Source organism: Trachypithecus francoisi, unplaced genomic scaffold (assembly GCF_009764315.1).
Source record: "Trachypithecus francoisi isolate TF-2019V2 unplaced genomic scaffold, Tfra_2.0 Lachesis_group21, whole genome shotgun sequence".
Taxonomy (NCBI): domain Eukaryota; kingdom Metazoa; phylum Chordata; class Mammalia; order Primates; family Cercopithecidae; genus Trachypithecus; species Trachypithecus francoisi.
In genome coordinates, this window is record NW_022681467.1 from 21140266 (window position 1) to 21284444 (window position 144179).

Consider the following 144179-nt stretch of genomic DNA (forward strand, 5'->3'; position numbering starts at 1 on the left):
GGGTGACAGAGTGAGATCTCATCTCAAAAAAAAAAAACAAAAATCACTGGATCATCCTGAGCAACATAGTGAGACTGCATCTCTACACACATACACACACACACACCCCCCAAATTAGCCAGGCATGGTGATGTGCACCCATAGTCTCAGAACAGAACAAGATCCTGTCTTGGCCAGAACCAGTGGCTCACTCCTGTAATCCCAACACTTCGGGAGGCTGAAGCAGCAGATCACCTGAGGTCAGGAGCTTGAGACCAGCTGGGCCAACATGACAAAACCCGTTTCTACTGAAAATACAAAAATTAGCTGGGCGTACTAGTGCACACCTGTAATCCCAGCTACTTGGGATGTTGAGGAAGGAGAATCACTTGAACCCAGGAGATGAAGCCTGCAGTGACCCAAGATAGCACCATCACACTTCAGCCTGGGGCACAGAGCAAGACTCTGTGTCAAAACATACATCAACAAATAAACCAGTAGCAGGAAAACTTTTACGAAAGATTAATGTCTACAATGTCACAGGCTGGGTGCGGTGGCTTATGCCTGTGATCTCAATACTTTGGGAGGCCAAGGTTGGAGGATAATTTAAAGTCAGGAATTCAAGACCAGCCTGGCCAACATGGCGAAACTCTGCCTCTACTAAAAATACAAAAATTAGCTGGCCGTAGTAGCACACACCTGAAATCCCAGCTACTTGGGTGGCTGAGGCAGGAGAATCACTTGAACCTGGGAGGTGGAGGCTGCAGTGGGCCAAGATTATAAGACTGCACTCCAGACTGGGTCACAGAGTGAGTCTCTGTGTCCAAAAAAAAAACATCCACTTGTGAAGGGCAGGATTCAAGCCCATGTCTGGCATCTATGTCTAGAGTTTTTTGCATCGATACTGCTGATTTTTTTTTTTTTTTTTTAAAGAGACATAGCCTCCCTTTGTCACCCAGGCTGGAGTGCAGAGGTACAACCATGGTTCATTGCAGCCTGGACCTCCCAGACTCAAGAGATTCTCCCCTCTAAGCCTCTAGAGTAGCTAGTACTACTGCCTGGTGCCACCATATTTTGCCATATATCTGACATGGATATATATATATATATATATTTTTTTTTTTAGCTAGAATCACTTTTTTATTGCCCAGGCTGAAATGCTACTGTTTTCTTTCTTTTTTTAAAACAGGCAGCCTCCTGAGCCAGAGTAGGCTCACACTCCTTACTATAGTTTTTCAAAAAATTATGGCATAAGGTGAGATCCTGTGGTCCTGATTTCAGACAAATGAGGTAACGTATTTCATTATTTAATCAAGTACAATAATGAATGTTAAATATTTTATATAATTCAAAACATATGGAGCTCTTCTGGAAGTAATCAGGTAAGACCTAAATTGATCTCATTAACCATGTGCTTGAAAAGTTATGGCTGGGAGCCATGGCTCATGCCTGTAACTCCAACACTTTGGGAGGCTGAGGTGGGACAGTCTCTTCAGACTAAGAGTTCAAGTTCAGCCTGGGCAACATGACATGACCCCACCTATACAAAAAGTAAAAAACAATTAGCTAGGTGTAATGGCATGGTGGCACACACCTGTGATCCCAGCTACTAGGGAGGTGGAGATGGGAGGATCGTTTGAGCTCAGGAGGTCAGGGTTGCAGTGAGCTGTAATCATGCACTCCAGCCTTGGCAACAGAGCAAGACCCCGCCTCAAAAAAAAAAAAGAGAAGAAAGAAAAGTTAACATTTCACAGAGTGTTGGGAGAAAGGAATATGGGAATGCATTACCTATATTCTAATTATCTATATTCTACTTCAATATCCCAATCAGAGCAGCATGATTTTGGAGTAATCTAAAATACGTTGCATTATCAAAGAGTTTCTAAGCAAGGCTGTGTAAAATGGCATCTGCAGGAATTCCTTCTTCTCTTGGATGGTATATGCTTCTCTGCCAGTCTTTTTATTTATTTATTTATTTTGAGATGGAGGCTGGCTCTATCGCCCAGGCTGGAGTGCAGTGGCGCGATCTTGGCTCACTGCAACCTCTGTCTTCCAGGTTCAAGCAATTCTCTTGCTTCAGCCTCCGAAGTAGCTAGGACTACAGGTGTGTGCCACCACGCCCGGCTAATGTTTTGTATTTTTAGTAGAGATGGGGTTTCACTATGCTAGCCAGGATGGTCTCAATCTCCTGACCTTGTGATCCGCCCTCCTTGACCTCCCAAAGTGTTGGGATTACAGGTGTAAGGCACCACTCCCAGCCTCTCTGCCCGTCTTCTAATGCTACTGGTTTATTCCACATCTTTTAGAATGAGCTTGTCCAACCCATGGCCCAGGGGCTACATGTGGCCCAAGATGGCTTTGAATGCAGCCCAACACAAATTCGTAAACTTTCTTAAAACTTTATACATTTTTTTGCGATTTTTAAAAAGGTCATCAGCTATCCAAAGTGTTAGTGTATTTTATGTGTGGTACAAGACAATTTTTCTTCTTCCAATGTGACCCAGGGGAGCCAAAAGAACCCCTGTTCTAGACATTCCTCAGTTTCTGGCCGTTGACGGCATCTTTTGAACATGTATAATTCTTCTGTCGTTTGAAAAGGATTCAGGGAAGGAGCAGGTCGACTAAATGGAACTATAAACATTAGACCTTGGATTAGGTCTATTAACTGGAACTATAAACATTAGACAAATAGCTTGACTCAATGCTGGTTATAGAAAAAAATCAAGATCTGGCTGGGTGTGGTGGCTCACGCCTGTAATCCCAGCACTTTGGGAAGCTGAGGTGGGTGGATCACCTGAGGTCAGGAGTTTGAGACCAGTCTGGCCAACAGGCTGAAACCCCATCTCTACTAAAAATAAAAAAATTACCTGGGCATGGTGGCAGGCGCCTGTAATCCCAGCTACTCGGGAGACTGAGGCAGGAGAGTTGCTTGAACCTGGGAGGTGGAGGTTGCAGTGAGCCGAGATCATGCCACTGCACTCCACCCTGGGAACAAGAGCTAAACTCTGTCTCAAAAAAAAAAAACCATTTCAAAAAAAAAAAAAGAAAAATACAGATCTATAAACATTTTAAGGAAGCAAACTCTTATGAAAACATTCATCACTGAAGTATGACTAACAGAGGAAATTCACTCCAAACTACGTAGGAAATGTAGGACAGCAGAGTTTAATGGATAATGGCACATAACCAGAAGGAATTTTAATTCTTTAAGAAATCTGGGATTAAAATGAGTACTATCAAAAAACTATTGCATCCTGAGCCTAGCATAAAGCAGGCACTTAATTATTTAACTGAATGGATGACATTGTCAGAAATTTTCTGGGATTGAATCCAAGCTAAATATCAAATGTGGTAGAGAACATTCCGATTTATAAAACCAGAAATTCTACCTAAAGCTAGAGCTCATCCAATCCAAACACATTTTTAGTAGGCCCATTTTGAACCAGCGTGCAACTCGAGCTATTTCTCTATGTCTTGTTGTAAGAGAACTTCAACATCTCCCAAAAGGTGGTTCTTTTTAGTCAGTTTTCTGTTTTGTTTTGTTGTTTTTGCCAGAGTCTAGCTGTCACTCAAGTGGGAGAGCAGTGGTGCAATCTTAGCTCACAGCAACCTCCACCTCCCAGGCTTAAGTTATTCTAGTTTCTCCGCCTCCCGCCTCCCGAGTAGCTGGAATTACAGTCGTGCGACCACACCCACCTAATTTTTGTATTTTTAGTAGAAATGGGGTTTCGCCATGATGCCCAAGCTGGTCTCAAACTCCTGAGCTCAGGCGATTTGCCCGCCTTGGGCTCCCAAAGTGCTGGGATTACTGGCCGCACCAGGCCTCTTTTTTTCAATATCTCACTTTATTTAAGTAAAAGCTGCTAATATAATTTTATATTGGACACTAACCAGAGGGTAACTTTGATACTGGTAAGGTAACACTGTAAGTTAGGTAAGTTGCAAAGTTTTTTTTTTTTTTTTTTTTTTTTTAGACAGAGTCTCGCTCTGTTGCCAGGCTGGAATGCAGTGGCGCGATCTCGGCTCACTGCAACCTCCACCTCCCGGGTTCAAGCAATTCTCCTGCCTCAGCCTCCCAAGTAGCTGGGACTACAGGCGTGTGCCACCACAACCGGCTAATTTTTATATTTTTAGTAGAGACGGGGTTTACGCCGTGTTTGCCAGGATGGTCTCCATCTCTTGACCTCCTGATCCCCCCTCCTCAGCCTTTCAAAGTGCTGGGATTACAGGCGTGAGCTACCGCGCCCGGCAAGTTGTAAAGTTTCGTAAGAGAACTTCAAGTGGCAAATGCTGATTAACTTTCTGGAGACCACCAAAGGAGAGGGCAAAAAAAATTTTTTTTTTTTGTTAGGGCTCATTTTTTTAGAAAATAAACTACGACTCTGGCAGGGAGAGTCTGCTTTCAAAAAAGTTCCTTCAAACTTTAATTTGCATAATTGTTAACCTGGGGATGTTGCTAGAGGCAGATTTGATAGGGCAGGTCTGGGATGGTCCTGGGAGTCTGCAATTCTGAGTTCTGGCAGGTGCTACTGGCTTGTCGACCACACTTTGCATAGCAAGGGTATACACTCTCATCCAGCTTAGGTGACTTAATCGTTTTCAATTAATGATTTTTTTTTTTTTTTTTTTTTGAGACGGAGTCTTGCTCTGCCACCCAGGCTGGAGTGCAGTGGCCGGATCTCAGCTCACTGCAAGCTCCGTCTCCCGGGTTTACGCCATTCTCCTGCCTCAGCCTCCCGAGTAGCTGGGACTACAGGCGCCCGCCTCGTCGCCGGCTAGTTTTTTGTATTTTTAAGTAGAGACAGGTTTCACCGTATTAGCCAGGATGGTCTCGATCTCCTGACCTCGTGATCCGCCCGTCTCGGCCTCCCAAAGTGCTGGGATTACAGGCTTGAGCCACCGCGCCCGGCCTCAATTAATGATTTGATCTAAGTGTGGCTGTTGTTTTGCAACGAAAGACAGTTTCCAGAAAACATCAGTACTGGTAATCTCCCTCGTTTTCAAATAAGGGAAAAAATACAACTCAACTCTGAATTGTAGCTCCAGGCTCCACAGTCAGTTCTTTCCTTCCCTCCCTTCCTCCCTCCCTTCTTTCCTTTCTTTCTCTCTTTCTCTTTCTTTCTTTCTCTCTTTCTGATGGAGTTTTGCTCTTGTTGCCCAGGTTGGAGTGCAATCTCGGCTCACTGCAACCTCCGCCTCCCAGGTTCAAGCGATTCTCCTGCCTCAGCCTCCCGAATAGCTGGGATTACAGGCTCGCGCCACCACGCCCGGCTGATTTTTTTTTTTTTTTTTTTTGAGGCGGAGTCTCGCTCTGTCGCCGGGACTGGAGTGCAGTGGCGCAATCTCGGCTCACTGCAAGCTCCGCCTCCCGGGTTTACGCCATTCTCCTGCCTCAGCCTCCCAAGTAGCTGGGACTACAGGCGCCCGCCACCTCGCCCGGCTAGTTTTTTTTTTGTATTTTTAGTAGAGACGGGGTTTCACCATGTTAGCCAGGATGGTCTTGATCTCCTGACCTCGTGATCCGCCCGTCTCGGCCTCCCAAAGTGCTGGGATTACAGGCTTGAGCCACCGCGCCCGGCCTGATTTTGTATTTTTAGTAGAGACAGGGTTTCACCATGTTGGCCAGGCTGGTCTCGAACTCTGATCTTACGTCATCCGCACTCCTCGGCCTCCCAAAGTGCTGGGATTACAGGCGTGAGCCACCGTGCCCAGCCCACGTGGGTTATTTCTGAGGCGGCTTTGATGGACCACAGTACACGCCTATGACCCCAGGGCAGTTGTCAAGGCGCTGGTGCCGGGGCGGCTGAGAAGGGCTGCGGGGACACGGGGGATGCCCGGCCGCCCTCGGCCGCAGACGTCAGCCCTTTCCAGGAACGCGCGGGCCCGCACCCCCCGCGCGCGGCTGCCGATTGGCTGGGATGGCGCCGGGCGTGACGTCAGGGCCCGCCCCACCGCCCTCCGGCCCCGCCCCTTGGGGTGGCCTGGCAGTTTGGTCTGGAGCAGCTGAAACCGGTTTGAGCGTAGCCGCTTCCTGCCGCTTGGCCCCGCGGCAGGCCGCCTGGGGGAGCGCTGGCGAGGCGCGGAGGGCGGGCGCACGGTACCTCTGCCTGTGGTCCTCGCTCTCGGGCGGGGCGGCAGCGACGCGGACCTGCGGACTAGCGAACCCGGCAGGTGAGGCGGCGAGCCGGGTGCGGGGACCGGGCGGCCGCTCACGTGGCGGGCCGAGCTGTCAGGGCGGCCCGGGACGCGGCGGGGCTGGGGGCGTCGGGGCCAAGGCGCGGGCGGGGTCCTCGGGCCGGGCACTGCCAGCAGGGGAACGGCGGCCGGGCGTTCGCTGCGCTAAACCGGTGTCTGGGACGCACTCGACTTTTATTGTTCACAGCCGCGCTTCCGCTAGGCTGCCTGGGGCTTAGTTCCCTTCTAAAAAATACGTGGAGCATTTGAGGCGTAGCAGGGTAAGTGGAGCATAGGACCACCGCAGATATGCAGAGTACTGAGTCCGGGAACAAAGACACCAAAAATGCAGGTGAGGTCCTCTGGGGACATCCCCTGCCCCACAGCGGCCCCCTGGCTCACCGCCGCTCTCTGTCCCTAAGTTACTCATCGTGTTTTGACAACTGCTTATTTTCTGAAATTGCCTGGACACGTAGTCTAGAGCATGCTTGTATAATTCAGTTATTCCAAGAAACCAAAGTGCCTTTCCTAGGAAAAGGTTCCAGGAATAGTCATGAGTGCCCTCGATACAATTTTTTAGGTCGGCTGCCCCTTCTCTCCAAAGCTCTGCAGACTGCCTTGCTGAGGTAGGAGAGAGAGCCTCAATCACTTAGGTGTCTCATCAGCCCTCTACCCAGACTCCACTGGCCCGCTGGAAAAGAAATCGGGCATGAATTGTAGAGGATCTTCCACCTTAAGGCAGCTGTTAGTCTTAGTCTGATGTAGACCTGCATAGAGGAACTGATGGAACCGAGCAGGATGTTTGCACCCGATGTTTTTTCTTCATACTCCTCTGTGGCCTCCTGCCATTTCTGCACAGCTCGCACCCACTACTCTACCCCGTCATGCTTCCCCTTGCTACGTTTCTGACGAGTTGTGACTTAACTAAGAAATAAATACAAGGTATTAGTCTTTTTTTGTTTTCAAAATTCCTAATGTCATGGATACAAATAACACCAAGCAAACAAGAAAACTGCACATGTTGCAATCTATTCCTGATTTAAGAACTAGGAAGAACCAAGAGCTAGAGAAAACCAGTATTCTAGACAACATTTAAATCTGCATAATAACGACGTGGGAAAGCTGGACTCTGAGAAATAATGACCACAAAAGAAAAATCGTAGCAAAGTGAGTAAAATTTGGTTTTTTTTGTTTTTTTTTTTTTTTGAGACGGAGTCTCGCTCTGTCGCCCAGGCTGGAGTGCAGTGGCCGGATCTCAGCTCACTGCAAGCTCCACCTCCGGGGTTTACGCCATTCTCCTGCCTCAGCCTCCCGAGTAGCTGGGACTACAGGCGCCCGCCACCTCGCCTGGCTAGTTTTTTGTATTGTTTTTTAGTAGAGACGGGGTTTCACCGTGTTAGCCAGGATGGTCTCGACCTCCTGACCTCGTGATCCGCCCGTCTTGGCCTCCCAAAGCGCTGGGATTACAGGCTTGAGCCACCGCGCCCGGCCAGTGAGTAAAATTTGATACGTACGTAAAGTACGTCGATGAATCGAATTTTTATGAGTTAAAACAGGAAAAAAATGTATGAAACATACACATGAGAATAATATCACGATAAAATGAATGGAAAACATTTGGGAAAATGTTACTGCATTGTTTAGAAAGTTGATCAAGGAATTAACTTGGCTTAATTAAACCTAATCCAGAAACACTTTCTTAATAAAGACCCATTAATGTCTTAACATGTTTGATTAAGATATTGGCTTCAAGTATATGGGAATCAGAATGACAGTCACAACTTATCAGAAATGTAGCAAGGGTCGTAGTGATCCTTCACCAAGATGAGCAAAAATTAACTCAGGGAAAGGTAGGCATTTTATATATTACTTTATTTAGCTAGTTAGGAGGATCAAAGCTGCCAAGGCCTAGGGAAGGGCAAGGATAATTGGAAACAGTTTTTTTCCTTGAAAAAATTCAAAGGAAAACAGAGATGTTCCTTTTAGCCAGCAAAACACTTTAGCTAAAAATATCTAACTTCAATTGAGCTCTAAAGTAAATGTCCCGGTACCTTGGTTTACTTCATACCCCTTTTGTTTCCCAGGCTTGTAAATCAGTCGTGTCACGTGTGGGGAAAGTTTGAGGAAAAGAATAGGGTAAAATATATTTTGTCAGGTAGTGTGAACTCTGAAATTTTTAAAACTGTAGATTACCATGTCATATTTTGCTAATTGCTTGAGACTTTTAAAAAGGGTTATTTAAATACTACTCAGAATCTCAGATGAGAATGCTGTTTAGTCTTTCTCTTCAAAAATTACAATAGATGTTATGTTTTCAAAAACCAAAAAGCAGAGGCCTATCTCAGAAAGTGTAGTCTATATGTGAGGTAATAGGTGAGTTGGTTACATTATCTGGTCAGCTCATGTGCGTACAATGACTAACATTTTTCATCTTACTCTTGTTTTTATGTATATCCAGAACTGACCTTCCCTTTCCAAGTTGGGATTTTTTTTTTTTTCCTTGTTTAGAAGAAGATGTATGGGTGGGTGCATACATTTTTTCTTCCACAACACAGTCGTTTTTTTTTACTTGGTCACTGCTGTTTTGGTGGTAACTGGATGCCAAAATTGTATACTTCAACACAGCACCAGACTTTTGGCCTCCGTCCATAATCAAGTAAATTGCATTTGGAACAGCTCCCAAGGCTTTTATTTGGTATGGTATCAAATTTGGAGAGGGAGGGCGTTCAGGGTGGAAATCAAACCAGATTGCTTGACTTTGGTAAATCAAGTGGAAGATGATGCTTTGTTGACTTTTGGAGAGGTTTTCTGGGAGGTGTTTTTGTGCTGGTGTATATAGCTTTGTATAGTACATTTACTGCAGCTGTTTACTGCTAAGTTACTGTAGTCACTCTTCTAAACAACTCTGAGAATAAAAGACTCAGTTTTTACAATCAGTTCATTTCCCTTTTATTAAATTTACTTAAGTTTTCCATTTGCCTTAATGCAGTAGAAATCTAGAGATAATTTTGTACCAGCTGTTGATTTTAGTGCATAGGAATAATATCTGATTTCCATTAGGTTGATTAAAATAGTTAGTTAAAATTAGTCAACAACTATTTAATCACGTATATGAGGTTGTCCTTACTTAGTTGAGAACCGCAGCAGTAAACACCAAATGAAAGGGCACCTTATAGGTTAAGATTGAAGTTGGTTATTTAGCCCTTTTGATGGGTGATGGACTATTTGCTCTCTTAAATTTAATTCAGTAACTTAATGTCAGGCTTTTTTTTTTTTTTTTTTTTTTTAATTGAGACAGAGTCTCACTGCATCACTTAGGCAGGAGTACAGTGGCACAATCTCAGCTCACTGCAACCTCTGCCTTCTGGGTTCAAGTGATTCTCATGCCTCAGCCTCCCAAAGTGCTGGGATTATAGGCATGAGTCACCACGCCTGGCCACTATGTTTACTCTTAGATGCAGAAGGTAGTATAAGAAATTATTTTAGAAATTATTTTGATGAAGGGAAGGCCTTTTTTTTTTTTTTGAGATGGAGTCTCCCTCTGTTGCAGAGTGCAGTGGCGCAGTGGCGTTCACCGCAACCTCTGTCTCCTGGGTTCAAGTGATTCTCCTGCCTCAGCTTACCGAGTAGCTGGGACTGCAGGCACATGCTACCATGCCCAGCTAATTTTTGTATTTTTAGTAGAGATGGGGTTTCACTATGCTGGCCAGGCTAGTCTTGAATTCCTGACCTCATGATCCACCCGCGTGGGCCTCCCAAAGTGCTGAGATTATAAGGCATGAAGCCACCACGCCCGGCCTTTTTTCTTTCTTTCTTTTTTTGAGACAGAGTCTCGCTGTGTTGCCCAGGTTGGAGTGCAGTGGCACGATTTTTGCTCACCGCAACCTCTGCCTCCCAGGTTCAAGCGATTCTCCCGCCTCAACCTCCTGCGTAGCTGGGATTATGGGTGCCCATGACCATGCCCAGCTAATTTTTGTATTTTTAGTAGAGACAGGGTTTCACCATGTTGGCCAGGCTGGTCGACCTTAGGTGATCCACCCGCCTTGGCTTCCCAAAGTGCTGGGATTACAGGCATGAGCCACCGTGCCTGGCCAAAGGGAAGGTTTTCACTAATGTAGTGTTGGGTGTTCTAACCAAAATGGTAGAGTTGCCAAATAGGGAATTTCGTATCCAAATATGACATGACTCCACACTAGTGGTCTTGCACTCTGTGAGATGAATATTTGACAATGTACATTTATAAATATATATATATATATCAGTGTTACATTTTATAATTGATGTAAATGTGATGATACATAGTTTATAGCTAACATGCAGCGTGGCCTCTTGGCCCTCATCTCAACCTGAGCCCTATTGATGTTTGGAGCTGGACAATTAATTATTTGTGGAGGGCTGTTCTGTGTATTGTATCGTGTTCATACATATTGTATGGTTGTTTCATATTGTATGGTTGTTTCATATTGTATGGTTGTTTGGCCTTTACCCGCTAGATGCTAGGAGTGCCACTCCCAGTTGTGACAACCAAAAATGCCTCCTGACATTACCAGATAATCCCCTGGAGGGCAGAATTGCCTTTGGTGAGAACTGTTGGTATAAATCTATCTACCCTGACTGGGAAGTGTGGTTAATTTTGCTTAGCAGTGTTCATTAAATGACTCGGGGAGGGGAAGGAAGCAAAGCAGAACTGGAAAAGTGACTATGGAAGGTAGCTATGCAAGGTACTTCAGAATTGTTTCGTAAGGTAATATATAAATGCAAATGAAATTTCAGCTGGTAATGTACATGATGCAGAATAAAGATGTGATTGGAATTCTTGTAGGAACATTGGTGGGTTGGGGGCAAAGGGTTTTTTGGTGGGTGTTGGAGAAGTTATGTAGAATATGATGTGTCTTTGGATGGAGTATGTTCTCTGTCCATTTAAATTATGTAAGTATCTCAAAGTATATGTACATGTGTATTAATCTATTTTTTATATTCCTTTAGGTATTTAAGTTAGTGGATGGGAAACAGATTCCTTTGACAAGGAAGAAATGAAAAAATTAGCGATAGTTGTTTTTCTTCTCTACCACAGTATTACCCTGGTCAGGAAAGATAGGGTTGAATTAAGAACAGCTGCTTATCAGAAGAGAAAGTATGTAGCAAGAGAATCTTGACAACTTAAAATATAACAAGTTTGGATACTTTGTTTTACAATGTGTATTTCAGGCATGCATTATTCTGTCTTGTTTTCTTTTTGGGCATACATTCTTTTTTTTTTTTTTTTTTTTTTTTTTTTTTTGAGGCGGAGTCTCGCTCTGTCGCCCGGACTGGAGTGCAGTGGCCAGATCTCAGCTCACTGCAAGCTCCGCCTCCCGGGTTTCCGCCATTCTCCTGCCTCAGCCTCCCGAGTAGCTGGGACTACAGGCGCCCGCCACCTCGCCCGGCTAGTTTTTGTATTTTTTAGTAGAGACGGGGTTTCACCGTATTAGCCAGGATGGTCTCGATCTCCTGACCTCGTGATCCGCCCGTCTCGGCCTCCCAAAGTGCTGGGATTACAGGCTTGAGCCACCGCGCCCGGCCTGGGCATACATTCTTAAAGAATAGCTTTGTAGCACTAGGCTTCAAACTTGCTAGATACTTCCCAGGTAATTGAGTCACTGTATATATAAGGACTCTGAAATTAATTTTTTTTTTTTGCTCATAATTGAGATTCATTTTTTGCTTTTAAAAAAAAAGCTTTATTCAGACTGTGTTTTGATTTTTTGAGACAGGGTCTTGCTCTGTCACTCAGACTAGAGTACAGTGGCACAATCACAGCTCACTACAGCCTCAACTTCCTGTGCTAAAGTGATCCTGCCACCTCAGTGTCAATCTGTAGCTGGAAGTACAGGCATGCTCCCCGTGCCCGGCTAATGTGTGTGTGTGTGTGTATGTGTGTGTGTGTGTGTGTGTGTGTGTGTGTTTATATATATATATATTTTTTTTTTTTTTTGGTAGCTATGGGACCTCACTGTGTTTCCCAGATTGGTCTCAAACTCCTGAGCTCAAGTCATCCTCCTGCCTCAGCCTCCTTAAGTGTTTGTATTACAGGCATGAGGCACTGTGCCTGGTTTATTTTTTGCTTTTTCACTTGTTTCTTTCCCCCCCAACCCCGCACTAAAGTTACTTAAAAATAAACAAACAAAACCCCACCATAAAACTGCAAAGACATTAAATATTGCTTTTAAAAATATAAATGGTTGAAGTTGTTTCTTGATGGTGGCTATCTAATGTTAATATTTTTATACTGTAAGTTACTTTTTTTTTTTTTCTAGCACGACATCATAAAATAAATCCATCAGAATGACACCTTCTCAGGTTGCCTTTGAAATAAGAGGAACTCTTTTACCAGGTATTTTAAAAGTTTTACTTTAAAACAATTAAAATTAAATTAGCATGTTTCCTATCTGGATTACCTTAAATATGGAGTTGCTATTAGAGTGGACCTGATTTTTTAGATGAAAATATCTATAGGTCCTGCCTGATATCAGAAATGTGCTTGGGGCATAGTAAGCACACCAAAAACCTCCTTAAACACTGTCTTGTTGTCATGTTTTCCCAAAAAAGCTGTGAATTTATACTTAACTTTGCACAGGACAGAGATGGTTGGTCTGTGGTTTCTAGGCAGCATTAAAATGAAGGAAACTTTGCTAGTGCAAGAAGTTGGTAGGCCAGGCGCAATGGTTCATGCCTGTAATCCCAGCACTTTGGGAGGCCGTGGTGGGCAGATCACTTGAGGTCAGGAATTCAAGACCAGCCTGGCCAACATGGTGAAACTCCATCTCTACTAAAAATACAAAAATCATCTGGGCATGGTGGCACGTGCCTGTAATCCCAGCTACTTGGGAGGCTGAGGTGGGAGAATTGCTTGAACCCAGGAGGCAGAGGTTGCAGTGACCTGAGATCATGCCATTGCACTCCAGGCTGGGTGACAGAGCCAGACTCTGTCTCAAAAAAAAAAAAAAAAAGAATAAGTTGGTGAAACAATTAGCTGGGATAACCTTGTTCCTATGTGTGAATATATTTTTAGCTTCATTGTATTTTTTGCAGTCCCTTAAAGTGCTGTGAGATAATTTTAGTGTAAGATAGCATGTCAAAGCCGTATCACACCTGGGCTCTCATAAAACTGAGGTGTACCTCTCAGTTTTATGTACTCTGGCTATACAGGCCTTTCAGTTCCTTAAATGTGCTGCATTCCTTCCTCCTTTCTTCCTCTTTTAGGACTTTCTCAAATGCTGTGTCCTCTGCCTAGATCTTTGATCACTCTCATACTCCCCCTGTTCCTTCTCTCCCCTGTCCCCACTGCTAGCCTCCAGATTCCACTAGGTTAGGGCCAGCCTCCCGATTCCACTAGGTTCTGGCCCTATTTTATAGCACCTCTTGGATATTTTCTAGAATTATTTGAGTGACAGATTGTAAATTCTGTTGAAAACATGACTTTTTTTTTGAGACGGAGTCTTACTCTGTGCCCAGGCTAGAGTGCAGTGGCACGATCTCAGCTCACTGCAACCTCTGCCTCCTGTGTTGAAGCAATTCTCCTGCCTCAGCCTCCTGAGTAGCTGGGATTACAGGCGCCCATCATGGCGTCCGGCTAATTTTTGTATTTTTAGTAGAGACAGGGTTTCACTGTCTTGTCCAGGCTGGTCTTGAACTCCTGACCTCGCGATCCACCCACCTTGGCCTCCCAAAGTGCTGGATTACAGGTGGGAGCCACCATGCCGAGCCATTTTTTTTTTTTTTTTTTTTTTGAGATGGCGTCTCACTTTGTTGCCCAGGCTGGAGTGCAGTGAAGTGATCTCGGCTCACTGCAACCTCCGCCTGCCAGGTTCAAGCAATTCTCCTGCCTCAGCCTCCTGAGTAGCTGCGATTTCAGGCACCCACCACTACACCCAGCTAATTTTTTTTTTTTTAGTTGGAGTCTTGCTCTGTTGCCCAGGCTGGAGTGCAGTGGCACGATCTTAGTTCACTGCAGCCTCGGTCTCCTGGGTTCAAGCGATTCTTCTGACTCAGCCTCCCGAGTAGCTGGGATTACAGGCGCCTGCCACCACACCCAGCTAATTTTTGTATTTTTAGTAGAGATAGGGCTTCACCATGTTGGCCAGACTGGTCTTGAACTCCTGACCTAGTGATCCGCCAGCTTTGGCCTCCCGAAGTGCTGGGATTATAGGCATGAGTCACCGCACCCGGCCTGTACCTGCTAATTTTTTATTTTCAGTAGAGACAAGGTTTTACCATGTTGGCCAGGCTGGTCTTGAACTCCTGACCTAAAGTGATCCGCCCACCTCAGTCTCCCAAAGTGCTGGCATTATAGGCATCAGCAAATCACACCTGGCCTTTTTGTATTTTTAGTAGAGACAGGGTTTTGCTATGTTGGCCAGGCTGTTCTCGAACTTCTGGCTTTAAGTGATCTCCCTGCCTTGGCCTCCCAAAGTGCTGGGATTACAGGCATGGGCCACTGCGCCTGGCCCACATGTATTTAGAGCCCTGAAATCTGAATGACTGTCACACTTGGAATTTTAGTTAAGTTTTAGGCAATCCAAGCTAACAAAATGCTCATGTAGGTGGCTAAAGCTGAGCACAATTCTAGTCTTACTAGAGCGGTGCCTCAAGTTTGGAATCCCAGCTGTTCTCAGAATGTGGAGGAGTCTGTCTTGAGCCAAATTGGCAGTTGGAATCAGTTCATTATCTTTTTCTTTATGGATTTTAATTGTATTCAGAATGTGTTGATACTTAACTCAGAGACTTCTACGTACTTTTATCCAAGTGTGTTCTGCTAAATATATAAAATTTAGCAAGAAAACGTGGTAGCTATATGTTGGCTTTTAAAGTCTATTGATAAGTGTTCAAAATAAATGATAGTCATTATTTTAGTTAAGAAGTACTAGATTTTGGCCAGGTGGGGTGGCTCATGCCTGTAATCCCAGCACTTTGGAAGGCCAAGGCAGGCAGATCACCTGAGGTCAGGAGTTCAAGACCAACCTAGCCAACATGGTGATCCCATCTTTATTAAAAATACAAAAATTACACAGTCGTGATGGTGTGTACCTGTAATCCCAGCTACTAGGGAAGCTGAGGCAGGATAATTGCTTGGACCCGGGAAGTGGAGGTTGCAGTGAGCCCAGATAATGCCACTGCACTCCAGCCCGGGCAACAGAGCAAAACTCCATCTCCAAAAACCACAAAAGAAGTACTAGATTTTCCAACTATGTAAGTCTTTGTTTTGATGGGTTTTTAATTACATTTCTGCTCTCTCATTGATAGTTTTGTTTTTGTTGTTTTTGAGATGGAGTCTTGCTCTGTTGCCCAGGGTGGAGTGTAGTGGTGCGATCTCAGCTCACTGCAACCTCTCCTCCTGGGTTCAAGTGAATTCTCCTGCCTCAGCCTCCCGAGTAGCTGGGATTACAGGCACCTGCCCCCACACGCCCACCTCAGCCTCCCAGAGTGCTGGGATTACAGGCACCTGCCCCCACACGCCCACCTCAGCCTCTCGAGTAGCTGGGATTACAGGCACCTGCCCCCACACGCCCACCTCAGCCTCCCAGAGTGCTGGGATTACAGGCACCTGCCCCCACACGCCCACCTCAGCCTCCCAGAGTGCTGGGATTACAGGCACCTGCCCCCACATGCCCACCTCAGCCTCCCAGAGTGCTGGGATTACAGGCACCTGCCCCCACACGCCCACCTCAGCCTCCCGAGTAGCTGGGATTACAGGCACCTGCCCCCACACGCCCACCTCAGCCTCCCGAGTAGCTGGGATTTCAGGCACCTGCCCCCACACGCCACCTCAGCCTCCCGAGTAGCTGGGATTACAGGCACCTGCCCCCACACGCCCACCTCAGCCTCCCGAGTAGCTGGGATTTCAGGCACCTGCCCCCACACGCCCACCTCAGCCTCCCAGAGTGCTGGGATTACAGGTGTGAGCCACCACGCCTGGCCTTGATAATGTTCTTGATGTGAAACTTATTAATAGCTACTGTTTGACTTTCTAGAAAATATTAATGACCCTTTAGAGTACTGATAGACGTTTAGTGTTTGCCTGTTAAAATTGGAAGCTGTCTTGAAAGCAGATACTGTGGTTTTATCCCATGTGTATTCTTGAATGCTTGTTACTGGCTCAATGAGTAGTTGAACAGATGAAGAAAACATCCGTATGCCTTCCGCCTTTTCTCTGGCTTTGGTTCTAGAAAGGTGAGTCGAGTTAATAGGCAGGTGTTATTGAGTGGTAGGTACCTGGGCCCAAACCTATATCTAATGAGGCTCCTTAATCTCTGCTAAAGGAGGCAACACATCTGGTTGAACTAATGCAAACTTCCCTACTTATCCCACTATGACTGATTGTTCTGTTTCTTTAGGAGAAGTTTTTGCAATATGTGGAAGCTGTGATGCTTTGGGAAACTGGAATCCTCAAAATGCTGTGGCTCTTCTTCCAGAGAATGACACAGGTGAAAGGTGAGTATGGAAATGTGAGGTTACAGAATAACTGACATTAACCTTAGGATTTTAGGGGCTTTTAAGATATCTTGGTATTTTTTCTTTCAGTTTTAATTTTTATCAACATTATCACGTTGCATAGTTTTATGAGTGAAATAATTTTACAAAATGTGTGTGGTAAAAACAGGTTCCTCTCTTACCGGTAATCCCTGCCTCTCAACCACTTTCATTTCTTTTTTTTGTGATTTATTTTCTATTTTTGCAATTCAGGATAATTGAATACTTTTACTTCTTGACTGGTTCTTTAGGTACTTACCACCATAATTAGTTAGACAGGGTCTCACTCTCTCACCCAGGCTGGAGTAGGGTGGTATGATCCTAGCTCAGTGCAGCCTTGAACTCTTGGGCTGAAGCGATCCGTACGCCTCAGCCTCCTGAGTAGCTGTGACTATAGGCACCCATCACCATGCCTAGTTAATTGTGGGGTTTTTTTTGTGTTTTGTTTTTGGTGTGGAGATGGCATTTTTTGATTGATTGTTTTTTGGGGGGTTTTTTTTGGTGCAAAGGTGGTGTCTGGCTATGTTGCCCAGGCTGATCTGAAATTCCTGGACCTAAGATCCTCCCACCTTGCTTTCTTATTTAAAGAAATATTTTAAGGCATTATCATTTGTCTTGTCAGTGTATATTCTTTTCTTTTTTTTTTCATTTTTTCTGATTTATTTTTTTAATTGTCAGCACATATTCTTGATCAGAGCTCTAATTTTTGTATTTGCCTATAAAAGTATTTCCTTGAAGTATGTGGTGTTAAAAGGAGCTGAGAGTGGAACACATACTTAGATATCTTAGCTAAAAGAAAGGTATTCACTAGTGGCATTGAATCCATCAGTAAACTTAATATGGGCCCAGCGGATGGAGAAAGGTAAATCTGGGTGTCAGCCACTCTCCTGCAGTTAAGTGTGAGCTTGGGCAACTGATGTCTATAGGCCTCAGTTACCTCATCTACACAGTAAAGGGGTTAGCATAGATGAGTGGATGTCAGCAGAGGTGGCACTTACCCCACTGTGGATAGTTGGAAGTGTTATAGGTTTTCCTAAATAGCATACAAGTATATCCAGTGCCAGATTAGGTGATTGCTAAGGCTCTGTTTTCCTGTAGAGCAGCATGACTTAAAATGTGGCCTGTGCACCAGTACCAGTCCAAAAGACTTTTAAAAAAAGTCAATCCATGATGTGAGAAATACAAAAATTGAGAGCAAGCATTTAGAAATGTGTATAGCAGTTTGACTCCATGCATGTCACTGTGGGCACATCTCATTGAATTGGGTATGTAGATGAGAATATTGGTCACCAAACAGGTTGAGTAAAGGAAACAAAAACTGCTGGTCATTGACAGCAAACAGTTTGAGGAGCACCAGTGGTAAAGCAAGGGAAAATAACAAAGGAAGGTAAAACAATAACAGTAATGGAAGCTAAGGGAAAGAAAATAAAAAAACACAGACATCCCTTTTTTCTAGTTTGTCACTAGTATCACACATTTTCTCAGCCAATTCTCAGCCCTTCTTATAAGAGTTCTATTGGTAAATTGTATTATTTTAATAGTATATATTCTTTACTAGTCTTTCAAAGACTAGTATTTCCTTCAAGTGGCTGTTTTTTCTTTGATTTTCAGATCAGCCACTCTGGTCTGAAGTGAAACCTCTTATCTTTCTGAACTTGTCTCTAAAACATACCCTTGCCTGTCCTAAATCAGTTTCAGCCAACTTGGTCAAAAAGATATGAACAGGATAAGACACTTAACAACTTTAAGAGGACCAGTTGTTCATATGTTGCGCATGTACAATGAAATAAGAGCTGATTCACAGGTGGCAGATAAACTGTTTTACAGGGAGAAGGGAGTAGATGACACAGGAATCCATGTGCCTTTGGACAATATTCATGAGTTTTAGAATTGTGTTTCTTTGGAATTTTAATGTGCTCTACATCTAAGTCTGCTGTGCCCCTCTCTTTCAGGGAGCGTCTTAAGCTTTCTCTTACCAGCTCTCCCTACCCACAGGCTCATGGCAGCTAGAGCTTTCCTGGAATTTTTTTCTACTTAGAGATAACTTGAAGGTCATGGTATCGTTTCCTAGTACTGCTGAAGATGTGGGTCATTGTGGTTTCATTTGCCCTCCTTGTAGATTTTACGGTATTTTGGGAAAGGATATAAGAGCGATTCAGAATTAGGCAGTTGCACTAAACTACCACATGACTATCCGTCTTTCCTGGTTTTGATTTAATTTCATCGGATTATTTTGTCTTCACCAAATAGTGCTGATTCTTTCTTTGAATCTTTTTTTTTTTTTTTTTTGAGACGGAGTCTTGCTCTGTCGCCCAGGCTGAAGTGCCGTGGCGCGATCTTGGCTCACTGCAAGCTCCGCTCCCGGGTTCACGCCATTCTCCTGGCTCAGCCTCCCGAGTGGCCAGGACTACAGGCGCCCGCCACCATGCCCGGCTAATATTTTTTGTATTTTTTTAATAGAAACAGGGTTTCACCGTGTTAGCCAGGATGGTCTCGATCTCCTGATCTCGTTATCTACCCACCTCGGCCTCCTAAAGTGCTGGGATTACAGGCTTGAGCCACTGTGCCCGGCCTTTTAAAAATTTTTTTAGACAGGGTCTCACTCTGTCACACAGGCTGGAGTGCAGTGGCATGATTTCAGTTCACTCTAACCTCAAACTCCTGGGCTCCAGTGATCTTCCTGCCTCAGCCTTTCGAGTAGCTAGGTGCACACCATCATGCCCAGCTAATTAAAATTTTGTTATAGAGGTGAGGTTTCACTATGTTGAGACCCAGGCTGTTCCTGAACTCCTGGGCTCAAGCTTCCCTCCTGCCTCGGCCTCCCAACATGCTGGGTATAAGCCTGGGTTCTGGTTCATTCTTAAATTTGCCATGTTTGCTTAGACAAGTGGAGTAAAAAGGCTCGCTGCTTTGCCTTCTTTATCTCTTATTTTCATTTAGTGGTTCTTTACCAGGGATCACATTAGAATCACTTGGGAGGACTTGAAAAAAAATACACATACCTAGATCCTGGAGATGGAGAAATAATGGCTGAGAGAGTGGCTGCAGCACATTTTTCAAAGCTTGTTACTAATTCTACTCTGCACATCTGGGGCTAGTTTCACATGCTCCAACTGACTGTTTTGTAGATGAGGTAGTACTGGGAATTTGCCCCCCCTCCTTTTTATTTTCCTTTTGGGGTAGCAGAAATGGCAACTTTCTATTCTGAATTGGAAGAGTCTGCCTGGAGACCTCTGTTGAAAAGAATTCTGAAGCTTATTGGGGAAAATTAGGGAACATGTGCCAAGCATTTGCTATTCTTGTTTTTGTTTTGAGATGGAGTCTCACTCTGTCGCCCAGGCTGGAGTGCAGTGGCGTGATCTGGGCTCACTGCAACCTTGGCCTCACGGGTTCAAGCCATTCTCCTGCCTTAGCCTCCTGAGTAGCTGTGATTATAGGCGTGTGCCACCATGCCTGGCTAATTTTTGTATTTTTAGTAGAGATGTGGTTTCATCATGTTGGTCAGGCTGGTCTTGAACTCCTGACCTCGTGATCCGCCCACCTCAGCCTCCTAAAGTGCTGGGTTACAGTTGTGAGCCACCATGCCTGGCAGCATTTGCTATTCTTGCTTTAAAGCAGTGATTTGTATTTATTTTTTTAAAATTTATTTATTTATTTTTTATTATACTTTAAGTTCTAGGGTACATGTGCACAACGTGCAAGTTTGTTACATATGTATACATGTGCCATGTTGGTTTGTTTAAAGCAATGATTTTTTTAAATGTACATACCTTAATTAAAAAATACTTTATTGCTAAAAAATGATACAATCATTTGAGCCTTTAGTGAATTGCAATCTTTTTGCTGGTGAGGAGTTTTGTCTCGATGTTGATGGCTGCTAACTGATCAGAGTTGTGGTTGCTGAAGGTTGAAGGACAGTGTCAATTTCTTAAAATAAGACAATGGGCCGGGTGCGGTGGCTCACGCCCTTAATCTCAGCACTTTGGGAGGCCCAGGTGGGCGCATCATGAGGTCAGGAGATCGAGACCATCCTGGCCAACATGGTGAAATCCCGTCTCTACTAAAAATACAAAAAATTAGCCGGGCATAGTGGCGGGCGTCTGTAGTCCCAACTACTCGGGAGGCTGAGGCGGGAGAATGGCGTGAACCCGGGAGGCGGAGCTTGCAGTGAGCCGAGATTGTGGCACTGCACTCCAGCCTGGGCGACAGAACGAGACTCTGTCTCAAAAAAAAAAAAAGACAATGAGGTTTACCACATTGATGAACCATTCCTTTCATTGAAAGATTTTTCTGTAGCATGCAATCACTGCAACAGATATAATAATAACAAAAAAGTTTGAAACATTATGAGATTTGCCAAACTGTGACATAGACACGAAGTAAGCACATGTTGTTGGGAAAATGGCACTGATAGACTTGCTGGACTCAGGTTTGCCACAAACCTTCAATTTGTAAAAAACACGGTATCTGTGAAGTATAATAAAGTGCAATACAATGAGCTATATCTGTATTTAATTTAGGAGCTAAGATTGTATCAGAGTGAGGACAATGCCCTAAAACCTGTCTTAGCAGAGCCAGGTAGGGCTAAACTACTCATACTGAATTAACGTTTGGTTAATGGTCTATGACAGGGGTTCTCAAAGTGTTCATAAAAGTTACCTGGAGGTGGCCGGGCATGGTGGCTCATGCCTGTAATCCCGGCACTTTGGGAGGCTGAGGGGGATGGATCACGAGGTCAGGAGATCGAAACTATCCTGGCTAATGCAGTGAAACCCCATCTCTACTAAAAATACAAAAACAAAATTAGCCAGGCATAGTGGCGGGTGCCTGTAGTCACAGCTACTGGGAAGGCTGAGGCAGGAGAACGGCATGAACCCGGGAGGCGGAGCTTGCAGTGAACCGAGATCGCGCCACTGCACTCCAGTCTCGGCGACAGAGCGAGATTCCATCTCAAAAAAATTAAATAAAAATAAAGTCACCTGGAGGCTTGTTAAAATACAGATTACTGGGCCCCCACCCCCAGAGTTCCTAGTTTAGTAGGGCTGAGTGGGGCCTGAGAATCTGCATTTCTAAGAAGCTCCCAGCTGCTAATAATGATCTGGGACCATGCTTTGGATACCACTAGTTTATTATTTGAAGCTAAAAATCAGTTAACAGTAATGAATTGTAGTGAATTCTTGACCTTAAGGCAGCTGTTGAGTCAAATCTTTAGTTTCTGTTAGAATAACATAGTTCAGAGAAAGACATTGGCCTGAAACAAGGTATAGGTTCTGACTGCTTGTCTAAGGAATAGCCAGAGCCTGGGTAGAACAGTTTAGAATAAGGGATAGTCAACAGGAGTGTAATTCATGTTTATCTCTCATTTGTAACACAAAAGCTATGACCCAAAGTCTCTTATCAGCCATGTAACATCCCTCACTGAATGGGAAGTCAGAGAAGATTCTGACTGTGGCTTCCACTTTTGTATGACTTGAATTTTCTGTTTGGAAACTTATCCTGGCTCTTTATATGGCTGGTTCCTTCTCATCATGTAGATCTCAGCTCAGACAGCGCTTCCTCATTAAAACCTTCCTTCCTTTTAAAAGTCTCCTCCAAAACTTCCTTGTATCTATCTTTTTTGGTTATTTTTCTATCTACCCACACAGCAAAGGAACTCTTTGAAGATGAGGCTGTTTCTGCAATATATACTCCTGTGTTCCCATTGCCTGCTACAGAGTAGGCCTGTAACATTTTGTGTAGGAATAAATGAATGATACTGGTCACATGTTTTATTTGAGGGGTTTTGTGAATTAAGAAGTCTTTATGCACTGTAGTTTGATATTGATGCTGCTGCTTTTAATTTTCTTTCTTCACAGCATGTTATGGAAAGCAACCATTGTACTCAGTAGAGGAGTATCAGTTCAGTATCGCTACTTCAAAGGGTACTTTTTAGAACCAAAGGTATGTTTTCTTCATCTAGTTTCCAATTTCTTTAGCACTTCCTTCAAAAGCAACTCACTTAAGTTTGAAAACGTTCAAAGTAAAATGCATTTGCTTTGGTCAAATAAGGAATAGAACTCTTGATTAATAAAATTTACCAAAACCGAGGAAGTAGCCACTTCAGAGGCAGATGATGTCTGCCATGGAATTTTAAAAAGACGTAGTAAGTATGTTCTGCAATATTCTTATGAAATTGGTTTTAATGTGTTCTCTATAAGTGTGCATTTTCGGTAACTTTTGTAAACTAGTTAGGGACCACTTGCAGAGGTTTTACTTTTGGTTTTGTTTTTTAATCCTTGTGTGGTGTAAATACATTTAGAGAATTATATAGCCTGTTTTAAGTGAGTAATTAAACAAATTATTTCACAGCAGCCATCTCTTAATGGCTGTATTAACTCTGATCAAAATTTAATTGATTCTTTTTAGATTTTTTCAAAGATGTTATTGATTGACCCCTATCTTTTCTGGAGGCCTTTGGGATTATCTATTCTAAATCTGCCTGTTCACAATTCATTATTTTGGGATTGTTTTCATATTCAGAAAAGAAAAAAAGTTAATCCTTTTCCATTTATTCTAAAGATACTTATTTGCTGAAAGGATTCTTTTCCTTCAGATTTTTATCTTTGACACCCTTGGGCTGCATATGAACAAGGGTTTAGGCAGGGGTCTAGGAAACAAATCATGGATTAGATCTTGTTAAAAAATGTATTTCCTTTGGGAGTCATTAAGTGTTTTTGTTACATGTGAAAAATGCAAGCAGCCACTGTTACCTCGTTCTCTTAGCCACCATTATACAAAGAAAAGAGAAAAAAATGACAAACCCACTTTAGCTGTCTTTTGCACCTATTACGTTTCTTATTCCAAGAATATTTTGTGAATACCCAGTAATTGAACTTAAATTACATTGTGGTTGATCATTGTGTTGGCTTTTCTTGACAATGGTTTCACTTTAACTTAAGAAAAGGGCATCTCATTGATTTGGCATGGGGTTATGCATCATGGTAAAGTTCTTTAAAAACTTAAGCAATGGTGTGTAGATACGTAGGTCATAGACACAGCAGGCTTACCTGAGGATCCTGGTGTATGAAATTTAGCTTTGTTATATGTGAAACCAACTAAATTTTACTTAGAAAGGGGAGTATGTATGAGAAAGATGATAATGAGTTATTTGGGCATAGTTTTCTAAAGTAAGACTATTGTCAACACAGGTCAAATTAAGCCAACCTAAGTATTTGTCCTCTTCATTGAAAATGTAACCAAAAGCAGCAGATCAGTCCAAAATACCTTTTGGAAAAATTGGCAAGAAGTCTGCTTAACAGTGAAAACAAGCTTTTCCCCTTGTAATACTTGCAAAAGTTGACAGTATGTTGGTGAGTGTGTTTCTTTAAGTAGGTGCTCTGTATCGTGTACACATGTACCGTGTGATGCAGGGGCTGCCACGGTAAGTATGTTTTTCATGGAATCGAGTACATAGCTACATAAAATCCCATGCATATGGCTACAGTTTTTTTCTCCACATGCCAGCTTAATGTGACACTTTAAAAAAGTCGGTGGCGCTTTTTAAATAAAGCATTTTTAATAGAAGTATTATGAAACTTTGTCTAGTTGTACATTGTCAAATAATAGAAGTCATGTGCAAGGCATTTTCAATGGTGAAATGATGTAAATTATTGGAATACATAATGTTACGAACATAAAGAATGATAGAAAATAAACAATGAAAGCATTAAAAAGCTGAAATGGGAGAAAGGTTAATTTTACTGGGTTGAAAGTTTTAGGAGGTAATCTACCCAGGCAGTTTTGGAACTAAAGCTTAAAGTTTTGCAATTATGGACAAGCCAGTTGACCTTTAGGCTTTAGCCTCCTCATCTATAAAACAAAAGGTTTGAACTATAGATTTTTAGATCCTTTCATTGCAAAATTTTATTGAGTAAATGAAATTTTACCATTCATATTTTTCTCCCATGCATTGCTTTTTCTGGCATATTCCTTTTAGTTTAGAAGAGTCCTGAAATCCTTTTTCTCAGTTTTTCACAGCTACATGTTCTCTTTGTGAATTAGGATAAGGTGTTAATATGTTACTTTTTAAAGTAATTTCACAGATGACAGAACAAAATATTATCTGATTTGAGCATAGCACACGAAAGTAGTGAGTATTCCTGGAATGAAAACATTGGTGTGAATCTACAGATAGTCCTGATGTCACATCTTCACCAAAGACACTTTTTGAATTAACATGTAATTTCAACATTGTTTTTCCCCCGTGTCAGCCCCTCTTTGTTTGTGGGTAGAATTAGGGATGTTTCCTCATAGTGAAATGTTAGCCAGTTTTTCATGATATCCTTTGAAATTTTTCCTTCATTTTTGTAGAAATAATCTTTATTTTTCAGCACATATCTATGTTTCTCACTTGCATAGTTGCTAACATTCACTTAGATTCATTACAAACTGTCTTATTTTGACCTCTATCTCCCTTGAGTTTTAAGTCCTTTAACAAGGTAATCAGTCACCTGCGATAGATAATTGTTTATTTTCAGAATAGTCTAGTTTGTCATTTTGTACAATAGTTTATTAGTATCTAAAATTCTTCTGAATAGTAAATACTGTCAGCTGTTAACTTGAGATTTGAACATTCTCAGAGAGCCTGTTGGCCTAGCTTCCTTTGCTTTACTCATGCCTAGGTGACTATTTCTTTTACTGGTTGTCCTAAAAATAGAGATTTTTTTTTTTTTCTTTTTTTTTGAGATGGAGTCTTGCTCTGTCGCCCAGGCTGGAGTGCAGTGGCACGATCTCGGCTCCCTGCAACCTCCGCCTCCTGGGTTCAAGTGATTCTTCCGGCTCAGCCTCCAAGTAGCTGGGATTACAGGCATGCAACCACCATGCCTGGCTAATTTTTGTATTGTTTTAGTAGAGACAGGGTTTCGCCGTGTTAGCCAGGCTGGTCTCGAACTCCTGACCTCAGGTGATCCACCTGCTTCAGCCTCCCGGAGTGCTGGGATTACAGGCAGGAGCCACCACATGCAGCCTTGATTCCTCAGACCCCCTCTTTACGTTCAGTTTGTTTTCAAAATTGTGGAAGGATAACAATCAGTAAAAGTTTTAAAAATTTGTGATATATGCAAGCAGTGATATTACATGGCTAGCTAATAATTTTGCTTGGTGATTTGTTAAAAAACAAACTTCCACTCTACATATTGGATAGTCTTATTTATTTCTCTCAGTGCTTGGAATAACTGAGTGATGTCAGTAACTGTTTAAGAAAACAATCATTAAGACTTATTGTGGGAAGAAATTTTTAAAAATATTTTTGTTAATATGCATGTTTGGAAACATTTCTGCAGTCGTCTGACATTATGTATGCTAAATTGTGAAATAACTCTGCCAGTACTGTTAATGGAATATTGTCTTAGATTGACATCATTACGTTTTTCTCCAAAGATCTATCTCCCATGTTACTCCAAAAAGCTTAAAATTTTGGCAGACTTTGTCAGAATGTTTTCTTTCAGAACTGTTTTCTTTTCGTAGATCTTAAAGAATAAGTTATTACAGATAATATATTAGAAAGTATTGCATGTACAATGAGACCAGGATTAAAAAATAAATAAAAGGATTGCATGTTTTGGAGTCATCGCTGAGATTCTGAATTTCCCAATGCTCAGTTGTTAGTTTTTATTTATTTATATTTTTGAAGTGGAGTTTCACTCTTGTTGCCCAGGCTGAAGTGCAGTGGTGCGATCTCGGCTCATTGCCAACCGCGTCCCGGGTTCAAGGGAGTCTCCTGCCTCAGCCTTCCGAGTAGCTGGAATTACAGGCATCACTGTGCCCGGCTAACTTTTGTATTTTTAGTAGAGACAGTGTTTCTCCATGTTGGTCAGGCTGTTCTCTAACTCCAGACCTCAGGTGATCCACCCGCTTTGACCTCCCAAAGTGCTAGGATTAGAGGAATGAGCCACCACGCCCGGCCTGTTAATTTTTTTTAAGGAAGTAAAGCTGAAAATTTAAGATTGCCTTCTAAAGTTTAATAAAGTAGGTTTAACAGCTTTGGAAATTCAGTGTATTTTAAAACTAGGTTCTTTTTTTTCTATATTGTAACAGTTTACCAACCAATGTGTGTTTGTAGTCTGAATGATGATAGACATAATTCTGTCATCTGTTTACCTGGCCCTTTGGACTGTTCCTCAAATATGCTATTCTATTCAAGTCTAGGTAGTTTTATGCAGTTGGGTAGTGGGTAGATGAGAGTGGAGTTGTTAAAATTGCTACTAAAATATGTTCCCTATCAAATTTAATCCAAAGGACTATTTTTACCTGATTAAAGATACTGCTGTCAACACTCTATAAAGTTCCCCTGACATCTGAATTAAAACAAACTCTCTGCTATGCCATCTGTATCTCTTTTTGACATTTAATATTATATTCATAGCACCCTTTTCTTTTTCTTTCTCTTTTTCTTTTTTTTTCTTTTTTGAGACGTAGTCTCGCTCTATTGCGCAGGCTGGAGTGCAGTGGCATGATCTCAGCTAACTGCAGCCTCCGTCTCCCAGATTCATGGGATTCTCCTGCCTTGGCCACCCAAGTACCTAGGATTACAGGCGTGTGCCACCATGCCCGGCTAATTTTTGTATTTTTAGTAGAGATGGGGTTTCACCATGTTGGCCAGGCTGGTCTCGAACTCCTGACCTCAAGTGATCTGCCTGCCTCGGCCTCCCAAAATGCTGGGATTACAGGCATGAGCCACCATGCCTGGCCTATATTTGCAACTTTTGAGGTTTAGAAAGTTTGATGTTTAAAAAACACATTTAAAAAATGTTTCAGGAAAAATGTTACAGTAAACATCATCTAGAATTAAATTGATTTTAGTATAATGGATATGAAAGGCACCATATTTTTAAAAGAGCAATTTCACATTACATTTTTTAAAAATCTACGCGGTCTACCAATTAAGGTGAACTGTTACAGCAGAGAAGTATTTAGCTAGAGAAAAAGATAATTTTATTTAGCATCCCAGAATTAATGATTTGAAGAAATATATAGTGCTATTTTAGTTTTTAAACTTCAGAAGTTTGAGGATTTCAGAAAAGAATTTAGCCTGGTTATTTTAAGTGACAGGACTATTTCTTGCATTTAATACTTAATAATTTGCCTAATTTGTTACATATTTGTTATTGTTTGGCATATTATCAAATTTAATCAATATTAAAATCCTATGGAAAGTATAGGAGAATATTTTAGTCCATTATTAATGCCTTCTAAAGATAATAGAGAAGCTTTTATGTCTAGGCTTTTTAAGAGTATGTATAGGCTGGGCACAGTGGATCACAAGGTTAGGAGTTCCAGGCCAGCCTGGCCAACATGGTGAAGCCCTGTCTCTACTAAAAATACAAAAATTAGCTGGGTGTGGTGGCACGTGCCTTTAATCCCAGCTCCTCAGGAGGCTGAGGCAGGAGAATTGCTTGAACTCAGGAGGCAAGGTTGCAGTGAGCCAAGATCGTGCCATTGCATACCAGCCTGGGCGACAGAGCAAGACTCTGTCTCAAAAAAAAAAAAAAAAAGTATGTGTAATATAATGCCTAGAAAAAAGGGGCTCAAAGATTATTTGTGAAAATGTTGATGGTGATTATCCCTAAATGGTATGATATGGGTGAGTTTTGTATTTTCTTTTTGCTTCTCTGTATTTAATTAAATTTCTTCACAGAACATATAACGAATAAAATACCTTGTAAGATTATAGTTTGAAAATGTGCTTCCAAAATGTGTATTTAAGGGTTTTATTTCAGCGTGTAATTACAACTAGTGAGTTTCTTTTTAAAAATAAAAGGAAAATTAGAACACCTAAATTTTAGTCTTTTAGGTATACTCAGGGAATCTTGCATGGTTATTCACTACTGCATGTGTTATCAACACATAACTTCATGTTCTTTTTTAGTAGGGGAACTTGATAATGGAAAACAGTATGAGGAATTGTCACACTGTATGAGATTTTAGACTAAGGCATAAGAATGGAACTGGATGTTAGTTCCTCTTTTATCACACTTGCTCTTCAAGTTTACCTGGCCACGTGTCCCTTCTAGAATTTCCTGTGTTCTTTAGAAACACTGGTTCCTATGATATGAGAAATCTTCCTGTTTTTCACTTAGTATTCTTTTTTTTTTTTTTTTTTTTTTGAGACGGAGTCTCGCTCTGTCGCCCAGGCTGGAGTGCAGTGGCCGGATCTCAGCTCACTGCAAGCTCCGCCTCCCGGGTTTACGCCATTCTCTCGCCTCAGCCTCCCGAGTAGCTGGGACTACAGGCGCCCGCCATCTCGCCCGGCTAATTTTTTGTATTTTTTTAGTAGAGACGGGGTTTCACAGTGTTAGCCAGGATGGTCTCGACCTCCTGACCTCGTGATCCACCCGTCTCGGCCTCCCAAAGTGCTGGGATTACAGGCTTGAGCCACCGCGCCCGGCCTCACTTAGTATTCTTAAATAAATGTAATAAAGAACTTTATTATGCTTGTTAGTTCCTTGAGTAGCCTGTGATAGTTGCTCTTGCAGTACTTGTTCCTACTATTTTTACTATTGTAGGCTTTTTCTAAATGCGTAGAGCAGGAGGTACATACTTATTTAGCAATACCTCATTGATGTCTGACATACCAAAGAAAGTATATTTGATATTTATCTTAAGAATTAATATCAGTTAAAAATGAAAATGTCTTTGAAACAATTGAGTATTGTAGGCAGATTTAGAAATGGGTTTGAGACAGTTCTGTGTGCCAGTTCATCTCATTTTTCTTTGTTTACTGCCTCTAATTTTCTTCCAGCATTTCATCGTGTTTTGTGATCTGGTACATTCCTGACTTTTGGCATATAATATTGATAATAAGATGAATCTTTTGGTCTCATATTTAGTATAAGATTTAGGCCACAAACATCTAATGGAGTCATGGGTAGAAAATAAGATATAAGAAATTATTGCAGACGTTTAACTTTTAAATTGCAGACTATCGGTGGTCCATGTCAAGTGATAGTTCACAAGTGGGAGACTCATCTACAACCACGATCAATAACCCCTTTAGGTATGGGCATTAACTGCATCTGTTTGAGGCATATGCATAAAGTTACTAATATGCTGCACAATGGCTTAGTGGGATTTAATAAATTTTTATTCTAAAGTTTAAGGTCAATGCATCGTCAGTGCTACAAATTTCACTGAGCATTTCATGGATCTTTCAAAACTGAACAGTTTTTAATTGCCTTTTAAAATAAACTTTATTAGAAATGTTTACCTAGATATTTTTGTTTTCTTGGGTTAGATTAGTTTATGAAATATTTACTTTCATTTGGAATGGTTAGAAAGTTTATAAGATAGCATTCTTCTTGACTGAGCATCCATGCCTCTATTTGTTTACTTGCTCAGGCTTAGAGAACATTTGAATAAAAAATTAATCCAAAACAAAGATTCTTAAATTTTTAGCTTCGAATATTAATAGAGTAAGTTATTCTATTTTTTCTTTTCTTCTTACTTTTTTTTTTTTTTTTTAAGAAACTGGTAAATACTTGAATAAACTCGTATGAATGAATTCGAATTTCTTAAATTCCCTGCTGGCTATGCTAGAATTACTACTCAGAAAGTTGTTTTCTTTTTTTTGAAAGTTGTTTTCTTTTAAACACATTATCCACTTTTCTTATTCTTTAATATGGCATTTCTCTTCATACAAGTATTTTTGAATTTCCTTGTCCATATTGAAAATAGGATTTGAAGTTCATTTCACATACATTAAATTACCCACATGTATGCATCTATAAATTGACTTAGTGCTGAGAAACATACCTTTTAGTTTCTAGGTAAAGTTAAAATTGAAAGATAACTGGATGCTAGTTTTCTGGTTTAAATTAGAAAGCAGTGGGAGTGTCTGCTTTACCCCGGAGTAAGGACACATCTCGTTTAAACAGTATCTCATTCCATCCTCTTTACTGGATTTTCTTTTTGTATGTTTTAATATATTTTTGATAGTGTATTTAGGATTTTTATGACAGTATACTTAAAATTATAATATTCCCATACTGAGGTTGGAACTTACTAGGTATTGAATGTTTTAAAAAATTGTATTTTAAAGCATCTTGCAGTTAAATATATTTTATTATGAGAAGTGGGATGATTTTGTTTGTCTTTTAGAAAGGAATGTATACTTTGAGAAATATAACTTTTGAACTTAAAAGCTGTGTGAACATTACCAGAGAATCATTATTAGGAATTGTCGCATCCATTTTGCAAGTATTTCAGACTAATGTTTAAAGTAAACTGGGAAGGGAAGTAGACGAGGAAGATAAATTGTATTTTACTCAGAGGGGTGGGGCTATACAGCTTTTCTCATTGAGTTGAAATTTCTGTTAGGAGAAGGGGATGTGCTAGCATTTATTCTTTTGGTAGTTCCTCACAGCTCTGTACATACAGGTAAGTTCACGCTGTTTGTAAAGTAAAGCTTTTAACTGGCAGTAGCGAATAGTTGGGATATGAGGAGAATTACATTTGAGACAAGTTCAGAATATGCACTACATAAGAATAAGCATTTTAATTGTGCCAAGACCTTTGGTTTGAAAATCAAGAAGGAGTTATCATGGTCCAGCAACCTGTGAGTCTTGTACATTGGTTAGTGTAGAAGTTAATCCCAGTGCCTCTAGAGCACCTTTCTGAAGAGTTTTCTTTTTCTTCCTTTTAACATAATGGATAATCAACAAAGTGTATAAGAACTATTACCGTTTGCTAGCCTCCTTTAAAGGGAATTCTTTATTGAGGGCTACAATAAATATGCTTATTCACCTTGGGCTGCTTTTAAGCTGTAGATTTAATATTATAAATGATCTTTAAGGTGGGTAATTTCTCTTGTTCATTGAGTATGCATCAAGAGTTTTAACTAAATTTTCTATTTTCCTTAAATTCTAGAAAGCGAAATTATTATTGACGATGGACAATTTGGAATCCACAGTAAGTGAGACTGACTTATTTAAATGCTTACTGAAATGATTGAGATGTTACTTTACATTTCATTGGAAGTATATAGCACAGGAAAATAGAACATACAGTCATGTGCTGCATAATGATATTTTGGTCAAAGACAGACCACACATACAGCAGTGGTCTCATACGAGTATAATGTAGCTGAAAAATGCCTGTTGCCCAGTGACATGGCTGTTGTAACGTAGCGCACGTTATAGTACAGCGCATTATGTTTTCTATGTGTAGATGTGTTTAGATACACAAATGCTTACCATTGTGTTATGTAGTTGCCTATAGTATTCAGTGTGCCGTACGGTGTTGGAATCTAGGAGCAACAGGTCTCACCATCTAGGTTTGTGTAAGTACATTTCCTGATGTTCCCACAGCAATGAAATCGTCTAATGACGCATTTCTCAGAACTTACCTTCATTGTTAAGCAATGCATGACTGTGGTATGATTTTGAAAATAGAGACTAGATCCAAAAAACAAATCCCTTCTGTTAAATAGTAAGTAGTTTCTAATATAATTCTTGCGCTTTAAAATGTTATCCTTTTGGTTTTCATTTGACTAGCAATTTCAGGTATATAATGTTATATAATTTAAAGTGTGTAGTATACTGAACTGCTAATGTAGCCTTTTACCTCTTTTATATTTGAAATTACATTAATATTTCTAAATATCTAAAGTGTGAAATGGTACACTTAAGACTAAGTTTGTGAATTTTGTGTGTTTGTATATCTGCATATACTGTAAAATTCAGACTAACCAGAGTGTTCTAGTAATTCTGGCTGAATGTTTAAGTTAATTTGAGATAGAGTAGAAAATGCTTTAACTTCTCAATGTGTTAAAAGTGTTATTTGTGTATTTTCTGTTTTAGCAAATACCATATCCTAAGAATTCTAATTTTCTTAAGTGACTGGAATTCTTACCCCCGCCCACCCAGGCTGGGTGCAGTGGCGCAATCTTGGCTCACTGCAACCTCCGACCCTGAGGTTCAAGAGATTCTCTTGCCTCAGGCTCCTGAGTAGCTGGGATCATAGGCTCCTGCCACCATGCCCAGCTAATTTTTGTATTTTTTTTTTTTTTAGTAGAGACGAGGTTTTGCCATGTTGGCCAGACTGGTCTGAAACTCCTGAGCTCAAGTGAGCCACCTGCCTCAGCCTCCCAAAGTGCTAGGATTACAGGTGTGAGCCACCATGCCCAGCTGGGTGACTGGAATTCTTCTTCTTCTTCTTCTTTTTTTTTTTTTTTTGAGATGGAGTTTTCACCCTTGTTGCCCAGGCTAGAGTGCAATGGCACAATCTTGGCTCACCGCACTCTCTGCCTCCCAGATTCAAGCGATTCTCCTGCCTCAGCCTCCTGAGTAGTTGAGATTACAGGCATGCGCCACCATGCCCAGCTAATTTTTGTATTTTTTTTTTTTTTTAGTAGAGACGAGGTTTTGCCATGTTGGCCAGACTGGTCTGAAACTCCTGAGCTCAAGTGAGCCACCTGCCTCAGCCTCCCAAAGTGCTAGGATTACAGGTGTGAGCCACCATGCCCAGCTGGGTGACTGGAATTCTTCTTCTTCTTCTTCTTTTTTTTTTTTTTTGAGATGGAGTTTTCACCCTTGTTGCCCAGGCTAGAGTGCAATGGCACAATCTTGGCTCACCGCACTCTCTGCCTCCCAGATTCAAGCGATTCTCCTGCCTCAGCCTCCTGAGTAGTTGAGATTACAGGCATGCGCCACCATGCCCAGCTAATTTTGTATTTTTAGTAGAGACGGGGTTTCTCCATGTTGGTCAGGCTGGTCTTGAACTCCCAACCTGAGGTGATCCTCCTGCCTTAGCCTCCCAAAGTGCTGGGATTACAGGCATGAGCCACCGCACCCAGCTGGAATTCTTACAGTGTATCAGGGCTGTTATATTAAACTGCATTCTCTTTTTTTGTTGTTGTTTTTTGAGATGGAGTCTTGCTGTCCCCAGGCTGGAATGCAGTGGCGCAATCTCTGCTCACTGCAGCCTCCACCAGCTGGGTTCAAGCAATTCTCCTGCCTCAGCCTGCTGAGTAGCTGGGACTATAGGTGAGTGCCATCACACCTGGCTAATTTTTGTATTGTTAGTAGAGATGGGGCTTTGCTGTGTTGGTTAGGCTGGTCTCAAACTCCTGACCTCAAGTGATCTGCCTGCCGTGGCCTCCCAAAGTGTTGGGATTACAGGCGTTAAGCCACCATGCCCGGCCTGCATCCTCATTTTGGATGCTGTACTGTAGGAGTCAAAAGGTGGAAAGAGGGTGGGCGGAATTGTGTTTGTACTGACTCTGAATCAGAGATAAATTGCTGATAACCAGTTTGCTTTCCTGCTGAGCACAGGAAAGAACAGGCCTGAATGTTTTGGTTGTGGTTTTTATTAGGTATATGTGTTTATGTATGGTAGAAATGAACATGCTCTGGCAGTATTTAAATAGGAATTTGACATCTTTTCCTTGATTTTGTTTGAGATTGTTTATATTACATCAGAAAATAGTGTACAGTACTTGAATAGCTTTAGTGTTAAGTGTTTTAGAGTCTTTATTACTTTCATAAGTAATATTTACACTACATGTTTTGGAGTGCTTTATGGAGTAGTAGTTTTTGCTTGAGCTGTAATGCGTGGTCTCACTTTGTCTTTTCTAGAAAAGAAAAGGTTAAAATCCCACAGTTATTAAGCATTCTTAAGTTAGGAGATAATTTCTAAGGAGAAAGTTTCTTGGTATTTATTTATTTTAACCCCATTTATGAAAAAGCTTAGGTCCAAAACAGTTGACAGCTTCTCTGGTATTTATGAAAATTTTATTACCTATATTAAGTAGGTGAGTAGCTTCAAGTTAATGCTAACAGTGTTGTCACGATCATGCAGTTTATTTATGGCAGAATATATAAATTTGAGAATATGGAATTGACTCACAGTTCTGTTCTTACCTTCTGATATCTCAGACCCCCAGGACTAGTGGCATAACTAGTTGCAGCTGAATATCTAAAATGACACTTTGGAAGTAACAGTGATCCCTAGTAGAATAATTTCTAGGTTAGATGCTATCTTGGACCATGTGCTCTTTCTGAAATAGATTTGTATTTTTTCAGTCATGGATTCAATATGAATATTTTAATTTATTTGTGCTGTGACAGCACAGCTAATTATTAATATTCATTTAATTTCCCCCCTACTTCATATAAAAGTTATATTTTAATGAAGAATTTAAGACTACCTGTATATTTGCTTTGGGGAGAAGAGTACCAGTGTTATGTAACCTCAGTGTATTATTACAGTTTGAACGTGGGCAGGGTGAGGTGGCTCATGCCTGTAATACCAGCACTTTGGTAGGCCTGAGGAAGGCGGATCATTTGACGTCAGAAGTTCAGGAGTTTGAGACCAGCTTGGCCAGCATGGTGTCACCCTCTCTGTACTAAAAATACAAAAGTTAGCTGGGCATGGTGTATGCCTATAATCCCAGCTACTTTGGAGGCTGAGGTGTGAGAATCACTTGAACCTGGGAGATGGAGTCCTCAGTGAGTTGAGATCACGCCACTGTACTCTAGCCTGAGCAACAGAGCAAGACTCTGTCTCAAAAAAAAATGAATTGATTCCTTTTAGATTTTTTTCAAAGATGGTATCGATAGAACCAGGATCTTTTCTGAAGGCCTTTGGAATATGTATTCTAAATCTGTCTGTTCACAATGATACATTATTTTGGGATTCTTTTCTTTTTATTTGTTTTTTTATTGTGAGACGGAGTCTCGCTTTGTAGCCTAGGCTGGAGTGCAGTGGCGTGATCTTGGCTCACTGCAAGCTCCGCCTCCTGGGTTCATGCCATTCTCCTGCCTCAGCCTCCCGAGTGGCTGGTACTACAGGCGCCCGCCACCACACCCGGCTAATTTTTTTGTATTTTTAGTAGAGACAGGGTTTCACCATGTTAGCCGGGATGGTCTCGATCTCCTAACTTCGTAATCTGCCTGTCTTGACCTCCCTAAGTGCTGGGATTACAGGCATGAGCCACCACGCCTGGCCTATTTTCATATTTAGAAAGGAAAGAAGTTAATTCTTTTTCTATTGTTATTCTAAAAATACTTACTTGCTGAAAGGATTCTTTTTCGTCAGATTTTTACCTTTGGAACCTTTGGGTTGCATATGAACAACGGTTTAGGCAGGGGTCTAGGAAACAAATCATGGATTAGATCTCATTAAAAAATGTATTTCCTTTGGAGGTTAAAAAAAAAAAGTGAGTGTGAACTAGAATTATCAATGCATATAGGTACTTATTGTGTTGTTTAAAAAAACATGTATAATAATTACTGTTCTTCATATTTATTCTGTCAGATGGTGTTGAAACTCTGGATTCTGGATGGCTGACGTGTCAGACTGAAATAAGATTACGTTTGCATTATTCTGAAAAACCTCCTGTGTCAATAACCAAGAAAAAACTAAAAAAATCTAGATTTAGGTATGATCATGTATATGTTTATTAGGCCATTTTTTTTCACTAGTGCTGTAGATTTCAGACTCAATTGGTTTTAGTCTTTAAGTTTACACAGTTTGGGATAATGTTACATATTCTAGTAACTACAGGGCTTTGTAATAGTGAACTACTTATCCCGACTCAGGTTGCTACTGTTGCAGTTAGTCTTAGTCTCTACATTTAGAACCAGAAAAAATTTGTTTATATAGATAAGTGGTTTTCTAAGCTTATGTATTTTTATAGTTTCTATTTAAATTTCATAGTGTAGCAACAGTTTGTTTTAAAATTGATATAATGTGCCGGGCTTGGTGGCTCACGCCTGTAATCCCAGCACTTTGGGAGGCCAGTGGGCACGGTGGCTCATAACTGTAATCCCTGCACTTTGGGAGGCCGAGGTGGGCAGATCACCTGAGGTCCGGAGTTCGAGACCAGACTGGCCAACATGGTGAAACTGAGTCTCTACTAAAAATACAAAAATTAGCCGGGCATGGTGTTGGGCGCCTATAATCCCAGCTGCTTGGGAGGCTGAGGCAGGAGAATCATTTGAACCCGGGAGGCAGAAGTTGCAGTGAGCCGAGATCGCAGCCCTGTATTCCAGGCAGAGCGAGACTCTCAGAAAAAAAGAAAAAATTGATATAATGGAAATGATTGCTATGTAAGAATGCCATAAAGAGAAAATATTTTTTGGAAATATTCTTCAGTGTTCTAAATTTTACTGTGTGTTGAAAATGAAAAATTTTCCACACAACAGAAAATTTTTGAATATTATGTATGTGTAATTATATATATATATATTCTTTTGAGAGAAGATCTGGCTGTGTCACCCAGGTTGGAGTACAGTGGTGCAATCTCGGCTCACTGCAACCTCCACCTCCCAAGCTCAAGTGATCCTCCCACGTCAGCCTCCCGAGTAGCTGGGACTACAGGCATGTGACACGTGCCTGGATAATTTTTGTATCTTTTGCAGGTGGGGTTTCACCATGTTGCCTAGGCTGGTCTCAGACTTCTGAGTTCAAGCAGTCCTCCCGCCTCAGCCCCCTGAAGTTCTGGGATTACAGATGTGAGCCATTGGCCCAGCCCTGGATTTATGTATTTTTTAATGAAAGAATCAACAACCTTAGTAGGCATAATGGTCATTTATCCCATTTTAATACTTTGCAAAAATATACGTGGATAATAACATCAGTATTTTATAAAACACACCTAATTCCTTAACCTGTAGTATGTGTAGTCTCTGCATAATGCGTTATTTTTGTTATTCGAAGATTTAGCATATTTGGGGGCACTTTAAAATGTAGAATTTAGGCAACATTTGTATGAGTTTTTCGTTTCTGCAACTTCTTGCATCTCATTATTTTTTTTTTTTATTACATAGAGTGAAGCTGACACTAGAAGGCCTGGAGGAAGATGACGATGATAGGGTATCTCCCACTGTGCTTCACAAAATGTCCAATAGCTTGGAGATATCCTTAATAAGCGACAATGAATTCAAGTGCAGGCATTCACAGCCGGAGTGTGGTTATGGCTTACAGCCTGATCGATGGACAGAGTACAGCATACAGACAATGGAACCAGATAACCTGGAACTAATCTTTGATTTTTTTGAAGTGAGTAGTTACTGCAGTGAGGGGATTGAGAAAGAATGCAGGGACACTCTTATTTTCACATGTTTTGATTTTTATTTTAATCTAATTTGTGTAAAGCTAACTTTTTAGAAGTATGCTCCTTTGTACAGTTAAGCTTAAAAGACTTAGAGTTGTCATCTTCAAGTACTATTAAAAATATAATTAAGAGAACAGCAGTATTGCTGTTTCAAATCAAGACCAGATGTCTTTGATGCCTGTCTGCTAAATCTAAATGTGAATGAATTGTATCCAAAGGAACCATCAGTAGTAAATAGAGACCAGGGCAGAGTTTTTACCTCTTGGCGGGCATACCAGTGTAACAAGTGTGATCGAGTTCTCATTATGATGAAGCCTGTCATTTATTGAGGTACTTTATTAGGATTTGTTGATGGGACTGATTTGCAACTTGATATTGTAAATATGTAATGAAATTATAAAGTTTGTGCCAGGTTATTGACAGTCTGTGCTGCTAACTTTCTGGAGCTACATGTGATACTTACACTAGTGCTTACAGATCACTGGCTGTTCATATTTCCTCAACATATAATACTTGGTACATCCCCTAAGGTCCTAACTGCTGTGGGCCTGGCTTAGTAGTGATATGTAGTGGTTTCCTTAGCCTCTAGCTCCACCTCCACACCCATTTATACTAGATTAGAGTTTAAATCTTGGAGGGTGGGGAATATGTCTTGACCACCAGTAGCCCCCAGCCCATTTCTTAAGGACAGAATTCAGGATGGATTTTAAAAAATCTAATCTTAAGCAGTAAGATCTGTGGGACTCTATTATAAAAATATAAAGTTTTGATGACTTCTTTCTTTCTTTTTCTTTTTTCTCTCTTTTTTTTCCCCCTGGAGAGAGGGTCTTGCTGTGTTGCCCAGGCTGGAGTACAGTGACATGATCATGGCTCACTGGGCGCCAGTGATCCTCCTGCCTCAGCCTCCCAAGTAGTTGGGACTACAGGTGTGTACCACCACACCCAGCTAATTAAAAAAAAACTTTTTTGGCTGGGTGCGGTGGCTCACGCCTGTAATCCCAGCACTTTGGGAGGCCAAGGCAGGCGGATCATGAGGTCAAGAGTAAGAATACAAAAATTAGCCAGGGGTGGTGGCACTTGCCTGTAATCCCAGCTACTTGAGAGGCTAAGGCAGGAGAATTGCTTAAACCCAGAAGGTGGAGGTTGCAGTGAGCCAAGATCACGCCACTGCACTCCAACCTGAGCGACAGAGCAAGACTCCATCTCAGAAATTAAAAAAAAAAAAATTTTTTTTTCTGTTGAGACGGGGTCTTTGTTGCCCAGGCTGGTCTTGAACTCCTGGGCTCGAGCAATCCTCCTGCCTTGGCCCCTCGAAGTGCTGGGATTACGGGTGTGAGTCTCTGCTCCTGGCCTGAACATTTTCTTGTTGCTTCCTTTTAATAAACCTACCTTTTAATAAACTCTTGAATGTCCTACCTTCCCTTTAATTTGGTTAGCATTTTTTGTAATAGTGTTTTATTCATAGACTAGGCTGATAAAATACCCAGTGTAATCTCAAAGTGAGTATAGTATCTGGTTTCCTAGAGAGTTGCTATCCCTATATGACACTTGTGTAGACATTTTTTTTTTTTTTTTTGAGACGGAGTCTTGCTCTGTCGCCAAGGCTGGAGTGCAGTGGCGCGATCTCAGCTCACTGCAAGCTCCTCCTCCTGGGTTCACACCATTCTCCTGCCTCAACCTCCCGGGTAGCTGGGACTACAGGCGCCTGCCACCACGCCTGGCTAATTTTTTTGTATTTTTAGTAGAGACGGGGTTTCACCGTGTTAACCAGGATGGTCTCGATCTCCTGACCTTGTGATCCACCCACCTCAGCCTCCCAAAGTGCTGGGATTACAGGCATGAGCCACCATGCCCGGCAGTGTAGACACATTTTTAGAGAATATGTTAAAAATTCACTACAAATATATCTTGGTCTTAAAACAACATAAAAGTGATTAGAAATTTTCGAGCAGTGCTTTAAATTTCAACTGAATGAGACTCCGTTTCGAAAATACATACATATTTAAACTGTACAAGAAAATGTATTTAATTATAGAGAAGACATCAAGTCACTTGAATATAAATTTGATTGTGTCTCTTTCTTATCAGTTCTGCCCAGAGATTCTCAGTTGACTTTAAGTGAGGCTTTTGATCTTTAAATTGAAAATACTGAATTTTTTTTTTTTTTGAGATGGAGTCTTGCTCTGTTGTCCCAGCTGGAGTGCAGTGGCACGATCTCAGCTCACCGCAGCCTCCACCTCCTGGTTTCAAGCGTTTCTCCTGCATCAGCCTCCTGAGTAGCTGGTACTGCTGGCATGTGCCACCATGCCTGGCTATTTTTTTTTTTTTTTTTTTTTTTTTTGAGACGGAGTCTCGCTCTGCTGCCCAGGCTGGAGTGCAGTGGCCGGATCTCAGCTCACTGCAAGCTCCGCCTCCTGGGTTTACGCCATTCTCCTGCCTCAGCCTCCCAAGCAGCTGGGACTACAGGCGCCCGCCATGTCGCCCGGCTAGTTTTTTGTATTTTTTAGTAGAGACGGGGTTTCACCATGTTAGCCAGGATGGTCTCGATCTCCTGACCTCGTGATCCGCCCGTCTCGGCCTCCCAAAGTGCTGGGATTACAGGCTTGAGCCACCGCGCCCGGCCGGCTATTTTTTTTTGTGTTGTTAATAGAAATGGGGTTTCACTATGTTAGCCAGGCTAGTCTCGAACTCCTGACCTCGTGATCCGCCTGCATTGGCATCCCAAAGTGCTGGGATTACAGACGTGAGCCACTGCACCTGGCCGAAAATATTGAGGTTTTTATGAAAAAAATACATATACACATTTCATATATAGGTGATATATATGTGTGTGTGTAAATTATGTATGTATGTAATACAGAAGTTTAAAAAGATTATTTTAAATCTCATTTTTTCAGGAAGATCTCAGTGAGCACGTAGTTCAGGGTGATGCCCTTCCTGGACATGTGGGTACAGCTTGTCTCTTATCATCCACCATTGCTGAGAGTGGAAAGAGTGCTGGAATTCTTACTCTTCCCATCATGAGCAGAAATTCCAGGAAAACAATAGGCAAAGTGAGAGGTAAGTTTGAAGACACGGCCAAATAACCCAAGGGGTTAAGTTAGAATTTTAATTAGTTTCAAATTAAGTATTTGATAATGATGAAGAAATTAATAATTTCCTTCTTATCAATTTAAGGAGAATGTCTGTTATATTTTCTAAAAGTTTTGAATCTTGATTTTTTTTTGTTTGATAGAAACTGATAAAGCTGACTTGAGTGGTATTTAAATATAATTCAGCTCATAATGGCCCTTTTAATCATTTTTATTTTTGTTCCTCCCTCTTTTTTCCTATGAAAGTTGACTATATAATTATCAAGCCATTACCAGGATACACTTGTGACATGAAATCTTCATTTTCCAAGTATTGGAAGCCAAGAATACCATTGGATGTTGGCCATCGAGGTGCAGGAAACTCTACAACAACTGCCCAGTAAGTTGAATATTTGAGTAGGATTAGCATTTGGTGTAGCTCATGTTTGATAGAGTTATACTGCTTTTCTCAGCAAAGGTGAAATGATGTTTTTATTTTTTACCAAGGGAATTTAATGTAATTTGGTAATTGGAGTTAGAGACCAACCATAAGATTCTGGTCAGTTTTATAATATATCTACTGAATTGATAAGGAGGAAGACATTAAAAATTGAAAGACAGGAAAGAAAGCTTGATACAGAAAGCTTTGGTAGCATCTGTGTGTTTGTCTGTATTGTGGTCCTTACTTTTGACATGTTGCCCTCCCTGAGTCTGAGTTTCTGCATCTATAAAATGGAAGGGTTTGGACAACGTTATCCCAAGTCTAGAAAAGTGTGATTAAACTCAAGGAATATTAGTTAACTTGAACCTCAACCGAAAGATGCTCTCTCTTCTCAACAGACATTAGATTGTAGCCTAGAATAGTTGTCTTTCCCTTCTACTTTTGTAAGTTTGTTTAATTACCAGTGCTATAGCTCATGCCGCAGATTTTCTACTGTAAATTTTAATCCCTCTCCATTTTGTTTTAAAGTGATGCTGTGGAGACCATTAGGATTTTTTAATTTTAAGGTCTATAAAAAACCATTTAAGGAAGAAGCACCCTCACCCGCCCCCACTTTTTTTGTTTGTTTTTGAGACAGGGTCTCTTTTGTTCAGGCCGGAGTGCAGTGGCACATTCTTGTCTCACTGCAGCCTCAATTTCCGGAACTCAAGCCATTCTTCCACCTCAGTCTCCCCAGTGGCTGGAACCACAGGCACGTGGTACCATGGCCAGCTATTTTTTTGGTATTTTTCTATAGAGACCAGGTCTCACCTTGTTGCCCAGGCCAGTCTCAAACTCCCGAGCTCAAGTGATCTGCCTGCCTCAGCCTCCCAAAGTGCTGGGGTTACCGGCGTGAGCCACCGCACCTAACCTCTCCGGCCCCATCTTAAACAATACATTTTCCCCCTTTCTGTTCTTCTTATTAATAGATTTTCCATACTTCTATCCTGTGTGTGTCGGTTGTTTCTCATTCCCCCACAGTCTGCCAGTAGTGAGTCCTTTGGAGGCTGTATTGCAAGGAGCAGGTTTCTATGTCTTTATTTCTTCTGCCATTGAAAAGGATTGTTTTTACTGATCACTTTGCATGACTCCAAGAAAAAAGTCCATAGTACAGGGCAAGTGTATGTTGTGTTGGCTATGTTGGTATACAGCTTGTAAATATCTATCATTGTTAGAGCTTGCATTTAAGGAATAAATTCCTAGTGACAGCCATAGTCATATTTTGGGGATGTCAAAATTGGCCTCAAAATACAGAATAAGTACCATTTCCCATTGTTGAAAATACACTTTGCTTCTTTATTACATTTGTTTCTTTATCTTCCCTATAGTCTATGATAATGTATTTCTTCTTTTCAGGCTGGCTAAAGTTCAAGAAAATACTATTGCTTCTTTAAGAAATGCTGCTAGTCATGTAAGTAACCTTTAAATAACTTTAGACTGCTGAGGTAGAGAAATATCCATCAGGGAGTCTCCTCCAGTTTTTATTAATAGTTAGAAAGGGGAAATATCTCTCGGCATTTATATTCAGATCCATGGTGAAGATTGGGATAAAGACAATAGAACCATAAGCATCTTTTCTTTTTTTTTGAGACAAGGTCTCGTTCTGTCACCCAGGCATGGAATGCAGTGATGCGAACATGGCTCACTGCAGCCTCAACCTCCTGGGCTCAGGCAGTCCTCCCACCTCAGCCTCCTTAGTAGTGGGAATAGAGACATGTGCCGCCATGTCTGGCTAATTTTTGAATTTTTTTTTTCTTTTGTAGAGACAGGGTCTCACTATGTTGCCCAGGCTGGTTTCAAACTCCTGGGCTCAAGCGATCCTCCCGCCTCAGCCTTCCTAAGTACTGGGATTATGGGTATCAGCCACTGTGTCCAGCCAGCATCCTTTTTTGAGATAATAAATTTTGAGTAATTGAGACAAAAAAAAAGTTCCCACTAAGCATTGGTTTTCACTACCTGAATAATGTGCTTATTCAGATACTCACTTTGGAAAAAATGCCTTTAGAAAGATTTGATGGGACAGGCATGGTGGCTCACACCTGTAATCCCAGCACTTTGGGAGGCCGAGATGGGCAGATCACCTGAGGTTGGGAGTTCAAGACCAGCCTGGCCAACATGGTGAAACCCGGTCTGTACTAAAAATACAAAAAATTAACTGGGCATGGTAGCCTGCGCCTATAATCCCAGCTACTTGCGAGACTGAGGTGGGAGAATTGCTTGAATCTGGGAGGTGGAGGTTGCTGTGAGCTGAGATCACGCCACTGTTTTCCAGCCTGGATGACAGAGTGAGACTCAGTCTCAAAAAAGAAAAAAAAGAAGGAAAGATTTGATGGTGACTTTATGTAACACTTGCAAAAAGTGTATCAGCTGGGTGTGGTGTCTCATACCTATAGTCCCACCTACTTGGGAGTCTGAGGCAGGAGCTTTGCTGGAGCCCAGGAGTTTGAGGCTGCGGTGAGCTATGATCCGGCCAGTGTACTCCAGCCTAGATGACAGAATGAGACTCTATCTCTTTAAAAAAAAAACAAAACAAAAGTATTAGTTTCTACCCTTGCATAGCAACTTGATTGTCTTCCTTAACTCCTTTTTTTGTTTTTTTTTTTCAAATCCAGTTATAAAGGATTAGAGTCTGTTTTTTAGCTTTTAGTATTTTCAGCAGTTGCAACTTGGACGTTTTTAATCAATAACCTGAGATTTTTCTCACCTCTTCCTCTGTACTTGTCTGGACCGCCTCACATTCCAAAGTGAAAAACTAGGGGAAAAATGGAGGAACATCTCATTTTTTAATTTCCACTTTTTCCACAATGTACTCCATATGCCCTCAACTTTGCCTTGTAAAAAATAGTTCGGGAAGTAAACTTGGCTAGTCAGTGTTTAGCTTCATTACTTATATGAACTAACATCTATTCTGAGGTGTACTTTTAAAATATTTTAACCTCTCTGAAATTGGAATGGGTTTACAACTTAGCTTTGAGTCATAATTTAATTGGCAGCATATTTCCCCCTCTTAGTGGTATGTAAAATAAGGCATTTTAAAATTCATGACATCTTGAATTGATTGTAATTTTAATTTTTAAAATAGTAGTATATTGTTTTATCTTTGTCGAAAATATATTTATTAGTAGTATTGGACTATAGTTTATAATTAATCTGGAACCAGTTTTACTGTCATGGCTAATCTAAACATCATTTCATTAGCTATAAACGTGATGGCCTGGTCACCCAGGCTGGAGTGCAGTGGCAGGATCATAGCTCACTGCAGCCTCAACCTCCGGGGCTCAAGTGATCCTCCTGCTTTGGCTTCTCAAGTAGCTGGGACCATAGGCATGTGTCATCACACCTGGCTAATTGTTGTATTTTTTGTAGAGATAAGATCTCACTATGTTGCTCAGGCGGGTTTCGAACTTGTGGGCTCAAGCTATCCCCTCACTTGGCCTCCCTAAGTACTAGGATTACAGGCATGAGCCATCTTGCCCAGTGTGATGAGCCTTTTTTTTTTTTTTGAGATGGAGTTTTGTTCTGTCTCTCAGGCTGGAGTGCAGTGGCGTGATCTCGGCTCACTGCAACCTCTACCCTCTACCTCCTAGGTTCAAGTGATTCTCCTGTTTCAGCCTCCCGAGTAGCTGAGATTGTAGGCGTGTGCCACCATGCCCAGCTAATTTTTGTAATTTTGGTAGAGATGGGGTTTCCCCATGTTAGCCAGACTGGTCTTGAACTTCTGACCTCAGGTGATCTGACTGCCTCAGCCTCTCAAAGTGCTGGCATTATAGGCGTGAGCCACCGCACCCCGCTGAGAATTTTTAGATATGTGCTTTTTGAGAGAGGATTTTATTAAGCCTTTTTCTTCCATATTCTAATGAAATCCTTTGTAACTCACAGAGATCACATTTTCAGAGTGTTATTTTAATTGTTATTGACTTATTTTAATGTTAAATACATATCTGTGACGATGTTTTGGTCTGTTATTGGCTTATTACTTAAACCTTACAATGAATTTTGGGATTAAGTTTTGTCTCCTACTAAAATTATTTTCTATAAGGATTATGGTTGTCTCAAAACCAAACAAATTAGAAAGCTACAACTTAAAATGTTTTATAGAACTACTTGGGAATGGTAGGGTTTGTCCTCTTTGGTAGAACGGGTTTTTGGTATTATCTTGTTTCAAATAAGAGGTGCTAAGTTTCCCGCTTCAGAAGTCTGCAAGGAAGTAGGCTTCCTCGCCATACTCTTGAACTCCTTTGACTCTAGTGTGTGATCCATGTGTATTCACACATTGAGTTCTACCCCTTGACAACTTAGAGCCGGTGTAAGGGGTAGAAATGCACCCATCTTTTCTAGTACAGCACCTCTGTGGGTCACAGCAAAGTAGTGTTACAGAATTTTCAAACCTTCCTTCTGTCGCAGCTGGCCTTTCAGGAAAGGTACATATTTGTATGTCAGTTTATGACATATAGACTAACTGAATTAATTCTTGGGGGTGAGTGGATCTGCCTTTTTCTTTCTTTCTTTCTTTTTTTTTTTTTTCTTTAAATTAATTTCAGTCCTGCTCCTTCTGTATGGATCTGATTTTTAGAAATTTGGCTTTAACTATAATTCATGTCTCCCTCATTTGTTTGGCTCTCATTAGGAAACTGGACATGAGCATCATCTTTTTCCTGTTTCTGTTTTCTCTGTCTGTTCATCAGCAGTTATGGCTTCCTCTTTCATTCAGTCCTGACATTTTGCTGAGAAAGGCTGTACAGTGGACTGCTCAGGTGCACTAAGGAGCAGAGCTAAGGCGCTTTGCAGCTTATTCCTTCCCTCACCAAATCTTTCATGTTAGCTATGCAGCTAAGGTTTGCAGGGACAGCGGGCAGCAATGTGAGGGATCCCTGAGCTCGAGGCACTTGTTGGGTTCCTTTTCTGCCAATAGCAGCTGTAGAAGTGACAGCCCGAAGGCTGTCTCACTGCCACTGAGGTGCCTCTGGATGTTTTAAAGTGAATCTGTGTCCTTTTTTTTTTTTTTTGGCCAGGAAAAAGTAGCTGTGCTTTTGCAAAAGAGAAAAGCCATTGTTTTAAGAGAATACATTACTTTTTAGAAAAAGTTTGTACAGGTCCATAATTTTATAGTGAACAAAAATTTCTTATGTTCTTGCAGTTTGAGATGTACTGTGTACCAGGCAATGTTTTTCAAATACTTGCTTCCTTCTATCAGGGTGCAGCCTTTGTAGAATTTGATGTACACCTTTCAAAGGACTTTGTGCCCGTGGTATATCATGATCTTACCTGTTGTTTGACTATGAAAAAGGTACGTTGAAATTTCTTCTTTTCAAACTCTTAATGTTAGGTAAAATGTTTAAAAACTAGGAAGTTTTTTTTATATTTTTAATTATTAAATAGAATTGGTTAATTCATTTTCTTGGTGTATTCCTGCCAGTCCTTCCCTCTCATGCTCTTGCAACATTGAGACAGTGATGAGATTGGGATACTGCCTTCCTAGAGTAGGGTCTTTTGCTAAATACACTTTATTATGTTATAGAAAAGGGACATTCCAGGTGATTTCTGTGGTGGTGTGACTGTCTGTGCTACTATATTGAGGCAAGAGAGGAAGATATAGTGTTTGTTTTCTGGGATTCCAGCTGTTTCTGCTTCAAGCTTCTTCAATTAATAAAGCTAGTGAGCCACAGTGAAAAATTCAAAAAGTGGTTTGGAGTTAGATGGCGGAGGGCCTCAGTGAAGAGGTTTAGACTCAAGAGCTAGGGAGATAGGGAATACTTTTTAGCTGAAAAGGGAAATGTTCACGACTAATGTTTTGGTAGCTGATGAAATAGGAGTGTCAGAGGACAGAGATTGCAGGCAGGGCGAGCAGCAATGTGGACTACAGGAAAGGTAAGCCTGAAGTGAAGTAGGGGACCAGAAGAATGGAGAAGAGGGCATAATGGGGGCCGGGGGGGAATCCAGAATGAGATTTAAAAATGTATGTAGCTTTAAAAAAACTGTAATTGTTTTTGTACAATCATAATCGTGACAATGATATAGTCCCTAAACGTCAGTATACTATGTAACCAAGTGATTTATCAGGGACTTGGATGCTAAAACTGTGTTCGATATTAATTTCCAACTGAGTTGATTTCAAGTTAGTCTAGTTTGCTAACATCACTGTACCAGATACTGCCTGTTGTATTAAAGAGTGTGACAGGGAACCTGGCACCACCTGCTGGTGAATTTTAATCAGAGTTCCTAGGGGTTGGATTATTATGACGTATAGGAAAGGACCCTTTTGTTTCTGCGAAATGGTATTGGAAAGAAGGAAGGAAGGAAGGGAGGAGGGAGGGAGGGAGGGGAGGGAGAAAAGGAGGGAAGGAAGGAGATGCATCTGTTTAGATTACATGAGTAGAGTGACCAAACACATGGAACAGGTTGTTTTAGCCATGGAAGAACATTAATGAAAAGATAAATGAGAAAGAGTGAAGTGATAAATGATCTTATTAGCCAAGATTGAGATTAATTTATCTAGCTGCAATTTATTTATTTATTTATTTGAGACCGAGTCTTGCTCTGTCACCTAGGCTGGAGTGCAGTGGCGTGATCTTGGCTTAGCCTCCACCTCCTGGGTTCAAGCAATTCTCCTGCCTCAGCCTCCTAAGTGGCTAGGACTGCAGACTCCTAAGTAGCTGGACCACGCCCAGCTAATTTTTGTATTTTTTAGTAGAGACAGGGCTTCACCATGTTGGCCAGGCTGGTCTCAAATTCTTGACCTCAGGTGATCCGCCCACCTCAGCCTCCCAGAGTGCCGGGATTTACAGACGTGAGCCATTGCACCCAGCCGAGCTACAATTTACTTCTGAAAATCAATGAGAGTTCAAATATTACTAAAGCCCCATTTTCACCAGGCTATATCTTGATCTGAAGTTGAACCTGAATGAGTTGAGAAATGAAAGCAATGAACTTTTATATTGAAGTTTTATTTTTAAGCTAGTATTTTTCTTTTAAAAACATTTCATGTTCATTAGAAAAAATGTAAGTATTTCAGAAGATTATGAAATGAAAAATAAATCTTTCCTGTTTTTCCTCGTTCTCACTGCCTTACTCTTAATAGTTTCTTATGTGTTCCAGAAAAACCTTATGTATGTACAGGTTCATACCAATGTACATGAATGAATATATATGTGGTGGATTTTAGTATATTTGTTGGACAGATGATTTATTGGTGTTACCTTAATTCATTTCCTGTAGAAGTGCCTTCAACAGAGTGACATTGATCATTTGATAGACATTAAAACCTAATACAACAGATTTGCTTCTGGGGGAAACATGATAACTCAGAGTGCTTGTTAAGTATTACGGTTTATAGCTAATCAGACAATTTTTTCATGACATTTGGTGTGTCGCCTGTTTTTTTTTTTTCTTTTTGGAGACGGAGTCTCGCTCTGTGACCCACGCTGGAGTGCTGTGGCCGGATCTCAGCTCACTGTAAGCTCCGCCTCCCGGGTTCACGCCATTCTCCTGCCTCAGCCTCCCGGGTAGCTGGGACTACAGGCGCCGCCACGTCGTCCGGCTAGTTTTTTTTTTTTTTGTAGTTTTTAGTAGAGACGGGGTTTCACCGTGTTAGCCAGGATGGTCTCGATCTCCTGACCTCGTGATCCGCCCGTCTCGGCCTCCCAAAGTGCTGGGATTACAGGCTTGAGCCACCGCGCCCGGCCTCCTTCCAGGTATTCTACACTGCAATAAAAACGAAAGCCAGAATATAAGGACTGGGAGGTGATGTTAGATTAGAAGGGGTCCCCCGCATGGGCTCAGTATGGCTACTCACCGTTACTCTCATTGTTGAGTAAATAGAGTTGCTAGGCCTGTCTAGTGTGAGCATTCAGTGATAATTTAGGGCTCACTTTTCTCTTAATTTTCTTTCTTTTTTTTTTTTTTTAGAAATTTGATGCTGATCCAGTTGAATTATTTGAAATTCCAGTAAAAGAATTAACATTTGACCAACTCCAGTTGTTAAAGGTAGTAATAATAACATGAAATGTAAATTATCCCTTAGTTTAGGACTATTGTACTTGCTTATATATGGTTATGTTCTCTTTGCACATGGGGATGACTGTTATATTTAATGTGTAGAGTATGTGCTTTGGTATTCTGTTCTGTTTGGGAGAAGGGTTCTGTATTGATCCAGCTGTCTTCTCCAACCATTTCCATGGACCCCATTGGTTTTTGTATATGAAGGAACAAACTAGACGTAAGTTTTCGTAGGCCATAGTGGCTAGCCCATTCATAATCTTTAGGTTGCTTCTGTTCTGCAGTAGCCCTTCTTCATATAATGGTCATTATTTTACAGTAGGCCTTTTATGCAATAGTTGGTAAATAAATGTTAATTTCCAATACATTTGAATATTTTGTATCGTGTCATTTTACATGGTTCCTCTTCCTGTCCCTATTAGGAACCTAAATAAATGCATGATTCCCTATTAACAGTTATCTAGTGAAGAATTTTTATATTCTTCCTTAATTGAGTATTTGATCATTATCTTAAATATATGTATGCACATATAAAATGTATACAGTGGCTAGTGCTTATTCTTATTAAACTGATAGTTCTACATTTTATAGGCTTTTTTTATCTTGCTAGTTTTTCAAGTTATAGTTCTGTTAACTATCTCTTCATAAGCTAAGGCTTCCTTTCCAATTTCATTTTGTATGCTTTCTAGCTCACTCATGTGACTGCATTGAAATCTAAGGATCGGAAAGGTATGTACCAATATGGAAACACTGTTTTCCTTTTGTAGTTAGCATTAATAGGATTTTAAAAATCCATTTTAGCACATACTTGGTCATTTTTATGAATATAATACTGGGCCTTCTAAATGTAATTTTATAGTTCGGAAATTTGCATTTGTTTTCTACTAAATACGTATCATGTGTGTAGTAACCATTGCATTGCGTTTCTTAGCTTGATGATCAAAGTATTAATACCTATCAATCTTTCCAAACATTCTTAACCATTATGAAGTGGAAAGTAAATCAGCTATAGAATCCAGCTTCAGGGTCAGTTTGAACTAGCTCTGTCATTTACCTGTTATGACCATGGGTAAGCTTTGTCCTGCCTACCACATCCCTTTATAATTTCACTTTGCTTTTCTACTCCCATAGAAATTAATGTCTGTGCTATTCATATAAGGCTTATTGTATTCATTTAAAATCCTTTATTTTCATATATGTCCCATCTTTTCAACTAGAATGTTAGCTCCTCAGGGATAGGAAAATGTTTTTACATTCCGAGAGACTGATGGTGCTGTACATATAGTAGGTGTACTATAGATATAGGTGTTTATCTGTCATTGTGATAACCATACAGTTTTAATATCTTTATAAAGATTGTGAAGTGCTTAAGACTAAAGATTATCCCCACCCAGAGCATAAATGTAACTATATAGGCTTACAGATATTTTATGACTCTTAGTAATAAAATGAATTCTACCTTTATTCCACTGTAAAATTTTACATGATTTTATCTTTGAATTTGTAATACAGTTTTGTGTGTGTGTTTTTAAGAAAAACTTGATATTTTAATTTTTTCCACTTTTGGAAAATAATTTTTTTTTAGTCTGTATTAATTGATAATAACAAAAGCATAATAGTAGCTATATATTCTCTTAATTTGTAATTTCTGAGCTGATCTTAGTATTTCAAATTTAGTCTTAGCAGAATCACACAACTCTCAATTCTCTGGAAAAATAGCAAAATCACAGCTTGTGACTACTTTTTAAAGAGCAGTACTTTAGTACAAATTTTATAAGAAAGTAATCACTCTTGGGTCTACAGACTGGTGTCTATTAATCGTTGCAAACTGGTTTTCATAAAGGTTACTTATTTAGAAAATGGGTTTTTGATGGTTAATAAATACAAGAGCCTTTAAAAATACTGTATATAGGGGCCGGGCATGGTGGCTCACTCCTGTAATCCCAGCACTTTTGGAGGTCAAGTTGGGAGAATTGCTTGAGGCCAGTTCAAGATTAGCCTGAGCAACGTACACCTCATTTCTACAAAAAAATTTTTAAAATGAGCTGGATGTGGTAGTGCATATCTGTGGGCATAGCTACTCGGGAGTCTGAGGCTGGAGGATCAATACTTGAGCCTGCTTGAGTTTGAGGCTGCATTGAGCGATGATCATGCCACTGTGTTCCAGCCTAGATGACAGTATGAGACCCTATCTCTATTAAAAAAAGTGGGGATCTCAGAGTTACTTATGCTTTTGCGGTTCTCACACTCTTTCTTTCCCTCTTTTTTTGGCGCTAAGGATTTAAGAAAGCTCTTAGTGATATAGTGGTATTTTATTTACTGAGATTTTTTATTTTAAAATTTCAGAATCTGTGGTCCAGGAGGAAAATTCCTTTTCAGAAAATCAGCCATTTCCTTCTCTTAAGATGGTAAGTTATTGAGGAAAACCAAGGCAAGGCTATCATTAACTTTGTTATGTATGAATAATTTACTTTTGTTTCTTAAAAGGATCCTTAAAAGACTATGTTAAAAACAATGTTAATATGAACTTATCATCATTGGTGCCTTTTAGAGAAAATACTTGTGTGTGTGTGTGTGTGTGAGAGAGAGAGAGAGAGAGAGAAAGAGAGACAGAGAGAATCTCACTTTGTCATCCAGGCTGAGTGCAGTGGTGTGATCAGGACTCACTGCAGCCTCGACTTCCTTGGCTCAAGTGATCCTCCCACCTCACTCAGTCTCTCTCAGGTAGCTGGGATGGCAGGTGTGCACCACCATGCCTGGCTAATTTTTTTTTTTTTTTTGTAGAGACGGTCTCACCTTGTTGACCAGGCTGGTCTCAAGGGGATTCAAACCCCTGGACTTATGCTGTCCCCCAGCCTCAGCCTCCTAAAGGGTTGAGAATACAGGCATGAGCCAACACACCCAGCCAACAAGATACATTCTTGTGTGGTATACTTGTGCTACTTTTGCTTCTTTCCCCAAGAGTAACTTCTACTCAAATAAATAAAAATTCCCATCTCAGTATGTTAATTTGGTAAGAGTAGCAAATTCATTTATTTCTGTTTATAAATGGGAAGGAGAGGGCACAGGTATGGGGTGAGAGAAAGATGATGGTGGGAGAGGCAGGGGGTTTTTTTTGTTTTTTTGTTTGTTTTTAACAATATTTTAAATTATTCCTTAGTTTTGGGAGAGAAGTGAGTTTCTTCAACCAAAGAAAATAAGTGCCCCTCTTACTTAAGATGATATCGAAATTTCAGAAATTCACTCTGAAAAAAATAGATCTTCACGCAAAAACGAGCATGAAGATTTAAAAACTAGATACAATTTAATACAGGAATACCCTTGACAGCATCAGGAAAGCCCACACAGATGCCAAAGAGATGCTGGCTCTGCTTTTGTTCTGTTGACTCCAGTTTCTAAATTCTGGTCTTTCTGTTCATGTCAGGTATAGTAGCTTTCTTAGGCAAAAATAGGTAATTTTAGTTAACTACTATGTGGAAATTCTTATTTGGGGAGTGGAACTTATTAGCTTAATGGTTTTTATCTAGTATATTAGCTACTTGCTAAAACTTGATTTAGAAAGGAAAGATTTAGAAATGATTTAGAAAGGAAAGACGTGACTATAATGAAGATTTTGTTAAAATATTTAGGTATGTATTTCTTGAGGGGTTTATAAAACAATCCAAATCATTAAAATCTCAGTGGTTAAAGGTAAATTAAGTGTTGATTACTCACTCTGCAAAAAGGACGCTAAAAGAGAGCCCCTACAATGAACATTATCCTGGTGCATTTAAAACATCATTTTTGGCCGGGCATGGTGGCTCATTCCTGTAATCCCAGCACTTTGGGAGGCCAGGGCAGGCAGGCAGTTTGAGTCCAGGAGGTTGAGGCTGCAGTGAGCTGTGATTGTGCCACTGTACTCCAGCCTGGGCAAGAGGGAGAGATCCTGTCTCAAAAATAAATAAGTAAAATATAATTTGTATGATTTTTAAAGTGTTTATGAAGCCCATCTAAGTAAGATCATTTCTTCTAATTTGATTTGCTAAAATCATTTGTTTTTTAGAAATCTCATGATTCCCAGAAAAAATCTTAAATTGTAATACAGGCTTGACAACCTTTTAGTCAAATAAGTTAAAACACACACGCAAACTCATTTACTCACTTTGCCATCATAATTCAATCACAGAAATTTTGGCCAGGCGTGGTGGCTTACGCCTGTAATCCCAGCACTTTAGGAGGCCGAGGCAGGTAGATCACGAAGTCAGGAGATCAAGATCATCCTGGCTAACATGTGAAACCCTGTCTCTACTAAAAATTCAAAAAATTACCTGGGCATGGTGGCGGGCACCTGTAGTCCTAGCTACTCTGGAGGCTGAGGCAGGAGAATGGTGTGAACCCAGGTGGCGGAGCTCACAGTGAACTGAGATTGTGCCACTGCACTCCAGCCCAGACAACAGAGCGAGACTCTGTCTCAAAAAAAAAAAAAAAAATTTTAACACCAAAAATAATCTCATTATATAGACACTTTTCTGGCAAATTCGCTATTGAGCAATCTCAACACTAATGTATTGTCTTACTCTTTCTGATTTTGCATTAGTCCAGCAAAAATATGACAGATGTGTTAAATAAGTCTTTAGATAGGAGAAAATAAAAAAAGTCCCACACAAAATTGAGTATAAACTGTTTTAGATGCTGTACTTCACATGCAGCTGGTTATAGGAGACCCAGAGTTAGATGCCAGGTCACCAGACTCCCAGGCTATGTTCTTACCACTATGTTATTCTGTTTGTATGCATTTATTTGCTGTTAAAAAATTAAATACCATATATGCTACACATGTTCTTTGATAGCTAAAATTTTGAAGTATCTAAAATAGTCTGCCGGGCACAGTGGCTCACACCTGTAATCCCAGCACTTCAGGAGGCCGAGGCAGGTGGATCACCTGAGGTCAAGAGTTTCAGACTGGCCTAGTTAACATGGTGAAACCCATCTACTAAAATACAAAAAATTAGCCAGGCATGGTGGCAGGCACCTGTAATCCCAGCTACTCGGGAGGCTGAGGCAGGAGAGTTGCTTGAACCCCAGAGATAGAGGTTGCAGTGAACTGAGATTGTGCCACTCTGCTCCATCCTGGGTGACAGAGTGAGACTGTGCTTCAAAAATAGTAATAATGATAATAATAATAAAACATAATCTCTGTCAAATTCATTTTGCCCTGAGCATATTTATGTATATGTCTGGCCTTCATGTTGTTTAAGACTGAACAAACTCTATGTCTCTATGTCTGTTCTTTGAAGGTTACTAACCAAGTTTCATATTTTCAACATTTTCTAGTTACAACTGCCAAAATAATCTGATGGCAAAGTGTCTAGATAATTTAGTTTAGATACACTGATAGCATTTGTCATTTATATAAATTATAACTTTTTTTGATTTATGAGCTGCACCCTAATCTTTTCATTTGGGGATACATCTTTTCAGGGAGTTACAGTATTTGTTTAGCATCATCACCTTCAAAACAATCTAAAAATCATGGTTTTTCATAGATTTTAAGCAAGTAGATTGACATCCCCAAATGCAATGTAGAATACATGACAAATGTCTTGAATTAATGATGTCGCCTGTTGTGTTAGAGTTCACTTTGGATGTTCACTAGTAATGGCGGAAAGGGTTTGAGGTTAAGAACCATCTTGGTGTTGGTCAGTTATTGCAGACAGTGCCTGAGACCCCTGCTTTTGCTGCTTAATTTCTTTTGACCTTATTTAATGTAGTCATCTAACAGGCTGTCACTTTGAGTATGGCAAAATATGTTTGTGCATTATGCACAAAACATTTTATTGCTACTAATGATAAATTCTTATTTTTAGTAATAATTCTATTTTTTTTGTTTTCTTATTCTGCTGTCCATCTCACCAAAAACAAAATTTACCACCGACAAAACAAAACTCTAGGTTTTAGAGTCTTTGCCAGAAGATGTAGGGTTTAACATTGAAATAAAATGGATCTGCCAACAAAGGGTAAGTAATTCTCTATGCTGCACATTCTGTACTCTCTATGCCCTTTCTAAAAACTTCTTTCATTCCTGTCTTTGTATTTTAATGGAATAAGCTAAACTGAAATCTCATTGTGGCTTCCTCCATCAAGCACAATGCTTTTGGACCCTTTAAATAAAACATATCTTACATTCATGCTAGTATGTGAGTACTTCAAATTAATGATGATTATTGTAGAAATTTCAGTTTACATGTGTCTGGTGTGAACAATATGGTTTTGGGGAGATACTTATAAAGTGGACAGTCACATCTCTTGGATTTAGTTTTTACTTTCTTATTTCTCATCTAATAACATGTTTTAAATAATTTTCTAAGCAGTTTTCTGTTGTTAACAGTAGCTAGTAATAATTACTCAGAAAAAAAATTTTTTTGCAGTTGTATTTTAAATCACTTCCAAATTTAGTCATTTTTTTGTTCAACAAATGTTTCTCAAAAAGCTGCTATGGGCCAGGCATTTTCCAAGTGCTTGGGACAAGTAGTGCACAAAAGAGAATAAGGCCTTGGCTTCCTGGGACTTATATTTCAGTTGTGGAAAACAAATTAGCTAACTATTGAATATATCAGAGAGAGTATGTGCAAATTGATGGGATGCATGTCAAGGGGCTTGGGGTAGGGTGTGGGGTGTTGAAAGTAGTTAATTCAGATGTCATGATTGGGCATTGAGCAATACCCTTGAATTTGTTTCGGTCAGAATAATCTGTAATTGCCCTCAATTCATGCTGTTTATGACAAGCTGGTCCTTATTAATGCAGTGAATGCTCAACTCAGGTTTCCCTAATAATGTGATTTTTAGTTTTCTGAGCTTCCAGAATTATTTCAGTGACTAACTCTTAAAACATTTAACATTTGAATGTCAATAGAGCTGGCTTGGTGTCTTGGCTATGTTTAATGAATTATTTTAATTAATTTTTGGTTACTTGATATGCCCAAGACGCAAAGAATGAGACTTTTTTTTTTTTTTTTTTGAGACTGAGTCTCACTCTGTTGCCCAGGCTGGAGTGCAGTGGCCGGATCTCAGCTCACTGCAAGCTCCGCCTCCGGGGTTTACGCCATTCTCCTGCCTCAGCCTCCCGAGTAGCTGGGACTATAGGCGCCCGCCACCTCACCCGGCTAATTTTTTGTATTTTTTAGTAGAGACGGGGTTTCACCGTGTTAGCCAGGATGGTCTCGATCTCCTGACCTCGTGATCCGCCCGTCTCGGCCTCCCAAAGTGCTGGGATTACAGGCTTGAGCCACCGCGCCCGGCCAGGATGAGACTTTTAAACTGGTAATAATTAATAGGGACATTTTATTAATTTGTTAGCAGATGACGTGTCCTATAATTTATGGAAATAAAATCATAGCAAACTGCAATATTCTAGAGTTTTAGCTTTTATTTTAACTTTAATAATGCAAAAGTGTATTGATGATATAGTTAATAGTTACTTGCTTTTTGTATGAGAGTCTCTGTATCTGAATTATGACCTGTGTCATCACTAAATAGCTTTGTGATCTTGGGCCAGTCACTTAATCTTTTCAGGTTTCATCATCTGTAAGATAATAGTTGGACTAGATACTGTCAGGGCTTCTTTCTATCACAGCTTGCCAGAATAAAAACAGAGTTTCTAGCACTGTGGTTTTAGGGTGTGCAGTGACTTTTATTTTGCTTTCTCTTTCCCATAGGATGGAATGTGGGATGGTAACTTATCAACATATTTTGACATGAATCTGTTTTTGGATATAATTTTAAAAACTGTTTTAGAAAATTCTGGGAAGAGGAGAATAGTGTTTTCTTCATTTGATGCAGATATTTGCACAATGTGAGTAATACCCAGTGTTTTTTCCTATACTCTTAGAATGTGTCTAGGACTTAAGGTACCAGTCTGGAGCTGGGGTAGTCATCCAGCTTTCCCCCTGATCTGTCCTTTCAAATCATGTCAGGTTGTGTGTCCTCATGTCCTTTCCTGACTGCTTGCTAGGGTGCCTACTACTCCTGTGAAGTCCACACCTCCTGGGTCCTAGAGCCTTACACCCTTTTATTTTACAGGCAGGTCATATACTTCTTACCATATTGTAAGCTCCCAAGGGATTTTTCACTGACAATTTCTGAGAATATTTTAGCTCTTGTATAGAAAAATTTTAAATTTGTATTTATCTTTTATTTTTTAAAAAATTGTTTTTGAGATAGGATCTCACTCTGTCACCGAGGCTGATGACTCACTGCAGCCCTGACCTCTTGGGCGCAAGCAGTCCTCCTGCCTTGGCCTCTTGAGTAGCTGGACTGCATGTGCATGCCATTAAGACTGGCTAATTTTATATTTTTTGTGGAAATGAGGTCTCTTCATGTTTCCCAGGCTGGTGTCAAACTCTTAGGCTCAAGTGACCTTCCTGCCTTGGTTTTCCAAAGTGTTTGGATTATGGGCATGAGCCACTGCACTGTACCTGGCCTGAAAGGCAACACATGTGAATGGTGGTTTTATCTGAGCAATGGGACTATGCTCCTTTTCTTTGTTTCTTATAAAAAAAAAAAATCTATTTATTTGAGTCAGAATCTTGTTCTGTTGCCCAGGTTGGAGTGCAGTGGCGTGATCTTGGCTCACTGCAACCTCTGCCTTCAGGGTTCAAGCGATATTGTGCCCCAGCCTCCTCAGTAGCTGGGATTACAGGCCTGTGCATGATACTTGGCTAATTTTTGTATTTTTAGTAGAGACGGGGTTTCAACATGTTGTTCAGGCTGGTGTTGAACTCCTGACCATAAGTGCTCTGCCCACCTTGGCCTCCCAAAGTGTTGGGATTACAGGTGTGAGCCACTGCGCCCAACCTCATTTGTTTTCTTTTAACTTTTAGTGTTTTCTAAAATTTCAAAAAGGAATATTACAGTTACTCCCCATTGAAAGGTATTTTTTAAATTGTTTCTTTTCAGGGTTCGGCAAAAGCAGAACAAATATCCCATACTATTTTTAACTCAAGGAAAATCTGAAATTTATCCCGAACTCATGGACCTCAGATCTCGGACAACCCCCATTGCAATGAGCTTTGCACAGTTCGAAAATCTACTGGTAAGTTATGTTTGAATTTTTATCTTTTTAATTTTCTATTTTTATTTTAGAGGAGTAGTAAAGATTTCATATTACTTTACACATTTAATGGTTAACGTTTTGACTAAACTGTAGCAAACAAGTGGCTCTACTTAAAAGCGAGGATATTAGATCTCAGAATGAAAAACAAATTAAGTACAAAATTTGTTACAGGCATACAGTACATTTTTTCGTTTAACTTTCTGAATAGATTTTATGAATAATCTAAAAATGGTTAGACTGTATTCCTTTTAAAAAATATTATTCCCATTTTACAGATGAATGTAAACTTGTTTTGATAGAGCATTCCATTAGTAAATTTTTTTGACTGCACATTCAATATGTATGTTTATAAATTATGTATATATTAATATATTGTGAATATGTATGAAGTGTCCATTAAAAAGAATAAGATAAAGTAATTGGAAGAAAAAACATTTTCTTTTCCTGCCTACTGTCCTTTGGAGTGTGAGCATTTAGCTTTGCAGTTAATGTTTCTTTTTCATGCACAACTAATTTTTCTTCTTCTAGGGGATAAATGCACATACTGAAGACTTGCTCAGAAACCCGTCCTATATTCAAGAGGCAAAAGCTAAGGGACTAGTCATATTCTGCTGGGGTGATGACACCAATGATCCTGAAAACAGAAGGAAATTGAAGGAACTTGGAGTTAATGGTCTAATTTATGATAGGTATTTGTTTTTCATGAACAATTTTCATGGAATTTAGAAGTATAGATTTGATCTTATGAAATTATAAATAAAATTGAACTTAGTTAAGTTAAAATTCTGCAGTTCAGCCTGAGATTATCTTAACATTTGCCTGTGGGTGTTTTCAAAGTTTGAAGGATAGCAGAATTATTTGGGAAGCTTGTTAAGGATTCAGATGACTGGGCTCTAACTCAGATATATATACTAAATCATCCTGGGGGTGAGGGTGGACTTCCAGCCCTTAGACCTCTTTTCTGTCTACACCAACTTTTTCAGTGCTCTCATCCAATTCTGTGGCATTTCATAACTGTTATGTTCCCAAATTTATGTATCTCCAACTCAGACCATTCCCTAGACCTCTGTAGACTTTTATATCCAGGTATTGATACCTGTTCCTCTTACAGTCTTCCTGATTTCAGTATAAGTGACAATTCAGACCACATTCTTAGTCTTCTATGACTCTCTTCTTTATTTCATACCCCAAATCCAGTCAGATAGAAAATCTTTTCGTTCTGTCTTCAAAATATATCCTGAATCATCTACTCACCAAGTTAACTGTTGTCACTCAAAGCAGCTCATCTTTGGTGTGGATTGTTGAGGTAGTCTGCCCCCTGGTGACTGCCTCTTCCCTTAAGGGTCAGGGTGTTTATTCTTAGTACAGCAGCCAGAGGGAAGCTTTTAAGACCTATGTCTGATCATGTTGCTGCTTAAAACTCTCCCACGGTTTTCTGTGTCACCTAAAGGAAAAGCTGAAGTCTGAGGGCCTTATACGAGCCAATCTGCCACCCCACCACCTTCCAACCCTCTTTCCCTCTCTGACCTTCCACAAAATTCCCCCATCTGCTGTTTTCCCATTCTTCGGAGAAAGACTTCCGTAACAATTTAAATGTCGCCTCAGTGAGGACTTCCTTGAATAACCGATTTCAAATAACAGCCTCTATTCACAGTGTACTTCCTGACTTGTCTCCATATCATTGATCATCATCTGACACACCACATATGCTGTGTTATATTTTACTTGTTTTTTCTCCCTAGCCCCTTTCCTCCATCTTCCTTGGTACTAATGCACACATGCAAATGAGAATTAGGCTCCATGAGGAGGGCAAGGCTGTTTGCCTGATTTGTTCATTGCTATTGAGGTTAGAACAATGTGGGGCACCCAATGTGGGGCACCCAGTAGGGATTCAAATAATTTATTGAACAAACCTTTTTTTTTTTTCCATCAGCTTCCTTGGCAGCCACTAATCTGAGAGACAAAAAGGTTTCTTTAGTATAAAGACATTTGGGGTCAGAAGGGATGTCATTTACTCAGCTGAGGGATTAGCAGACTTGCTCATACAGGTGTACCTCAGCGATAGTGAAGGCTGGGATCCAGACCACCACAGCAAAGCAAGTCCCAAATCTTTTGGTTTCCCAGTGCATATAAATGTTATGTTTACGCCAGGCACCGTGGCTCATGCCTATAATCCCAGCACTTTGGGAGGCTGAGATGGGCAGATCATGAGGTCCGGAGTTTGAGACCAGCCTGACCAACATGGTGAAACCCTGTCTCTACTAAAAACACAAAAATTAGCCGGGTGTGGTGGTGGTGCGCGCCTGTAATCCCAGCTACTCAGGGGACTGAGGCAGGAGGAAGGAGAATCGCTTGAACCCAGGAGGCAGAGGTTGCAGTGAGCCGAGATCGTGCCACTGCACTCCAGTCTGGGTGACAGAGTGAGTGAGACTCTGTCTAAACAAAAGTTATGTTTATACTACCTTGTAGTTTACCAAGTGTACAGTAGCGTTGTGTCTGAGAAAACACAGTATGTATCTTAATTTTAAAATACGTTATTACTAAGAAATGCTGACAGTCTGACTTCAGCAAATCATAATTGTGTTGCTGCTGGGGGGTCTTGCCTTGAGGTCGATGGCTGCTGACTGATTAGGGTGGTGGTTGCTGAAGGTTGAGGTGGCTGTGGCAATTTCTTAAAATAAGACAGAAATGAAGTTTGCTGCACCAATGGACTGTTTTTTTACACAGTATTTCTCTATTGCACTTGATGGTGTTTAAGAGCATTTTCCACCCACAATAAAACATCTTTTTTGTTTGTTTTTGCTTTTTTGAGACAGAGTCTCACTCTATCACCCCGGCTGGAGTGCAGTGGCATGATCTCAGCTCACTACAGCCTCCACCTCCCGGGTTCAAGTGATTCTTCTGCCTCAGCCTCCGTGGTAGTTGGGATTACAGACACACGCCTGCCACCATGCCTGGCTAATTTTTGTATTTTTACTAGAGACGGGGTTTCACCATGTTGATCAGGCTGATCTTGAACTCCTGATCCCAAGTGATCCACCCACCTTGGACTCCCAAAGGGCTGGAATTACAGGCGTGAGCCACCATGCCCTGCCAAAACATTTTTTTTTATTTTTATTTTATTATTATTATTTTTTTGAGATGGAGTCTTGTTCTGTCACCTAGGCTGCAGTGCAATGGCACAGTCTCGGCTCACTGCAAGCTCCACCTCCTAGGTTCAAGTGATTCTCCTTCCTCGCCTCCCGAGTAGCTGGGACTACAGGCATGCACAACCACATCCAGCTAATTTTTGTGTTTTTGGTAGAGACAGGGTTTCACCATATTGGCCGGGCTATTCTCGAATTGCTGACCTCAGGTGATCTGCCTGCCTTTACCTCCTAAAGTGCTGGGATTACAGGTGGCCACCACTCCCGGCCCCACAGTAGTACATCTTTAAATTGGAGTCCATCTTCTCAAACCCTGCTGCTGCTTTATTAACTAAGTTTATGTAATATTCTAAATATCTTGTCATTGAAACAATGTTCAGAGCATCTTTGTTGGGAGTGGATTTATCTCAGAAAACCATTTTCTTTCCTCATCCATAAGAAGCAACTCCTCGTCTGTTAAAGTTTTATCATGAGATTGTAGCAATTCAGTCGCATCTTTAGGTTCCATTTCTATTTCTAGGTCTCTTTCTATTTCCACCACATCTGCAGTGACTTCCTCCACTGAAGTCTTGAAACCCTTTGTCATGTATGAGGATTGGCATCAGCTTCTACCAAATGCCTGTTAGTGTTGATATTTTGATCTTGTCCCATGAATCTGAAATGTTCTTAATGGTATCTGGAATGATGAAACGTTTTCAGTTTACCTTGCCAAGATCCTTCAGAAGAATCACTGTCTGTGGCAGCTACAGTCTTTAAAATGTATTCTAAGGTAATGATACTTGAAAGCCAAAGTGACTCCTTGATCCGTGGGTTGCAGAATGGATTTTGTGTTAACAGGTATGAAAACAACAATCTTTGTTAGAGCCCTTGGGTGACCAGGTGCATTGTCAATGAACAGTAATATTTTGAAAAGTATCTTTTTTCTTCCTGAGCTGTAGGTCTCAACTGTGGGCTTAAAATATTCAGTAAACCATGCTGTGTACAGATGTGTTGTCATCCAGACTTTGTTGCATTTCTGGAACACAGACAGAGTAGATTTAGCGTAATTCTGAAGGGCCCTACAATTTTCAGTGTTATTTAACTGTTGGGTTCCACCTTTTTTCTGCAGCTTCTTTACCTCTCTCAGCCTTGATAGAACTGAAGAGAGTTAAGCCCTTTGAATTAGGTTTTGGCTTAAGGGAATGTTTTGACTGGTTTGATCTTCTGTCCAGGCCATTAAAACTTTCTCCTCATCAGCAATAAGGCTGCTTTGCTTTCTTTTCATTGCTGTGTTCACTGTAGTAGCACTTTCAATTTCCTTCAAGGACTTTTCCTTTGCATTCATAACTTGGTTAACAGTTTGGTGCAAGAGGCCCAGCTTTCAGCCTATCTTAGTTTTTAACATGCCTTCCTCACTAATCTTAATCATTTCTAGTTTTTGATTTAAATTGAGAGATTTAAAACTCTTCCTTTCACCTGAACTCTTAGATGCCATTGTAAGATTAATTGGCCTGATTTCAATATGGATGTGTCTCTGGGCATAGGGAGGCCGGATGAGAGGCAGAAAGATAGGGGAGAGGCTGGTCATTGGAGCAGTCAGAACACACTGATTTATGGGTACGATTTGTGGCACCTCAAAACAATTACAATAGTGACATCAAAGATTACTAATCACAGATCACCATATCAGATAGAATCATAATGAGGAACTTTGAAATATTGTGGGAATTATCAAAATGTGATACAGACATGAAGTGAGCATATGCTGTTGGGAAAATGGCACCAACAGATTTGCAGAGTGCAGGGTGGTCACAAAGCTTCAATTCGTAAGAAACACAGTATTTGAAAAGCACATGTGGGGCGCGGTGGTTCATGCCTGTAATCCCAGCACTTTGGGAGGAGACCCCATCTCATATAAAATAAAATAAAATTATAAGAAATTAAAAAAAAAAAGACGAAGTGCAGTAAAATGAAGATTGCCTGTGCTTGAGAAGTGTTACACAAAGAGTAAGTGATAAAATCTCACTAGGCCTGCTCTAAACAATACTGTCCTTGGATTTGGTTCGTATTACTCTTCTTCCCATAAAGTTGTATTACTTTCTTAATAAAGCTTGTTTTCCTTCCAGTATTTTGTCTCAATTAGTTTGGTTTTAAAATTGTAGTCCCAGTAAATCCTACCTACCTGCCTTTTAAACTATTTGGTTAATTTTGCATGAAATAGCATGTGTGACTCATAGCGCTCTTCAACGTTTCCAGCTAATTTAATTAAATTTTTAAATTAATAATTTGGAACAAGTACTGGCTTTAGCAAATTTTTGAATGTATATGGTTATATGTGTATTTTTGTTACAAGGAATGATTACAAATATTTTCCGGCAAGGAAGTGTATTATGAGGTTATACCATTTATGGTTTTGTAGAGTATACAAATTTCAGGCAGATCCTTCATCTTAAGGGCTTTACTTGGTTGAAATCAGATGTTGACATGTAATGGAGAACAGGAAGATATATGATATAACAGGTGCTCGAGAAAGTTCTTCCTGGCTTGGAGCTTTAAAGAAGAAGAATTGAGTTGGAATTTGGGGAGTGGTTATGTTTACTTTGACATTTGTGTTCTAGGCAGAGGCAAGAGTGTAAATCAGGGCACGACTCTGTTGAGGGTTTCAGGGAGGTGGCCAGGCACTGGATTCCTAATAAGGTCTGAGGAGGGGTAAGGTGGGTTGTGTTGAGTTGGTTTTTACCCTCAAAAAGTTTTTTTTTTTTTTTAATTTGATTCAAAAAAGTATGTGTATATAGTTTTAAAATTCAAACAGTTTGATAAGTATTATAATAAAAATAATTTCTTGTACCTGTTTCTTCCATTGTCTCTGGCTGAGACCCTGTCCCCTCATCTTTGTTTTCTGGCTCTTCTGGCATTTCCCTCTATTTCTAAATAATCTGCTTATGCTATTTTTTCCATGATCAAATTTAGACATCATATAGAAGGTTTTGAGTGATTAGTGACTTGGAGCCTTTGAAGCATTATGGATTGGAGAGAGGTGTGGTGAGAGTGTGAGAGTGTGTATTTTCAATTGTCAAACACTAAACTGCTACATATCATTTTCTGGTATTTTGTTTGGGAAATTTGCACTTATGATGATGAGTAAGAGGCCGTTCTTTTTATTTTTTTAAGACAGAGTTTTGCTCGGTCACCCAGGTTGGAGTGCAGTGGCACTATCTTGGCACTATCTTGGCTAACTGCAACCTGGGTTCAAGTGATTCTCCTGCCCCAGCTGTAGTTTTATATAGTTTCAAGCTTTAATTATACTTTATAAAACTTGTAATTATGTTTTTAAAGTTAACCTATATTGTTGCATGTAGCTATACCTTACTGCTTTTCGTGGTCGTATTAATATTCCATTGTTGTCTTTACCACAACTTATACTGTTTTTTAGGAACATTTAGGTTGCTACCAAGTAATTGCTATTTTATAGTGTTGCTGTGAACATTATTGATAGTACAGTGACTTTTAAACCTTTTTGCACCCAGCCTAGTTTATGTGGCAACCCAGTACACAGATAAGGTATATTTACAAGTGTGCACCTGAAACAATTCCAAGTGTCCTTTAGATACTTCCTGTTCATGCATGTACTTCTTTATGTGTGTGCACTTAAATGCCAGTCTTAACTTTCTGAACTGATTGTGTGACTTGCTAGGTCTCTAGCTCAGCACATCTGCCTGTGGGTCAGGCGTTGGAAGTATAGCAGGAGTGGGCTATCCTGTATTTCCTGGTTCTGCACTCATTGTAGCCTGTTACCAGTTCTCAGGAGTAGGCCAAAGCATTTTAATCCTGCAGGTAACGTGGAAACTTAATCAGCACACGGTTAGACCATACTTAGGTAATATGCCAGTTCAGGCTCATGAGGGCACTCTGTTCTTAGGTTAACATAGCTGCTAGAGTGACAGTGTCTCTCTTGGAGTAATAGCCCTCAACACATCTGCCTGTCCACTGGGATGCTCCAGTACTGATTGGTTGATTGTGCACAGCTGTCATCCTGAGCCCTGCCATTCTGTGTGTTAGATCTCCTGTTTCCTGTAGCTCATATCTTTTTCTCTCTTGGTTCAATGAGTTTTACGGAACACGTCTTTCAGCATCTTAAGAAAGGTGGACACAGGAGGTAAATGTTTTTGAGGTCTTATGTGTCCAGAAATGTTGTGGCCGTGTATAGAACTCTGTGTTAGAAATACTTTAGAATTTTAGAAACATTCTCCATCATCTTTACCATTCCAGTGTTGCTGTTGAGTGTGAAGCCATTTTGATTATGTTCTCACATGTAATCTGTGTTTCCTGTTTAGAAGCTTTGAGGGTTTTCCTTTTATTACCAGTGTTCTGAAATTCTATAGAGATGCGTTTTCTTGTGGGTCTGGTTTTGCCCACTTTGCTGGACACTTGGTAACCCTTTTAGTCTGTCAATACATGTTCTTAAACATGGGAAAATTTTTTCAAAAATATTTCTTTTGATTCTTGTCCCCTTCAATTTTCTGGATTTTTTTTCCCCCCCTTTATAGAAGTCTTTTTGTTTGAATCAAATAGCTCTTGGACCAGATTTTTTTTGTCTTTTTTTTTTTTTTGCTTCGTTTGAAAGATTTTCTCAGTCTTACTTTCTACTCATTCTGTTGAGCTTTTCTGTTTTTTGTTTTGTTTTGTTGTTTTGAGACAGTCTCTATCATTCAGGCTGGGGTGCAGTGATGTGATCTGAGCTCACTGCAACCTCTGTCTCCTGGGTTCAAGCAAATTCTCATGCCTCAGCCTCTCGAGTAGCTGGGCCTATAGGCACACACCACCATGCCTGGCTAATTTTTGTATTTCAGTAGAGACAGGGTTTCGCCATGTTGCCCAGGCTGGTCTTGAACTCTTAAGCTCAGGCAATTTGCCTGCCTTGTCCTCCCAAAGTGCTGGGATTACCAGAGTGAGCCACCCTGCCTGGCCTCTGTTGAGTTTTTCATGTCTACTGTTGTGTGTTTAATTTCCAATGACTGTCTTTTTTTCTCTGAATATAGTTTTTTCCATATGTTTAGCATCCTATTCTCATTTAATGAACATGCTATTTCCCTGAAGTCATTAAGGATTTTTTTTTTTTTTTTTTTTTGAGACAGGGTCTCTCGCTCTGCTGCCCAGGTTGGAGTGCAGTGGCACAATCTCAGCTCACTGCTCCCTTGACCTCCTGAGTTCCAGTCCTTCCACCTCAGTGAATGAGACTTCTCTTACATCTTAGCAACATTTGGATGGAAATCACATTTAAATCCAGTCCACTCTAGTAGTTTTTGAAGAGGCTTTGATTCAGCTCCAAAATCTCAATTGCTTGACTTGGTCTCTTATGAGAATACTCAGAAAGTGTCTTCTTAAACAACAAACCTATTTGTAGTGGTGGAACTGTTTTAGTAGCTGTGTCTGCATGGGACTGATAACCAGTCACTATGTTTGGAGGAAGTCCTAACCTTGCCTTGTATACCCTCCCAAATGTGTAACAGCTTCTCTGTTTTCACATTCAGTAGTCCATACTGCTATCTTATCACCTTTAGCTCTAACATTAACAACAGCTTTACATACATCATCACTCTAGTCATTAAAAGATTCTCCAATAAGGCCCAGTAGAGTCTCTAGAGTCTCTAGCCAAAAGTGATCGAGGTCCCTTTGTCTCTGCTGTTTGTTCAATGTAAATTAGCCATCATCCTCCCCGTTTGTTTATCTTCCCACATAGGCTCAATACCATCTTTAAAAAGTGAGTAGTCACAGACAGGCATTAAATTACTAGACAACTAGATATGGTTGTATAGAGCCCAAAAGTCTTCAACAAGATCAAACTTAGAGATCAGCAGCAGGTTTGCTTGCCGAGTTTTGCTTTTATCATTTTTAAAAAAACCAGAGTGCCCATTTGTTCTGTAGAGGATGTTTAATGTAGTGTTCTGGGTTAGCAACCTCTTGATTAGATTCTGTTTTCTCCTCTTCCACAGGGGGATTAGGAGTAGGGGTGGTTTCTGGTTTGACAGTCGCCGTCTTAGATCGATCTGCTCCTGCTTTTAACTCCACTCTTTGTGTTTCCTACCACTGGCCTGTGAGCCAGCCTTTTCAGTTATCTCACTGACAAACCTTTAGTTCTTATTTATCCATCTGTTTTCCAGCTTTCAAAATGTTGTAGCTTTGTCTCTTGGATTTTTCTCATACTTACGGATTTTATTAAAAAGAATCTCTTTATTTTCAATGGAATGTAGGGAGAGAACAAAGCTAGATGCTTCTGTTCTGTCTCGATACCTTGATGCAGAGGTCATTTTTTATTCTCTTAGATACGTCTTTAATTAGTAGAAACTCTTTGTTTTAATACAGTCAGATATTTAATAGAGTCACCATATTTTTTTTATCATGTTTAAATAATTCTTTCCTACTGTGATGTCATAAAGATTCTCTGATACTACATAGTTGCCTGGCTTACATAGTGACCTGGCTGTCACATTCAGGCACAGGAGGCCGTCCTTTCTCTGCTGATGGGCAGTGCCAGTGTCAGATCACCGGAGGCTCTTTTGGAGTTCTCCACTCTGGATGCATCTGGCATTACGGAGCAGCTTTAGAGCAGTTCCCACGCTGGTGAGCAGTCTTCTTATCTTGATCTTTAGTGACTTTGAAGTCAGGTCAGTTTTTTATAGATTTCCATTTGTTTAGAAACAAAAAAAGCGAGTTGGAGAGCAAATACTTGAAGCTAGATCACAAGTAAACTAGACGTTTCATTTTCTGATTCAGTTGCTTTATGCTGAGCTCCATTGCATCCGGGATACAAAAGGGCAATGCTGCTATTCTGGATTATTGGAAAGACTGGGAAGAAGAGAAATTTTAAAAAATAGAATGGATACTTTCATCTTTAAGACAGAACAAAAACTCTGATGTGGATGTTCCAGGCATTCTGTAAATCTTATGAAAAGATTGAGTCAAGCAGGTCTTAGGTAAACCATAAAATTACAGTATTTTATGTATTTTGTATTTGTTTCATCATAGGATATATGATTGGATGCCTGAACAACCAAATATATTCCAAGTGGAGCAATTGGAACGCCTGAAGCAAGAATTGCCAGAGCTTAAGAGCTGTTTGTGTCCCACTGTTAGCCGCTTTGTCCCCTCATCTTTGTGTGGGGAGCCTGATATCCATGTGGATGCCAACGGCATTGATAACGTGGAGAATGCTTAGTTTTTATTGCACAGAGGTCATTTTGGGGGCATGCACCGCTGTTCTGGGTATTCATTTTTCATCATTGAGCATTGTTGATCTATGCCTTTTGGGCTTCTCAGTTCAATGAAGCAATAATGAAGTATTTAACTCTTTCACTACAGTTCTTGCAAGTATGCTCTTTAAATTACTTGGCCAGGTATAATTGCCAGTCAGTCTCTTTATAGTGAGAAAATTTATTGGTTGGTAATATAAATATTTTAAACTAAATATATAAATCTATAATGTTAAGCAAATGTTCATTAAAAGCGTAGCACTTTGAAATTATATAAATAGCTCATATTTACACTTACAGCTTTTCATTTGATCAGGTCTGAAATCTTTAGCACTTAAGGAAAATGACTATGCATAATTATACCTGACCATGGAAAAAATAAGTACCTCAAATGCATGCATTTGCACTGGTGATTCCAACTGCACAAATTTTTGTGCCATCTTGTATATAGGTATTTTTTACATGGGTTGACATGCACACAACACCATTTTCATTCAGTATGAACCTTGAGGCTGCTGCCATTTTTCCACTTAACCAAACCAGCCTGAAGTTAAACCTTGAAACTTGTTTCATAAATCTTTCAAAAGTTGTTTTACATCAATGTTAAAATTTCAAAATGCTGCAGGGTAATTTAATGTGTAAAATATTAGTAAGTAAAAGTATGTATTGCATACTTAGTAGAATAGATCACAACATACAAATTCAATTCAGTGCATGCTTTAGGTGTTAAGCATGAGATTGTACACGTTTACTGTTAGGTCCTTGCATCTGTGGTGCTAGGTGAGTATGAGAAGATGTCAAGGACTGGACGTATTTTGTTGCCTAAAAAAAAAAGGCTGTTAGGTATTTTAAATAGGCTTATTTTGTGTGTCTGTAGCTACCTATTACACACTGTTGCTTTGTGGGTTTGTTTTGTATATGTGTGTGTTGTACAGTAGTTAAATTTCAATGCAGAAAAATAAATGTCCTGAATTCTCATATTAGTATTCTTTATTGTATATCATGCATGTAATTTATTTAGAAATGTCGAAGGTCTTACTAAATGTATATGCATGTGTTTCAGATTATACTAGGATTTCTTGGATTAGAAGCAGGTTGTGTTAACTGTAACTTAAAGAATGAATGTTAAATAAAACGATACAGATTTATTTTCTTCATTACAAAATGAAATTTCAAGAAGGTGTTACTTTTGTAGAATGGTTTTATAATATGACAAGAAATTTTAATATAGTGTCTACCCCAAAGGGATGGCTTATTTGCATCTACCTTTTACTGCATGTTTTTCATGAGGCAGTTTATTCATATATTGACATATTTTGGTAGGAGCTGAGAACCTAAGACTTGAAATTACACATTGTGTATTATTTTTTAAGCTAAGCAATGCAATTTTGGTCAGATCTTATTTGTGTGAAGTTAGGCTCTGAAATCCTATGGTATTGCATTTGTAACATTGATATTAATGGAAAATAGTTTAGGAAATGGAGTCTTCTGCAAGGGTTCTGTATACCTTTCCCACATTGTATGAGATTTTCCAACATTTTGGTGTGAATTGGGCACTTTTGGAAAACTCCTGAAAAAGAATTAGTTTCCTTCATCTGCAGACCTTTGTCCAATACGGTTACCATTTCTTTATAGTAACTCGATTAGTCATATGTGTTTGTTTCTAGTCCTGCTCCTCTCCTTTGCCTTCCCAATGCTGGCTCCATTTTGAAGACTCAAGGACAGAGGGGAAGCAGATCATAAAGAGAAAAAGGAGACAGTAAAAAGGATGGAGGAAGGACGTCATGGGGAGTGTGGCTTCTGAGCAGTTTAATTGCTGGGGAGAGCAGACAGTCACTGTCTACAATACAGACAGAACCTTCCTGCTCACTTTCTGTCCTATCTGTTCCTGACCTTATGAACCAGTGTTAGCTGATGATTAAAACATGACAAGCAGTGGCTCCTTATTTTCACAGGACTAAGTCCGGGCCTTCATATCACTAGCTGTTGCCTTTTACACCCTGCTTCAGCCACACTGTCCCTGTCATTGGCCCTGGACTTCCTCACTGTGCCCGTGTGTCCGCTGCCTGGGAGCCCGCTCCTCCCATAGTCACTTTCTCTCTGCCAAACTCATTTCTTCTTGTGCCCAAGATCTTTCTCCTGAGCCCTTGTGGAAACTCCAGAAAGGATGAACCCATCTTTGTGCTCCATGGCTCGTACCTTGATCAGGCTGTGCATCACAGTAATTCTGGGTAGGCAGAGTTGATCTTTGCTCATCTGCCAGGTTGCGGGCTCTTCAAGGGCAGGGACCTTGTCATAGTCATTTTTATTTTCACAGTGCTTGGAACATGGTGGAAAATGAATGTTGGAATTATTGGAGTAATATAATTTGTATCAAATGTCTTTTTGAATTAAGAGATTTAGTTATGTTTACTAAGAATGTAAACTTTGAATTGGTTTACATTTTGACAGGATGGTTTATTGATGTGAATTTTGAAATGTAGAGGTATAATGTTAAATTATTTTATACTTTATGGAAATCAAGTGAAATGTTTGATAAAATGCCGCCATTGTCCTCTGGTATTTTCTACTCTCTGGAATTATGTACTGTAAATAATCAGATGTAAATGTGAGGCACGCCGCTCACCCGTGTGGGAAGTGTGGTGGTACTTCCTGCCACCCACCCACCTCTCGGCCATTACTCCTTGTGACACTTGTCTGTCATCTCCCCTCCAAACTCCAAGCTTACAGCTACCTCAGTACTGCTTTCCTTGTCTGAAACACCTCCTTTGCCTTCCTTCAGTGTCCCGCTCAGGTGCCACCTACTCCATAAAGCTCATCTCAGCTTTTGATCTGAATCACCATGGAAACGTGCAGACAGCCTCTCAGTCTTAACTATTTAATGTTGTAGCTGGGAAAAAACCCAGAGAGGTTCACTGATGTACTGGGTTGGGACTAGGATGTGGGTTTTGTGACTCTGAATCCCATGTTCTCAAACTACGCTGCCTTCCAAAGTCTGGCATTTGTTAGCTCATGCTTCCTTGTAGTCCAGCTTCTTATGTGCCTGTTATATTCTCCAGTAAGATTGTAAGCCCCTTAAGGGCAGGGACGTCTTTGCATCTCCAGCACTGCTATAGTGTTCTTAGTTATAAACTAGATAAATAAATGGTGGTGGCAACAATCCTAGTTTCCTAACTCAGATTGTTTCACGATATACATACAGTTTTGTATGGCATGCCTGGCCATAATGTCTGGAGTATGTGTGCGCTCACATGTGCGTGTGTTTGCATGTGTTTGTATGTCTACACATGGAGTTCTCAGTCCTGGTTGCTTGGAGTCATGTATTTGATGGATTATGCTAACACCAATTTTTTGCTCCATGCAGACTGAGGAGAAATACAGGGATAGTTATTCCATTTAAGTGGAAGAATCAGGTACAGTTTTTCCCCCAGGCCTGGTTGCCTCCTCCTGGGACAGCATACCTAAATCCTGCAGTTGGTGGACTGGTAGTGAAAAAGGCACTGCCTTGGATAGGAATTGTGTGGCCTGGGGGCAGATCGCCTCATTAGTCCTGGTGTACACTCTGCCCTTTCTGCCTAGGCTCACTCTCTATGCCTCTGACTAAATTCTGCCTTTCACATTATTACTGGCTTGGTACTCTAAGTTGATAATGGAGTCCTGTTAATTTAGATTTGGATGCAATTGATTTATTCCTTTGCATTTTAGTTTTGGATTGTGTATTTTTGGGGTAGAAAGCAAAGTATTTGTATTAGAAATACTGCATGATTTTGGCATTCATGATTGGAAACTCATTCCAATATGATCTCTTAGTGGGCTTGTACAATTTGAGAAGTAGGTTTGAGGTTTTTAAAATGCAAGAGACCATATGATGAAGACTACCATATAAATGTGTGTGGAGATGAGGGGAGATGAGGGGAGATGATGGGCTGAAACAGTTGGAGACTTCATAGAGCTCTTAAGCTCTTACAGATAGAGGTACAGGTCAAGGGAGTTGTGAAACCAGTTTGGGTCGCAGTCTGCATAAAGTCAGACGCCAGGGTCATACGTGTGGTGTGTTCAGGGGGAATGAAGGAGCCATTTGGACAATGGAGAATATATTATCAATGCCAGAGAGAAGCTTAGCATCATATAGGAGATCAAAGTTAAATGATTTTTAAGAAGTGAAATGACACGAAAGGCAAGTGTTCAAAAGTAATGAGGAAAGTAATAATAGTATAGGAATAATAAGAGGAATACTAGAGTTTATTTAGTCCTCTACTAAATTTACCTAAACATGAAAACAGAAATGTGGATAGGATGGGTGAACTTCTGAAGCTTACTTGCAAAGCCAAACTATTTAACAGGAAGAAAGCAATAAAAGCTCAGCAAAAGTTCAGTGGCATCCCACAGTTTTAAATGTATCTCTCTTATGGAAGAGACCAGACCTCTTCCATAAGTTCTAGATTCATACATCCCGCTGTTTCCCCATCTCCAGTTTAAGGTCTAATAAGCATCTCACACTTGATGTATCTCAACAAAGCACTTCCTTCTTCCTTCTACCAAACCTGCTGCCATCCCACCTCCTCCCAAGTTCTGTCTCAGTGTGTGGTACCTGGGAGTCATCCATGCGACTAGTATAACTTTATGTTGTGTGTGATAGAGTAGTTGCTCAATTGTTTTCTTCAATTTTTAAAAATTTGTCCAAATGTTCTTAAATAACTTGATACTTTATCAAATGCCAGAAGAGTACGCTTGAGAGTCTGATCAGTGTTGGACTAATTTGCTATATTAAGAATATAGCAGGGGCTGGGCGCGGTGGCTCACACCCATAATCCCAGCACTTTGGGAGGCCAAGGCTGGCGGATCAGCTGAGGTCAGGAGTTCGAGACCAGCCTGGCCAACATGGTGAAACCCCGTCTCTACTAAAAATACAAAATTAGTCGGGCGTGGTGATGGGCATCTGTAATCCCAGCTACTCAGGAGGTTGAGGCAGGAGAATCACTTGCATCTGGGAGGTGGAGGTTGCAGTGAGCTGAGATCACGCAACTGCACTCCAGCCTGGGTGGAAAAACAAATTTATTTGGAGAGGCAAAAGAACTAGAATAGCTAAAAACAGTTTTGAACAAGAAGCAAGTGGGAGGAATCACTCTACCTGATTTTAAAACTTACGTAACTATAGGAATCAAAACTTCGGTACTGGTGGAAGGATAGATATATAGATCAGTGGCCCAGAATAGGAAAATCCACACAAGACAGTCAACTGCTTTTTGACAAACATGCAAAGGCAATTCAATGAAGGATGGTCTTTTCTTTCAAGAAATTATGCTGGAGCGGCCAGGCCTGGTGGCTCACGCCTGTAATCCTAGTACTTTGGGAGGCCAAGGTGGGTGGATCACTTGAGGTCAGGAGTTCGAGAACAGCCTGGCCAGCATAGTGAAATCCCATCTCTACTAAATACAAAAGTTAGCCGAGTGTGGTGGCATGCGCCTGTAGTCCTAGCTACTCAGGAGACTGAGGCACAAGAATCGCTTGAACCTGGGAGGCGGAGGTAGTGAGCCAAGATTGTGCCACTGCACTCCAGCCTGGACGACAGAGCGAGACCCAGTCTCAAAAAAAAAAAAGTATGCTGGAGCAATGGGACATCCAATGCCATGAGAGCAAACGGCCTAAATTTTACACCCTATACAAGACGTAACTCAAAATGAATCATAGATTAAAATATAAAACCCCAAATCTTAGCAGATAACAGGCTGGGTTTGGTGGCTGACACTTCTAATCCCCAGAACTTTGAGATGAAGACCACCCTGAGCAACACAGCAAGATCCCGTCGCTACAAAAATTTTAAAAATTAGCCGAATGTGGTGGCGTACACCTGTGGTCCCAGCTACTCTGGAGGCTGAGGCAGGAGGATTGCTTGAACCCAGGTGCTCAAGGCTGCAGTGAGCCTTGATTGTGCCACTGCACTCCAGCCTGGGTAACAGAGCAAGACCCTGTCCTCAAAAACAAGAGAAGATAACACAGGAGAATATCTTCAGGACCTAGGGCTTGGTAAAGAATTCTCAGACATGACACCAAAAGGACCATTCATAAAATTAAAAGATCAATAAACTGGACTTTGTAAAAATGTAAAACTGTTGCTCCAGGAAAGACCTGTTAAAAGGACAACAAGGGCCAGACACAGTGGCTCACGCCTGTAATCCCAGCACTTTGGGAGGCTGCGGTGGGCAGATTGTTTGAGTCCAGGAGTTCAAGACCAGTCTGGGCAACAGGGTGAAATTTCATCTCTACAAAAAAATACAAAAATTAGCTAGGTGTGATGGCACACGCCTGTAGTCCCAGCTACTCTGGAGGCTGAGGTGGGAGGATCATTTGAGCCCTGGAGGCTGAGGCTACAATGAGCTGAGATTGTGCCCATGCACTCCAGTCTGGGCAACAGAGTAACACCCTGTCTCTAAACAAGACAAGTTTACAAAGTGGGATACAATATTTGCAAAACAAATGTCTGACAAAGAACTCTGAAAATTTGACATTAATAGCCAGGTGCAGTGATGCCCGTGGTTCCAACTACTGCTGAGGCTGAAGTGGGAGGATCACTTGAGCCCAGGAGTTAAGGCTGTAGTGAGCTGTGATTGTGCCACTGCACTCCAGCCTGGGTGGCAGAGCAAGAGCTTGTCATAAAACAGCAACAACAACAAAAGAAAATTCAGTTTAAAAATGAGCAAAAGGTAGGAGGATACATCACATTGAAGATGATATAAGAATATCAATAAACACATAAGATATTCAACATCACTAGCCATTAAGGAAATGCAAATTAAAAGCATGATGTAGGCTGGGTGCAGTGGCTCACACCTGTAATCCCAGCACTTCGGGAGGCCGAGGTGGGTGGATCACTTGAGGTCAGGAGTTTGAGACTAGCCTGGTCAACATGGTGAAACCCTGTCTGTACTAAAATACAAAATTAGCTGGGTGTGGTGACACACGCCTGTAATCCCAGTTACTCGGGATGCTAAGGCAGGAGAGTCTCTTGAACCTGGGAGGCAGAGTTTGTAATGAGCCAAGATCATGCCACTGCACTCCGTCCTGAGCAATAGAGTGAGACTCCATCTCAGGGAAAAAAAAGAAAACAAAACAAAAAAAACCAATGGGTAAATAGTCTCCACATTTCTAGGAACCAACTTTATAAGTGATCTTTAGAAGCACAATTTCTTGTGTCAACAAGTGTCTCTAGTTGAGACAGGAGTGAGAGTCTTTGTCTCCATTGACTTTCAGCAAGGTTGTTTTGAGGAAAGGGCCAAGATTTGAGGAATGAGCGTGATGAAGATGTCCCAGGCTTGATGTTAGAAGGAAGTGGCCATGTGGATAGCAGAGGCAGAGGTGCCCAGACTCCCAGTATGTTTTTGTAATTGCCTGATGGGTTCGTCCTCCCCACTACACAGACAAAATCAATTCACTGAGACCACGGCATTGCAGTGAAGAGTTTAATTGTTGCAAGACCTACCACCACACAGGAGATGTAGTTATTACTCAAACTGATCTCCCTGAAGGCTTTGAGTTTAGGGGTTTTCAAGGATAATTTGGTGGGCAGTGAACTAGGGAATGGGCAAGGGACCAGGGAATGCTACTGATTGGTTGGGGATGCCATCACAGGGGCATGGAAAATGGTTTGCCTCTGGGTGAGGGTGCCAGAGGACTGGTTAGTCATCAGTCATGAGTCTGGGTGGAGTTAGCCAATTGTCAGAAATGCAGAAGTCTCAAAAGACCAATCTTAGGTTCTACAATAGTGATGTTGTATACAAGAGAAATTGGGGAAGTTGCAAATCTTGTGACCTCTGGAACAATGGCTGTTTATCCTTTATGCCTACATCTTAGCAGCATTCAGGCCCTTCTCATTCTCCTAACCTTGCAGACTTTCATTAGTTTTACAAAGGTGATTTAGTTTCGGGAAGGGCTATGGTAGGCTAAGGTTAAACTATAAACTAAATGTCTCCCAAAGTTAGTTTGGCTTATGCCCAGAGATGACCAAGAACAGCTTGGAGGTTAGAGGAAAGATGAGGTCAGCTATGTCAGATTTCTCTGACTGTCTAATTTTGCAAAGGCAGTTTCATGTGGAGGACTCTGCCAGAGATACAGAATTTGTGCACCTTGCCTCAGCCTCTGTTCTCTTAGGAAATATCCCAGAGATGCACATGGCACACAAATTCCCAGCTGGTTTCTTCTGGGAATTGGTAGGTGGGTCCTGGAAGATTCCCCAATGTCCATGTGTTGGACAGTCCTCCCACCTCAGCCCCACAAGTATCTGGGACTACAGGGCATGCCACCACGCCTAGCTAGGACTACAGGTGTGTGCCACCCATCTTTCCCTCTGAAAGCATTTCATGGTTGTCACCGAAGTGTGTGGAGTCTGGACTAACAACTCCACTAGCACATTGGTAGAGTCTTAGTGAGATGACTTTGGTTCAAAGAGGAGTCCCCAAAATGTTTATACCTCTTGTAACTAACTTTTTTTTTTTTTTTTAAGTTTGGGAAACATTAGGAAATAAGGAAGCCAATGACTATTGATGCCAAAAATGCAGAAGCTATGACTCCTTTGCAATGACTCTCATAGCGAATCCTGTCCTGGACGAGGTCAAGTATGGGCAGAGAAGTGCTATAGCACTCTTCTATGCCCACGTATTGTTGAGTTCCCAGTTTCCCTGTGGGGCACTATTTGGGGTACAGGAATTGCTCATGATTTTACATAATGCACAGATACCTACTAGACAGAATTTCACCAATCATGGCTAGGCACTGGAGGCTCAGTGGTGAGCACGTGGTTACCCCCTCATGAAGATCAACGGCTGCAGCATGCAATACATTGGAATCCTGCCTCCACCTCTGTGAATCTATCAGTTTGAGCGTCAGTCTCTCAATCTCCCTCTCTCTGTCTCTGAGTTAGGATCTCACTCTGTCACCCAGGCTGGACTGCAGTGGCATGATCACAGTTCACTGCAGCCTTGACGCCCAGGGCTCAAGCCATCCTCCTGCCTCAGCCTCCCAAGTAGCTGCAACTGCAGGTGCATGCCACCATGCCCAGCTAATTTTAGAAAAATTTTTGTAGTGATGGGGTTTTGCCATGTTACCCAATCTGGTCTGGAACTCCTGGGCTCAAGTGATCCTCCTGCCTTAGCCTCCCAAAGTGCTGGGATTACTGGCATGAGCCACCATGCCTGGCCTAAGTCTCTTTTTCTGGAAAATGAAGTAATAGTCTCAAATTGGCAGAGTTATGGTGTGGGTTAGAGATCGGTATATAGCACCTAGCCTGATGCTAGATGGGTGGTTGGTCTTTAGAGGTCATCGTTGTGTCACTTAGTGGTTGGAAGTGTATGATACTGATACTTAGGAAACTCTCTTGAACCCCTGGTGATACCCTGCCATAGAGAACCCCAGGAGTAAGCATGAGGCCGTGTTGCTGCTCAAACCCCAATCACTGTTTCTGCTGGTGCCAGGTCCATACCTGGGGCCAGCACACCCCAAGAGAAAGGGGAGGTCCCCTTCTTTACCCCTAAGAACAATAGCCTTAGGCTGGGCACGGTGGCTCACACCTGTAATCCCAGCACTTTGGGAGGCTGAGGCGAGTGGATCACTTGAGGTCAGGAGTTCAAGACCAGCCTGGGCAACATGGCGAAACTCCATCTCTACTAAATATATAAAGAAAATTAGCCAGGCATGGTGGCAGGCTACCCCAGCTACTTGGAAGGCTGAGGCAGGAGAACTGCTTGAACCTGAGAGGCAGAGGTTGCAGTGAGCCAAGATCTCACCACTACACTCCAGCCTGGGCAATAAGAGTGAAGCTCCATCCCCGCCCCCGCAAAAAAAAAAAAAAAAACAGGAACAATAGCCTTGAATTACTCTCATCCTTACATTACCCAGACCAGTTTCTTCCTTGAGCCAAACTAACCTATTCACTCAGCCTGATTCCCTCTATGCAGATGAAGATGTAGCTGGTGTCAAGAATGATCAGTGTTATAGTTTGATCAAACTCTTACAAACAAAAGCTCTCTCCCCTTCCACCCCTGTACCCCACTCAGGATTCTGACCACCTAGTTTCTGAGTGTCCTTCCCTGAACCACAGCCTGTCTTTGCCAAGCCAGTTATGTTCCTGCCCCAGAGCACTGAAGAGACTGCAGGAGAGCTGGGGTTTGCCTTTTTTTTTTTTTTTTTTTCCAGAAACCAGGTCTCACTTTGTCACCCAGACTGGAGTGCAGTGGCATAATGATGGCTCACTGCAGCCTCGACCTCCTGGACTCAAGCAGTCCTACCACCTCAAACTCATGAGTAGCTGGGACTACAGGCACATGCCACCATGCCTGGCTAGTTTTCTTATTTTTTGTAGAGATGGGGTTTTGCCACATTGCCCAGGCTGGTCTCAAATTCCTAGACTCAAGCAATACACCTGCCTCAGCCTTCCAAAGTGCTAGAATTGTAGGTGTGCGCCACCATGCTCGGCCAATAAAACCAACGTTTTTTTTTTTAATGGAGTCTTGCTCTTGCTCTTGTTGCCCAGGCTGGAGTGCAATGGTGCAATCTCGGCTTACTGCAACCTCCGCCTCTAGGGTTCAAGCAGTTCTCCTGCCTCAGCCTCCCGAGTAGCTGGGATTGTAGATGCATGCCACCATGCCCAGCTAATTTTCGTATTTTTTGGTAGAGACAAGGTTTCATCATGTTGGCCAGGCTGATCTCAAACTTCTGACCTCGTGATCCACCTGCCTCGGCCTCCCAAAGTGCTGGGATTACAGGTGTGAGTCACTGTGCCCGGCCAAATAAAACCAACTTCTAATGACCACAGCTCTTAGCCAGCAAAAGTGACCCAAATAAGTCCAAGGAATAGGGAGGCTGTGGAATGGCACATGAGTCACTCCGGACCAGCAGGAAAATAGATTTTCACAGGTCTAGGGTAGGGCATGAATGAGGTGAGCACTGGACCACTTATCAGGTTGAAAGCAAGGAAGGTATCAAACACTAATGGATGAAGTCAAAGGAACCCAGAACTGACTCACCTAAAATGGGACAAGTTTTAGCACCAAAACAGATGTTTACAATAGACTGAAACATATCATAATGACCAAATTACAAAATGAAACAAAAACAAGACCCCCAGCATTTGTCACCACTAGAATTTTCCAGGGAATAGGCCAGTTCTTTGACAATTGAGAAATAAAGGGACAGAATCAAGCATTTATCCTACCTTTCTATATTAGCTCCCTTGCTTCTTTCCTCTCTCTCTCCCTCCCTTCCTTCCTTTTTTTCCTTCCTTCCTTCCTTCTCCCTTCCCTTCCCCTCTTTCATCTTTCATCTTGTTTCCCTTTCTTTCCTTTCTTCAGGGGCTCACTCTGTTGACCAACTTGGAGTGCAGTGGTGCAATCATGGCTCACTGCAGCCTCGACTTCACAGGCTCAGCTGATCCTCCCACTGCAGCCTCCTGACTGACTGGGACTACAGGCATGTGCCACCAGGCCTGGCTACCTTTTGTATTTTTTTGTAGAGACGGGGTTTTGACATGTTGCCCAGGCTGATCTCGAACTCCTAGGCTCAAAGCAATCCACCCATCTTGACATCCCAAAGTCCTGGGATTACAGGCATGAGCCACTGTGCCCAGCATCAGCTGTATTTCAAAAACACCAAGTCGGTGATAAGGAAAAGTTTTCCTTTGTAGAAGAATTCTAATTAAGAGAAGCAAAAGGAATGATAGAATTTTTAAAAAATCATCTTGCAGGCATGAATGAAACCGTGAATGTAGATAATGATCATCAGGAGATGCTAGAACCACGATGTGAAAGGTTTACAGGGAACTTTATGATGAAGAGATCAGGCTCACATCACCTGAACCTACTGAGCATTACGTTAGCATCACCAGACATAGCAAGGAGCCCTCCAGATGGGTAGCCATAGCAAAAGCACAGTATCTCTTATCAAGTCTTCTTCCCTAAAAAGCTGAATCTGAACAGGCCTTTAGACCCGACTTTCCAATGTACAGGGAATACATGGGACAGAGTACTACAGGATGCAGATGACACCATAGGGAGCAAAAACCCAAACTCAGAACACGGAACATTCTAGAAGCCAATTGATTCATCCTCTCCAAAAAAAACCAATGGCATTAAAACAAAAAGAGATGTAATATTGCTATGGAACAAAAGAGACTTAAGAGATAATAATAACCAAATGCAATGTACGAACCTTTCTAATCCTGATTCAAACAAGCCAGTTATAAAAAGATATCCTTGAGATAATCAGATAAATAAATATGCATCCTGGCTAACACAGTGAAACCCCATCTCTACCAAAAATACAAAAAATTAGCTGGGCATGGTGGCATACGCCTGTAGTCCCAGTTACTTGGGAGGCTGAGGCAGGAGAATTGCTTGAACCCGGGAGGCTGAAGCAGGAGAATCACTTGAACCTGGGAGGCAGAGGTTGCAGTTAGCCAAGATCGCACCATGGCACTCCAGCCTGAGCAACACAGAGACTCCGTCTCAAATATATATATATGTGTGTGTGTGTGTGTGTGTGTGTGTGTGTGTGCGTGTGTGTGTGTGCAGAGAGAGAGATATATATAGGCAGATATATATATATATAGGCAGATAGGTGATATCAAAGGGATTGTTGTTAGCTTTGTTGAGTGTCAGCTTTATTGAGTGTTTTGTGGCATGTGTTTTTCTTTTTAAAATTTTCTTATCAGTCAGAGAAGCATGCTAAAGTATTTACGAGAGAAATGATAGTATCTTGGATTAAAAAAAAAATGTTTTGTCTTTTATTTGTTTCCATTCCATTTAACAGAAGTTCAAATATCTTGGATTTGCTTTAAAACAATCCGGTACAAATACGAGAGGACAGATAAAACAATTCTGGCAACTTGTTGGTAATTGTTATCATTGTAGCTGAGTGATGAGTATATATTCTGCCTACCTTTGTATGTGTTTGAAATTTTCCATAACAAAAAGATAAAAGAGAAAGCCAAAAAAAAAAAAAAAAAAAAGAGGTAGGGGAGCGCCAGGGCACTGGTTCTGAATCTGCTCCTAACCAGTTTTGAGCTTGAGCAAGTTAGTTCAATTCTCTGGGTTTCAATGTCCTTAATCAGTAAAATCAGTAATGCAATGATGGCCATCTAATACCCGACTTCTGTGGTTCTTTATTCTCTTTGACTTGGGAACCATTTTTATTTAATTATATTAATTTTTTTTAACATTAAAAAAAAGATAGGGACGGGGTCTCCCTGTGTTGCTCAGGCTTATCTTGAACTGCTACCCTCAAGCAATCTTCCCGTCTAGGCCTCCCAATGTGCTGAGCGTGAGCCACCATGCCGGCCGGGAGCCATTTTTAAATGCCTTCTCTGTGACATCCAGGAGGGGAAGGCAACCATGGTGTGGGTTGTATCAGGAGGTGTGGGCTTCCTGAGGGAAGTGGAATGCAGAACCACTCCAGGGTTAAAAGGTGATAATGAAGAGTTTATTTGCATTTTCTTAGCTAAACAAGGAACTACAAAGGGGAAGAAGGATTCATCTGACGCAATTTCTCCCCACCCCCTTTTTATTTTTTCAGTGTATGTTGTTGGGTAATTTCTGTACAGGGTTCTCTATGCTGTGGGTCTAGATGGGAGAATTGCTTGCTCACCCATTGGCCTAATGCAGAAGGAACAGCTTTCCTCAGCTGCAGGGGTGTAACTGTTTCCGCTCAAGAGACTCTTACCCAACATTTTGTTCATTGTAAACAAAATTCTAGGTATGTGGGGAAATGTCTGCAATGAGGCAAGAGCATCTTGTGAGCAGAGGGTAGAAAGCTCTTGGTGAGCATCTATAGGATTTCTACATTATGAAATGTAGAAACCCCAGTCTGGCTTCTGAATTCTTATACTCTGTCAGCTAGTATTTGTCTAGGGCATATGCACTGACTGTAATATTAGATTGAGCCAAATGTCTATAGGAATACACATCTGCAAAAAAATGCACCCTTAAGAATGAATTGGGAGTTAGTTATACCATTGTTATTCAGCAAGCAACAGGGAGATGACTGTGGATTGATCTATAATTCTTTTAAATTCGGAAGTCAAGTTGCATAGCTTTAAATACCATCTATGTGGTATAGACCCTCAGATTTATACCTGCAGCCTCATCTCTCCCGTTAGCTGCAGACCCCTATTAGACAACTGCCTGCTCAAAATCTGGCAGGTGGTCTAGCAAGTCTTTCAAACTTAACATATCCCAGTATGAACTCACGTGCAACCCCTTCCTCTCAAACGTTCTACTTGCAGTCTTCTGCATAACAGGCAGCTCCATCCTTCCAGTTGCTCAGGTCAAATTTTAGTCACCTTTGATTCTTTTTTTTTTTTTTTTTTTGACAGAGTCTTGCTCTGTCACCCAGTCTGGAGTGCAGTGGCATGATCTTGGCTCACGGCAACCTACGCCTCCCGGATTCAAGCAATTCTCCTGCCTCAGCCTCCCGAGTACCTGGGATTACAGGCGAGTGCCACCATGCCTGGTTAATTTGTGTATTTTTAGTAAAGATGGAGTTTCATCATGTTGGCCAGGCTGGCCTCAAATTCCTGACCTCAGGTGATCTGCCTGCCTCGGCCTCCCAAAGTGCTGGGATTACAGGCATGAGCCACTGCGCCCGGCCCAGCCTTGATTCTTTTACTTTCATTCCCAAACTCCAATTCATTCAAGCAATCCACTCACCGTGGCCTCCCAAAGTGCTGGGATTACAGGTGTGAACCACCTTGCTCAGCTAAATTTTCTAGTAGCCCTATTAAAATAAGTAAAAAGAACCAGGTGAAATTAATTTCAACTATATATTTTATGTAGCCCAATAAATCCAACATGAAAAACACATTTTGTTTAGAGATTTCACTTTCTGAATCATTGCCACTTTCTCTAACACTTTCCTGTCCTTGGTGATATCAGTATCTTTGTAAATAATATTTCCAAAATACCTCTCAGTTTCCTGCCAGTGATCCTGTCATCTCCCCAGTCTTTCATTCCCATGGTCATATCCCAGAGCTGTCCTGTCAAATAGCGACAACCTTTCCGTAACAGAAATGGCATGCATCACGTTCCACTCCACTGTTCACTCCCTCTGGCACTCTCCCTGTGCTGACACCACCAGTGCATCCTTCCCAGCTTCTCTGCCCATGGTCCACCACATCTCATGCTCTCACTGACTGACCTGCCAGCTGTAATGAGACTGTCAGCTGCTAGAATCTCTTCCTTGTGTGTGCTCAAGGCCCTTGCCCTGTCTTGGCTCCATCACTTCCCTCTTATTATTTTCATCTCACCTCCAAGTCTGAATCTGCACCCACACAGCTGAACCTGGCTGGGGAGAGCAAGCAGCACCTAAGGTCCCCTCATGGTCATGGCCACTAACTGGTCTCAGTTGGCCCCAAATCTTTGACAGTTCCCTTCAACCTCCCATTCTCCTAGATGCTATTTTACTATCCGTAAAAGGACACAAAAGACCCCACTTTGCTAAATTCATTTTTCCCCTAATTATATCACTTAGGAAAGTTAACGATACCCTGTTTTCTTGATTTGTAAAAGAGAGATAATGTTGAATATAACTTTACATAACTTAGGTAAATCACGTACCAAAAGTCTGCTTGTCAAAAATTAGAGATGCTGGCTGAGCACGGTGGCTCACACCTGTAACCCTAGCACTTTGGGAGGCCAACGTGGATGGATCATTTGAGCCCAGGAGTTTGAGAATAGTCTGGGCAACATGGTGAAACCTGGTCTCATTAATTTAAAAACAATTTAAAAAATTAGATATGTTAGGCCTGGCATGGTGGCTCATGCTTGTAAACCCAGTGCTTTGGGAGGCCCAGAGGGTCACCTGAGGCCAGAAGTTCAAGACCAGTCTGGGCAACAAAGCAAGACTCTGTCTCTACAAAAAATAATTTGAAAACTATAGGTGCTTGCCTATAGACTTAGGTACCCAGGAGGCTGAGGTGGAAGGATCGCTTGAGCCCAGAAGTTTGACACTGCAGTGATCCATGACTGCGCCACTACACTCCTGCCTGGGCGACAGAGTGAGACCCTGTTTCAAAAAAAACAAAAAAAATCACATGCCAAATATGCTCTGATAGGAGTTGGGTTTTTCCACCAAAAAAAAAAAAAAGAAAAAAAAAAAAGGTCAGGCACAGTTGCTCATGCTTGTAATCCCAGCACTTGGGGAGGCCAAGGAGGGCGGATCCCCTGAGGTCTGGAGTTCAAGACCAGCCTGATCATGGAGAAACCCCATCTCTACTAAAAATACAAAATTAGCCAGGCGTGGTGCTGCATACCTGTAATCACAGCTACTTGGGAGGCTGAGACAGGAGAATTGCTTGAACATGGGAGGTGGAGGTTGTGGTGAGCCGAGGTTGCACCATTGCACTCCAGCCTAGGCAACAAGAGAGAGACTCTGTCTCAAAAAAAAAAAAAAAGAGAGAGAGAGAGAGAAAGCTCTACCTGTTTACCCGATCCTAAGCTGAATGTTGCTGAGTGTTGCATCTGTGCCTGAGCTGGGTGGGTAAGCGTGAACTGCTGAGCCTGGGGTGGGTGGGTAAGCATCAACTGCTTGTGCCTGAGCTGGGTGGGTAAGCATGAACTGCTGAGCCTGAGCTGGGTGGGTAAGCATGAACTGCTAAGCCTGAGGTGGGTGGGTAAGCATGAACTGCTGAGCCTGGGGATCTGGGTAAGCGTGAACTGCTGAGCCTGAGCTGGGTGGGTAAGTATGAACCGCTGAGCCTGGGGCGCTGGGTAAGCGTGAACTGCTGTGCCTGAGCTGGGTGGGTAAGCGTGAACTGCTGAGCCTGAGCTGGGTGGGTAAGCGTCAACTGCTGTGCCTGGGCTGGGTGGGTAAGCGTGAACTGCTGAGCCTGAGCTGGGTGGGTAAGCGTCAACTGCTGTGCCTGGGCTGGGTGGGTAAGCGTGAACTGCTGAGCCTGGGCTGGGTGGGTAAGCGTGAACTGCTGAGCCTGGGGTGGTGGGAAGGACCTGGATTCCCTGTGGTTGTTCCGTCTAGATGAGAAACATGCACAGCAAAGAGACTGCGGCCAATAATCTTATGACCTTTTTTCTGATAATACATTTCTAATTACTGTTCTCACTAATTCCAAGCTAAGGGCCATTCTCAATTGGTGTAGGATTGAGCATATACATAATCATATAACCGAGACTTCAGCAGTAAAAGCTGAGACACATGTGCAGGCTAGAGGGAGCCTTGTGTGCTTGAGGAGTGTGGGCCACCAGGAAAGCAGGTTCTCTCTGCCTCTACTCACTGTGCGTTCCATTGCCAAGGTTCCTGAAGTTCTAATCCTTTCTTTCCCCATCTGTAAAATGAGGATAATAATCACTATGTCAGATGGCTGCAGTAAAGTTTAATGCAACTATGCATGTAAGGCATTGATAATGTGCCCAATGTCGTCTAAATTTTCAGGAAATAAACAGCAACAATTATGACACATGCAAGCCATGAACCCAAGTCGGTCATCTGCACTGAACAAACCCTTTCATCGAGTATCATTGACTTCTGGCTTCAGGTGCAACATATACACTCTTTACCAAAAGGTGAAGAGTTCTGGCCACGCTCAGTGGCTCACGGCTGTAATCCCAGCCCTTTGGGAGGCTGAAGTGGGAGGATCGCTTGAGCCCAGCAGTTCAAGAACAGCCTGGGCAACATAGTGAGACCCTGTCTCTATTATAACTAAATACATACATACATACGTAAGTTTTTTTTAAAAAGGTGAAGAATTCTGAACTACATAATTTCCTGTTACCCTTTGGATCTCTTCATCTACCTCAGAAATGCTGTGTGTGTTTGCAACACATTATCATAGAAACAGGCATCATAACCTTTTAAGTGTAGGGCTTTCCAGGGTGGCAGGGGTGTTACTAGAGAGCAGATTAATTGCTGTCATCTCAGTGGGCAGGAGCTTGAAATGCTGTGTGCATGTGCTGCCATCTTGTGGTATCTTGGGGGAACATGTGTCCAATTATTCTGGAGTCGCTAGCTGACTGGGTGACTTCTAACCTTTTTGAGCAGGATTGCAGGATTACATGTTACATGTTACATACATACACATGGTACATAGGCACCCATAAATCCACCCCAAAAATGGTGTTCCGGACAATGGGTTATTTCACCCATGAAATTATTTACAGGTTGCTCTAAGTGTAGGAGAAGGGAGGACAAGGCACATCCGTGTCTAAGGAGGAAACATATGCCCCTTTGCAGGCCCAGGAGGCTGTCCTGTGGAGGGAGGCCCTGTTTCCTAAGTGCTTCTGAGGGAAGCAGATCTGGGAAACTGAAGGCCTTAGAGATTCAGCTCAAGATGTACCCAACTCTAGACTGAACTCCTCAGTTCTGCTGGTGTGCCAGCACTGCTCGCCCCCAGCCCCTCAACACACACCTTAACTCATTCTCTGGAAAGCTACACACATTCCAAGTAAGAGCATGCAGTGCCAGTCCCCAGGCTGCTCTGGACATTCACGCACTGAAGGGCATTGGGGTTGTGTCCAGTTTGGGGCTACTCTGCATCAATCGGCTATAAACACTTGTGCACAGGCTTTCGTGTGAACTAAGTTCTCATTTCTGTTGGCTAATTCCGAGAACAGTAAGTACTAAGTCATATGGTAGTTGCATGTTTAGCCCTTTTTTTTTTTCCACCCAGGCTGGAGTGCAGTGGCACTATCACTGCCCTTCCCTCAGGTACTTGATTCCGGGAACTGACTTTCAACCTGCCTTTGCCTACCTCTCAGTCTCAGAGGAACCCCTTCGTTGAGTCTTTTCCTCCTTCTAGCTCCTGCATTTCTCTCACCCCATCTCACCTCCGCCTGTCCATCATGAGCCTATTCTATTCCCTGTCCTAAGTTTGCACAAGAAAAAAACCTGAGGCTCAGATTGGGTAACACGGCCACAGGTTGACAGCCCAGATGTGATAAGCAGGAACAGAGAGAGCAGAGTCCCCAGGTGAATGGTTAGGCCTTGGGGACTTCAACAAGGAAAGGTGAGGTGCTGAGGCCTGGGGCTCTGAACCTGAGGAGTATAGGACACTGGGAGGACAGCAGGTGGAGTCATGGCTAAGGGAGCTGAGAACATTCCTGTATCCTTGATTCTAGCACTAGGATCAACCCCAGGAAGACACACGTGGGCCCTGTCAATGGAAAACTTTGTGCTGGTGGGGTGTCCTAGAAGGGAGCAGGACAATGGGGTGGAGGGTCTCTCAGTCCCTGGCTCTGTGTGACAGGCATTGGGTGATGGTCAGGAAAGACGTTACTTTCTATCATTTTGATTTCTTATTCAGATTTTGCATGAACTGAACAGTCAGTTTCTAAGAGGTTCTATTTCAGGAAACAGCAACCTTCTTCCCTGGGCTGTCCTCTGTACCTGCCCCTCAGGATGCCATTTTCTTTCCTTTCCTTTCCTTTTTTTTTTTTTTTTTGAAACAGAGTTTCACTCTTGTTGCCCAGGCTGGAGTGCGATGGCGCGATCTCAGATCACTGCAACCTCCGCCTTCCAGGTTCAAGCCATTCTCCTGCCTCAGCCTCCAAGTATGTTGCCTAGAATGAAAGAATGACCTTGAGAGAAGTACAAAAATCATACAAAAAGAATTGAAAAGAAAAGGCAAAGCAAGGTTTATGGAGTACATTCACCACCGAGTATGCTCACCGAGTATGTTGCATGAGAATCGCTTGAACCAGAGAGGCAGAGGTTGCAGTGAACTGAGTTTGTGCCACTGCACTACAGCCTGGGTGAAATAGCAAGACTCTGTCTCAAAAAAAAATTGTGGCCAGGCGCGGTGGCTCACACCTGTAATCCCAGCACTTTGGGAGGCTGAGGTGGGCAGATCACGAGGTCAGGAGTTCAAGACCAGCATGACCAATATGGTGAAACCCTGTCTCTACTAAAAAATACAAAAATTAGCCGGACATGGTGGCACTTGTCTATAATCCCAGCTACTTAGGAGGCTGAGGCAGGAGAATCACTTGAACCTGGGAGGTGGAGGTTGCAGTGAGCCAAGATCACACTATTGCACTCCAGCCTGGGCAACAGAGTGAGACTCTGATTCAAAAAAAAAATTGAAATGAGTAGCGTATGCATGCATGTGGTACCAGCTACTTGGGAGGTTGAGGTGGGAGGATCACTTGGTCTGGAAGGTCAAGGCTGCAGTGAATTGTGATAGCACCACTGCACTCCAGCCTGGGTGATGGAGAGAAAAACTTTAAAGAAATACAATAGTCAACATGAAAGAACATATAAACACATATATGTTATGCAGAAAAAGAACTAATTCCAGAACTCATCCCAGTGTAGCCATTGCTCAGCTCCAGAAACGAACTTCTATGATTACTTTTGCAGACTTCTCTGTACCCACCTTGGCAACCACTATTCAGAATTTTATGTTTTTCAATCAATTGCCCTTCTTTGTAATCTGCCTCAATTCTTTGTATTTGCGTAGATTACATGGACTAGTTTTGCAAGCTTTTTATGCCCCACTGTTCTTTGGATCTCCACACCTTGTTTGTGACTTTCCTGCATGTTAGAGCATGAAACCTGTGCAGTATTCCACTGTAATGACTGTAGCGCATATCATTTCTCCATTCTTCTGTTAATGTACATTTGGATTGTTTTCAGTTTTGCTGCCTTGATCAATATTTACCTGTCTTCAGGACACATGTGCAAAGTGCTGTGTAGTAGTGGAATTGCAGGGCCAGAGTTGCATGTTCAACTTTATTGGATAAGGCCAAACTGTTTTCCAAAGTGGTCACACTGATTTAGACATTTGCCCCCCACCCCCATCCCAGTGAAAACAGGTTCCTCCTATTCTACTTCCTTGCAAATACTTTGGATTCTTGCATTAATATTAACGCTTCACTTTTTACTCAGTGACAGGTAACTGTAAGGTTATTCATAGGAATACATCTCTCATTCCTCCTCCTTCAAAATGACTATCTTTCATGATACTATTACCAGCGGTGAATCCATATGGGTCTGCAGCAACTCAATTCTTGCCTCCTTGATGGAAGGAATTCATGTGAGTGGCAGAAGGTGGAGTGAGCAACCAAGGCAAGTTTTAGAGCAGGAGTGAAAGTTTATTAAAAAGTTTTAGAGGGGGAATGAAAGGAAGTAAAGTACACTTGGAAAAGGGCCAAGCAGGAAACTTGAGAGATTGCCCTTTGACTTGGGGTTTTTTACATTGGCGTGATTCTGGAGGGTTGTGTCTCTCTTCCCCTTATTCTTCCTTTGGGGTGGGCTGTCCCCATGCAGAGTGGCCTACCAGCACTTGGGAGGGTCTGCATGCACAGCGTGTTTACTGAAGTGGTATGCATGCTCACTTGAAGTGTTTTTCACTTACCAGTGGAATGTTCCTAGAGGAAGGTCATATGCCAGTTTAACTCTGCCATTTTGCCTCTTAGTGGGCATGCTTGAGCTCATTCACCAAGCCCTAAAATCTTATCAGGAAGCTGCTAAAGCTGCTAATCACCAGCTTCAGGTGTTTTGTATCTAGTGGGAGACTGCCATTCCCTTGTGCCAGCTGTGACCAATTAGTATTTTAGCGAGACAGTTTAACAACCACCTAACCATCACCAGATGATTGTCTGACGGTCCTGGTGGTGGGGGCCTCTCCTTCCCTGCTCATGTCTGTCTAACTACCTACTCTAACATTTCCCCCCTCAAGATTCTAGATCCAATTCTGGAAAAAATGAATGAAGGTCAGTCTTCTGTAGCTGCTTCCTGCTGACAGAGGGGTGGTAGTGTCTGTTCTGTGGGTTTTGGCCTCTTGCTAGCTGTCAGAGCAGGGTGGCTCCATAGGTTAATGAAAACGGTATCCAGCCAGATCTAACAGAGACAGGGAATTCACCTCTGTTGTGTCCCACTATTGGGCAGTCTACTGGTCTCCTGTAGAAGGGTGACTCTTGATCATTGAGAGGATGGTGTCCCTCACTGAGGATCATCTGGAGCTTGGCAGCCCAAAAGTGAGAGGAGACAAATCAGGTGATTAGATTTAGAAGACATGGACAAAAACGAGCAAAAGTAGGAGAGTAACAAGTGGACCTAAAAAGAGAAAAACCCAGAGAACCATTTGCGTGTTGCTTCCTAATCTAATAACCTGAGAGGCTTGTTCCCATCAATTAGAGGCTCAATTTAGGAGTTGTCTGATGTTGTCTTGTACTTTTGCCAATCCATTTACCCCAAAGCAACACTGGTTATCTAAGGCTAAGCAAATTCCTCCCTGTGCTTCCATTAACATATTTAGTCCTTGGAGACTTTGGAGGACTATAGCTCCTAAAGAGTCAATTTGTTCTTACACTAACATTGTTAAAATTTTAGTCATGGCCTCAATGTTGGCTATTTCATTTGAGAGTTGGCTATAGATCAAGGAGACTTTTGTGACTCCAGCAATTCTGGTTTCCATACAGGGTATAATGCCATGTTCCACAAGAAGCAGAATTAATTGGATAGCCCTCTTCACCTTGGGCAAGATAGGATGCCTGTAGATTGGTGCCGGAAGAGAGAGATTGCCAGGGACTATGAAGATGTCTGGGGATACATAGCCTATGGTACAAGTTTCATCCCAGTTAGTGGGGAGGCATTGGTGAACTGATTGGCCACAAATATAGATGGCTCCTGGGGTTTTAAGACAAGTAGGGATGTCCAAATGAAATAAGTGGGTGAGGACAGCTTCAAAAAATCCTGAGGCTGCCATCATGCCCAGGTAGCTCATGGCTATTGTCATACCTGGTAAGACTTGGGCGCATGGGGTTGCTAGCTGATTCCAATAAGTGCCCAGAATTAGAATATTGATCCAGATTTTTATATTACCCATGCCTCTTATTTCATCTGAGCTATAGTCAGAGATCACTGGTTGGTTCACAGAAATAAGCAGGATCGCCGGGCGCGGTGGCTCAAGCCTGTAATCCCAGCACTTTGGGAGGCCGAGATGGGCAGATCACGAGGTCAGGAGATCGAGACCATCCTGGCTAACACGGTGAAACCCCGTCTCTACTAAAAATACAAAAAACTAGCGGGGGGCGGGGGCGGCGGGGGCCTGTAGTCCCAGCTACTCCGGAGGCTGAGGCAGGAGAATGGCATAAACCCGGGAGGCGGAGCTTGCAGTGAGCTGAGATCTGGCCACTGCACTCCAGCCTGGGGGACAGAGCAAGACTCTGTCTCAAAAAAAAAAAAAAAAAAAAGAAGCAGGATCAGTCTAAATTGCAGGAAAAAAACCTCAAAAACAATGGATGAGACTAGAATCTAATAACAGGTATACCATAGTCATAGTTTTGTTTTGTTTTGAGATGGAGTTTCACTCTTGTTGCCCAGGCTGGAGTACAAGGCATGATCTCAGTTCACTGGAACCTCTGCCTCCCGGGTTCAGGTGATTCTCCTGTCTTAGCCTCCCAAGTAGCTGGGATTACAGGCACATGCCACTATGCCTGGCTAATTTTTTGCATTTTTAGTAGAGACGGGGTTTCTCCATGTTGGTCAGGCTAGTCTCCAACTCCCGACCTCAGGTGATCTGCCCGCCTTAGCCTCCCAAAGTGCTGGAATAACAGATATGAGCCACTGTACCCAGCCTCATAGTTTTTTTTTTTTTTTTTTTTTTGAGACAGAGTCTCTCTCTGTCGCCCAGGCTGGAGTACAGCGGCACGATCTCAGCTCACTGCAAGCTCCGCCTCCCGGGTTTACGCCATTCTCCTGCCTCAGCCTCCCGAGTAACTGGGACTACAGGCGCCCGCCACATCGCCCGGCTAGTTTTTTTGTATTTTTTTAGTAGAGACGGGGTTTCACCGTGTTAGCCAGGATGGTCTCGATCTCCTGACCTCATGATCCGCCCATCTCGGCCTCCCAAAGTGCTGGGATTACAGGCTTGAGCCACCGCGCCCGGCCCTCATAGTTCTTAAAACATACTTTTTCTCTCTCCAGTCCTCATTTTTATTAAAAACAGACCATGATAGGACTGATTTGTTTGCAAAATAAACTTTAGTCTTATTATACTTGGCCTGATTATTTGCATAAAGCACAGCAAGAATAATTATTTGCCATATAGGCTCCTTTTTATATTGGCTTTGATGGAACATGGTTCCATGAGAAATCTCAGATAAGACTTTAAAGCCTTGAGCCCAGCCATGGTTTTCTGCCAACCATATCTGAATGAGTTGAGTAAGTTTCTCTCCTCTTGAGGTCTTAATAGAGGATCCTGGGCCTGCTAGGAACTGATATTCTTTCCTTACCACAGGTCAGGAACCCTGTACAGGAACTATATAGACTAGTTATGAGGCCAGTTTTCTCAAGGGGATTTTATTGTCTCTATAAGTCAACTTTGATTCCTTAAAGTAGTCTGTATCTCAAAGCAAGAGAATGAGGGGTGGGATGTAGTGATGTCACAAGAGTCCCATTATGACCCCTACCCCATCATTGGAGCAAGGACTGGCTAAGCCTGAGCAAGGGTGGGGGAAATAAATAAGGCACTGTTGCTAGGGCCTGAGCCCAGCAGAGAAAGGCTGTGTGCAGAGGGAGGGCCTCGGGTCCTGCTGCTCCTCCTGGACTCCTTCATCCCAATCCCTTCACATCCTCCTCTAACAAGGACTCCCACATCCCTCCCCAGCTAACTTGGATCCTGCTCAACGCAACACCTGCCTTTCCTGAGTCCCCGGGTTCCTGCAGGCCTCGGGGTCCCACAGTTATATCTGCTGTTCCTGCAGGTCAGTGGCCAGGGTGGGGGTGGGTGGGGGTGCAGAGGAAACCTCTTGAAATGGGCAGGGCACAGATGAGGCCTCCACCAATCTTGCTGGATGAGAACTTCCCACCATCCTGGAATCCTTCCTGGGTCTCCAGTTGACCACCCTCCTGCTTCTACCTTTTTCCTTGTTTTGGTCCTGCTGTTGGATTTCTGTAAAAATCCGCCTGCCTCCAGCCTCGCCTGATGATCAGTTCCTTTCTGGGGTCATCAGGTTGCTTCGGATTGGGGTAACCATGGTAGGGATGGTGACTTGAGATTCCTGGGCCATAATGCAGGTGAGAAATGCACCCTAAGAGTGAAAAGGAACAGTGTCACTGCTGAAGATGGGACTTAGGCAACACATGTCCCTTAAATCCAGTCCATGAGGGTACCACAAATACCACATTTTTTTCAAATTCTAGCAGAGAGGTTGTACTGGGTTGAGAGAGAGGCCTCAGAATCAAGACCTTGTCTCCTGCCACCGTTTACCCTGGTGAAGCTCCCAGGCCAAGCAGAAACTTCCAGGTCGAACATATACAGCCTTCAGCCCTGAGAGAGGAGGTGGCACTAACACTCCAAGCGGGCGGCTGCTCTGTGGTCTTCTGCTGCCTGGAGAGGTTGCCTCCATCACTGGTGCCCACCTGAGGAATACTCAGGAACTACTCTTCAAAGGTACACTCAGATGCCCACTCTGCAAAGCCATTTTGTTTCTTTAATGTACCTCTGAAATCATTTGTTAACAAAGCATTTGGAAATCCACCTGTCTTCTGTATGTGGCATATCTATAGACACTGAGGGTGAAAAACAAGGGCAAGACTCGATTCCTTTTCTTTCTTGCTTGCTTTCTTTCTTTCTTTCTTTCTTTTTTCTTTTTTTTTTGAGACAGAGTTTTGCTCTTGTTGCCCAGGCTGGAGTGCATGGTGCAATCTCGGCTCACTGCAACCTCCGCCTCCAGGGTTCAAGCGATTCTCCTCTTTCAGCCTCCCAAGTAGCTGGGATTACAGGCTCATGCCACCATGTCTGGCTAATTTTTGTATTTTTAGTAGAGACGGGGTTTCATCATATTAGTCAGGCTGGTCTCAAACTTCTGACCTCAGGTGATTCACCTGCTTCAGCCTCCCAAAGTGCTGGAATTACTGGTGTGAGCCACTGAGCCTGGCCCGATTCCTTTTCTTACGGAGCTCACAGTTCACTAGATGAGACAGAAGGAAGCTGATTCTGAAAGGAAACAGGGTGTGGTAAAGATGGGGCAGAGGATTGAGCACAGAGAGGATCAAGAGAAGGGGGAGAAAGACCATTGTCATCGGTGCAGCTTTTCTGGGGAGCAATGTGTGAGCTGAGCTTTGTAAAGAAATGAGGTTTTAATGAGTGTGGGAGGAGAGCCCTCCTGAGATGTATGGAGAGACCAGTGCCCCTCCTCCCCGCCGCTCCCCCTCCTGCAGCTGTTCCCTTCTTCCCTCTGTCCCTGCTCAGCAGTCACAGCAACTCTCCAAATCATGATGCTCAAAATGCCACATCTAAAAAGAACATCTGGGTAGGTGCCTCTGCTTCTTCTGACTTGGCCTCCCTTCCCTGCCCTCTTTGGGTCTCATGTAGTTCTTTCCCCTCACCCAACCTCCACACTCCCTCGACAGCAGATGAAAACATTTGCTCTCTGAATCCCCGTCTGCTTGTGTGTGATTATATCCTCTGTGAGTCAACAAGGTCAACATATTCCTCATTTGGTTGTGGGATTTTTAAAAAATGTCTCCAACAGGCTCTGCCCCTAAGAAAGTAAATTCATGCACCTACAAAGAGAAAGGAAAGGGACAGCCATCTGCCTTTTGACTCCTGAGTTTCCATTTGCACCCTTCAACACTTACTAGGACTTATATGAAACTATGTGACAACTTTTTATTTCTATTAAACAAAATACAGCTTTCTTCCTTGTATCTGAAGAAGTTGGCACCCTCTACGCAGAATAGGAGACGCACAGTTCCAACAGTTATTGTATACATCACTGACCATGTTAATGACTACACAAAATCAATCACGGGTCCACCAAATATTCTGTTGAAGATTAAATTATAAAATTAAACTCCAGCAACGTGCATACAGTTAATAAACCCAGGGAAAAGATCAAAATGGGACCTATATAAAAATTTTAAAACTTTTTATTTATTCTGTTTCTCATGCTTGCTGAGGCTGGAGTGCAGTGGTGTGATCTCTGCTCACTGCAGTCTCCACCTCTGGGGTTCTAGCAATTCTCCTGCCTCAGCCTCCTGTGTAGCTGGGACAAGTGCATGCCACCATTCCTGGTTAATTTTTGTATTTTTAGTAGAGACGGGGTCTCGCCATGTTGGCCAGGCTGGTCTTGACTCCTGGCCTTAAGTGATCTACCCACCTTGGCCTAACAAAGTGCTGGGATTACAGGAGAATGAGCCATCAGACCCAGCTTTTTTTTTTCCTTGAGACAAGGTCCCACTGTGTCATCCAGGCTGGGGTGCACTGGCTCAATCATGGCTCACTCTAGACTGGACGTTCTGGACTCAAGTGATCCTCCCACCTTAGTCTCCAGACTAGCTGGTACTATTCACACTGTACACAAAAATTAATTCAAAATGCATCAAAAACTTAAATATAAGAACTAACTATAAAACTTTTTGAAGAAAACATAGATAAACGTAGATAAGTCTGTGACTTTGGATTAGGAAGCAATTTTTTTTTTTTTTTTTTTTAGATGGAGTTTTGCTTTTGTTGCCCAGGCTGGAGTGCAATGGCACCATCTTGGCTCACCGCAAGCTCTGCCTTATGGGTTCAAGCAATTCTCCTGCCTCAGCCTCCCAAGTAGCTGGGATTATAGGCATGTGCCACCATGCCTGGCTAATTTTGTATTTTTAGTAGAGACGAGGTTTCTCCACGTTGGTCAGGCTGGTCTCCAATTCCCGATCTCAGGTGATGTGCCTGCCTTGGCCTCCCAAAGTGCTAGGATTACAGGTGTGAGCCACCGCGCCCGGCCACGATTTCTTAAATATGACACCAAAAGTAAAAGTGGCCGAGCATGGTGGGTCACACCTGTAATCCCAGCAATTTGGGAGGCCAAAGCGGGAGGATCCCAGGAGTTTGGACCAGTCTGGGCTACATAAGGGGACCCTGTGTCTACAAAACAAAATTAAAAAATTAGGTGTGGTGGCGTGTGCCTTCAGTCCCTGCTACTCCAGCTACTCTGGAGGCTGAGGAGGGAGGATCCCTTAAGCTGAGGAGTTCTAGGCTGCAGTAAGCCATGATTGCACCACTGCACTCCAGTCTGTGTGACAGAATGAGACCCTGTCTCAAAAAAAAAAAAAAAAAAAAAAGAAAGAAGAAAGAAAAAAAGTACAGGTGACAAAAACAAAATTGGACTTCACCAAAATTTTAAAAATTTGACTTCAAAGAATACCACCCAGAAAGTAAAAAGACAAGCCATAGGATGGGAGAAAAACCTGGCAACTTGTTTATCTCATAAGGGACTTGTATCAGAATACACAGGGAACTCTTACAACTCAACAAAAGGAAAATAACCCGAGTGAAAAATTTGCATGGACATTTCTCCAAAGATAATATACAAATTGCCAATAATCACATGACATGATACTCAACACCATTAGTCATTAGGGAAAGGCAAATCAAACGTACAACAAGATGCCACCTTATACCCTTATGTGATAAAATCTACAGACAAGTACAAGTGTTGGCAAGGATGGAAGAAAAAACCCTTATCATTGGTGGTGGGAATGTGAAATGGTGCAGCCACTTTAGAAAACAGGTTGACAGCCAGGTGCGGTGTCTCATGCCTTGAATCCCAGCAATTGGGAGGCCAAGATGGGCGGATTGCCTGAGGTCAGGAGTTCGAGAGCAGCCTGGGCAACACGATGAAACCCTGTCTCTACAAAAACAAAACAAAACAAAACAAATAAAAAACAAACAAAAAAATAGTTCTGCATGCATGGTGGCGTGTTCCTGTAGTCTCAGCTACTTAGGGAGCTGAGACTGGAGGGTCACTTGAGTCCAGGAGGTCGATGCTGCAGTGAGTGGTGTTTGTGCCACTGCACTCCAGCCTGGGTGACAGAGTGAAACCCCCTCTCTGAAAAAAAAAAAAAAAAAAGAAGAAGAAGAGGGAAAACAGGTTGGCAATTCCTCTCAAAAATTAAACAGAGTTATACTTTGACCGAGAAATTATACTCCTACATGTATAAGCAGAAATGAAAACATAAATCTACACAATCTTGTACAAAAATGCTCATAGCAGCTTTATTCATAATAAACAAAAGTGGAAACAGTTCAAAAGTCCATCAGCTGATGACTGGATAAATATCATATATGCATACAAGGGAATATTTTTCAGTAAAAAAACTAAGTTCTGGGCCAGGTGAGGCATCTCATGCCTGTAATATGGATGCTTGAACCTGTGCATAGGTATTGCACAGGCTGAAGGAGGAGGATGTTTTCACCCCAAGAGTTCAAGACCAGACTGGACAACATAGCAAGACCCCTTTCTCTACATATATATATATATAATATATATAGAAAATGTTATATTAGATGGTGCCGATGATTGCACAATTCTGTGAATATACTAAGAACCAGTGTATATTCTCTTAATTTTATTTCATTTTATTTTAGAGACAGGGTCTCACTCTGTCACCCAGGCTGAAGTGAAGTGGTGCAATTTCGGTTCAGGGCAACTTCTATCTCCTAGGCTCAAGCGATTCTCCTGCCTCAGCTTCCCGAGTACCTGGGATTACAAGCACGCACCACTACACCTGGAAATTTTTTGTATCTTTAATAGAGACGGAGTTTCGCCATGTTGGTCAGGCTGGTCTTGAACTCATGACCTCAGGTGGCCCGTACCCCCCACCCCGCCCCCTCGGCCTCCCAAAGTGCTGGGATTACAGGCATGAGCCACCGCGCCGGGCCCAGTGCACGTTTTAAATGGGCGAATTACATAGTGTGTTAATTATAACTTAGTAAAGCTGCTAAAAAAAAAAAAAAAAAGATAAAAAAGTGAGGTGGATTAAAGGGTCCATGGAGGAAGCCGCCCCGGCCTCCTTCTCGGCTCTTCCTCTCTGGGGACCCCACAGGGCTGTGCGTTTGACAGGCAGTTGGGAGACCCCGGTGGCCGGTTTTGGTCAGTCACGTGGACACGCGGCTCAGCCAATCAGAATCTCCCGGCAGTTGGTTCCTGGAGGAACTGACGAAGCCCTTGTCTCAGGGTCCCTGTCTTGGGGAGTCGGGACTACTGGGTCACCCTGGGTAGTCGGGAATTTAGACTGAGCTGTCTTGGTCACTCAGGAGGCAGTTGGCAGAGTATTCATGGTCAGGGAGGTGACCCGTGGTCAGCAGGGTCAGGCCACCCAGGGGCAAAGGGTGCTCCTGCACCGGGCCCTGGAGAAGGACAGACCGGTGGGGACACGGCGTTGGCGGGGGAGCCTCCGCGGATGGGGAGTCACCACCTGCCGGGTAAGAGGGGACTGGACACAGGGGCCAGAGCAGAACAAGCGCTCCCTCCCGGCTCAGGCCGGGTCTCACCCTGGACCCCTCCCTGTCCCACAGGGCTGGCCTCCTTCGGAGCTGGCTGGGAACAGACCAGGATGGAAAGGGGAAGTAGGAGGAACTCAGAACACGGGGATTGGGGCCGATCCTGGGGTCTGAGCTGTGGGGTGAGGAGGGGATCACCTGTCCCCTGGGGAATGAGGATGTCACCCAGCCGTGGCCGATGCTGGGGGTCATGATCTGAACCTTGACAGGTTACCCCAGGGCTGCCTTCCTGTTCTCCTGAGCTGTCAGGGAGACTCCCTGCTCTGTTTTGTTTTTAAGTGACCAGAGACAGACATGTAACATAGAAAACGCTATCACTTTGATCATTTGTTTCAAATGAAAGAAAAACCGACACAATTGGGTTTCTGGTGGGAAGCGCTTCCCTCCAACTCCAGGAACTCCATTAAGGAGTTAAGAGAGCACAGAGTCCTATCAGCAGACAGAGACATGCTGGGCAGTGGTGACCTGGGAGCCACCCTGGGACATGGAGATCTCCAGCTCTACCCTCTGTGCAGGGAGATTCCTTTCAGAAGAAATCTCAGGACAGAGTGGGAGAGTGTAGGGACCAGTCACAAACAGGCTTGCTGCTAGGACCCTTAAGGCATGGGCAGGGTGGGTACAGTGACCAGGGCCAGGAAACTTACAGACCCACGAAAGAGTGTCAATTTCTTTCAAAGTCAGGAGAAAAAAAAATTGAACTATATGAAATTAATATAGTTACCATTATACCAGTAACTCGTAAAATCAAGCTTCAAACTTTTTTTTTTGGGGGGGACGGAGTCTTGCTCTGTCGCCAGGCTGGAGTGCAGTGGCACCATCTCGGCTCACTGCAACCTCCTCCTCCTGGGTTCAAGCCATTCTTCTGCCTCAGCATCCCCCGTAGCTGGGATGACAGCCGCCACCACCACACCTGGCTACTTTTTTGTATCTTAGTAGAAACGGGATTTCACCATGTTGGTCAAGATGGTCTCGATCTCCTGACCTCGTAATCTGCCCACCTTGGCCTCCCAAAGTGCTGGGATTACAGGCGTGAGCCACTGCACCCAGAAAACTTCAAACTTTTTAATGGAACAAGGACACACAGGCATTAATCCCATGTCCATTAAGGTGGCAATGCAGCCCTAATGGCCTGGCATCCTTGAAAGGGACATGCGTTTGGTAATGAGATATGCTCAGCAGCATAGTCAGCTGTGTGGTGCCTTCTCAGTGGTGCCTCAGCAGCCCCGATGCAGACACCCAGAAGGAGCACAGCCACTTTATCCAGAGGTGAAGTTTTGCAGCAAGACAGCATTCATAGAGGCAGTTCTCAGCAAAGGTCAGTCCCCAAAAAGGGAACTGATTTTATTATGGTCATTAGGATATTCACTCATAGAGAACAGGAACTGACAGACAAGGCAAAGAATAAATACTAAGATTAGAAGTATTTGGCACATTTGGGATGAGAGGCACAATGGGAAAGTGTTGAGTTGAAATCAAACTTGGGTTAAATGTGCTGTTTTACCCAGGATCATTCTTGGCCACGGGACAAAGTGATCCTGGGAAATTGGACCCCCCAAGGCAAAAAGAGAAGCCATCTCCTGCACTTCCTCCAGAGCTGCACCTGATCAGAAGAATCACTTGGGCACTCAGTTAACTGGAGGTGTTTGCTGAGCAGGTACACAACACACAAGGATACAAGCAGCCATTGCACACAGGCACGCCCACATCGGACACAACCTGCTCTCTTCCCCTCCCTGCACCAAGAGGTGCATGTGGCAGGGGTCCTGGTGGAGCACTTCTAGGACGAGTGTTCTGGGACCCTCATGTGAAGGGAACTGCATGTCAAGGCACCCCCTTTCCTCAGCCACAATGAGCTCTTGGGAGCTGGGCAACGGTGTGGGAGAGGTTGTGGGGGATAGCAAAGCAGGGGAACCAGCCTGGAATTGTCTCAGAGAAAGACCAGGCCACTAAGAGTGCAGATGGAGCCATGAGACATCCGAGGGAGGGAGGAGAGAAGACCCGCTGGTGACATTGGGGCTCACGTAAACCTGCCTCAAGCGCTGCAACTCTGTTCAATCAGAAATACTGCCCATACCCGAGTGAGGCACATACATGCTCAACACCTGAAAAATATCTGTTCTGATTTGGGCCTCAGGAGAAGAGTTAATGTCTCCTTCATCTTTCCCTCTAGCAATCAGCCATGACTGCCTTTGCATTGTCCGTGCTCTCAGCCTCCCACCTCCTCCCCCTGCCATTGCAGTGGCTAACACTGGGGAAGAAGACCAAGACACCACAGCCTTTCTCCAATCCCTCTCAAATCAGCACGGACAAGGACACAGGTCTCAATCCACAACTGCTGCAGATGGACCCTGGCCACATGGGATGGTCAGACACACCCACCCAGCTATCTGCAGGCAAAGAAGCTCAGAAGAGATTTGGGGGCCTGAAGGACATCTTGCTCCCATGTCCATATGGGTGGGCTATTTCATGAGTCAATTTTGCCACATAAAGGACTTAATTTCAGCCATTCCAGGGTGCTACAGGATGCACAGCTTCCCATCAGCCCACCTGAACCCCAGCCGTGCCATTTTGATACCAGGAAAAAGGTCACTTGCTTTCCTGCCCCTTAGGGGGTCAGAGCCATGGAAGCAAAATGGCACTTCAGTTTACCTGTTATATAATTTTTTTGTAATCTTCATATGTTTGAAAAATGCAATTATATGAAAAAAGTTTAGTAATTACAGACATAACAGCAGAAAGACCTCGGAACCAAGCTTATTCTCATGGCCGATCTGCTCCACCTGGCACTCTCCTGCGCTGCAGGCATCCCGTGGTGAGAATCACAGAGGGACCATCAGGGAGGGCCTTCCCAGAGGATAGACCTCACGTGACTGCTGCCTGAGCAAGTGGCACTGGCCACTCTGCCTGGAGAGAGGAGTAAATACAGGGCTGGCCAGGAGACCTGCACACTCTGCTACCGGCCTTGTCCATGTTTAGCCTCTAATTTGAAAATGAGGAACACACAGACCAAGAGTATCTTTGAGGGTTAGTAGGGACCACAGAAATGCCATGGACCTTCCACTCTCTCCTTTTGCATATTCCCAGGTATGGAAATGCCGTTTGGATAGAGGGAGCCTGCAGGAGGTGGACACAGGAGCAGCACGACAGGGCTGATTCCATCCTCTGAAAATGGGGACCCGTGTCCGGTGTGTGGCCTTACTGGTTCAGTCTTCTTCACAGTGGGAGGTTTTGAGTGCCCAGATGCCCAGTGCCTCCTAACTGGAACAGGACAGGACTGGGCTGACCCCTGGAAGAATCCCATGCACACTTGGCTATTCAGGGAGTTTCCACCCAGCCAAGCTCACCTCTGTGGCTACCCTGGTCTTGCTGCTCATATCTGCCAGGAAAGGCCTGGACTTGGAGAGAAACCTGGGATTTGGATTCAGTCCTTGCCGGCCTGGCTGGTTTCATATCCTTACCTCTGTCTGTGGAAGCTCATGTTCCTGAGCAGCGAGTCAGAGGGGGCATCTGAGCGCAGAGCAGGGAGCCTCAGATGGGAAGAAGCCAGAGGAACCAGAATGTGTCAGAGAATGTGGAGTCGAGTGCCTGAGCTCAAAGGCAAGCTGGGCCACAGGCTGGCTGTGTGATCTTGGGCAAGTTCGACCAGCTTCTTTGTGCCTCTTTTCTCTCCTTAGTAAGATTAATGTCTTCACTAATACACTGAGGGCTGCCATTAAGTTCTATATGCAAAGACCCAAGGCAGGCCCTAGGCCTCCTGGTGAGTGCTACTCCTCCTTACAATTTGCTGCCAGGAGTAACATTGGGTGAGAGAACTTCTTAGAGCCTTGGCAGTCCTTGTCCTCCTGGACCCTCTGTTTTGAGGGTGGAATGAGGTGAAGGGCAAGTGCTTTCCCAGCTGGTCAGATGCTCTACCAACTGGGCATATTCTAATCCCCCAAGAGTGTACAGATCAGAGTTTGAGATGGCCAATGGGTCCAATGCCCAAGTGAGAATCTCTTGATGAAGTTACTGGTGTGGGGTTTTGCTTTGGTTTTTAATTATAGAGAACAAAAGTACTGAAAGTATTACATTTACCCTAAAGTTGTAGGCAAGTTACGGTCAAGTGAAGATGAAGACCCATCCTCAAACACAGGTTCCATTCTTACCTCATCTCATTTAAAGGAGAGAAAAGCCTTGCAGGTGGAACATGGTGTGGGTAGACAGTAGACAGGGGTTCAGCCAATTTCAGTGTTTGGCCCCAATAAGTGAATTTGGGTTTGAGGACCTCTCTCTGGAAGGATTTTATGACCAGATCTTCCTGGAGGTGATATTATAAGCTTTTCTCACCAAATATTTATTTTCCTGGGGTGCAACTTCTGCTTCATTCTCTCTTTAACTCCAGCTGTCTTTTTGGACTCAGGTGCAGGTTGCTCACAGGGTCCTACAAAGCAACTATCTTCCCAAATCTCACCCACCTCTGAGATTCTGCTGTATTCCTCTTTCTCTCTCGCTCTCTTTCTTTTTTTGAACTGGAATCTACTACTTTGGATGATGCATGCTGGTGTTTTCTAAAGTTTCCTGATTGATTATGTCTTTAACAAATAATCTGATAATATTTTAGCTTCTTCTTGAATTTTGTGGCATATTTTTAGGCTTCGGCTAAACCCATTTTTGAGTGCTATGACATTGTTCATGTATGACATTGTGCCAATAGAAACAAAATGTTGTCATATAGGCTCCCCTAAAGCTTCAACCAAATCTGGTCCAGATCTTAGACTCTGACAGGTTCTGCTGTCATTGGATCTCAGTGAGACCTTTGCACCCATTTCCTCCCTTTGTGATTCATCCACGGACATCTCCATCTCTTTGAGAACAATCTCAGAAATATTCCTTGCCTTCTTTCGGCTCTCACTCCATCTCATTTCCTGCTGTTCACTCGGGAATAAAGAAATGTCCCACACTTTAAGGAGTAAAAACAAAAATTGGAGCTCAGAGAGGGTGGACTTGTCAATGTCACACAGAGCGGGGAGTGTGGTAAGCCCTTGAAATGGGGCTCAGTGACACCGCTACCTCCCAGGGGTTCCTAATGTCTGAGGGTTCCAGTGAGCTGAGATGAACCCAGGGCCTAAGAAGCACTGTCTGACCTCGGCACCTCCAAAGTCCCACCCAGTGCACATGGCCTGAGGCGTCCATGGTGATGGTAAAGAAACCTCACCTGCCATCTCTCCCATTACTGCCATGTCCCCTTTCATCCTATTCTGTGCTAAATGTCCAGATGTGATCAATAGAATCAGGAGAAAATTGAGGCCTGAGGGGAGGGGCCAGACTCTGGGAGTAGAGAGTAGATTGAAGTCAGACTAGGGGCTGTTCAGTAATGAGTACAGGGCCTTCAAATGTTGGGCACTTGGCAGCAATGCCAAGGGGAATGGGGGGGATTTGAGTCCAAGTTTATGTTCGTAGAATGTAAGCATGATTTGGAGGCTCCTGATGTTCATATGTCCCCATCAAGCATAGCTAGGAGTCACCAGAAGAGAGAATGGTGCTAGAAGTTCATGTGAGAACAGGGCAGATGCTGCATAAATGTGGGATCTCCCTGTTTGAATCAAGGCCCAAACACTGTGGCAGGGACACTCCCAAGGAACTCAAACATGTATTTTATCAGGGCTTTAACATAAGGAATATTCTTAAGAAAATCGGCAACATATGAGAATCTAATTTAGTCTGTTATGAGATGCTATACACCTGGAAGAATTGGTTAACTGTCAAATTATTACCAAATTGTTGCGAAAAATTGCCAATGAAGCAATCGTACAAAGGTCAGGCAACAGAGTGGGTGGCCGTCACTCTGGGAGAAGGAGATAGCACCGGCAAATGAGACAGCAAATGGCAAAGGGGGACAGTTGCTGTTTTCTGAAGTAAAGCCTCTTAAGTGTTATTTGACCATTTGTTACCTGTGAATGTATAACTTTGATTTTTAAAATAAGTAGAAAAGAGCCTCTTTCCTAACACCAACCAATCTCTGAGCCCCACAGATGGTATTCTGCTTTCTTGCAGGAGGTTTTGGTCCCACGCGCCCGCCCCCTTCTAGGACAACCCCACCAGCAAGTAGGTCTTCTAGTTCCTTATGTGTGTTCGCCTGCTGGTCCTGGCTTGGGCCCCAGGGAGCCCAGGAACCTCTGGGTTCTCTCAGCTGCACTTCCATCCGTGGTGCCCAACCTCAGTACCTAGGACTCTGTGTGCCTGACCTCCTCCGGGTGGGGCTGCTCCTTCCAGGTATCCACCTGGTACGGGCCTCCCTTGGCAGCTCTCCTCTGATGACCAAGTGTGGTGGGGGTGCTAAGGCCAACTTGCTGCTGGCACGCCCGGAACTTATTTGCTGGCTGTTTCAAAGACTCCCTAAAGGCTCCATGGATTTTCCTTAGAATAACACAGTTCTGAGCAGTCCCACCCATCCTCTTCCCCTCTATTTCCCACTAGGGCTGATACTTGCTTTAAGGTCTGATGGCTCACCCAGTCCTTCATAATTTTCACAATGTTATGTTCCTTCCTAAAACCCTTGCAGTTTAGTGTGCTGTTGGCATCTGCTGCTCAGAGGAGCTGAATAACAGAGACTCCAACCCTTCTTCGCTCAGTCCCTGCTGCCCCTGTGGTGAGGTTGACAGTTGCAGACCATAGAGCCAGCCTGGCCTTGCCTAGAGTACACATGACCTCTTAGTAAGGCTGGGCCCTGCTAAGGGCTATGTTTTGCACACATTCCTGCTAGTCACATCCAGCACATCTGGGCTACCACTCGGATGGCAACATTACATTGAGGACCACTGTGGCCATGGCAGGAGTGGACCAGGTGTCAGTCTTGTCTTCAGTCATCATGGAAACCCCAGCTATGCAGCACTAGCAGGTGTTTTAGAATGGAGGATCAGATGCTTGAGCTTCTGAGCAGGCCTCCTCCCTCTACTGCCTTCTCTCAGGGTCGTGGCAGCAGCTAGCTCTGGAAGGCATCCTGGCTCTGGGTTCAAGAGCTTGCTGGGCTTCTACATGAAGGTGTGAAGTGTGAATGTCACCTCTTCTGATTTACACTTTTGTTTTCTGCTACAAACTTGGGATGTTTTCTGAGGGACGCTGAATAGATAGGGGTCGATGGGGAAGGAGGCAGGGGCTAGAAGGTGTTCTCCTGGGGCCACCCTCCAGCCTGGGGCATCTGATGGGTGAGGAGAGGAGAATCTTTAGGATCCTGTTTATGAGAGGCCTCAGAATTAAGTCCCTGTCTCCTGCCATACTTTACACTGGTGAAGCTCCCTAGCTGAGCATAAATTTCCAGGTGGAGTAAAAACAGCCTTCAACAATAGCACCATCACTGGTACCAATGGCATTGAGAGGAGGTGGCAATGATGCCCTAAGTGGGTGGCCGCCTTATGGTCTTCTGCTGCCTGAAGAGCTTTGCCTCCATCACTGGTGCCCACCTTGGGAATTCCCGGGAACTACTCTTCAAAGGTACACTCAGATGCCCACTCTGCAAGGCCATTTTTTTCCCTTACTGTACCTCTGAAATCATTCTGAGACAGGAGAATAGGGAATTAGGGTAACCAACGGTTAAGGCATAAGCAAAAAAACAACAGGTGCAGCCAGCACTAGACAGCATGGAAGTCACATCCTCCCTCCTGTTACAAGAAGACAGAAGTTTCCACTTCAGCCTCTTGTTTCATCCGGGGTAAGTCCTTCATAGGGTGTAACCAGTTGGAGGCCTCTAAAGGGCACCTAGAGGTGTTACTAAATTATTTTATTAATAGCTTAATAAAAACCCTAAAGAACATTGTCATCAGCACCCTTGAGCCCTTTACTTGAGCCTGCTTCCACTCTGTGGAGTATACTTTTGCTTCAATAAATCTTTGCTTTCATTGCTTCATTCTTTCATTGCTTTGTTTGTGCACAATAAATCTGTGCTTTTGTTGCTTCTTTCATTGCTTTGCTCTTTTGCTGCTTTGAGTGTTTCGTTCATTATTTGTTCAATGCCCCATGAGCCTGGACAACTCAGAGTCAAGACTTTTTACCTTGTAACAGTTTCTTATCCAAGCCCTTGCAAATCCACCTGTCTTCTGTGTAGCATAACTATAGACATTGAAGGTGAAACACAAGGGTAAGACTGTTCCTTAATGAGCTCACAGTTCACTGGATGAGACAGAAGGAAGACACTGACTCTAAAAGGAAACAGAGTGTGGCAAAGATGGGGCAGAGGAGTGAGCACAGACAGGATCAAGAGAGAGGGGAGACAAACCATTGTCATTAGTGCAACCTTTCTTGGGAGCAATGTGTGAGCTGAGCTTTGGAGAAGAAATGAGGAAGCTGAGTGTGGTGGCTCACTCCTGTAATTTCAGCAGTTTGGGAAGCCAAGGCAGGTGGACAGCTGGAATACAGGAGTTTGACACTAGCCTGGGCAACAAGGTGAAACCCCGTCTGTACTGAAAACACAAAAAATTAGCCAAGAGTGGTGGCACGTATGTGTGGTTACAGCTACTCGGGAGGCTGAGGTGGGAGAATCACCTGAACCTGGGAGGTCAAGGGTGCAGTGAGCTGAGATCACACCAGCGCACTCCAGCCTGGGCAACTGGAGTGAGACCTCGTCTCAAAAAATCATACATACATACAGACAGACAGACAGACAGAAGAGAGAAGAGCCTTCCACAGCAGTATGGAATGGCCAATGCCCCTCCTCCCTGCTGCTGCTCCTCCTGTAGCTGTTTCCTTCTCCCCTCTCTCCTTGCTTGGAACAGCCACAGCGACTCTCCAAATCATGACACTCAAAATGCCACTTATAAAAAGAACATCAGGGTTGGTGCCTCTGCTTCTTCTGACTTGACCTCCCTTCTCTTTCAGACGTAGTTCTTTCCACCCATCCAGCCTCCACACTCCCTTGAATTTTTCATCATCATATTCTGATGAAAAATTTGCATCTCTGAATCCTATATCTGCTTGTGTATGATCCAAATACTTTTTTTGAGTCAACAAGGTGAACATATTCCTCATATTTTGTTATGGAATATTTAAAAAGTCTAAAACAGACACTGCTGCTGAGAAAGTAAATTCATGCACCTACAAAGAGAAAGGAAAGGACAGCCATCCACCATTTGACTACTGAGTTTCCACCTGCACCCTTTGACACTTATTAGAACTTACATGAAACAATGTGACAACTCTTATTCCTATCAAACAAAGAACTTTCTTCCTTGTATGTAAAGAATTTTGCACCCTCTACACCAAATAAGGAGATGCACAGTTCCAACAGTTATTGTATACATCACTGACCATATTAGTCACTCCTCAAAATCCATCACAGGTCCACCAAATATTCTGTTACCTGAAGACTACATTATAAGATTAAACTCCAACAACATGTATATACAACAAATGAATGGAGAGAAAAAAGTGGTGAGCATGTAATATTAATGTATACGTATTACAAAGAAAAATATGCAAAGCTACTACCATACTTGTTTCTGTAATTTATCATGAGGCCATGACACCTTTTAAAATATGTATTTAAAAATTCTTAAAAATATAAAAATTGATTTAAAAAATTATATTCTTTTCACTATGCTTCTTTTTATTTTGTGGAATCAGGCCATGATGGTACATTGGTTTTCTTGTTTCACTGCCCATTCCACATTTTCCCAGTCCTCACTGAAAACCTCAGTTTGTCTCAGGTCTTTGTCTAACATGAGTGACCTAAATCACCAAAGTCCAATCCTGAAGACAGGCTTTTCTGGGGAATATGCAGGGTTTGAGCAACTGAGGCCCACTGAGTGAGCCCTTTCCAGGCACCAAGGGAAATGCCTTCAGGATAAGGAGAAAGAAAAATCTAACCAAAGATCCAAACCATGGGACCATATGGACATGGCTATAATGCCAGGTGATTCCCAAAGGGGAGATACTGGTGAACTTCCCATGAGGGAAATTCTCTTTTGTTATCAGGCCATGAGAGGGCAAACACACTTAAAGCTCTGAGCAGTATCCGGAGAAGATGCCTGAGCAGCTTTGGTGCTGACTGTGAAGAAACTGGAGGATGACAAGAAAGACCTGAATCTCCATGCTGAGGTCTGTGCTGTGAGGACAGGGGCGTATCTAATGCATCTAACTCCACCTTCTACCCTGACTTCAAACTCTTCAAGAATAAACTGCATCAGGGCAGAGGCTGAGGAACTTCTGTCCATAATAAAACCCGAGGCCTTATGCCCTGCACGGTGTGTTAGGGACTTGATGGCAACCAAGGTTGCCAAACATGTCAGTTCTTCTGGACACAGGGGCACAAGTCATGGAGGTGCCAAGAAATGTCCATGCCCATTTTGAAAAATTACTTTAACTGGATTTGGAAGTAACTCTGAACAATGGACTGATACGTCTTTGTGGGTGGGCCCTTTTGTGCCAATACACACTGGAGTGACTGTAATTAATAATGTCGAATATATTGTGGGAATAGATGCAGAGTGTGTATGTAATACTATGTTTAACTGTAAAGGACATTCCCTGTAAGAAAATACCAAGTAGAACAATGGAGAGGCACAAGTACATAAGCAGGAGTAACAGCACGTGTTGTTACATGCCGGCATCCCTATCCTGGGGTGGGTCAGAAAGGAGAACACTAACAAAGTAGGTATTGCCCAGCAAGCATCCATTACTAATGGAAATGTTACATACAGGAAAGAAGTAAACTAGACATTAATGGCATCTCACAGTTACATGAAATAGTACCTAGTCACCCTCTAGTTGTGGCTGTCTCAGACACAGGATCTGTGCCAGCACCTTGGGCTTCTTGGGGGACTTCAGAGCACTGAAGTTCTTGAGGATACCTGGGCATGGTTCACAGATGGGTCAGCTAAGTTCAAGGCCAGTGGGGGATACTGGGCTGCTGCTGCTGTGGGGTCCCAAAGGAAATTGCTCAAAACTGCATGGAAAAGGGAACTTTGCTCAGTGGGTGGAGGTGCAGGCCAACACTTGCCCTAGAAACACCCCCCTGCCCCTAAAATGCACCTTGTTACAGTTCACTGACTTGTGGGCAATCAACAGTGGAATTGGCAGTGTGGTGTGGTGCTGGTGATGAGACGACTGGACAATCAAATTGTGGTGCACATTGCACAAGATTTCAACCCCCAGTTTGTGACTCATGTGGATGCCAAGAAAATAGACCCTTCAATAATGGACATCACTGAAATCCACAAGCTGATCAGGAGACCTGTACTGCCCTGGTGCCAGGAGCTATTACAAGATGGAATGGGCTGCCCTTAAGGAGAAATGGATAAAGGTAACTAACAATGAAGGCTATGCACCAAGTGGAGCATACTCATCATGAAGGTACGCTGGGCTCAAAATGTGGCAATTCTCTGAAAGGATACCTTCTATTATATTTAAATAGAATGTTTGACAGGTTGGAACAGAGGAGGCCCAGACAGTCTGCAAAATTCTCAAACCACGTAATTAACACTTCTTGCATTCCTATGTCTACTTCTGAGCTACTGGAATTTCAGAGTAGCAAAAATGAGCCAGAGAATAGGTGCCTCTAATATGGTACGCCTTTTGCTGTCTGGCTATGCTTACTGAATTTAGGCAGTTATGGACATTGATAATAATGATCATGAATATGAGGTGACAATTCCTAAGGTAGTCCTGGTGGGCCACAGTGCATCAGTGGGTAAGAGAGAGTTTTTAGGGTGGTATAAAGTATATAAGGAAGAAACTCCTGAACCACTTAGGGATGAGTCTGAATGTGTGGTGTTGGCTAGACGTGGGAAGAGCTGCAAACACAGTGAAGCGACTGCTCCAAGGACTGCTCATACTGACCACCCGACTGTGGAAGGAGAAGAACAACCCTGGTTGATGTGAGGAGAGAACATCTTGGGCCCTGGGGTGTCAGAGGTGGAGGGAGTTGTTTGCAGGGCGTCTGGTCAATTTAACCCAGAGTGCCACCACCACCCTCCACTGCTGGCCGGCATAGAATCTTAATCAGAACCCTCCCAATAGCCTTGACACTAGGAAACAGCTTCCAGTGAAGTGAAAGAACAAGGTTAACTTTGTGGACACTCATGTTGTTAGACTTTTCAATATGCTTTTCACCGACTGTTCTAAACTCTGTAGCATGAGTGATAATGGACAACCATATTGCTCTAGACTTCCTGCTGGCCAGTCAGTGTGGGAGGTGTGTGGTTGATAACACCTCATGCTGCACCTGGGTTAATAACATATTTCACTGGCTTAACTCCAGGTGTGACATCTGGCTATGGTCCGATTGCACTAATGGGAGTAATAGCATGATCACTCTCATCTAATTTTGCCAAAGACAAACAGAACAGACTTGGTCTGATACCTTTACAGTTACTTAAATAACGTAATAATGGTGGCCTATGCTACCAAGAATTCTTCACTGCGTGTGTGAACAGTCAGGAGGTGGGGCATGGAGTTGTACGGGAATGTCTCTACCTTGCACCCTGACAACCCTGCACATATCCACACAGGCCTTCTGGGCAAAGGCATGAATCACAGGTCATCCGACTCTTGGCGCTAAACACCCTGGTATCCTCCTGGAACACAGGATGAGAGGCCTATGAGGAGCTGCTGTGAGGCCATCTCCCACTCCTGCATACCTGCTAAGAGGCTGCCATTGCCTCTTGGGTTCTGATGAGGTATGAGGCTTTCTACCCCACCCTCTTCAGAATAGAGTCGCAGAATTGGATACTCAGCAGTGGGTACCCTCCAACTTGTCTTGCAGTCATCTGGCTCCTTTCATTTCAGTTTCACGCGTGCACACACGCGTGCACATGTGCATGTGCGTGTAGGGATGTGGTTGGGGGACAAGAACCATAGGGAGCTGTCACCTTTGACTATTCTTCCTTTCAATGTCTACGTACATAATAAACAATCTAAATCACAAAACGGCTTTTGTATCTTTACTGGTCAAATCAGTCATGCTTTGCCCTTTTTTGTACATTTGACAAGTGAAAGTTCTTGCAACTTCCCCTGCCTACCAAGAATAAACCAGAAGCAAAGCATCACTCGAGAAATTGTATCAGTGAATGACACAAAGACTCAAAAGAAGTGGTGATACCTATCACATCCCCATTTAACTTACCAGTTTGGCCTGTTCAGGAGTCAGATGAATTTTGGGGAGAGGCTGTGGGCTATCATTAAGTAAATCAGGTAGAGACTCTCATTGCAATTGCAGGCTCAGATATAACAACTTTACTGGAGCAAATCATCATAGCCCTTGAAACTTGGTATGCAGCTACTGACCCAGCTAAAGCTGTTTTTCATCATACCAATTTTCAAGGACCAACAGAAATAGTTTGCTGTTACCTTGTAGTGCTAACCATACACCTTCACAGCATTGCCACAGGGTAGCTCTATTCTGTTGTCTGCCGTGACATGGTCTATAGAAATACTGAGTGTTAAGCCAGGAGTGGTGGCTCACGCCTGTAATCCCCGCAACTTTGGGAGGCTTAGGCGGGCAGATTACCTGGCGTCAGGAGTTCAAGACCAGCCTGACCAACATGGAGAAACCCCATCTCTACTAAAAATATAAAATTAGCCGGGCGTGGTGGCACATGTCTGTAATCCCAGCTACTCGGGAGGCTGAGGCAGGAAAATTGCTTGAATCCAGAAGGTGGAGGTTGCGGTGAACCAAGATCACACCATTGCACTACAGCCTGGGCAGCAAGAGTGAAACTCTGTCTCAAAAAAAAAAAAACCCCAGAAAAGAAAAGAAATACTGAGTGTCTTGACATTCCACAAAACATAATACTGGTTCATATTGATGGTATTATGCTGATTGGATTTGATGAGCAGGAAGTTACAAGTACTTTAGATGTCTTCATAAGACATATGTGAACCACATTGAGGGAGATGATACCCACACAAAATCCAGGGGCTGGTCACCTGAGTGAAGGTTCTGGGGATATAGTAGTCTAGAGAACAAAGAAATATCTCCTCCAAGGCAAAAGACCAACTTCTGCATTTTGTACTACCTACCGCAAAGAGGCACAACTCTTGCTAAGCCTTTTTGGATTTTGGAGGCAACGTGTATCACGTTTGTGGATCTACAGAGATACTTGTAAGGCTCCCCGTTTCACATGGGACATGGGACAAAAAAAGGCTGTGCTCTAAATTCAGGCTATAGTACAAGCTGCTCTATCACTTGTCCTTCTGACTCAACAGACCCAGTGATACTTTAAGTATGGCAAACAGTTGATGTATGCAGCTTCTCAAAAGCATGAATAGGAAAATGACACCTTGACCTCTATACTTTTTTAAGAAAATTCATGTCTTCTACAGATAACTATTCTCTTTTTGAGAACAGCTTCTGTCTTGCTACTAGGACTTGGGAGATACTGAATGTCTAATGCTTCCATCACAAATCACCTTGCCAAGAGGTCAGGCATTGCACAGTTTATCATCAAATGGACACGGTATATAAGAGATCAAGTCTGAGTAGGTCTGGAATATATGAGTAGATTTCATGAACAGGTGCTTCAGATTCCTTTGACACAAACTCCCATTGCACTGTGTCCTGTCCTTCACCCCATGCCTGTGATCTCATGAACTGCTCCTTATGACCAGTTTATTGAGGAAAACACTTGGACCTGGTTACAGCTGAACCTGTGCAGTAAGCTGACAATACACAAAAGTGGACAGCCTCAGCATTACAGGGGTGACCCTGAAGTACGATGGAGCTGCCTGCCTTGCCTGTAATGCTTCTGCCAGCAACACCATCTGCGGACTGACAGAATGCTTTATCCACATTCACAGGAACCCAGCCATCATCTGAGGAAGCAGTTCATGTTGCAGCAAAGGAAGTTCTGTTCTCACCACAGCCCCTATCTTCTGGAAGCAGCTGGCATAATTGAAAGGTGGAATGACACCCTATAAGGATGGAGTTCTGTTTTGCCTGATGCAGAATCTGTTTTGAATCAGAAGATATATGGTGCTGTCTCTCCCATAGGCAGAATATGTTGGTTTATAAAAAAGAATAAAATTAAGTGTGGCTCCTTTCACAATCGCACCTAGTAACCCACTTAAGGAATTTTTGCTTTTTGTCTCAGCAATTTTGAGTTCTGATGATTTAGAGGAATTTGTCCCTGGGGGTTAATATCAGAGGACAGCAATTGTTTCATTAAACTGGAAGATGAGACTTCTACCTGAATACTTAGGTTCCTTATTTTATTGAACCAACAGACACAAGGGATTACTTGACTATCTGGTGTGATTGATTCTGATTTCCAAGAAATAATTGGGTTGCTGCTACCCCGTGGGTCAAAGGATGGCTATGTTAGCAACCCAGGGGATTCTTAGGGTGGTTCTTTGTACTTCCACACTCAGTTGTAAAGTTTAAGGGAAAGGTACTAAACTAAAAGACAGCAGGATGATTGAGGACTTAGTCCTTTGGGAATGGAGGTTTCGGTCACTCTAAAACACAATGACCTGAGACAAATTGAGGTTCTTGGTGAGGGCAGGAGAAATATGGAGTGGATAATGAAAGGTAGAAGTCATTGTATCCATCATGGCCTGAATCCACAAAGCAAGAGAAGTGTGGTGAAAACTAAATTAATTAATTAAAAAATTTTAATGGTATTATGGCCTCATGACAAATTACAGAAACAGATATGGTAGTAGCTTTCTATATTTTTTCTTTGTAATATGTACATGTTCATATTATATGCTCACCAATTTGATCTTTTCTCTCTGTTCATTTGTTGTATATTCATGTTGTTGGAGTTTAATTTTGTAAGTTAGTCTTCAGGTAACAGAATATATGGTGGACCCATGATTGATTTTGTGGAGTCATTAATATGGTCAGTGATGTATACAATAACTGTTGGAACTGTGCATCTCCTATTCTGTACAGAGGGTGCCAACTTCTTCAGAAACAAGAAGAAAGGTGTATTTTGTTTGATACAAATAAAAAGAAAGGTGTATTTTGTCACAGAGTTTCATGTAAGTCCTAGTAAATGTTTAAGGGTGCAGATGGAAACTCAGTAGTCAAATGGTGGGTGACTGTCCCTTTCCTTTCTCTTTGTAGGTGCATGAATTTACTATCTTAGGGGTAGAGTCTATTGCAGACATTTAAAAAATTTCACAACTGGCTAGGCACAGTGGCTTACGCCTGTAATCCCAGCACTTTGGGAGGCCGAGGCGGGTGGATCATGCGGTCAAGAGTTTGAGACCAGCGTGGCCAACATGGTGAAACCCTGTATCTACTAAAAATACAAAAATTAGCTGGGTATAGTGACACGCACCAGTAGTCCCAGCTACTCAGGAGGCTGAGGCAGGAGAATTGCTTGAACCCAGGAGGTAGATGTTGCAGTGAGCCTAGACTGTGCCATTGCACTCCAGCCTGAGTGACAGAGCAAGACTCCATCTCAAAACAAAACAAACAAACAAACAAAAGAAAATCACAACCAATTGAGGAATATGTTCACTTTGTTGACTCACAGAGGGTACAAATCATACACAGGCAGAAGGGGATTTGGAAATGCAAATTTTTTCATCTGCTGTCGAGGGAGTGTGGAGGTTGGGTGAGGGTAAAGGACTACATGAGACCCAAAGAAGGCAGGGAAGGGAGGCCAAGTCAGAAGAAGCAGAGGCACCTACCCAGATGTTCTTTTTAGATGTGGCATTTTGAGTGTCATGATTTGGAGAGTTGTTGTGACTATGCTGAGCAAGGACAGAGGGAAGAATGGAACAGCGGGAAGAGGGGACATTGGTCTCCCCATACATCTTGGAAGGCTCTTCTCCCACACTCTTTAAAACTTCATTTCTTCTCCAAAACTCAGCTCACACATTGCTCCCCAGAAAGGCTGCACTCATGACAATGGTCTTTCTCCCCCTTCTCTTGATCCCCTCTGTGCTTAGCCCTCTGCCCCACCTTTGCCACATCCTGTTCCCTTTCAGAGTCAGTGGCTTCCTTCTGTCTCATCCAGTGAACTGTGAGCTCCCTAAGAAAAGGAACAGAGTCTTACCCTTGCTTTTCATCCTCAATGTCTATAGATATGCCACATAGGAAGCCACATACAGAAGACAGGTGGATTTGCAAATACTTGGATAACAAAAATGATTTCAGAGGTACAGTAAGGGAACAAAATGGCTTTACAGAGGGGGCATCCGAGTGTACCTTTGAGGTGTACACTGAGGAATTCCCTAGGTGGTCACCAGTGATGGAGGCAAAGCTCTTCAGGCAGCAGAAGATGATAGAGCAGCCACCCGCCTAGAGTGTTAGTGCCACCTCCTCTCTTAGGGCTGTTTGTGCTCGACCTGGGAGTTTGTGCTAGGCCAGTGAGCATCTCCAGGGTAAACTGTGTCAAGAAACAGGATCTTGCTCTTTAGGACTTTCTCCCAATCTAGTACAACCTCTCTGCTAGAATTTGCAAAGGATATGGTCTTTGTGGTGTCCTCATAGACTGGATTTAAGGGACATCTGTTGTCTAAGTTCCATCTTTAAAATGACCCTGCGATGACACTGTGCCTTTTCACTCTGTAGGGTGCACTTCTCACCTGCACTGTGGTCTGGGAAACTCAAGTCACCATCCCCATCACGTTCTTCCTGACTTCGAAGCAGCCTGGTGATCCCAGGCAGGAACTGACTAGCAGGGGAATCTTGATGCAGGAGAATTTTTAAAGAAATTCAGGAGCAGAACCGAAAGGAGGAGAGAAGGTGGAGGTGGGAAAGCTGACAGCTGGAGACCGGGGAGGGCCCTTTGAGGCCTGGGAGAGAGTATGCGGATCATGGGGAGACCTTTCCCAGCATTTTGGTAAAGGCTCCATCAGTGCCCTGTCCCTGTGTTGGGGTCCCCCTCTCACGAAGTATCCTCTACACCATTAGCCACCTCCACTCTGTCCACTAACCTGCAGTGGGAACAGCAGATGCAACTGGGGGGGCTGAAGGTCAGTGGGAACTCCAGGGCCCCAGAGAAGGCCGACGCCACACTGAGCAGGATCCAGGAGAGTGGAGAAGGGAGATCAAGGTCCTTGTTAGAGGAGGGTGTGAAGGGGTCAGGATGAAGGAGCAGCAGGACCAGAGGCCCTCCCTCTGCACACAGACTTTCTCTGGTGGGCTCAGGCTCTGGCAACAGCCCCTTATTTACTCCCCTCCCCCTCTGTTCAGGCTTAGCCAATCCCCCCTTAGCTGATAGTGGAGGGGTCACAATGGGACCCTTGTGATATCACTGCATCCCACTCCTCATTCTTCCCTGTGAAGTCCCCTAGAGCGGTCCCTGCCCGATGCCCTGTCCCAGAGGGCCCACCCAGTGATAGCCCTTTCCTTCCTTCTAGCCCCTCCTTCCTCCCCTCCATCGACCCCCATGTATTCAGTGTCCCTCGGGAAATGTCCAAAATCTGTAGCAGAAAAATGTAACTCAGAAAAGGCGACATTCTAACCTCAAACTTTCAAGTAGAAGCTCAGCAAGCTCCTGAACCCAGAGTGAGGATGCCTTCCAGAGCTGGCTGCCACTGAGGCCCTGCCAGAAGGCAGTGATGAGCCCAGGAGGCCTGCCCAGCAGCTGCAGGGAGGGGTGGAGGATTGGGGCTGCATCCGTGAGCATCTGAGCCTCTATTCTAAAACACCTGCTAGCACTGGATGCTGGGGTTACCATGGTGACTGAAGACTCTGCCACCTGGTCCACCCCTGTTATGACCACAGTGACCCCCAATCTAATGTTGCCATCAAGGGTGATAGCGCAGATGTGCTGGATGTGACTAGCAGGAACAAGGAGAAACGCAACCCTTAGTGGGGGGCTCCACTTTGCTAAGGGCTAGTTTATGGTTTGGACAAGGGAAGCCGGCTCTGTGGTCCCCACCTTGCAACAGGGGCAGCAGGGACTGGGAGAAGAGAGTGTGGAGTCTGTTACCGAGCTCCTCTGAGAAACAGACACCAGGACTAAATTGCAAGGGTTTTAAGAGGGAACAGACATACATGAAAAGAACGAGAAAAAACTGGGTAAGCCACTAGACCATGAAGCAAATGTGATCCCCAGTGTGGAGGAGAAAGGGGAAGAGGATGGGTGGGACTGCTCAGGACTGTGTTCTAAGGAAAATCCGTGGAGCCTTTAGGGAGTCTTTGAAACAGCCAGCAAAGAAGGTTTGGCTGTGCCAGCAACAAGTGAGCCTTAGCATCCCTAGCACACTTGGTTGTCGGAGGAGAGCTGCCATGGGAGCCCCGTATCCGGTGGACACCTGGGGGCAGCAGCCCTGCCTGGAGGAGGTCAGACACAGAGTCCTAGGCACTGAGGTTGGATGGAAGTGCAGCTGAGAGAACCCAGAGGTCCCTGGGGCCAAAGCCAGGACCAGAAGGAGAGCACACACAGGAAGAGCTCGAAGACCTCCTTGCTGGTGGGTTTGTCCTAAAAGGGAGCAGGCAGGTGGGATGAGAAACTCCTGCAAGAAACCAGAATGCCATCTGTGGGGCTCAGGGACTGGGTGTTGTCAGGAAAGAGGCACTTTTCTATTTATTTTTAAAATCAAAGTTATGCATTCACATGGAGAAACAAATGGTCAAATAATCCCTAAGAGGCTTTATTTCAGGACACAGCTACTCTGTCCCCCTTTCCTCATTGCCTGCCCACAAAACAATTTTCCTCTCTATGACCTGAGTCACAAAGACCATTTCCTGTGCTGTCTCCCTCTGCCAGGGTGACGGTCACCCCCTGTTACTTGAGCCCTCACAGCTATGCATGATTGCTGCATTGGTAATCTGTTGCAACAATTTGGTGTTAATGATTTCATGCTTAACCCAGTTTTCCACCTGCATAACATCTCATAGCCGATTAAATGAGATTTTCACTCATATGTTGCCGATTTTCTTAAGAACTGATACTTTATGTTAAAGCCCTAGTAAAATAAATGATTGAGTTCCCTGGGAGTACTCCTGCCACAGTGTTTGGGCCTTGATTCAAACATCTGCAGTGCCTGGGAAACCGCCCCCCTCCCCCAACAGTTATGCAGGTGTCTGCCCTGTTCTCACATGAACTTCTAGCACCAACCTTCCCTCCAGCGGCTCCTAGCTCTGCTTGCTGGGGACACAAGAACATAGGAGTCTCCAAGTCATGCTTATATTCTTCCAAACATAAACTCAAACCCCAATGTCCCCCATTCTTCTTGGCACTGCTGTTGAGTTCCCTAGGTTTGAAGGCTCTGAGTTCACAGCTCAAAGCCCCTCATCTGACTCTAACCCCTTTCCCCTCAGAACATTTCCCCTTGATTCTATTGATCACATCTGGACACTCAGCACAGAATGGGATGAGAGAGGACTCAGCAGTAATGGGACACGGCAGTCATGGGAGAGATGGCAGGTGAGGTTTCATTACCATCACCATGGAAGCCCCTCACGGCATGTGCACTGGGTGTGGTTTTAAAGGTGGGAGGGTCAGACAGCCCTTCTTGGGCCCTGAGTTCATCCCAGCTCACTGGGACTCTCAGATATTAGGGATCCCTGGGAGGCAGCAGTATCATTGAGCCCCCATTTTAAGGGCTTACCACACTCCCAGCTCTGTGTCTTCTTGACAAGTCCACCCTCTCCAAGCTCTAATTTTTGTGTTTACTCTCTAAAGTGTGGGGCATTTCTTTATTTCACAGGAAACAGCAGGCAGTGAGATGGAGTGAGAACTGGAATAAGGCCAGGAATATTGCTGAGATGGTTCTCAAATCAATGGAGGGAGATGTCTGTGGATGAATCACAAAGGGAGGGAATGGGTGCAAAGGCCTCACTGAGATCCAATGACAGCAGAAGCTGCCAGGGTCTGACGTAAACCAATTTGGTTGAAGTGTTGGGAGAGGCTATATGACCACATTTTGTTTCTATTGGCACAATTCCATACATGTAAAATGTCATGAGACTCAACAATGGGTTTAGCAGAAGCTCAAAAATATGCTACAAAGTTCAGGAAGAAGCTAAAATATTATCGGATTGTTTTATAAATGACACAACTAGTAAGGAACTTTTGAAAACACCAGCAGGCATCATCCAAAGAAGTAGATTCCAATAATAATAATAATTAATAATAATAATAATAATAAAAAGACTGGGAGGAATACATCACAAAGGAGGGTGAGATTTAGGAAGACAGTTACTCTAAGAACCGGTTAGCAACCTGCACCTGATTCCAGAAAGACAGCTGGAGTCAAGGAGAGAATGAAGCAAATTTACTGGCTGGGTTGAAGCCTACCCTACCAGAACGGAGAAGGCTAGTGAGGTTATCAAGGTTCTCTTGAAGGAAATAATCCCCTGGTTTGGGTTGCCCCAAAGCTTCCAAAGTAATAATCGCTCGTCTTCCACCTCCCAAATAACTCAAAGCATTGTTAAGGCTCTCAGAATCAAATACTATTTACACTCAGCATGGAGGCCTTAATCCTCAGGGAAAGTAGAAAGGGCTAATCAAACTGCAAAATGGGCATTAGCTAAGCTATGTCAGGAAATGTCAGAAACTTGGATCAACTTACTGCCTATAGCCCTCTTAAAAAACCATTATTCTCCAAGAACAAAAATATGAGCCCATATAAAATGTTATATGTGAGGTCATTTTAACTAATGATCTAATTACTGATCCAGAAACAGCTGGGTTAATAAAATACCTAGTTAACCCAGGACAATTTCAGCAGGTTTTGTGAGAGTTTGGAACTCAAGGGCTCCCCGCACCAGGAACTAACCAGCAAACCAAGATCAGGCCAGGAGATAAGGTACTTGTTAAAACATGGAATAAGGAGTCACCCACTCAACAACTATAACCCTAATGGAAGGGACCATTTTCACTGGTGTTGGCCATGCCTTCCACGGTCAAAGTACTAGGATTAGATAGTTGGATATCTCTTTCCAGGTTTAAGCCTGCAATATCTGAAGCCCTGGACCTGGAACCAGAGGCTCCCACCAGTTACTATACCTGTGAACCCATAGAAGACCTGAACTACCTATTGAAAATACAGTCAGAAGATGAGTAAATACCTAACGATTTTCCCTGGTGTAAAATGTTAACTGATTTTTGCTCTCTCACTTACAGATGCTTGTATAAGGGTTTCAGCCAATGTTGGAACAAAATCCAAAATCAGGCCAAAATACCCACCTGTCATGACTGGATCAAGCCAGCTGCACCTTTTACAACCACGTACAAGGCTCACCGCAACCTATGGATACCCACCTAACTACCTAGGGACAGAGAGCCACGATCCTCGATAGGCAGGGACAATGCCCATGGCCAGCAGAAAGTACCTACAGAAAGCTGATCTTCAGCCCTTCTGCCTCCCATAAAGATTTATGGGGATCATATCTCTCAGGGGGAAATGAGGCAGGAGAATAGGGAATTAGGGTAACCAGGGTTTCAGCTGGCACAGCCAGTGCCACAGGGGTGGAAGAACTGCAGGTGCAGCCAGTTCAAATGAACAGAAGAACAGCAGGTGCAGCATATAGGCCATAGTCTTGCTCCCATGACAACAAGCCACTTCAGCCTCTGATTGGTCTCAGGCCAATCCCTTATGAGGTGTGGTCAATTGGAGGCCTCTGAAGGGCACCGAGGGGTGTTGCCGGGTTTTTTCTTTAATAAAAACCATAACTGAGGGGGCTCTTGAGCAGCCGCTTGCTCAAGCCCAATCCCACTCTGAACTTTCTTCAATAAATCTGTGCCCACTCTGGCATTTTGTTCAATCCCTTGCCCAATATGCCAAGAATAGCGGGTGCAGCATACAGGCCACATCCTGGCTGGACAACTCACATTTAGGACACTCTCTCCGGCAACCAGGTGACATCATCCTCTTTCCTCAGCCTGTTAAAATGTTGGTATTATGGGCGTGAGCTGCCCTGCCTGGCCTGGAACTTCATTCTGACCTCCCAACAGGGGTTGACAGACACCTCATACAGAAGAGCTACAGCTGGCATCAAGCTGGTTCCCCTCTGGGACAAAGCCTCCAGAGGAAGAAGCAGGCAGCTGTCTTTGCTGTTCTGCAGCCTCAACTGGTGATACCTAGGCAAACAGGGTCTGGAGTGGACCTCTAGCAAATTGCAGCAGACCTGCAGAAGAGGGGCCTGACTATTAGAAGAAAAACTAACAAACAGAAAGCAACAACATCAACATCAACATCAACATAAAGGACCCCCACACAAAAACCCCATCAAAAGGTCATCAGTCTCAAAGACCAAAGGTAAATAAGTCTATAAAGACGAGGAAAAACCAGCACAAAGATGCTGAAAATTCCAAAAACCAGAATGCCTCTTATCCTTCCAATGATTGCAACTCCTCTTCAGCAAAGGCACAAAACTGGACGGAGAATGAGATTGATGAATTGACAGAAGCAGGCTTCAGAAGGTGGGTAATAACAAACTCCTCAGAGCTAAAGGAGCATGTTCTAACCCAATGCAAGGAAGCTAAGAACCTTGGTAAAAGGAACTGCTAACTATAGTAACTACTTTAGAGAGAAACATTAATGACCTGATGGAGCTGAAAAACAAAGCACAACAACTGTGTGAAGCATACACGAGTATCAATAGCCGAATCAATCAAGCAGAAGAAAGGATATCAGAGATTGAAGATCAACTTACTGAAATAAGGCATGAAGACAAGATTAGAGAAAAAGGAACTAAAATGAACAAACAAAGCCTCCAAGAAATATGGGACTATGTGAAAAGACCAAACCTACGTTTGATTGGAGTTCCTGAAAGTGACAGGGAGAATGGAACCAAATTGGAAAACACACTTCAGGTTATTATCCAGGAGAACTTCCCCAACTTAGCAAGACAGGCCAACATTCAAATTCAGGAAATACAAAGAATACCACTAAGACACTCCTCAAGAAGAGCAACCCCAAGAATCGTCAGATTCTCCAAGGTTGAAATGAAGGAAAAAATATTAAGGGCAGCCAGAGAGAAAGGTCAGGTTACCTATAAATGGAAGCCCATCAGACTAACAGTGGTTCTCTCTGCAGAAACGCTACAAGCCAAAAGAAAGTAGGCGGGGGGCAATATTCAACGTTCTTAAAGAAAAGAAATTTCAACCCAGAATTTCATATCCAGCCAAACTAAAGTTTGTAAGTGAAGGGAGAACTAAAACCCTTTCCAAACAAGCAAATGCTGAGGGATTTTGTCACCACCAGGCCTGCCTTACAAGAGCTCCTGAATGAAGCACTAAATATGGAAAGAAAAAACTGGTGCCAGCCACTGCAAAAACATACCAAAATATAAAGACCAATGACACTATGAAGAAACTGCATCAACGAATGTGCAAAATAACCAGCTAGTGTCATGATGACAGGATCAAATTCACACATAACAATATTAACCTTAAATGTAAATGGGCTAAATGCCCCAATTAAAAGACACAGACTGTCAAATTGGACAAAGCGTCAAGACCCATTGGTGGGCTATATTTAGGAGACCTATCTCACATACAAAGACACACATAGGCTCAAAATAAAGGGATGGAGAATATTTACCAAGCAAATGGAAAGAAAAAGAAAAAAAGCAGGAGTTGCAATCCTAGTCTCTGATAAAACAGACTTTAAACCAACAAAGATCAAAAAAGACAAAGAAGGGCATTACACAATGATAAAGGGATCAATGCAACAAGAGCTAACTATCCTAAATATATATGCATCCAGATTCATAAAACAAGTTTTCAGAAACCTACTAAGAAACTTAGACTTCTGCACAATAATAGTGGGAGACTTTAACATCCCACTGCCAATATGTTAGACAGATCAACAAGACAGAAAAGTGACAAGGATATTCAGGACTTGAACTCAACTCTGGACCAAGTGGACCTAATAGACACCTACAGAACTCTCCACCCCAAATCAACAGAATATACATTCTTCTCAGCACCACATAGCATTTATTCTAAAGTTGACCACATAATTGGAAGTAAAACACTCCTCAGCAAATGCAAAAGAACAGAAATCATAGTAGTCCCTCAGACCACAGTGCAATCAAATTAGAACTCAGGATTAAGAAATACATTCAAAACTGCACAACTACATGGAAATTGAACAACTGCTCCTGAATGAATACTGGGTAAATAACAAAATGAAGGCAGAAATAAAGAAGTTCTTTGAAACCAATGAGAACGAAGAGACAACATCTATCTCTGGGACATAGCTAAAGCAGTGTTAAGAGGGAAAATTATAGCCCTAAATGCCCACATCAGAGAGCTGGAAAGATCTAGAATTGACACCCTAACATCGCAATTAAAAGAACTAGAGAAGCAAGAGCAAACAAATTCAAAAGCTAGGAGAAGATGAGAAATAACTCAGATCAGAGCAGAACTGAAAGAGATAGAGACAGGAAAAACCCTTCAAAAAACCAATGTCTCAAGGAGCTGTTTTTTTTTTTTAGATTAACAAAATAGATGAACCACTAGCTAGACTAATAAAGAAGAAAAGAGAGAAAATCAAATAGACACAATACAAAATGATAAAGGGGATATCACCACCGACCTCACAGAAATACAAACTACCATCAGAGAATACTATAAACACCTCTAAGCCAGTAAACTAGAAAATCTAGAAGACATGGATAAATTCCTGGACACATACACCCTCCCAATACTAAACCAGCAAGAATTCAAGTCCCTGAATAGACCAATAACAAGTTCTGAAATTGAGGCAGTAATTAATAGCCTACCAACCAAAAAAAGCCCAGGACCAGATGGGTTCACAGCTGAATTCTACCAGAGGTATAAAGAGGAGCTGGTACCATTCCTTCTGAAACTATTCCAAACAATAGAAAAAGAGGGACTCCTCCCTAGCTCACTTTATGAGGCCAGCATCATCCTTATACCAAAACCTGGCAGAGACACAACAAAAAAAGAAAATTTTAGGCCAATATTCCTGATGAACATCGATGCAAAAATCCTCAATAAAATACTGGCAAACCGAATCCAGCAGCACATCAAAAAGCTTATCTACCATGATCAAGTCAGCTTCATCCCTGGGATGCAAGACTGGTTCAACATACACAAATCAATAAACGTAATTCATCATATAAACAGAACCAATGACAAAAAACCACGTGATTATCTAAATAGATGCAGAAAAGACCTTCAATAAAATTCATCATCCCTTCATGCTAAAAACTCTCAATAAACTAGGATTTTGATGGAACATATCTCAAAATAATAAGAACTATTTATGGCAAACCCATAGTCAATATCATACTGAATGGGCAAAAGCTGGAAGCATTCTGTTTGAAAACTGGCACAAGACAAGGATGCCCTCTCTCACCACTCCTATTCAACATAGTATTGGAAGTTCTGGCAAGGGCAATCAGGCAAGAGAAAGAAATAATGGGTATTCAAATAGGAAGAGAGGAAGTTAAATTGTCTGTTTGCAGATGACATGATTGTATATTTAGAAAACCCCATCATCTCAGATCAAAAACTCCTTAAGCTGATAACCAACTTCAGCAAAGTCTCAGGATACAAAATCAATGTGCAAAAATCACAAGCATTCCTATACACCAATAATAGACAAGCAGAGAGCCAAATCATGAGTGAACTCCCATTCACAATTGCTACAAAGAAAATAAAATACCTAGGAATACAACTTACAGAAGATATGAAGGACCTCTTCAAGGAGAACTACAAACAACTGCTTAAGGAAATAAGAGAGGACACAAACAAATAGAAAAACATTCCATGCTCATGGATAGGAAGAATCAATATAGTGAAAATGGCCATACTGCCCCCAAATAATTTATAGATTCAATGCTATTCCCATCAAGCTATCATTGACTTACTTTGCAGAGCTAGAAAAAAACTACTTTAAACTTCATATGCAACCAAAAAAAAAGCCCGCATAGCCAAGACAATCCTAAGCAAAAAGAACAAAGCTGGAGGCTCACGCTACCTGACTTCAAACTATACTACAAGCCTACAGTAATCAAAACAGCACGGTACTGGTACTAAAACAGATAAACAGACCAATGGAACAGAACAGAGACCTCAGAAATAACGCCACACATCTACAACCATCTGATCTTTAACAAACCTGACAAAAACAACCAATGGGGAAAGGATTCCCTATTTAATAAATAGTGCTGGGGAAACTGGCTAGCCATATGCAGAAAACAGAAACCGGACCCCTTCCTTATACCTTATACAAAAATTAACTCAAGATGGATTAAAGACTTAAATGTAAAACCCCAAACCATAAAATCCCTAGAAGATGCCAGGTGCAGTGGTTCATGCCTGTAATCTTAGCACTTTGGGAGGCTGAGGTAGGTGGATCACCTGAAGACCAGCCTGGCCAACATGGTGAAACCCCATCTCTATTAAAAATACAAAAATTAGCTGGGCGTGGTGGCATGTGCCTGTAGTCCCAGCTACTTGGGAGGCTGAGGCATGAGAATTGCTTGAACCCTGGAGGCGGAGGTTGCAGTGAGCTGAGATTGCACTATTGCACTCCAGCCTGGGCAACAAGAGTGAAACTCTGTCTCAAAAACAAAACAAAACAAAAATCCCTAGAAGATAACCTAGGCAATACCATTCAGGACATAGACATGGGCAACAACTGCAAGACTAAAACACCAAAAGTAATTGCAACAAAAGCCAAAATTGACAAATGGGATCTAATCAAACTAAAGAGCTTCTGCACAGCAAAATAAACTATCATCAGAGTGAACAGGCGACCTATAGAATGGCAGAAAATTTTTGCAAGCTACCCATTTGACAAAGGTCTAATATCCAGAATCTACAAAGAACTTAAACAAATTTGCAAGAAAAAAAAAAAAACCCTATCAAAAGGTGGGCAAAGGATATGAACAGACACTTATCAAAATATGACATTTATGTGGCCAACAAACATATGAAAAAGAGTTTATCATCACTGGTCATTACAGAAATGCAAATCAAAACCACAGTGAGATACCATCTCATACCAGTCAGAATGGCAATTAATAAAAAGTCAGGAAACAACAGATGCCGGTGAGGCTGTGGAGAAATAGGAACGCTTTTACACTGTTGGTGGAAGTGTAAATTAGTTCAACCATTGTAGAAGACAATCTGGCAATTCCTCAAGGATCTAGGACCAAAAATACCATTTGATCCAGCAATTCCGTTACTGGGTAGATATATACCCAAAGGATTATAAATCATTCTACTATAAAGACACATGCACACGTATGTTTATTGCAGCAGTATTTACAATAGCAAAGACTTGGAACCAACCCAAATGCCCATCAATGATAGACTGGATAAAGAAAATGTGGCACATATATACCATGGAGTACTATGCAGTCATAAAAAAGAATGAGTTCATGTCCTTTGCAGGGACATGGATGAAGCTGGAAGCCATCATTCTCAGCAAACTATCACAAGGACAGAAAACCAAACACCACATATTCTCACTCATAGGTGGGAACTGAACAATGAGAACACATGGACCCAGGGAGGGGAACATCACACCGGGTGGGGCCTGTCGGGGGGTGGGGGACAAGGGGAGGAAGAGCTTTAGAACAAATATGTAATGCATGTGAGGCTTAAAACCTAGATGATAGGTTCATAAATGCAGCAAATCACCATGGCACATGTATACCTATGTAACAAACCTGCAGATTCTGTACATGTATCCTAGAACTTAAAGTAAAATTAAAAAAAAAAATACAGGTTTCCAATAACTTTAGAGAGCATACTATTGGATTAAAAAAAACTTCCAAGGCTGTAATTAAAAAGCCAAGGCCGGGAGCAGTGGCTAACATTTATAATTCCAGCACGTTGGGAGACCAAGATTGGTGGATTGCTTGAGTCACAGGAGTTCGAGACCAGCCTGGGCAACATGGTGAAATCCTGTCTCTAATAAAAAATACAAAAATTAGTCAGGCACGGTGGCATATGTCTGTGGTCCCAGCTACTTGGGGGACTGAGGTGAAAGGATCCATTGAGCCTGAGAGTTCAAGGCTGCAGTGAGCTGTGTTCATGCCACTGCACTGCAGCCAGGGCAACAGCAAGACCCTGTATCAAAAAAAACAAACAAAAAAAGCTGATGCATTCATGAGGATTGCTAACTCAATATCAAGCAGAACAAGAGTTAATTACATGGGACTGAACTAATAGAGGACTGAAATAATTTTTTTTACTTTTGTGTTTGAAACATTGCTGATTCTTTCATTTTCCAGTCAAGAAAACTTTTTTTTTTTTTTTTTTTTTGAGACCGAGTCTTGCTGTGTTGCCCAGGCTGGAGTGTGGTGGTGTAATCTTAGCTCACTGCAACCTCCACCTCCCAGGTTCAAATGATTCTCTAGCCTCAGCTGCCAAAGTAGCTGGGATTACAGGAGCGTGCCACCACTCCCAGCTAATTTTTGTATTTTTTAGTAGAGATGGGGTTTCACCACGTTGGCCATGCTGGTCTTGAACTCCTGAACTCAGGTGATCCACGTGCCTCAGCCTCCCAAAGTGCTAGGATTACAGACGTGAACCACTGCACCCAGTCAACTTTTTTCTTTTGAACTATGTATAGTACACAACAAATTAAGTAAAGTATACTCTTTTGAGCAATATTTAAAGCATATTTTTTTCCCTCTAGCTGGTTTCTTCAGAATTTGGAAACTATTTGTGAGTATTATTAATTTATGGCAATGTGGTCGAGTATTATTAATTTATGGCAATGTGGTTATTTGCATAAGTTCAATAAGAATCTATTTTCTTGTGTAACAGGACACAATTAGAGACACTGGTTATTTTTCCAAGGCTTTAATTGGAATGGTATATATTCAGATATGACCAGAAAGCTTTGAGGAATGGAGGTTGACTCTACAGAACTAATAAAAATCCACTGGAAAGACTGGCCTATTACCTTGTCTATGCAATTCCTTTACAAAGTTCCTGACCCATGGTATGTAAAGAATGTCACTTTCTAACAAGCCTGGGAAACTTGAGTTATTTTGAGACCTTGAGAAGAGAGAAAAATTTTTTTTTGAGTTGTGGTCTCACTCTTTCTCCCAGGCTGGAGTGCAGTGGCATGATCACAGTCCTTCTAGCCTCAACCTCCAGGACTCAAGAGATCCTCCTACCTCAGCTCCCCAAGTAGCTAGGACCACAGGCGTGTGCCACCACACCTGTCTAATTTTATTTTTTTTATTTTTTATTCTTTTAGATAGGATGTCTCCTTATGTTGTCCATGCTGGTCTTGAACTCCCAGGTTCAAGCGATCCTCCCACCTCGGGCTTCCAAAATGCTGAGATTATAGGTGTGAGCCACTGTACCCGGCCTGAGAAGAGAGGAATGTACCCAATTCGTACAGGTATCTGCGGGCACAGATAAAACCTTGGATTAGCTAACCTCAAGAGGCTTTTAAAAGTCTAATCTGAGATTCCTTAGGAGAAGTTCCAGCAAAGCCAGTTGAAAAGAGGCCTTGTCTGGTCACGGTGACTCACACCTGCAATCCCAGTGCTTTGGATGGCTGAGATGGGAGGACTGCCTGAGACCAGGAGTTCAAGTCAGCCTGGGTAACATGGTTAGACCCCATCTCCACAAAAAATAAATTAACTGGGCCTGGTGACGCATGTCTGTAGTCCTAGCTACTCGAGGCTGAGGTGGGAGGATTGCTTGAGCCCAGGATGTTGAGGCTGCAGTGAGCCATGGTTGTGCCACTTCACTCTAGCCTCGGTGACTGATAATTAAAAATTTTAAAAATAAAATAAAATAAACCTATATGGCCCAATCATTATTCTTGCTGTGCCTTATGCAAATAATCAGGCCAAGGATAATGAGACTAAAACATATTTTGCAAATAAATTGATCCTAATATGATTTGTCTTTTGTAGAAATGGGGGACTGGAGATTAAAAAACACACACACACGTTTCAAAAGAAACTATAGTACACTTGTTATTAGATTCTAGCTTTGATGATGATTATGATTATTATTATTGAGATGGAGTCTTGCTCTGTCACCCAGGCTGGTGTGCAATGGCACGATCTTGGCTCATGCAACCTTCACCTCCTGGGTTCAAGTGATTCTCCTGTCACAGCCTCCCAAGTAGCTAGGATTATAGGTGTGTGCCACCACACCCAGCTAATTTTTGTAGCTTTCGTAGAGACAGGATTTCACCATGTTGGCCAGGCTGGTCTCAAACTCCTGACCTCAGATGATCCACCCGCCTCGGCCTCCCAAAGTGCTGGGATTACAGGCATGAGCCACCGTGCCCAGCCTTTGTTCATTATTTTTAAGATTTTATTATTTGTCCACAGTTTAGACTGGATCCTGAATTTTTCCTGGCTATACGCCTCTAAACTGACATTAAAGTTTTTTTTCTTTTTCTCTCATTTTCTTTTTCCCTGACTTGAAATTACTAGAAATGAAAACTGTGCTTTTCTTAAAGCTCTTCAAACTAATGCTATATACCTTAAGCTTTGGGAGAAATAACAGCAACTTACATATAAGCAACTGTTTTGCCTGCGGATGTATGCACTTTTCAGAAAGTTCGTTTAAATGCTTGATTCAAACTATAGTTCAGAAAAACCTGTCAGATTGCCACTGTAATGAAAGTACTTCAGAGACTCATAAAAAACTAACCTAGGGTTAGAATAATGATTGCCCAAAGAATGCTTTAATTGAAGACACAGTCACATAGCTTAAATCAGCTTCCAGGATTACTTTCCCTTTGTTGCTGTAATTTGGCATTCATCCTTTTCTGATGTAATTTCCCCCTTTCTAGGATGTGACCACCTAAGAGGGAGCCTTCGTGGTGACATAGGATTGGATAAAACAATAAACCACAATCTCATGTTTTCCTCAATGCTTTCTCCAAAAGCTTTGAAGAATGGGAGAAATATAAAGGAAATTTAAAAAATGTCAGGACCCCCAAACTTAAGCCCAGATGCTGAGTCATGCAACATCCACTTTCAAATGAGTAGCTGTAATTAGCATTATACATTAGCCAGATCCCCATGGAAAGGTAAAAGGCCTCGGGCATCTACAAAGGCCTGCCCCCACAGATCATTCAGAAGTAAATTCTTCCCTGGCCTCCCATAAGCAAGGGAAACAGGAACATAGGAGAACCAGGGTGACACCATTTTAAAATCAACTCCATTTGAAAACCAGGAAGGCACATTTTTTTGCCAGTCACAAACTATGGTCATAAGATACTTAAAATTGAGGAAACAGCCAACGATACCTATGAGGACACACTCCTACAACAGAAAGTCCAGATGTCTCAATACCCATAACCAAATTATCTTGAAAGTATATGCTTTCAAGATAATTATAGTTATGCTTTGATACACTCACACACTAAAGTGTCAAGGATAGATTCCTTTCCTTCTTTCTCTTTGTCTCCTTCCTTCCTTCTTTCCTTCTCTCTTTCTCTTTCTTTTCTTTCTTTCTTTCTTTCTTTTTGTTTCCAACAGAGTCTCACTGTTGCCGGCAATGGAGTGCAAATGCTGTCATCTTGGCTTACTGCAAACTCAGCCTCCCCACAAACCCCGCCTCCCCAGCTCAAGAGATCCTTCCACCTCAGCCTCCTGAGTAGCTGGGGCCACAGGCGTGTGCCACCATGCAGGCTAATTTTTTGTATTTTTAGTAGAGATAGGGTTTTGCCTTGTTGCTCAGGCTGGTCTCGAACTCCTGAGCTCAAGCAATTTGCTGGCCAGCCTCCCAAAGTGCTGAGATTACAGGAATGAGTCACCGCGCCCAGCCAATAGTTTTTTCTTTTTAATTTTTTAATAGAACAAATTTTATTTTAAAAATAGAGACAAGGTCTTGCTATGTTGCTCAGGCTGATGTTGAATTCCTGGGCTCAAGCAATCCTCCCACCTTGGCCTCCCAATGCTGGATTACAGGCATGAGCCACCGGTAGTTTTCTCTAAATCAACAGAATAATAAATGTAGTCATGCTTCCAGCCCACCCACAGGTAGACACAGCTTAGCTTAGTCTCTTCATAGACTAGACTCCTAATAAGAAAAATGTAAAGACGAGGCATTCCTCCACTTGCTTTCTGAGGACACCCTATCCTGAATTTGAGTAGCCTTCAATAAGCCTTCCCTCCCCACTGAGCTCTGCGACTCGCCTGGAATTCCCTCCTGCACGAGAGAGATCTAAGAACTCTCTCTTAGGGTCTGGATTGGGACCCCCCTTTTTTTTTGGCAACACAGGGACATGCCAATTGTAACTTGAGGTCTGCAAACTAAGTCTAGCTCCTAAATTTTTGTTGTTGTTGTTGTTTGTTTGTTTGTTTGTCTGAGACTAACTCTCACTCTGTCGCCCAGGCTGGAGTGCAGTGATGCGATCTGGGCTCACTGCAACCTCTGCCCCCCGGGTTCATGCGATTCTCCTGCCTCAGCCTTCCAAGTAGCTGGGATTACAGGTGCGTGCCACCACGCCTGGCTAATTTTTTTTTTTTTTTTTAAGAAGGAATTTCATTCTTGTTGCCCTGGCTGGAGTGCAATGGCAAGATCTCAGCTCACTGCAACCTCCACCTCCCAGGTTCAAGCGATTATCCTGTCTGAGCCTCCTGAGCAGCTGGGACAAGCATGCGCCACCACACCTGGCTAATTTTTGTATTTTTAGTAGAGACAGGGTTTCACCATGTTGGTCAGGCTGGTCTCGAACTGCTGACCTTAAGTAATCCACCTGCCTCGACCTCCCAAAGTGTTGGGATTACAGGCATAAGACACCACGCCCGGCCTTAATTTTTGTATTTTTAGTAGAGACGGAGTTTCACCATATTGTCCAGGCTGGTCTTGAATTCCTGACCTCAAGTGATCTGCCCGCCTTGGCCTCCCAAAGTGCTGGGATTACAGGCATGAGCCACCGTGCCCAGCCTAACCCCTAAAATTAAAGTCTGTTTGATTCCATGCTGATAATGTTGATTGCAAGCTTAGATAGGAGTGCAGGTGCTGAATAAAGACAAGATTCATTCCTCTACCTACCCAGAGACATCTGCATACTTGACTCTTCCTTTACTCTCTTTTTATTTTCAAACATCCAATTTGTCTTATGTAAAATGTAGATGTACCAGGCAGTAGCTAGAGTCTCGCAGGAATGTAGCCATTCACCTTACCACCTATCTGCACTTTTTCCTAAATGCCTTTCCCCCATTTAAGGAAATGTGTAAATACTAAATCCCCTGAAACACTTGAGAAAAACAGCCACAGATGTACCTGTGGCTTGTATTTTTCCTGGAAGCACCCTAAAGCTGACTTAATAAACCTCGATGATTGGGATTTATGCCTCAGTCATTCTATTCAGATGTCAGAGGGACCTGTGGGAAGAAGCAGAGAGAAAGGTCTGTAGGAAGAGGCTAAGGAGCCCAATCTTCTCCCAGAAAATCGACACTTCGGGTGGTCATGAATTGTAGGGCTGCTGGGACTGGGGTGAGTAAAGAGGAAGACAGAGAGAGCAAAGCCCCAAGGAGAAGGGGAAACAGGGAGGGAGGAAGGGGCCATGCCCTGTCCTCCCCTCCTCCAGTGTCCCTGCCCCTCCCCGACCTCAGAATTCCCATTGCTCCTTGAGAACTCAGACACTAGCTTCCCCACCAAGGCCTCTGGGGTTTCTGTGGCTGACATTCATTTCCTCCTCCCTCTGTATTCCCCCAGCCTGTCCATTCTCAGCCACACTGACTCCAAGTCCAGTCAACTGCTTGTATGCCTGTCTCACTCAGTTAACTTAAATTCCTTGGGGTCAGGAGCAATGTGTTCTTATTTTCCATGCCACAGCTCCAGTTACTGTGACTGACACACAGAAATATTGGTTTGGAGTCGATTATCTCAGGGATGCAGCTCAAAGTAAATGTGTCTTTTATAGAGTGGGCATAGGGATGCTTTAATGGGGAACCAGCAAGTCCCAAGAGGAGCAAGGAAAACTTGAGCTGCAACCACTTTGCATTTCAGATGATGAATTAGAGCGGTTGTCATCAAATCTGCCACCAGAGGGCGATCCAGGTAAAAAGATCTTTGGGCTACGCTACAGTTGGGTGACCTGATCTTCCCCCAAACTCAGATCCTTGATGCCTCCCAGAAACAGCAGACACCTAAGTCCAATGTAGCTTGCCAGGATCTCAGGGAATGAACTTTTATAGTTTGCTGGCGTTTTCCCCAGGGGAGCAGAGGCAAGAAAACAATCAAATCGATGGTCTGCTGTTTGCTGGATGAAGAACAAGACTGCCTACAGGCAATGTGTTTAGTACAAAGGTATCATAAGCTCTGCTTTACCAATTTCTGGAAGTGTGACATTAAGGCAACCATTCTCTTGTCTGGGCCTGGTTTTTCTCTGTAAAATGTCAGTTCAAGTTCCAGCCTGTCTTGGGATGTCATCAGCCTTTACAACCTACCTGGGCTGTGGCCCTGCGATGAACCGCACAGTGAAGCTTACTTAGTTCCCCCGCTTTTCTGCCTCTCTTAGGGAACAGTCATGGAAACCAGCAGTTGCTGCCGTGGGAACTGGACATTCCCTGTATTCTTTCCCAGACCAAACAGGCATAGCTAGAAGAGTGAGACATGTGGAAAAATGATAGAAGCCCAGGGCATTGTACAGCAATGAGCCTAAAATCTGTACATACAATAGCATAATGTTCATGCAAATTCTTGCAAAATGCAAAGCTGATGGCATATGACTTATGACTCATTCTTGTATACAACAGTAGAACAACATGCAACTGAAGAAGGCACTACTCAGGATGGAAGTAACCTTGGGAGGGAGGCAAGGAGTAGTGAGGAGGGAGAGAATGAGCTGTTTCTGTAACATTTCATTTCATAAGAGAGATGGATGGACTTCAAGCATCTATGGCAAAATGTCACCTCAGATAAATCTGATTGGTTCCAAATTATTTTCTGTAACCCTCTCTATGTTTGACTCATTCTTTCAATTAAAAAGAAAAAAATATATTTCAAGTAATTTTTTAAAAAACAGAGCTCACCAGCCCCTTAGAGCACAGCTTGGTCTAGGGTAGTTTCTTTAACTGGCAGAGCTTTCTGTAAATACAGACATGTGTTCACAAAGCACCTTTAGGTTTCTCAGGTCCAGGATGGGTAGGGTAATACTAAGGGAGGGAGATTGGCTCTTGGAGGAGGGACCTACTCTAACCAACTCTGTAGCTCTGCAAATCTTTGGGATTTTGTCCTTATCTGTAAATAGGGATGAAGTTTGTCCCATTTATATCACTCAGTTATAATGTGCATCAGATGAGATGATATTTGTGAAAACAACTTGAAAATACAAAATAATGTAAACAGGTATTATTTAGTTGTCAAGCGCTAAGTCCTGAGGCCTCATTTATATTAACACTAGTAATAACAATAACAATACAGCCTGGGCGCAGTTGCTCACATCTGTAATCCGAGCACTCTGGGAGGCCAAAGCGTGTGGATCACGAGGTCAGGAGTTTGAGACCAGCCTGGACAATATGATGAAACCCCGTCTCTTCTAAAAATACAAAAATTAGCTGGACGTTGTGGCGTGCGCCTGTAGTCCCAGCTACTTGGGATGCTGAGGCAGAAGAATCACTTGAACTTGGGAGGTGGAGATTGCAGTGAGCTGAGATCTCACCACTGCACTGCAGTCTGGGTGATAGAGCAAGACTGTCTCTCAAAAACAAACAAACAAACAAAAACAAACAAGCAAAAAACCAATACAATGACAAAGGAAGAAATAAAAGGAGGATGTGTAACGTGGTAAGGAGGGAAGGAAAAATGAAGAAGAAAAACCTACTGAAGACAGCCAAGAAAACAGCTGCCCTTCTAAGATACTGACTTGAGGGTTTTCAAAATAATGGAAATTATGCATCACAAAAAATAATCCCAGTGGTCATGGTCATTAGGATTTAGAACAATATTTATATGGCTCCCTGTGGTGAATCAACAATTATTTTCTATGGCTTCAATTTTCAGAGTTTAAATAATGAACATAGCAATACCACCAAAGAAACATTCATTAAATATCAATATAAAATAAAGTGGAAGAAAAAGAGAAAAACAGCAAGCTGCTCATTGCAGTGTTTCCAACTGAGACTCTGTTCGGCAAACTCCAGGGGATTGGCATGGATTGAGCTGTTACTAGAGGCTGGGGTTACACACGGTAGGCTGTAGACTTTCTGGGGCAGAAACAAGTCAATTTCTATTCTGAAAACCTGGCACTGCCTAAGAAAATCCAAACCTATCAAACAGAAGCTTTGCAGGAGTGTAGTTAATGGCATAAAAGAGTGCTCAGAGACTCACCCACAGAGACTTTCTGATAGCTGATGCCAGGGACAGCAAAAAACCAGAATGTCCAGTTGGGGGAAGTTAACCAAGCTCCTCTGAATTCTTCTTCTTGAGCCCATCCTCTGCTCACTGGTCCCCATTTTATAACCATGCTCAAGGAGCCTAGGCTTCTCTGCTTCTCTTACAACATGCTTAATATCACTACTTTATCCATTCTGTACTGTTGCAGGCTGAAGGTGATATTACAACTAGAGGGATCCACAGATTCAAGAGGCTGCTTGGCGAGGGCAGCACAGTGAGGTACAAGGACTTTGACATCAGAGAGGCCTGGATTCAAGTCCCAATGTCTGTATGTGGTAACCAGTATGCAAGAGAGCCTGTGATGATTCCTGCCTCCTCGTATTCATGTCCTTGTTAGTTCCCTTGCACATTGACTCAGGGCTGGCTCTGGGTGACCAATAGAATGTGGAGGAAGTGATGGGGTATGAATTCCGAGGCTAGGTCACAAAAGGCATTGTATCTTCCACCTCTTAAGTCTCTCTCTCTCTGGGGAAGCCTGCCACCACTCTGCAAGGACTCTCGAGCAGCTCCATCTACAGATTCACATGGAGAAGAATTAAAGGCTCCTGCCAATCACCAGCACAATTTTGCCAGCCTTGTAAGTGAGCCACCTTCGAATTGGAGCCTCCAGCTCCTACTGACATCTGACTGCAACGTCATGAGAGACCCTGAGTTTGAACCACCCAGCTGAGCTGCTTCTGAGCTAACCCACAGAAACCATGAGAAATAATCATTATTGTTTTAAATGCTAAGTTTGGGAGTGATATGTTATATAGCCATATCAACAAGAACTTAACCTTTCTAAGTATTGGGGGCATTAAGGGCTGATATTCATCTGGGAGACACCTGTACACCTGTATCAATTGTTCAGTTCTTTAAATATTCCTGAGTTGCTTGGTAAAAAGCCCTGTGTTTGAATTAACCTGATCTTGAATTGCAAGCTCCCTGAGGTGCCTTGTAAAGACAAATCAAATGCTCCTCAGAGGAAGGTATCATTATCCTTGCCTTCAAATTATTTCAGCAAGCATTTTACAAATACCATGTTCAGCACAAATCCAAAGATAAACTTACATATGGTTAAAAACAGAATTTTTCAGACACCCAGAAGACATCATTCACTGAGGGCTTATGTGATAGAAAAATTAACCATATGATGACAATGGATTCAGTGTATGGCATGGAGGGATAAATCAAAAGTTGAGAAAGGTATAAATGGCCCTAATGAAAAAGGAAAGAGGCTCCCATTACTTCCCAAGACTGGGACCCATCTCTAAGCATCACAGAGAACAAATCTGTCTCCTTGCTGTTCTCCAGAGGGGAGTTGGACCTCAGATGGGTTAACCAGAGAACCAGGACCCCGAGAGCCCAAACTCTCATTTTTCTGAAAATTCCCATGTCCAAGTTTGGCTGGAGAACATCCAAATTGCCTCTTCAAGATAGCTGGTGCCATGGACCTATAAAAGGGACCAAAGTGTTCAGAGGACCAGGAATCCTTACCTGAATGTTCTAGACTGCATGACACCTAGAGATTCCTAGAAAACATGACTGAGGGAAAATGCTCCTCTAACCAGAAGGATGGAAACTTAGACTAGCTAGTATCAGATTGAGGGGAAAAATGTTTTTTTTTTTTTTTTTGCACCAAGTATGTAAAAAAATTAAAACCAACTGTAGAATATTAGCAAGATCTTCAACAAGTCTCTCATTATACAAATGAGGAAATTAAGAACCAGGAGGTTAGAAATTCAATCCCAGCATGCTGACTCACAGACCACGTGTAGCCTTTTCTTACATCCCACTGCTCTGATGGATATTGTTAAACACTATTTCTTCCTTACTCTTAGGATATCAGTGCCTCGAATGTCACAGACTACCTGGCACTTGTTTCCCAACAAGCTAATATTGACCCACACAAACTGAAAGCCTCAACTTGACATTATTTGTAGCATCCCTTGTCCTCGTCTTTCGAAACCCAAATTCCAGTATCCACTGCAACTTTCTAGGTAGGCATCCAGAAAGGTCTTTCTTCTGATCCTGCCAACTCATCATGGCACATGGTTTTGAGTAGCGCCATAGAGAATATCTTATTTCTCTGAGCTTTAGTTAAGAGTGATATACGCTGGAAACAAGGAGCTTCCTGTTTCCTCTTTGTAAATTTTGATAAGTGATTCCCCAGTGGTTGGAATTTGCCAAAGACCTCCAGCCCCATTCATGGATGAGCTCTTTACCCCTGAAGATGACCAAGGAGAGCCTCAGTGCCTCTCTGCCAGTCTTGGGAGGCAAGAATGATCCACATAATATCAAAGATTTCTCCCAATCCTAAGAACTCTGGTCATATAGGGGAAGGAATGCATTAATTACTAAAAATAATTTTTAAAATGATTTAGCATAATTTCTGGGGTGCCTACTCTGTTTTACCAACATCCCCTTCCACCGCCATCAACCACCATGAGTTTCATTATCTTCTCTGCACCTCCATGGCAACCTCTGTCATGATCTGGAGAAACTTAGCTTTCAATTCCAACTATCTGTCAAGACCTGAGCAAGTCCACTAACTCCCCTGAAACTCAGGCTCTTCAGTAAACGGGCCTAATGAAGAAGAAAGAGGCTTCCATTGTGTCCCAAGAGTGGGACCCAGCTCTAGGAATCACTGAGAACAAATTCCTCCACTTGCTGTTCTCCAGAGGTAGCTGGACTTCAGATGGGATAACCAGAGAACCAGAACCTCCAGAGCCCAGAGTCTTATTTCTCAAAATTCCCATGTCCAAGTTTGGATGGAGAACACCCAAGTTGCCTCTTTAAGGTGGCCTGAACCATGGACCTATGAAAAGGACCAGCATGTTCCGAGGACCAGGCATCCTTTCCTGAATGTAAGGCTCTCTTCCTGCATCATAGCATTGCTCTCAGGAGGGACTGTATTAGTTTATTCTCACACTGCTGTAAAGAAATACCTGAGCCTAGGTAATTTATAAAGAAAAGACATTTAATTGGTTCATGAATCCACAGGCTGTACAGGAAACATGGCTGGGGAGGCCTCAGGAAACTTACAGTCATGGTGTAAGGGGAAGCACAGAGAAGGGGAAGCAGGCTTGTCTTACATGGCTGGAACAGGAGGAAGAGAGAGTGGGAAGGTGTTAGACACTTGTAAACAACCCGGTCTTGTGAGAAGTCTATCATGAGAACAGCACTAGAAGGATGGTGCTAAACCATTAGAAAGTGCCTCTATGTCTAATCACCTCCCACCAGGCCCCACCACCAACATTGGGGATTACAATTGAACGTGAGATGTGGGTGGACACACAGATCCAAACCATACCAGATAGTAATGAATATGGAGGAGCAGCCCAGTATCCAGCACAAAGGCCCTCAGTAAACAGAAGACTCAGAAGCGGGGCCACTCTGTCTCAGGAGCACTGATTGGCCCACCCTTCTTTCCTTCAACCTCCTGGAGGGCAGGGTCTGTGTCTTCTTTATCTGTACCCCCAAGCCCCTAGTCCTCGTGGCTGGTAGGCACTTCACGAACTCATTACTCCAACATTAGAGGTAGAGAACCAGGTGCTATGGATAGAGAGTGGCTAAAAATAAGATTTAGACTCTTTAGGCAGGTAATAGAGAAACACAGCCAAATGTTCTTAGAGAGGAGTTGTACTTTTCAGCTTTCCTTGGCCTTTCAATATGACAGCTACTGTTTTAGCATATGTCAAAATAATTGACCAAGATGAGCAAAAAGTCACTAAGAATGAAAGCACTTCCATTAAGGAATATTTTATTTTCCGTGGGGTCTTTGAGAACTTAGAGAGAAATTGAAGCAATGGTGAAATAATAGAGAGTAGACTGCTGCAATTAGATGTGATTTACCTCAACTTAAGTATCACTTTCAGATAGTGTCAAATTAAAGCATTTAAGAAGATTGCTGAAAATAGGAGACTTTTTTCTTATCTAAGTGAAATGCTGGCACACGAGGCCTCCGAAGGGAAACTGCCAGATGCTGCTTTGTGTGCTTGGCATGTTTGCGCCTAACATCTCCTCAGTGTTTCTGAATTTTACATTATCTGCAAAATTCCCACTTCATTAGAACTGCCTCAGAAACTCCCTTTTAAATGATGGAGGTAGCTGTCAATGTGCGTCTGTGCTGCCCCGTTCACATTTTTGAAATGTGGGAGTTACTTTCAAAAATACATTTTTATTTAATTTTGAATTTTGTATGCCTTCAGGAAAAATATTGGGTGGTCCAGGAAGTCAGAGGGACGACTTCAAAATCAGTACATTTAATGTATCTCTTTGTTCAAACTGTCAGGAGCTAACAGTTTCTGAAGTTTGACCTCATTGTAGTGATATATGGCATAAATCCCCAACATTATTTTGTTTTAGCTTTGACAATAGTCTCTTACAATTTGGGGTTTAATATAATTTGAGTAAGAGTGGATATAGAATACCCTTTATTTCTTTCTCTTGCCTTATTGCCCTGTCCAGAACTTCCAATACTATGTTGGATAGGAGTGGTGAGAGAGCATCCTTGTCTTGTGCCAGTTTTCAATGGGAATGCTTCCAGCTTTGGCCCATTTAGTATGATATTAGCTGTCAGTTTGTCATAAATGGCTCTTATTATTTTGAGGTTGTTCCTTCAGTACCTACTTTATTGAGAGTTTTTAACATGAAGGGATTTTGAATTTTATTGAAGAACTTTTCTGTGTCTATTGAGATAATAATTTGGTTTTTGTTTTTAGATATCTTTATGTGATGAATTCCGTTAATTGATTTGCATATGTTGAACCAGCCTTGTATCCCAGGGATGACACCAACCTGATCGTGGTGGATAAGTTTTTTGATGTTCTGCTGTATTTGGTTGGCCAGTATTTTAGTGATAATTTTTGCATCAATCTTCATCAGGGATATTGGCCTGAAGTTTTCTTTTTTTGTTTTATTTCTGCCATGTTTTGGTATCAGGATGATGCTGGCCTCATAGAATGAGTTAGGGAGAAGTCTCTCCTTTTCAATTATTTGGAATAGTTTCAGAAGAAAGGGTATCAGCTCCTCTTTGTATTTCTGGTAGAATTTAGCTGTAAATCCATCTGGTCCTGACGTTTTTTTTGGTTGGTAGGCTATTTATTACTGCCTCAATTTCAGAACTTATTTGTCTATTCAGGGATTCAGCTTCTTTCTGTTTCAGTCTTGGAAGGGTGTGGGTGTCCAGGAATTTATCCATTTCTTCTATGTTTTCCAGTTTATTTGGGTAGAGATGTTTATAGCATTCTCTGATGGTTGTTTGTATTTCTGTGGGGTCAGCGGTGATATCCCCTTTATCATTTTTTAATTGAGTCTATTTGATTCTTTTCTCTTAGAAGAAGTAAAATTTGTTTGCAGATGACATGATCCTATATCTAGAAAATCCCTTCATCTCAACCCCAAAACTTCTTAAACTGATAAGCAACTTTAGCAAAGTCTCAGGATACAAAATCAATGTGCAAAAGTCACAAGAATTCCTATATACCACCAAGAGGCAAGTAGTGAGCCAAATCATGAATGAACTCCCATTTGCAATTGCTACAAGGAGAATACAACACCCAGGAATACAGCTAACAAAGGAAGTGAAGGACCTCTTCAAGGAGAACTACGAACCACTCCTCAAGGAAATCAGAGAGAACACAAACAAATGCAGAAACATTCCATGCTCATGGATAGGAAGAATCAACGTTACAAAATTGGCCATAATGCCCAAAGTAATTTATAGATTAAATGTTATTCCCATTAAACTACCATTGACGTTCTTCACAGAATTAGAAGAAACTATTTTAAAATTCCCATGGAACCAAAAAATATCTCATATAGCCAAGATAATCCTAAGGAAAAAGAACAGAGCTGCGCGCATCATGCTACCAGACTTCGAACTACTACAAGGGGACGATAACCAAAATAGCGTCATACTGGTACAAAAACAAACACGTAGACCAATGGAACAAAACAGAGAACTCAGAAATAAGGCCACACATCTACAACCATCTGATCTTTGACAAACCTGACAAAAACAAGCAATGGGGAAAGGATTTCCTATTTAATAAGTGATGCTGGGAGAACTGGCTAGCCATATGCAGAAAATTGAAGCTGGACCCCTTCCTTACACCTTATACAAAAATTAACTCAAGATGGATTAAAAACCTAAATCTAAACCCCAAAACTATAAAAACCCTAGAAGAAAATCTAGGTAATACCATTCAGGGAATAGGCATAGGCAAACATTTCATGATGAAATCACCAAAAGTAATTGCCACAAAAGCAAAAATTGACAAATAGGACTTAATTAAACTAAAGAGCTTCTGCAGAGCAAAAGAAACTATCATCAGAGGATGGGCACAGTGGCTCATGCCCATAATCCCTGCACTCTGGGAGGCCGAGGTGGGTGGATCATGAGGTCAGGAGTTTGAGACCAGCCTGGCCAATGTGGTGAAACCCTGTCTCTACTAAAGATACAAAAAATTAGCCGGGCATGGTGGTGCACATCTGTAATCCCAGCTACTTGGGAGGCTGAAGCAGGAGAATCGCTTGAACCTGGGAGGCAGAGGTTGCAGTGAACCGAGATTCCGCAATTGTACTCCAGCTTGGGCGACGGGGCAAGACCCCATCTCAAAAAAAAAAAAAAGGAAACTCTTATCAGAGTGAACAGGCAACCTATGGAGTGGGAGAAAATTTTTGTAATCTATTTATCTGACAAAGGTCTAACATCCAGAGTCTACAAGGAACTTAAACACATTTACAAGAAAAAAAAAACAAGCCCCTCCATTAAAAAGTGGGCAAAGTATATGAAAAAGACACTTCTCAAAAGAAGACATTCATGCAACCAACAAACATGAAAAAAAGCTCAACATCACTGATCATTAGAGAAATGCAGATCAAAACCACAATGAGATATCATCTCATGCCAGTCAGAATGGTGATTATTAAAAAGTCAAGAAACAACAGATGCTGGCAAGGCTGTGGAGAACTAGGAACACTTTTACACTGTTCGTGGGAATGTAAATTAGTTCAACCATTGTGGAAGACAGTGCGGTGATTCTTCAATGATCTAGAAACAGAAATACCATTTGACCCAGCAATCCCATTACTGGGTATATAACCAAAGGAATATAAATAATTCTGTTACAAAGATACATGCACATGTATGTTCACTGCAGCACTGTTCACAATAGCAAAGACATGGAATCAACCCAAATGCCCATCGATGATAGACTGGATAAAGAAAATGTGGTATGTGTATACCATGGAATACTATGAAGCCATAAAAAGGAATGAAATCATGTCCTTTGCAGGGATATGGATGGAGCTGGAAGCCATTATCCTCAGCAAACTAATGCAGGAACAGAAAAATCAAACACCATATGTTCTCACTTGTAAGTGGGAACTGAACAATGAGAACACATGGACAGAGAGGGGAACAACACACATAGGGGCCTGTCGGGGGGTGAGGTGGGAGGCGGGAGAGCATTGGGAAAAATAGCTAATGCAGCTGGGCTTAATACCTAGGCGATGCGTTGACTGGTGCAGCAAACCACCATGGCACACGTTTAGCTATGTGACAAACCTGCACATCCTGCATATGTACCCCGGAACTTAAAATTTAAAAAGTGTGGCTATAGATATAAATATGTAAGTATAGATGATATAAACATATTGATATGGATGGCAAGGTAGGAAAATATTAGTTTCATTTGTAAATTTTAAAAAGCAATACACATACACAGAGAGAGGATTCAGCCTGGGGTTCAACAAATTAGTGTGGTCTATATTCCAGGCTGAGGTCAAGTCTTGCTGTGGCTCAAGTGCCTCAAGTTTATTTCCCAGGAAAAATAAAGTGGAGATTTAAAAGCAGTGGTCAGAAAGGATAACTTTTTTTCCTTTCTTTTGAGACAGAGTCTCACTCTGTCACCCAGGCTGGAGTGCAATGGCGTAATCTCAGCTCACTGCAACTT

At 42.5% G+C, this 144179-nt stretch overlaps 1 protein-coding gene, 1 long non-coding RNA gene and 1 pseudogene across 8 annotated transcripts; 1 reads left to right on the forward strand and 2 right to left on the reverse strand.

Annotated features, from left to right (window-relative positions):
• The first annotated feature begins 5882 nt into the window (after nt 1–5882).
• On the forward strand, nt 5883–71926 carry GPCPD1 (glycerophosphocholine phosphodiesterase 1). 7 transcript variants are annotated; one of them, XM_033185701.1, is made up of 21 exons: nt 6011–6150; nt 10647–10733; nt 12450–12526; nt 16527–16623; nt 22518–22602; nt 29620–29695; nt 31564–31605; nt 35953–36076; nt 37467–37698; nt 40651–40813; nt 41092–41224; nt 42662–42716; nt 46500–46592; nt 49211–49288; nt 49990–50029; nt 51647–51708; nt 55231–55296; nt 56995–57131; nt 58235–58370; nt 58920–59080; nt 68543–71926. In XM_033185701.1, exons 3-21 carry the CDS (start codon nt 12478–12480, stop codon nt 68730–68732), a joined length of 2019 nt encoding a protein of 672 aa, XP_033041592.1. In that variant the 5' UTR covers nt 6011–6150; nt 10647–10733; nt 12450–12477; the 3' UTR covers nt 68733–71926. The 7 variants fall into 7 exon arrangements, with proteins under 7 accessions (XP_033041589.1, XP_033041590.1, XP_033041592.1 ...); XM_033185699.1 differs by lacking the exon at nt 10647–10733 and having other exon boundaries at nt 6010–6150; XM_033185700.1 differs by lacking the exons at nt 6011–6150; nt 10647–10733 and adding an exon at nt 10802–10897.
• LOC117069071 lies at nt 66674–68105 on the reverse strand (annotated as a pseudogene).
• Nucleotides 71927–86037: 14111 nt separating the features above from the next.
• Nucleotides 86038–93090, reverse strand: LOC117068493. The gene is made up of 3 exons (XR_004431153.1): nt 92997–93090; nt 90623–90722; nt 86038–86089 (listed from the first exon to the last, which is right to left on the reverse strand). It is a non-coding gene; the product is annotated as an uncharacterized LOC117068493 (long non-coding RNA).
• Between the last annotated feature and the right edge of the window lie 51089 nt (nt 93091–144179).

Bases quoted from the DNA above. Each gene is read 5' to 3' on its own strand.
- GPCPD1 (XM_033185698.1), top strand. From the start codon at position 5,898: ATGGCGCCGGGCGTGACGTCAGGGCCCGCCCCACCGCCCTCCGGCCCC. The intron at 50,030-51,646 runs GTATGTACCAAT...TTAAAATTTCAG, and splicing joins GAAATCTAAGGATCGGAAAG to AATCTGTGGTCCAGGAGGAA. The intron at 51,709-55,230 runs GTAAGTTATTGA...ACAAAACTCTAG, and splicing joins CATTTCCTTCTCTTAAGATG to GTTTTAGAGTCTTTGCCAGA.